The sequence below is a fragment of the Pelobates fuscus genome, chromosome 1, assembly GCF_036172605.1.
Source record: "Pelobates fuscus isolate aPelFus1 chromosome 1, aPelFus1.pri, whole genome shotgun sequence".
Classification (NCBI taxonomy): domain Eukaryota; kingdom Metazoa; phylum Chordata; class Amphibia; order Anura; family Pelobatidae; genus Pelobates; species Pelobates fuscus.
In genome coordinates this window covers 257061777-257205955 of record NC_086317.1, presented here as the reverse complement: position 1 = coordinate 257205955, position 144179 = coordinate 257061777, and the positions used below count along the sequence as shown (strand labels likewise).

Genomic DNA, 144179 nt, shown 5'->3' with positions numbered 1-144179 from the left:
GCAGCAGGCTTCTGTAGGATATGGATTCCCAGCTATGCGATACTAGCAAAACCTCTGTACGCAGCTATCAAAGGTACAGAGCACGACCCCTTCTTATGGACCCAAGAACAGCAAACGGCATTTGAAGATGTGAAGAAGGCTTTGATGAGTGCCCCAGCATTAGGTCTACCTGATCACACACGACCATTCTACTTATATGTACACGAGCAAAGAAGAATGGCTGTAGGAGTATTGACACAGTACTTGGGATCATGGCAAAGACCTGTTGCCTACATGTCTAAGCAATTGGATGCAGTGGCCAGCGGACTTCCACCTTGTCTAAGAGCCGTAGCTGCAGCCGCCCTGCTAGTAGCTGAAGCCGATAAACTCACTCTGGGTCAAGAACTTTATGTACGAGTCCCACATGCAGTACAGACGTTGTTGGATTACAAAGGAAATCATTGGTTTAGTAACAGCCGTATGACCAAGTATCAAGCAATGTTGTGTGAAAACCCAAGAGTGCATTTAGAGACTGTAAACACCTTAAATCCAGCTACCCTTTTGCCACAACCTACTGAAAGTCAACATGATTGTTTGGAAGTAATGGATGAAGTATTCTCAAGTAGACCAGATCTTCGTGATTTTCCCATCCAGAACCCCGATGTTCAATATTATACCGACGGCAGTAGTTATGTGAAAGAAGGGATCCGCTATGCAGGATATGCAGTAACAACAATAGACAAGGTGATAGAAGCTCGGCCACTGGCGAAAGGAACATCAGCACAAAAGGCAGAATTAATAGCACTAACACGAGCGTTACAATTGGCTGAAGGTTTAAGAGTGAACATCTACACGGACTCCAAATATGCGTTTTTAACCACTCATGCCCACGGAGCTTTGTATAAAGAAAGAGGACTACTGAATTCAGAAGGAAAAGAAATCAAATACGCAGCTGAAATCCTACAACTATTGGAAGCAGTGTGGGAGCCGAAAGAAGTCGGTATCATACATTGTCGAGCGCATCTGAGAGGAGATGGTGATGTAACCAAGGGAAATCGGATGGCAGATAGTGCAGCTAAGCGTGCTGCTGAATCAGGAAGACAGGAGTATGTGGGGCATATAGCTGCTCTTATACCAACTCCACTGTCCCAATGGACTCCAGTTTATACGGCTCAAGAAGAGGAGTGGTTAAAGACTGAACCAGGAAAGTATTTGGAGAACAAGTGGTATCAGCTAGAAGATGGAAGAATAGTCATACCAGCATCACTAGCGGTAGAAATTGTCCAAAATTATCATAACGGGACACATTCTGGGAGAGACAGTACTGAAGAATCTCTCAGAAAACATTTCTACATACCAAGATTGTCCAACTTGACTCAGGCCATTGTACGAAGATGTGTAACGTGTGCTAAAAATAATGCAAGACAAGGACCAGTAAAGCCACCAGGAGTCCAGTTTATGGGGGGACTCCCCATGTCCGATCTACAAATAGACTTTACAGTGATGCCTAAATCGGGTGGACATCGTTACCTGCTGGTAATTGTGTGCACCTATTCAGGCTGGGTAGAAGCATGTCCTACTCGTACAGAGAAAGCAGGAGAAGTTGTAAGATTCCTGCTACGAGAAATAATACCCCGATATGGACTACCCTGTTCTATAGGATCGGACAATGGTCCAGCTTTTGTTCATCAGTGCCTACAACAACTGACTCATATGCTTGGTATAAAGTGGAGGCTTCATACTGCATATAGACCCCAGAGCTCTGGTAAGGTAGAGAGAATGAATAGAACTATTAAGAACCAGTTGGCTAAAATGTGTCAGGAAACCCAACTTAAGTGGAACGTTCTCTTACCCATAGCTCTATTGCGAATCCGCAGTACCCCTACCAGAAGGATGGGCCTCTCTCCTTTTGAAATTATGTATGGGCGACCACCTCCCGTACTTGGTAACTTAAGGGGGGATTTGAGTCAGTTGGGAGAAGGAATTACCCGGCAGCAGGTTGTAGAGTTGGGTAAGACTATGGAGGAGGTACAGAAATGGGTACAAGATAGATTACCTGTGAATATTTATCCCCCTGTTCATAGTTATCATCCAGGAGATCAAGTGTGGATTAAAGAGTGGAATAATGTACCGTTAGGGCCCAAGTGGAGAGGTCCTTATGTTGTTCTTTTGTCTACCCCTACAGCGATAAAAGTAGCCGAAGTGACTCCGTGGATACATCACTCCAGGGTTAAACCAGCAGCAGTCGATTCTTGGCAAGTTACAGCAGATCCAGAGAATCCCTGCAAGATCCGGTTAAAACGCACTACTCAGTCGGAGTAACGAGGAACTATTGTGGATTACAAATTTTATTATTTTTGGGATTTGGTGCGTGAGTGAGAAGGCCATAATAAAGCCTGTCCGCTTACCAACACATAGTATATAAGCCAGGAAAGTCTCGAAGGGACACCTGTGAAGACGAGCAGAACTCCATTCCCTGCAGCCCTTACATCCTGGAAGCTGAGGCGCCTTCGCACGGACGAAGACTGAGGATGACGGCGAAAGATGTGCTTTTGATAGTGTTTATTTATATGTATTTTTATATTCAGGAAGGTAGAGGTACCGACACTCCTAGCTGTGAGGTATGCATTAAGACTACGAGAACAGGTAACCATATTTCCCAAACCCTAATTTGGCATTCACAATACGAGTGTAAAGGAGATGTATCGAGATGTAGATACTTAAATATAGACTATAGTGTGTGCCATTTAGGAGTAGGAGAACCTAAGTGCTTCAGTCCGGAGTATCAACCTCGTACAATTTGGTTGACTCTCAGGAATGGAGATCCTCAGGGGACCCTAATTAATAAGAAGGTGTTAGAATCCGTACATTCTTCGGGTGTTCTGCTATTTGATGCGTGTAAAGCGATATCGAGTGGTAGAAAGCCGTGGAATGTATGTGGGGATCTTAGATGGGAGAGGACGTATGGGTCTAATGATAAATATATTTGTCCCAGTAGTAAAAATAAATATGTAAGTCCTAGATGCCCAAATAAAGACTATAACTTTTGCCCATATTGGTCTTGTGTGGGGTGGGCGACTTGGGGACAGACAGTAGACAAAGACATGATAGTGACTAAGTTGCCGACTAGCCCATATTGTAAGTCTATGGAATGTAATCCCATCCATATACTTATAAATAACCCCGATAAGTTCTTAGACAAATATGGCAATTTATTTGGGTTTCAGATATACGGGACGGGTTTAGATCCTGGGACATTATTGTTTATAGGGATAGAGACTGATACGGTATCCTCCCAAACTCATCAAGTATACCATTCCTTTTATGAAGAGATGAGTATAGATAATAAGATCCCCCATAATGCTAAAAACCTGTTCATCGATTTAGCCGAAAGTATTGCCGGTAGTCTTAATGTTACCAACTGCTATGTGTGTGGAGGTACTAACATGGGAGACCAATGGCCTTGGGAGGCAAAGGAGGTAATGTCCGGTTCTGAGGCAGTTGACCAACTAATATCTACACAAGCCGATTATCATATGAGTGTTAGAGGTAAATCTGAGTGGAGATTAAAGACCTCCATCATAGGTTATGTTTGCATAGCAAGGAAAGGAATAATGTATAACACTTCTGTAGGAGAATTAACTTGTCTAGGGCAAAAAGCTTATGATGATGATACAAAGAATACAACTTGGTGGTCGGCTTCAAATGTCTCAGAACCATCTAACCCGTTTGCTAGATACGCCAATTTAAAGGATGTGTGGTTTGATTTATCCATCACATCTACCTGGAGAGCCCCAGCAAATTTGTACTGGATCTGTGGTAAGAAAGCCTATTCGGAGTTGCCACAGGACTGGGAAGGGGCATGTGTGTTGGGTATGCTCAAACCATCCTTCTTCTTGTTACCGATTGAAACAGGTGAGACTTTAGGTGTTAAAGTGTATGATGTGAATCATAGGAAGAAAAGGGGACCCATAGAGATAGGCACCTGGGAAGATAATGAATGGCCTCCCCAGCGTATCATAGATTATTATGGGCCAGCCACGTGGGCTGAGGATGGTACCTTTGGTTACAGAACCCCTATTTATATGCTCAACCGTATTATAAGATTACAGGCGGTGGTTGAGATTATCACTAATGAGACATCACAAGCGCTCAATCTTCTAGCGAAGCATAACACCAGGATGAGGACAGCAGTCTACCAAAATAGATTAGCCTTGGACTACCTTTTGGCAGTAGAGGGAGGTGTATGTGGGAAGTTTAACCTGAGCAATTGCTGTCTTCAAATAGATGACGAAGGGCAAGCAATAGCTGAGCTTACTAGCCATATGGTTAAACTAGCGCATGTGCCTACTCAGGTATGGAAAGGGTATAATCCAAGTAGTTGGTTTGGTAGCTGGTATGAGTGGTTTGGAGGGCTTAAGGCAGTGGTAGGTGGAGTCCTACTGATTTTAATGTTGTGTCTACTCCTGCCGTGTCTTATACCCCTAGTAGTTAGGTCTGTGCAAAGCCTGATAGAAAATATAGCAGAGAGGAAGGCTGCTGCACAGATAATGGCGATTTATAAGTATAAGGCTCTAGATCAGGGAGAACCAATGCAGGAAGATGAGTGTTAAAAGATTCACATCATAAGATAAGTCTGGTCTGGTTCAAGGTAACTTGCGGTGTATGCAAACCTAGGTTAAGTGATGCCTCAAGTAATTGTAAAATATCAAGAGGCATCAAAGGGGGGAATGTGGTGGAATCTCGGTAAAAATAAATTTAGTAAGCCGAGATTACCACGTGGCATGTGTACGTGCATATGCTGACTTATCGATCAGTTGGTTGCACGAGGCAAGATACGATCAGTAGTGTACGGAGCATGTGCAAGAATACAGGATGTAGTATTCCCCCTCCTCCATTCTGCTGGACAAGCCATGCGGTCAAACTGGAAGTTAATTCTTATTTGTGTTGATTGGTTAAGAGAATGTGCGGGTGGAGCTTAATATGGGAGGAGTTATGTGCCTATATAAGGAGCCTGCACTATTGTCCGGGGCTCAGAACTTGCTGTATTTTGGTGACGTTAGTCCCTCTGAGTCCCGATCGGTGATCCAATAAAGAATCTCTTCCTTCCTGAAGAAACCTGTGTCCATCTCTCTGTGCTTGGCTTCCGTCAGTTTCTCCGGTATCACCTTGGCACGGCTTAGTAAAAAAGTGTTTAATTATTGTCTGCGCTTAAAGGTACCTTTATGAGTTTCTTACTGATAGTTTATAGCCAGTAAGGATTAACCTGTATAAACTCCTTGATAGTTAACCTTTACTTAACTTTGTTTTACCATGCATAATCATAGGTTCAGACAAGATTGTTTATGTTTCATAACGCTTACATAAGAGATAATTACTTTACTTAAATAGTTATAATACTTATAACCTTGACACATCACCCTGAAAAACACTTGAATGTCTTAAACCTTGTTTATCATTGATTACGTTACTTTTAATTTAAAAATGTGCACAATAATTATTATGCCATGTTACCATTTGTTGAAATACGGTCTTACATTGCTATTGTGGCGTGACAGACCTAACTGTTCATTCATGCACAAAAATAAAGAATTAAAAAAAAAAAAAACAGACTCTGGCATCAACTGTGTAATTTTCCATGGGAGTTTTGCCATGGATCCCCCTCCGGCATGCCACAGTCCAGGTGTTAGTCCCCTTGAAACAACTTTTCCATCACTATTGTGGCCAGAAAGATTCCCTGTGGGTTTTAAAATTCGCCTACCTATTGAAGTCTATGACGGTTTGCCCGGTTTGCCCGTTCGCGAAAATTTTATGTTCGCGACATCACTATTCAAGACATTTTTGTTCATTTATTTCCCTCTGAATATTCTACCATTGACATTGCTGGCATTCCCAATCTATGACATAAGACGCAATTATAAAATGAAGTGATCTGAGGGCAGTGACCCAGTCCTTTTATTTATTTATTTTTTAATTTTTTATTTTTGCAGTGTAAAGAAATAACACAACATACGCGAGGTACCCCAATGGCATTCCTCACACTGGTTTTCAACATTTATAACAGTGGGGTTTCGAGGTTACGTGCACTTTTTTTTTACAATTAATTATAGAGATGATGAATGTAGATCAACATATGAGACATGCAATCAATAAGCAGGCTTTACAATGCTGTGGCTAACATGTTATCAGGTTAGAGATGCGTAGATGATTATCATAGAGTGTTGTTGATTGAGAGCGTGACAAGTTGCTTAAGTTACAGGATTTACAGGAGCCTTCCCCCCTATGTGCAGCCTAGGCCCCAAGAGTATTCCCACACAGTCCATGCTTACCCAGACCCCTATTTGCATGGCCTTTAGCATGGTAGTGGTGAGTTCAGCATGGTTGTTAATAGGGGGTATGAATACTCTCCCTGTGTATGATCTCTCTTCTGCTCGATCTTCCTCTGAAGGCTGCAGGAGTGCATGGGTGTCACGCTGGTCGGCAGGGTACATGGCTTTGCTAGGGACCGGATAGCTGTGTCCATCTGCTCATTGCCGCTGGGACCGGGGGTCCCCCTTGCTGGAAGGTTGGGCAGTGGTTTGGTTGCTGTGGGGGGTTTTCTGCATCGGGGGTTCTGTTCCACTGTGCGCTGGTGGTCCCTGGCTGTGCCGCCACTTCAGGTTCACCTCCCTCGCCCGCCATTTTAGGTTCGCCTCCCTCGCCCGGGCGCTGTAGGTCGCGGGGACGGTCTCCTGGGACCGGGATGACCCCCGCCGGTCCAAAGGGGGGTAACGGGGCCCTTACCACGTGGCCTTGGAGCTCCGGGGGAAGCCACAGGGCAGGATAGCAAGGCTGCGGCCGTCCACCTTACTCACCGCCCGGGTAGGCCTCATTTGCTGCTTAGCCCTTTCAGGATTTATTACGCTCGTTTTCATAGAGGCATCAGCACTGGCACCACTTCGCCCGCAGGACAGTTGCTTCCAGACTGCGGATGGGTGAGTTTGAGGCTTTTCATAGCCATTAACATCGGTGGTCCGCAGGAGCTCGCCTTGGATGCGACCTCTCGTCATGGCGGTCCGGCCCTGCCCCCCGTGATCCAGTACTTTTAACTCTGCAATGTAAACCATTGTGTTTTTTTTTTTATTTTTATTTAAACTGCAATGTTCACATTGCAGGGAAGTCCACCACTACTGGAGTCTTACCTCCTCCATTTTGTAACAGGAGAAAAAGTAAGCAGCTCTGAGTATACCTAGGCGCTGTAAAAACCCTTTTATTATACATTAACAGCACCGCTATTTAAAATGACAAAAGAAATGCACAGAACACATACTGTCATGTAGGGCAGAAACAGGAAAAATGTGGCGCAGAAAAAGGAAAATTTGTAATTTCTCCTAAATCATCCAATGTTTCAATTCTCCTTTTCCCGGTGTGCTTTCCTGACAGTTAGGTACGAATGTGTCACGGTAATATACCCCAACACGCAAGAATAGTCCAGATTGTCTAGAGGCAAGAAAACAAGATACGTCTTACCGGACCTTAGAATGGCCAGACTAGACGAGGACAAGAAAAGACAGAGTCCAGAACAAGCCGAGGCCAAGGGGACAGAGAGACAGCGAAAACTAGAACAAGCCAAGGACTGGTACACAGGAGAGCAAACCGGCGAACAAGACAAGCAAGGATAAGGAGAAAGCGGAGTCAGGAACAAAGCCAAGATCTAGCACCAATAAAATCAACTGAATGATACAAGCACTAAAGGGAACTGAACAGAAACCACGATAGGGCCATGGACCCCACAGGTTTAGGACAACAGATGGCCACTCATGAGGCTAGATTTGCAGAACAGGATCACCGTATGGATCAGATGGCTCAAGCAATCCAGACACTTTTATCCAGAACAGTACCTGTACCAGCGCCTCCTGTAACCGCTGTACCAGACACAGCTAATATGCTTAATGCTTCAGCACATCTAACCCCTCCACCTAGGTATGGAGGGGATGCTAAGACATGCAGGGGATTCCTTAATCAAGTGGAATTCCACTTTGAGATGTATCCACGTTCTTTTCCCACTGATAGATCTAAGGTGGGTTTTCTTATTCACCAGCTTACTGATAAAGCACTTGAGTGGGCAAATCCTATTTGGGAGGCTAATGGACCTATGGTACATGATTTCAATAGCTTCCTCACGGCTTTTCGTAGAACATTTGACACGACTAAAAGGTCAAAGAATGCCGCCAGGGCGTTAATGAGAATTAAGCAAGGATCTAAGTCTGTAGCTGATTATGCTATTCAGTTCCGTACCCTTGCTTCACAGGTAGATTGGACGAAAATGGGATTGAGAGTACGTAACCATGGGTACCCTAACACGACGTGAGAATAGAGAGAGGTGATGACCTGGAACCGAATGGTTTCAAAGTGTAAAACCCCTGCATACATGTGTAACGGTACAGTTTCATGAGTAACAACTGGAGAACTTAATGGTCTACCATCTATGGCCTCAACGACCAAGGGTATCTCCTTCTCTCTGATGGGAATGTTGTTTTTCTTAACAAAACCAGAGTCTATGAAATTTTTAGCTGCCCCGGAGTCAACCAGGGCTTGTATGTGCTCAGCTATCCAACTCTCTCCCATATGCAAAGAAACAGGGAGAAGCAAACGGTTAGGAGGCAATTTAGGAGACTTAGATATCACACACAAGGCCAGTCCCCTATAAGGTCTTAGGTGCGAGAGTTTTCCGGAAGCAAGGGACATTCTTTTACCATATGGTCTCTCCTTGTCAGGGTACCTGTAGTCTCTATCTCAGAGGAGGTGAGAGACTTAGACGTTTATCCTCCCAGAGGGGTTGTTTCTTCCGTTCCTTCCTTCCGTTCCTTCCGCGGTTCTCTTGGCCATTTACAAGCCGACCGCGAGGGATCCACTTCCTTATATGACGCGACGCTCAGTAGTTGACGTCATGACGCCAACCCGGGTCGACCTGTCAGTCAAGTCCCGAGCACTAATCAGGACTCGTCGGGGGCGTGATTATCCTCTAGAATCAAGGTATAAAGTAAGGCTTTCGGCATCTGCTCATTGCCCTGTCGTGGTTCTAGCCTGTCTAGTCACTCAGTGCTCTTGTATTCTAGTTGTCTCTTTGGTTCTGACCCGGCTTGTTTGTACTACCCTGTTTATCTCTGTTACCCTTTGACTCGGCTTGTCTCTCGCTTACCTGTCCTCTCGTTCCCTCGACCTCGGCTTGTTCCTAGACCATTCTCTACTTACTCCTTACGTTAAGTCCGGCCATTCTAAGGTCCGGTATACGTACCTACCACCTGTTTGTACTCTGCGTGTTGGATCCCTGTCCCGATCCTGACATTACGACAGGGCCAATGGATCCTGCAGGTACAAACACTCAGGTTGGTCCTTCTGACTCTAGGTTCGACGCCATGGATCACAGAATGGACCAGATGGCTCTGGCACTACAGGCGTTACTATCTCGTTCTAGTGATCAACCAGAGGAGATGCGTAATACTTCTATCTCTCCTGTGAGTTCAGGTCTAGAGGTAGCCACTGTAGGTGCTTCTTCCCGTATCACTCCACCTGTACGTTATGGTGGTTCTCCTGAGAAGTGTCGTGGTTTCTTAAACCAAATAGGTATCCATTTCGAATTACAACCCCGCTCCTATCCCACAGATAGGGCGAAGGTTGGATTTATTATCACATTACTTGTTGAGAAAGCTTTGAGATGGGCCAATCCATTGTGGGAAAATGATAATCCGTTAGTATATAATTATAATGCCTTTGTAGCTGCTTTCAGAAGAACTTTTGACCCTCCAGGTAGAAAGGTCAATGCAGCTAGATTACTGTTGCGCCTTAGACAAGAAAACCGAACACTTGTGGATTATGCACTAGAGTTCAGGTCCTTGGCGGCAGAGGTTAAGTGGAATGAACAGGCTTATATAGATGTATTTTTAAACGGGTTATCAGACATAATCCTTGACGAGGTTGCTACTAGAGAGCTTCCTGAAAATTTGGAGGATTTAATTTCTTTTATTTCTCGCATTGACGAACGTTTAAGAGAGAGGCAGAACACTCGAGAGAGAAACCGTAGACCTTCCTTTAAACTAGCTCCTTCATTTCAAAGTTCTGAATCCACAACCTCACTTTTTCCAGAACCTATGCAGATAGGCAATACTCGCCTCTCAGAAGAGGAGAGACAGTACAGGAGAAGGGAGGGGTTGTGTATGTACTGTGGAGTCAGAGGTCATTTACGCCTAAATTGTCCTAATCGCTCGGGAAACGCTCGCACCTAAGTTTCTCTAGAGGACAGGCCTTGGGTGTTTCTATTTTGTCCTCTAATCTTAATTATAAAGATCACAGGCTTCTGCTACCCGTTTCTTTAACTTGGGAGAAGGGAGTACTAGAAACTATGGCATTGATAGATTCCGGAGCTGCTGAGAGCTTTATCGACCAAGTTTTTGTTACCAAACACGCTATCCCATCCCAGTTAAGGGAGACACCCTTGGCCGTTGAGGCCATAGATGGTAGACCTTTAGTTGAGCCTGTTATTTTCCGTGAAACCATACCCGTTAAATTAACTGTTGGTATCTTACACGAGGAAGACATATCTTTATTGCTTATTTCTTCTCCTTCTGTTCCCATAGTCCTGGGGTACCCTTGGTTAAAAAAACATAACCCTATTATTGATTGGGAATTAGGGGAGATAATCTCATGGGGTCAGGGTTGTCAGGACAGGTGCTTACGGACAGTGTCACCGCTTTGCGCAGTTAACACACCGATTAATTCTACCTACTCTACAGAGGTACAAATACCGCCCCTGTACCTGGATTTAAAGGCAGTATTTGACAAAAAGAATGCTGATACTTTACCTCCACACAGGTCTTTTGATTGTAAGATTAATCTACTACCTGGTACTATGCCCCCCATGGGTAATGTATATCCTTTGTCCACTAAAGATAACTTAGTCTTAGAGGAGTATATTCGTGAGAACCTTGAAAAAGGATTCATTAGGAGATCCTCCTCTCCTGCCGGGGCTGGGTTTTTTTTTGTTAAAAAGAAGGATGGTACACTAAGACCTTGCATTGATTATCGAGGTTTGAACAAAATAACCATTAGAAATGCCTACCCAATTCCTTTGATTACCGAGCTCTTTGATCGTCTAAAAGGCTCCAAGATTTTCACCAAGTTAGATCTCAGAGGGGCGTATAACTTGGTGAGAATTCAGCAGGGACACGAGTGGATGACGGCGTTCAATACCCGTTATGGGCACTATGAATACACAGTAATGCCTTTTGGCCTCTGTAATGCACCGGCAGTATTTCAGGACCTGATCAATTAAGTTCTTAGGGAATTTCAACATGACTGCGTTATTGTATATCTGGATGATATACTTATACACTCTAGAGAGATTGAGACTCACCACAGACAAGTCAGAAGGGTATTGCGCAAGCTTCTTCAACATGGCCTGTACTGCAAATTGGAGAAATGCAGCTTTGACCAATCCCAGATAAACTTTCTTGGTTATGTGATTTCTGGGGAAGGGTTTAAGATGGACCCGGATAAGCTCCAGTCCATTTTGGATTGGCCTTTACCCAGGGTCCTCAAGGCCATTCAGAGGTTTATTGGATTCTCCAACTATTATAGGCGCTTCATTAAGGGTTACTCTTCAATTATAGCTCCTATTACCAATATGACCAGACAGGGGGCTGACACTAAGAACTGGTCTACTGAAGCCCTTCTTGCCTTCAAGACACTCAAGGAACTGTTTGCTTCTGCACCAATTTTAGTTCACCCTGATACGACTCTGCCTTTCCTACTCGAGGTAGACGCCTCAGAGACAGGTATAGGTGCTATCCTGTCCCAAAGGTTAGGTGTGGATAAGCCCTTACATCCATGTGTTTTTTTTTCCAAGAAACTATCAGGCCCTGAGAGCAGATATGACATTGGTGACAGGGAACTACTAGCAGTTATCATGGCTTTAAAGGAGTGGAGACATTTATTGGAGGGTACCTTACATCCTGTTACTATTTTGACAGACCACAAGAACCTGTCCTATATTGGGGAGGCCAAGCGCTTGTCCTCCAGGCAAGCTCGTTGGTCTTTATTCCTCACGCATTTCAATTACGTGCTCACTTATAGACCTGGTTCTAAGAATTCTAAAGCCGATGCTTTGTCTCGACAATATGAACCTTCTGCGATATCTGAGCCGGTTTTGTCTTCTATAGTACCCAGGTGCAATATTATCGCCAACACGAGTCTTAAGATTCACTCTCCGTTGCTTGGTCAGATCATGAAGTTGCAGTATCTGGCGCCTAGACAGACTCCTGGGGCAAGGCATTTTGTTCCTCCTGAACTCCAACTGGAACTCTTACAGTGTTTTCACAACAGTAAGGCGGCTGGGCATCCGGGTATTCGCAAGACATGTTCCTTGATCTCTAAAGATTTCTGGTGGCCTTCTTTACGGAAGGATATTAGGGATTTCATCGGAGCATGTGAGGTCTGTATGAAGACTAAGCAACCTCATACGCTTCCATGTGGGTTGTTACATCCCTTGAACATTCCAGAGAGACCATGGTCCTGTTTGGCTATGGACTTCATTGTAGATTTGCCTGTTTCTAAAAAACAGACTGTGATCCTCACGGTGGTTGATAGATTTACTAAGATGGCTCATTTCGTGCCCTTAACTAAACTCCCGACTTCTCCTGAATTGGCGGAGATATTCGCGAGAGAGATTTTTCGCTTACATGGGATACCTTCCGAAATTGTTTCCGATAGAGGTTCCCAATTTGTTTCACGTTTTTGGAGATCCTTCTGTTCTCAACTAGGCATCAAATTGAATTTTTCTTCTGCCTATCACCCTCAGTCTAACGGAGCTGCTGAACGTACCAATCAAAAGATTGAACAATATTTGCGTTGTTTTGTTTCTGATCACCAGGACGATTGGGTCGGTTTGATTCCTTGGGTGGAGTTTGCACACAATAATCTCGTTTGTGATTCTACTCGTTCCAGTCCCTTCTTCATGAATTATGGCTTTCATCCTTCCATTCTTCCCTCGGTTTCTCCTTCCCAAGGGGTACCGTCGGTTGATGTTCATGTTGCCAATTTGAGGAAGTTGTGGGATCAGACTCGACAAATTCTCCTACATAATTCCATGTTGTTCAAGAAACACGCTGATAAGCACAGAAGGGCGGCTCCGGTTTTTGTTCCAGGTGATAGGGTATGGTTGAGTACTAGAAACATTTGTTTGAAGGTTCCTTCTATGAAATTCGCTCCTCGTTACATTGGCCCTTACAGGGTTCTGATTCGAATTAACCCAGTTGCGTATCGCCTAGCTCTTCCAGCTGCCTTACGCATTCCTAACTCCTTTCATGTTTCTTTACTGAAACCGCTAGTCTGTAACAGATTTTCCTCCACTATATCCTCTCCTCACTCTGTTCAGGTTGAGGGTCAGGAGGAGTATGAAATCAACTCCATCATCGATTCTCGAATCTCCCGGGGGAAGTTACAATATCTTATTGACTGGAAGGGATATGGTCCTGAGGAGAGGACTTGGGTACCTCAGGAGGATGTACATGCTCCTCGCCTCCGCAGGGCTTTTCACTCCCGTTTTCCATCTCGTCCCGGTTCCTTCCGCCCGGTGGGCGTTTCTGAGAGGGGGGGTACTGTCAGGGTACCTGTAGTCTCTACCTCAGAGGAGGTGAGAGACTTAGACGTTTATCCTCCCAGAGGGGTTGTTTCTTCCGTTCCTCGCGGTTCTCTCGGCCATTTACAAGCCGACCGCGAGGGATCCACTTCCTTATATGACGCGACGCTCAGTAGTTGACGTCATGACGCCAACCCGGGTCGACCTGTCAGTCAAGTCACGAGCACTAATCAGGACTCGTCGGGGGCGTGATTACCCTCTAGAATCAAGGTATAAAGTAAGGCTTTCGGCATCTGCTCATTGCCCTGTCGTGGTTCTAGCCTGTCTAGTCACTCAGTGCTCTTGTATTCTAGTTGTCTCTTTGGTTCTGACCCGGCTTGTTTGTACTACCCTGTTTATCTCTGTTACCCTTTGACTCGGCTTGTCTCTCGCTTACCTGTCCTCTCGTTCCCTCGACCTCGGCTTGTTCCTAGACCATTCTCTACTTACTCCTTACGTTAAGTCCGGCCATTCTAAGGTCCGGTATACGTACCTACCACCTGTTTGTACTCTGCGTGTTGGATCCCTGTCACGATCCTGACACTCCTACCACGGTATAGGCAGAGTCCGTCCCTTCTCCATATATAGTTTTTCGGCATCAGTAAGTTTAGCAACCCCTAACTGCATGGGTTCTTGCTCTGACCCTTTAGATCCCTCAGGAGTTTCAGCTCTAGGTGAATTAAAGGAAACAAAGCGTTTATTTCTAGACTTGGTATATAGCCTGTCACGAATACTGTTATCTATATCGATGAGACAGTCGATAAGGTCCTCTAAGGGTACAGGAAGATCCTTAGCTGCTACCTCATCCAACACAGTTTCAGATAGGCCTTCCATGAACGCAGTAGTAAGACCATTGTTAGTCCAATCTACCTGTGAAGCAAGGGTACGGAACTGAATAGCATAATCAGCTGCAGACTTAGATCCTTGCCATCCAGACACTTTTATCCAGAACAGCTCCAGTACCTGTACCAGCGCCTCCTGTAACCCCTGTACCAGACACAGCTAATATGCCTAATGCTTCAGCACATCTAACCCCTCCACCTAGGTATGGAGGGGATGCTAAGACATGCAGGGGATTCCTTAATCAAGTGGAATTCCACTTTGAGATGTATCCACGTTCTTTTCCCACTGATAGATCTAAGGTGGGTTTTCTTATTCACCAGCTTACTGATAAAGCACTTGAGTGGGCAAATCCTATTTGGGAGGCTAATGGACCTATGGTACATGATTTCAATAGCTTCCTCACGGCTTTTCGTAGAACATTTGACACGACTAAAAGGTCAAAGAATGCCGCCAGGGCGTTAATGAGAATCAAGCAAGGATCTAAGTCTGTAGCTGATTATGCTATTCAGTTCCGTACCCTTGCTTCACAGGTAGATTGGACTAACAATGGGCTTACTACTGCGTTCATGGGAGGCCTATCTGAAACTATGTTGGATGAGGTAGCAGCTAAGGATCTTCCTGTACCCTTAGAGGACCTTATCGACTATCTCATCGATATAGATAACAGGATTCGTGACAGGCTATATACCAAGTCTAGAAATATACGCTTTGTTTCCTTTAATTCACCTAGAGCTGAAACTCCTGAGGGATCTAAAGGGTCAGAGCAAGAACCCATGCAGTTAGGGGTTGCTAAACTTACTGATGCCGAAAAACTATATATGGAGAAGGGACGGACTCTGCCTATACTGTGGTAGGAGAGACCATATGGTAAAAGAATGTCCCTTGCTTCCGGAAAACTCTCGCACCTAAGACCTTATAGGGGACTGGCCTTGGGTGTGATATCTAAGGCTCCTAAATTGCGTCCTAACCGTTTGCTTCTCCCTGTTTCTTTGCAAATGGGAGAGAGTTGCATAGCTGAGCACATACAAGCCCTGGTTGACTCCGGGGCAGCTAAAAATTTCATAGACTCTGGTTTTGTTAAGAAAAACAACATTTTCATCAGAGACAAGGAGATACCCTTGGTCGTTGAGGCCATAGATGGTAGACCATTAAGTTCTCCAGTTGTTACTCATGAAACTGTACCGTTACACATGTATGCAGGGGTTTTACACTTTGAAACCATTCGGTTCCAGGTCATCACCTCTCTCTATTCTCACGTCGTGTTAGGGTACCCATGGTTACGTACTCTCAATCCCATTTTCGTCCAATCTACCTGTGAAGCAAGGGTACGGAACTGAATAGCATAATCAGCTACAGACTTAGATCCTTGCTTAATTCTCATTAACGCCCTGGCGGCATTCTTTGACCTTTTAGTCGTGTCAAATGTTCTACGAAAAGCCGTGAGGAAGCTATTGAAATCATGTACCATAGGTCCATTAGCCTCCCAAATAGGATTTGCCCACTCAAGTGCTTTATCAGTAAGCTGGTGAATAAGAAAACCCACCTTAGATCTATCAGTGGGAAAAGAACGTGGATACATCTCAAAGTGGAATTCCACTTGATTAAGGAATCCCCTGCATGTCTTAGCATCCCCTCCATACCTAGGTGGAGGGGTTAGATGTGCTGAAGCATTAGGCATATTAGCTGTGTCTGGTACAGGGGTTACAGGAGGCGCTGGTACAGGTACCGGAGCTGTTCTGGATAAAAGTGTCTGGATGGCTTGAGCCATCTGATCCATACGGTGATCCTGTTCTGCAAATCTAACCTCATGAGTGGCCATCTGTTGTCCTAAACCTGTGGGGTCCATGGCCCTATCGTGGTTTCTGTTCAGTTCCCTTTAGCGCTTGTTGTGTTCAGTTGTGTTCCTTTGTACTTGACCTTGGCTTTGTGTCTGACTACGTTTTCTCTTTATCCTTATCTGTTCTGTTTGCCGGCTTGCTGTTTACCATGTACCAGACCCCGGCTAGTCCTAGTTTACGCTGTCTCTTTGTGCCCTTGACCTCGGATCGCTCCTGACTCTGTACTCCTCTCATATACGTCGAGTCCGGCCATTCTAAGGTCTGGCAGACGTATCTCCCCTCTGTGTTGTCTTCTGTTGAGTTGAATCCTGTGTGTTGGGGTATATTTTCGTTACAGAATGGCAGAACTTCTGAGTATAAAGAGATGTTGGTTTTAATAATGAATTTCAATACAAATTCATAACTGACAGTAAAAATAGGTGTATATATTAGGTTAAAAAGACAATATAAAACAGAGTGCTACAATCACCAATGTGGGTCACTCCACCACACATAGATAAGTAAATAAAATAGTAGAAGTGGTGAGAGCACACACAGAGTAAAATGTCAAATTAGTTACCCCTATGTTCAATTAAAATCATATTTCTGAGCCACTTAAAATAAAAGCTGGCTCAGACTAAGAACGTTGAATGGATTGGTGTAGTGATAGCTGAAATCAAATGCTAACTGCTTGCTCGTCCTTTCTTTAAAAAACCCAGGATGCAGGATCTTAGTAAAAGGTTTATTATTCCAGAGTAAAAACAGCAGCAAAAATAAAGATCAGCAATCTCACTCTCCACACACTGACGTGTTTCAGCCGAAGCTTTTATCAAAGTGCAAGTCCATTCTTAGTTTAAATAGGAGCCTTTTCGCGCCTTTTTTCCGTTCGGTAATAGGCTCCTCCCCTTCCATTCAGACGCAACCAACAGTTGGGCATCTTAGCATCCATGGTAACCTCCGTTTACTTCCGCGTTTGTCAGAAATGACGTGGGGAGGGTCTCCTCGCTTGTGCTGATTAATCTTTAATGTTGCAAACAGAAACTCCTACTGCAACATACTGCATACATATATCACAGTCAAACTTTAAAACAATATTATAACAAGCTAAGTTTTCTAATGTATAAAAAATTCAATCTTTCCTTTTCCTACAGAAACACACAGAAAAGAGATTAATAGGAAAAAGGGGATAATATCGTGTTATTCCATTTAAAGACACAGAAATATAGGGGGAATAGGTCAAGTACAGAATACAAACGAAAAACTAACATATTATCCAACAATCTCCTTTTATTAATAACATGTTGGTATGCTTCAGATAAATTGGGAAAATAGTAAAAATACATTGAAAATATCAATGTTGATACAAAATTTTTTACAAATTTGTGCCTCAAATAAAACCACATAAATTTCCTAAAAATATTTAACTAATAAAAATCACATAGTTTTTAATACAATAAATTTAATTTAAAAATCCCTTTAAAATGTATTAAATTAAATAAGTATTAATCTCAAAATCTGCATTAAGCCCCCTCGGTAAAGTGTATCCAAATTAAAAATCCATCTCATTTCGGTCTTACTTAGGAGATTATCCTTATCTCCACCTCTCCAATAGATTTTGATATGGTCTATTGCAAAAAAATCCAAGCAACTAGGATCTCCATTATGGTAATCCGTAAAATGTTTGGACACACAATGATTAGGGAATTTCCTTTGGATGTTATATATATGCTCCCTAATTCGTGTCTTTAGTGGGCGAGACGTTTTCCCTATGTATTGTAAACCACAGGGACATATTAGCACATATATAACATCCACGGTGTTACATGTAATAAAATACTTAATTTCATATTCTTTTTTGGTATAAAAAGAAATAAATTTAAAAATTCTCCTATTTTTTCCAATTCTTATCTTACATATGTATGCAGTATGTTGCAGTAGGAGTTTCTGTTTGCAACATTAAAGATGTAATCAGCACAAGCGAGGAGACCCTCCCCACATAATTTCTGACGAACGCGGAAGTAAACGGAGGTTACCGTGGATGCTAGGATGCCCAACTGTTGGTTGCGTCTGAATGGAAGGGGAGGAGCCTATTACCGAACGGAAAAAAGGCGCAAAAAGGCTCTTATTTAAACTAAGAATGGACTGAATGGACTTGCACTTTGATAAAAGCTTCGGCTGAAACGCGTCAGTGTGTGGAGAGTGAGATTGCTGACCTTTATTTTTGCTCTGGAATAATAAACCTTTTACTAAGATCCTGCATCCTGGGTTTTTTAAAGAAAGGACGAGCAAGCAGTTAGCATTTGATTTCAGCTATCACTACACCAATCCATTCAACGTTCTTAGTCTGGGCCAGCTTTTATTTTAAGTGGCTCAGAAATATGATTTTAATTGAACATAGGGGTAACCAATTTGGCATTTTACTCTGTGTGTGCTCTCACCACTTCTACTATTTTATTTACAAACTCATAAATATTGTACCTGACCTTTGGAGTTTGTTAACGACAAATATAATAATAATAATGAGGATGATAATAATGACACAGCCAGTTCCCCTTTAAAAAAAAAAAAAATAATTAGTTGAAAGCAAGCTGTGGTGGAGCTCATGCCATATATTAGCACGGCATAGCAGGCTGAATGCAGTACTGCAAGCTACAATGAAACGTGTTCCGCTTTATTTGCTGTGACTCGCAGGCCATACTACTTCCAGGGCTGCGGCCTAGCTGGCCACCCGAGGTCATTACAATAAGCTGATCGCTCTTTATACTGGCCGCTTCTTGCGCATGCGTACCGCTGCCACACTGCCTCGCGTTGTCCCTCCCTCCCCCCTCCCCTGCACGCGCCTCTTTAACCCTGCGTCATCTCCGTGCGCGGCCTCTTTTGCCTTTAGAGTGAGCGTGCCTGCCTTCCTTCCGTCGCGCTCTGGTGACATCCTCGCCGTACACACACACTCGATAGATTTCCCCGCGCGCGGTGCCTACATTTTGTGCGAGGCTCGGTGATCTCTCTTGCCGCCATCATGTCCTCAGGTAAACGGGAATGTGGTAACTGCGGGGTATTCTCACTGGGGAGGGGGGGGTCCGCTGCCTGTCTGATCGCACTGACCGGGGCCTAGCAGCGCGGGAGGCGGTGACGCAGGAATATTAGAGGCAATGCGGGCGGGAGGGTCGGTCGTTATTACTGGCGGCCGGTACACTCACAGCTCGGACTGTGTGAACAGCTCGGAATGGCCGCCGCCCATTTGGTCGATTTTTATTTTTTGTATTCATTTAGATGGACGACACGTGCTATCTGCCCCATGCCGTATGTAGCGTTCAAATGCTGCAGGGCGAGGCTGGAGGCGGTTTGTAATCCCGAATCAGCTCGAGTTAGAATCTGAGGTGTATAGCAATACAGTGCATCCAGGATTAATATAACACGACAGTATGTAAGGGGGGCGATGCAGTTATGTAATCATGTCTGGTATCAGAATATTTTTGGCAGTAAACCGTGGTCAAACCTTATACTTTAAAACATAAAACTCATTACATTTTAAATATGCAATTTTTTAAATTTTATTTTTAAGGATTACTTTCCATTGGGCCACTGATTTATCACAGAGTCGGATGCTTTATATTAAACACTATTATTGTCTTAACACACCTCAATTTGCTTACCCTGGCTCTGTCTCCACCTCTACCAACCCCCCTCTAATGGGGGAATCTAATGTGCCTGTATGAGAAGTGCAACTTGCACATTAGACCTTCCCCATAGGGTGGCTTTAAATCAATGCTTTCCTATGGGGATTTTGAAGACACGTCCAGCTTTGTTTCACAGTTAAATCTGTGAAACAGGAGGTAGTGTCTCTAGTGGCTGACAAGACAACCACTAGAGGCCGTCTTAACACTGCATTGTAAACATCACCGTTTATCTAAAATGCATTTTTACATTTCTGAGTTAAGGTGACTGGGTCCCACACCATTTCGATGAGCTTAAGTGGTCTGGATGCCTATAGTGCCCCTTTAAGCCTGGCCCTTTTGGCATGAACGTGCTATTTTTCACCATTTTAAACAAGTGTGTATGTTGAAATGGTTGTCGTCGGGCTACTTAAATTAACATGGATTTTCAGTGTAGGATGCCTATTGTTCACTATAGTCTTTAGCCTTGCCGAACAACAATTTTTGCCTTATAAAAACATTGCCGAATATGCCACGTGCTAGTATTCACCATTTTCAGTACATAAGTGATATCTTTAAAGGATTAATCGCTGTTGGGACACAAATTGTAACAAGGCTTTACAACTAGTGGAATTCCCTCTATTAAAAACAATTGTTTTAAGCCTTGCCCAAGTATGTATGTATTTATGAAAATCTGACTCATGATGCTGGTACTGGTTTTCATAATTTTGAATAATATCAAAGGGTTAATTGCCGTTAAGCCACTAAATTTAACATGAATGTACAATGCATAGATCACCTATGACACACGTGGCGAAAGTAACCTCGCTACTGTTTTTTGGAGGGGCCTGTTTGCCTGCCTCATGACTATGGGCCATGCAAAAAGGCTCATAAAAGACCTTGTTCGTGCCTATTTGCTATCTTGTTCAGTAGATTGCATTCCCCTCCTATTCTAAAATTGTCCTGTTCGACCACCGCACGAACGAGGGACCACCCGGGAGCTAAAAGGGACACTATAGTCACCTGAACAACTTTAGCTTAATGAAGCAGTTTTGGTGTATAGAACATGCCCCTGCAGTCTCACTGCTCAATCCTCTGCCATTTAGGCGTTAAATCCCTTTGTTTATTAACCCTAGTCACACCTCCCTGCATGTGACTTGCACAGCCTTCCATAAACACTTCCTGTAAAGAGAGCCCTATTTAGGCTTTCTTTATTGCAAGTTCTGTTTAATTAGATTTTCTTATCCCCTGCTATGTTAATAGCTTGCTAGACCCTGCAAGAGCCTCCTGTATGTGATTAAAGTTCAATTTAGAGATTGAGCTACAATTATTTAAGGTAAATTACATCTGTTTGAAAGTGAAAACAGTTTTTTGTTTTTTTCTTTTTTCATGCAGGCTGTGTCAATCATAGCCAGGGGAGGTGTGGCTAGGGCTGCATAAACAGAAACAGTGATTTAACTCCTAAATGACAGTGACTTGAGCAGTGGAATTGCAGGGGAATCATCTATACACTAAAACTGCTTTATTTAGCTAAAGTAATTTAGGTGACTATAGTGTTCCTTTAACACCTTGGAATGGTTCTCACCGCAGTGTTCTAATTGTTTCTGGGTGGCCGCAATTACTATGGACAACCACGAGGTGGCAGCCATCATGAACGCAGGCCGCGGTGTTTGGGCATGAATCTCATGAAACTACAATTGGACACAAACTCCCGAACACTGCTGGACTTCCATCAACCCCTGCGTTCAGTTAAAACACTAGCTCCCTACTAAATCTAGTAAAATCTTACCTTTATTCCACGCTGCTGGCCCATAGGAAAGCATTGGATTGGCTGGCTGAGTCAATTCTGATGATGTCAGCCAAGGAGCAGGGCTGAAGCGGAACCAAACTCCACCCTGGCCAATCAGCATATCCGTATAAAAACGCAATGGATCGATGCATCTCTATGAGGACAGTTAAGTGTCTCCATGCAGTGGGTGGAGACATTGAATGTTAGTGCTGCACTGCCCCATGAAGCACTTCTAGTGCCATCTGAGGTGTGACCACTGGAGGTGTCCCTAAGCTGTAATGCAAATCCTGCCTTTTCTTTTCTGAAAATAGTGTTTACTGCAAAAAGCCTACAAGGACTGACTGCTCACCAGAACTGAATCAAGCTTTAGTTGTTGTTATGCTCAGTGTCCCTTTAAGCCTTTTGAAAACATCAGTTACCTGTTCATAAAGATTTAAAAAAAAAAAAATACAGATGGCAGGGTTGACAGCCTAAAACCAATTGTTTCACATACAAGAATACAAATTCAACGTTTATTTTATACAGGTTGTATTGCAATGAAACATAAGTTGTTCGTTTAATTTAAATTATAACTGGAGATGGTTTCAAATAGTAAACAAACTTCCACAAATAAGAAGCCAACTTAACCCTCATTGTTGCAAGTGGAAATTAAACTGATTTTGTCTAGGGATCGCTCCTTGACTAGTGAATTGAGTCTGCATGCTGTAAAACAGCATTTTTCATTGCCAACCATCCCTTGTAGAAGTGATAGAGTAAATCATGGTTGATCTGGCAATCTAAATATATTTAATCTGTATCTGTATTTTCTTTGAATATTTTGTCTTTTGGGTTTGTTTGAGAGCTGTAAATGATTGCAAAGCAGCATGTTACAAGCCTCCATTAAATCTAATAGGTTTCCTGCCCTATGCACTGGCCTTCCAGTACAAATAATCTTTAAAAACGTAGGTATCTGTATTGAGTTGGCTTATACCGTTTTAAACTAGCTCTTAATGATATTTTAGGTAACTTTAATTATAAGACCACAGAAAGTGCTGTGTGGGACCCTAGTGTTTAACCTAATGGGATACATTCTTAACTGTAGCTTTGCCTCATGGGTACACAGCCATCATTCTTGTAGGATCCATCTTCAGCACCTGGTGCTTTATCTATTAGGTGTCGCAAGAGTGAAAAGCGGAGGTTTAGATTGATCTCACAAGGTTACATACAGGATTATCCATAGAATTCTTGAAATACACAACAAAATGCCTATTCCCACAATTGTTTTTCATAAAAAGATGCACTTTAGCCTTTAAGTTTTCAGTCTTGTTCTTGACCCTTCTTTGTCTCAGTGCAATTCAAACAGTAAATATGATCACTTTTTAAAGCTTTATGTATGAAATAGGCAGGGCCACTTTAATAATAAAAAAAAGTTAAAGGAGGTTCAGAACATTAAAGGATCGCTATAGTGCCAGGAAAACATACTTGTCACCCTCTGGGTGGTCCTCCTGCCGGCTCTAGGGTGAGGAAAGGGTTAAATTCCTACCTTTTTCCAGCACCGGGCTCCCTTGGCGCTGGGGAATCTCCTCCCTCTTCTGCCGTCATCGGCTGAATGCGCATGCATGGCAAGACCCGCGTGCGCATTCAGCCAGTCTCATAGGAAAGCATTCTCAATGCTTTCCTATGGACACTGTCGTCTTCTCACTGAAAATCGGTGAGAAGCGCCTCCAGCGGCTGTCAATGAGACATCCACTAGAGGCTGGATTAACCCATTCGTAAACATAGTTTCTCTGAAACTGCTATGTTTATAGCAAGCATGGTTAAACCTAGATGGACCTGGCACCCAGACCACTTCATTAAGCTGAAGTGGTCTGGGTGCCTATAGTGGTCCTTTAACCCCTTAAGGACCAAACTTCTGGGAAAAAAAGGGAATCATGACATATCACACGTCGTGTGTCCTTAAGGGGTTAAACACACTCCATTTTTAAGTTTTACAGAGGCAGAGCAAATATAGCAGGTGTAAACATACAGTGTTTGAAGCTTTTGAGGTTAAGTAAATAAAACAGGTTTCATTTCTGCTCTATCCTTTTTTTTCTTTCAGTTTAGCCTAACATCCATCACATAATAATTTTGTGTAAAAATAAGTCATATTTTCTGAGAACAAAAATAAAAAACACAAGTTCACGTTACTTAGGCCTGTAGACAAATTAAAAGCAAATGGTAAAAAGCAACAGAAGAAATACACACATTAAAATGGTAATCTAATTATTAGAAACTTAAAGGGACACTTCACTATCCAAATACAATATAAGTAAAAATCACTGTTTAGTAGATATACTCAAATTAGGGCTCGACAAATCCCAGGTCGCCATGGAAATTTCGCCCTGGCACCTGGGATTTGCAGCCTTTTTAGCTAAAGCGGCTGATGGGGAAACATTGGAACCGGAACGGTTGCCCTGGGGAGCATGGAAGCGGCTGGCTCAGGTAGCATGTAGCTGAACTCCCTGGGCTGCATGGAGGCGGCTGCCCTGGGGATAATGGAAGCAGCAGTGATCTTACTGTGTCTCCTCTCTGCTTCCTCGCGCTGTCTAGTGTTACCGGAATAGGATGCAACTCCAACCCCGACATCACTACAGGGAGCAGAGAGGAGCCGCAGGTAGATTACTGCTCCCTCGCACACAGCAAGAGCAGCCCCACTGGACCCCAGGGAAGGTCTGCTCGGCTCTCCCAAAGGAAGGGAGGCTGGGTGGATTCAAATTAAAAATGTCAATGTATGGCATTGTGTTTGTCTGTCTGTTTAGTATCTGCCCCACACTGATAACATGAGAGGTGTTTTTACTCGCCTTTTTCCCCACACTGTGCTGGTTTCACCGTGGCTTGTCCTGCCTCCATGGCTGAGATCCAACAATCTTTATGGTCTTAGCTAAACCAATGCTTTCCCATAGGAAGGCATTGGGAGGATATTGCGCGTGATCTCTTTGAGTAAAATTCAGCACCTTAATGCCGTGTGTGGAGACGCTGCACACTGTGCAGCACTGACACAGGACTCTCTAGTGGCCGTCTGAGTGACTCACTAGAGATGTTACTAGGCAGCAATGTAAACACTGCCTTTTCTCTGAAAATCTAGCTTTTAGATTTAAAAGGCTATACTGACAGGCTATAGGCACCGAAACAACTAAATTAAACTGTAGTGTGGTTCTGGTGACTATAGTCTCTGTTAGACTTGTATATTGTAAATTAAGCATCGCTAGTTTTTAAAACAAAGCTGGCTCCTAGATTCCAAGCAAATTTGTCAAGCCCTGCTTCAAAGAACTTGCATGCATTTAATTATTATTATTTTTTTTTAATTGGGGGTAAATCTAAAAACGGCTTGCAAAACCGACCCCTTCTAACCCCGCCCAGAATTTATGCACCATTCCAATCAGACTTCCCAATGCATCTAAATGAAAAGTCCTTGCAAGGCAGGTAATCTGGGCAATTGCTGCCTCGTGAGTCTAGCTCCCGTGAGCTAACAAAACCAGGATGTAACAAAACCTGTTGTCTGCCTGAAAGCCAAGGGGGTGTAGCCAGGTTAATTTATAAAAGTGCAAGTTTCTATTGAAATCTGCAATTTTTGCCAAATGAAGAGGACACACTCCTTGACATGCAAAGCATTTCAACAAGCTAAAGTGCTTTAGAGGTCTGGAGTGTGCCTTTAAAGGGACATAAGATTGGCTTATAAAGCAGGGCAGTTGAAAGAATCAGTGAAAATTTGGAGGAAGATAGAGAGGCGAGCAAGGGGCTTTGTAAACAGAGTAGAGATTATTAGCAAGTGGAAGTCTGACAGCCAGGCCCCAACATTTCTATGATTTGGCATAGTTTAAAAGATCCTACCTTTATTGCAGTCTGCTGCTGGCTCTGCCCCTGATCTGCCTGCTTCTTAGCTGACATCAGAAGTGTTGATTTAAGCCAATCACAATGCTTTCACATGGGAAAGCATTGGATTGGCTGAGCTTGTTAAGGAAGCAGATCAGGAGTAGAGCCAGCACATGCCAAACACAGCCCTTGCCAATCAGCATCTCTCTGAATCAATGCATCTCTGTGAGGAAAGTTCTAGGTCTCCATGCAGAGGATGCAGACACTGCCCCAGGAAGCACCTCTAGCAACCATATGAGGAGTAGCCAGCGGAGGTACCCATAGCCTGTAATGTAAACACTGCTTTTTCTCTGGGGTAAAAAAACCTGGTGTTTACTGCAAAAAAACTAAAGGGTATGATTCTACTCGAACAAATACAATAAGCCAGGGCTTGACAAATTTGTTTAGAATCTAGGAGCCAGTTATTTTAAACTCATTTTTTTAAGTTTAAATATTAACAAGAAAAAAGCAAATCTTAAGAGACACCAGAACCACTACAGCTTAATGTAGTTCTAGTGTCCATAGCCTGTATCTACAGACCTGGCCACGAGAGTCCTTGGTCAGTCCTTGGACGTTTAGCGTCTCCACGCTCCTGTATGGAAACGCTGAATGTTTCCCCATAGAGATTCCTTGATTCAGTGCATCTCTGAGGAGATGCTGATTGGCACATTGTTTTGCTGCACATGCGCAAGACCAGCCATGGCGAAATGAGCACGGCGTGGGACAGAAGGCACTTTCAAGTGCGATTGGGGACACACACGCACGGCCCCGCCTCCCTACCTTTAGGAGAGCTGAGTGGATCTTTCCCTGGGGTCCAGTGGGGCTGCTATCTCTTCCTGCATGCGAGGGTGCAGTAATTTCCCTGCAGCTCCTCTGCTCGCTCTCTGTGGTGATGCCTACAATGCCACTGCGGGCAGCCGGCTCCCATGCCACCTCAGGTGGCTGCCTTAAAGGGCTGACATCCTGGACACCAGGGTGACTATTCTAGTCGCCATGGCGACCTTGCGCCTGGGATTTGTCGAGCCCTGCAATAAGCTGTGGTTTTGGTAATTATAGTGGCCTTTTAAAGTCTGCACAAAATGTGTTGATTGTTGAGATGCCTGTGCCTAGCTAGTCCTTCCACCAGTATTTCTCACTGCCATTTAGCATTCTAAACACTAACTAAGCTCATATTCTTTTTGGACCTCCAGCTCTCAAGACAGCCAATCTCCTCAGCTGCAGCTTTTGGAAGTCAGTGGTAGCTTGAGTGCAGTGCAGAAAGCTACTATATCGCCTTTAGCCAATAATTTCCACGCAAAGTTAGGCAAATATTGAAATCTGCTTCCAGTAGGGGAGAGATGCACACCATAGGATACTGTTCTAAGGTGCTGTGCACCAAAACCACTGCAATTAACTAGACTGGTTACGGTAAACTGCGCCCAGTCTTGGCACCTTCGTGTTAACAAATGATCTGATTTAGGACATAGAAACCTCAGAAAGTTCAGTTGATCGTGATTTAAATATTTTCCTGCAATGAAACTGTTTTGGTTTTTCTTTTTTAGATCCTGGCAGCTATGGAAACTATGGAGGTCAACCACAACAAAAGTATGTTTGTTTTCTAATCTGTCTCTTTAAGAGGTACTCATTGTAGTTTTAAAGGAACAACACTATAGGGTCTGGAACACAAACATGTATATAAAACTGGGATACAGCTAAATTCTAGACAACAAACAATACATAGTGATGTACAGTTATAAAAATGAAACAAGGCCGTTATTGGTTACACTCACATGATGTGAATTAAAGAAGTGCCTCGAAGCCCAAAATAGGGCTACAGTAGTCCACTCCCCATACTGGATACTCAGCAGTCACAGGAACTTGGACGGAGCCAGGAATCAGTTGAAAATGGAGTATCTTTTTAGGCACAAATCGCCTGATCTAAAAATGTATTAAAAGCAAATTATACCAAACTGGTCATTTTTTTTATTTTACCAGTTTGTTATACTTGCTTTTTGATAAATTTGTTTTTCTCCATCCATCACTTGATTTTTGGGTGGAGCACTGTTTATATAACAAAAACATGTATTCCTGACCCTATAATGTTAAAACCACCATCTGCCTCCCTAAATATAGTAGTCTTACTTGTATTTAAGTCTGCAGCTGCTGGCTTTGACCGGCCTGCATGCCTTGCATCAAGCATGTCAAATTCAAAGGTTAGCACGGACCAAATAAGGTTTAAGTTTATGTAGGCCGCAAAAAAACGTACATTTTCAATGAAACCTAGGTTTGTTTTGACAAGTACAGTATAAAAAAAGTCTCTCCTTCTATACTAAATCCCAGCATCTCCCTCTGCTAAACCCCCACCCATGTTTTAAAAAAAATTAGCCAACAAGCAGACTCCACTCACATTGCCGCTGCCGGTATGCAACTCAGGAGTCCAGCCTCTGATATACCCCCCAATGGCGCAGTCTGCACCCTGTGCCAAAGTGGATCCTCCCACTACTACTTGAAACCCTATTAATGTGGAACACTTTGACGTCACGTCTGAATGGGACATGTTGTTGCGTAATTACATGTCCTCAACTGTCCAGCCGCGGCCATCGCAACGCTGACACACACACACACACACACTGACTCGCTCCCTCCCTCACAGACTGGCTTGTTCATTTAATTTTTTGTTCCCTACCTTTGGGAGCTGATGTGTGGCATCTCTCTGGGGGTCTCCCTTCCTGCTCCCTTATGCTCGCAGTTTAGTGAAGCCGGATTGAGGTCCTATTCCGGCACCCGACATCACTACAGAGGGAGCAGTGCGGAGCAGGAAGACTGAGCTCCCTCGCTGCCGCCAGCGATCTATCTTCCCCGGCCGGGTAATTGTTAGCAGAGTAGGCACCTGCAATGTGGGGAGAGCAGGTGCCTACTCTTTGGCCTCAATCTAGAGTGTTTTTCTGTGACTAATGTCAGGTTGTCATTTTTGAAATTTGAGCAGTTTTGAGTTATTTATGTATCTGTTTATTTCCTCAGCTACTCTGGATATGGAAATCAGGGAGGCCAAAATGTAGGACAACCAGCTCAAGTAAGTGTTCACATTTTTCTGTCCTGCTTTTTATTGCAGTTTTGTTTCTTGATGATTTTTCGAGATGAAGGGTAAGAATGCCATAAAATGTCCTAGAAAAGGTACTTATCCTTCGATCATTTTGCATCCTTGCTACAGCTTTCCATAAGACAAATAAGTGGAATTTTAATTGTACCTACCATGGAGATAGGAATTTGAAAATGAAACCTTTTTTTTTTTTTTTTTTTTTAATGCAGTCAGTCACAGCCAAGTGAGGTGTGGCTACGGCTGCATTAACAGAAACAAAAGTGATTTTAACTCCTAAATGGCAGAGAATTGAGCAGTGAAACTGCAAAGGCGTACTATTTAATTAAGCTAAAGTTGTTTTGGTCATTAATTGGATAATCGTCCTGAAGTACCTTTGCTACCTATATGCAATTATAATCTAATATCATCATTATTGCCTTTTATATAGCAGCAACAGATTCCGTTGCGCTTAACAATATTATGAGAGGGAGGAATTTAACTATAAACAGGACAACTACAATAAAACTTACAGGAATGATAGGTTGAACAGGACCCTGCTCATATTAGCTTACAGTCTATAATATACAGTGTTGGTTGTATTCTGCTTCCTAGTTATATACAACTGATGTTTTCTCTCCCCACCCCTCATTTTCCTTTTTTCTTCTTCTAGGATTACTCTAGTTATGGGCAGACAGCGGAGCCATCATCCTATGGACAGAGCTATGGAGGTTACAGTTCTGGCTATGGACAAAGTCAGTCAGGTGAATTTGCCTAAATCTCTGGGGTTCTCTTTGTCTTGCATATTTTCTGTGCAGTTGCTTCCCAAAAGCCCTTTATAAACACACATTTTGAAAGTCTTTTTTTTTTTTTTTTAAGGTTACGGACAGCCCTCTCAGTGGCAAGGTAGCTCTTCGTATGATGGCCAACAACCTTTTGCAGGCTATGAACAACAAAGCAAAGACTCTTCTAGAGGAGGGTAAGGCACTTTTTTATTAATACCTTGTGTCAAAAAAGTGTGTATATACACATACTGAGCTGAAAATGTATATATCTTGTATATAATCTTTCAGAAGGATAGCAATATACAGCTGCAGGGATTTGCTCACCAAATGCTGTATTAATCTATATTATTTTTTTTTACGATGCATTTCTTTTTCTTTATCTTCCTTTTTTTTTTTTTTTAAACCAGGTTAAGCAGCAAAACACCCTCCACTGATACTCGATCAGATAGCAGTGGGCTGCCACTTCAGCAGCAAGAGCCCTGTGATCCACCGGGATTTGACCAGAAGGAACGACCGGGTTTTGGACAGCAGCCAGGCCCCTATGATCAGCAGGGATATGGCCAGAAGGAGCGATTGGGTTACGGGCAGCACCAACAAGGGTCCTTTGATCAACCAGGATATGTCCAGAAGGAAAGATCAGGTCTAGGGCAGCAGCCAGGTTCCCTTGAACAGGGTTATGGCCAGAAGGAGCGACCAGGATATGGACCGCAGCAGGGGTCCTATGATCAACAAGGATATGGCCAGAAGGAGCGATCAAGTTATGGGCAGCAGCAAGGATCCTATGATCAGCCTGGCTATGGGCAGCAACCGTCTCTCCACTCAAGAAAAGAAGAATATAGCCATTCTCAAGGTATATCCAAACTGCTGTAGTTTAACCCCTTAAGGACACATGACATGTGTGACTTGTCATGATTACCTTTTATTCCAGCAGTTTGGTCCTTAAGGGGTTAAAGGGACACTAGTCACCAGAACAACTTCAGCTTTTTGTATTTGTTCTGGTGAGTAGAATCATTTCCTTCAATCTTTTCAGAAAAAATGCAGTGTTTACATTCAGCCTAGGGATACGTTCACTGGCCACTCCTCCATATGGCTACTACAGGTGCCTTCTGGGGCAGTGCAGCACTTCCTTTCAGTGTTTCCACAGTCTGCATGGAGACACTGAACATTCCTTTTAGAGATGCATTGATTCAATAGATCTGAGGAGATGCTGATAGGCAAGGGCTGTGTTTTATTTGTGCTGGCTCTGTCCCTGATCTGCCTCCTTGGCAGTCTCAGCCAATCCTACTAGAAATGGAAAGCATTGTGATTGGCTCACATCACTTCTGATATCAGGCATGCAGGCAGGTCAAAGGCAGCAGCTGCAGATTTGAACAAAAGATTTTACAATACAGCACTGCCATTCAGTGTCTCCACCCACTGCATGAAGACACTGAACGTTCCTCCTAGAGTAGCATTGATTCGACGCATCTCTGAGGAGATGCTGATTGGCCAGGGCTTTGTTTGGCTTGTGCTGGATCTGCCTCCTCGATAGTCTCTGCCAATGCAATGCTTTTCTATGGAAAAGCATTGTGATTGGCTTCTGTTCAACGCTTCTGATGATTTCAAACAAGGAAAGGAGATCAGGCACAGAGACAGCAGTAGCAGACTGTAGTAATAGTAATATTCTACTAAATTTAGGGGAATCAAGGGGCTCGATGGTGTTTTTAACACTATAGGGTCAGGAATACATGTTTGTGTTCCTGACCCTTTAGTGTCCTTGAAGGACTTTCTTTGCAGCAGACTGTATTAGCAGTTTAAGGTATACTGTGAGTCCATTCACATTTAATCTTCAAATCATAATGTTATGTGTCAGACAAATGGACAGCTTTTCTGTGTGAAGTTGGGTGATTTTTATTTTAACATTACAAATCTTTCTTGGATACACTTACAAGACAACGATCGGACTTTAATATTTTTACCTGTGTTCAGATCCAAGAAGCGGCGAAGCCAATCAGTTATTTGGATCAGTGGCCATGTTGGGTTGGTTGACATGCAGTACAGTGGCCTGGCATTGCATGATGGCCATTTTGCTTTTAGTTGTCAAAAAGTTTGTATATTTGAGATATATATATGTATGTGTGTGTGTGTGTATGTATGTTTGGGGTATATCTGCTACCTTCTTTTCTACTTGATATATTTGTAATTGGTTTCTACATCCTGACTTGAAGCTGTATTTTAATGTTTTTTTTTTTTGTTTGTTTTTTCTTCTTCAGATGACAGTCGTCGGGACTCAAGCAGGTATGGTGATAATAGCAGAGGTTACAGTGAGTCACAGAGTTTTGGAGGTGGCCGAAGTCGTGGGGGTTTTGACTCAGATCGAAGGGGCAATTCAGAGGGTCTGAGGTGAGCAGGCACTACTTTATTTATTTATTTTCTTTTTTTTAACATCCGTGTCCTAATAGATAATTGTAATGTGTGTGTAAACCGTTTCATGTAATATATTAGAAAGGGATTATGTTTAGGGCAGCTATTGCATTTGTTGGTCTACTTAAACAAGTTTCTGTTTAAGAGGATTGTATATAAAATGCTCAGTACAGGTTGTAACAAACTCCTTGCAGGAATGCAAGTATAATAAACTGTAATATAATTTTTGAAGTTGTTCCAACCTACTTTTAACCATAATAAGGTTTAAACAGTCTCTAGATTTAGTCATTCACTAAAAATAAATTGGTATTCTCCCACACACTGCTGAGACAAGAAGTGTGGCACACCTTTTTTAATTGTAATCCTCCATTTGAGAATTGTGTTAAATGACCCACGTGTCTGGTGCTTTGAAGGGATTTCTTTCCCTGTTTGAGACCATAATATATTGCCCCAGTCATCCCAAATTCTTTGTGGGAATTGCCTTAAGAAAAACTTCATAAAGTGCTTTTTATATGGGATACTCCTAATCTATAAAGCTCTTAAGCAAGCTGAAGTGCTTGTGTGTCTAATTGTCCCCCTGTGGGTTACCCCAACCAAAGCCTGTGTTTTAATAAAACCTCTTGGATCTCATGCCGAGGCAACAAAGTTATCCCTGCAGCCTGATTTTTTTTTTTTTTTTTTTAGCCTTCTGCGATGTCACTCCCCTCAATGCAGGGAGAGGGATATCCTGGATATAGGGGGCCATGCTACCATCTTTAGCATTAGTAACCAGGAGTCTGGTTTGGCTAATGATTCTACTGGAGGTGGACTTGCATCTCTGGCAGCAAAACAAAATATCTCTGTACTCTGTACACACAGACTCCAAGCACCCATGACCACTTCAAAACGCTGAAGTGGTCATAATGCTTGGAGTAACTCTTTAATGTAAGACTTCACCCAGGGACTCTGACACTCAAAACTACTTCATTGACATGAATTAATTTGAGGGATGAAAGTAAGACAACCTGTTCTTTACTTTAAAGTTGTGTACAAAAATGTGCAGGAAAACACCACAAATCATTCTTGCCCTGTGAATATTCCTTTTGCAACAAATTCATGGTCACTGACACTGCTTCTTTCGTAGCTTTATTTGGTGGGATTGCTGAGCTTGTGTATATCACCATAAGTTCACATGTAATGTATCATTCAAGGGAATGTAAAAAAATAAACATGCCCAGTGCCATTAGTGGTATCACAGGGTGGTCATGACAGGTGAACTATAAAGGTTTCAAACTCAGAAATGTAAAAATGAGATCTAAAGGGAATCTGCATGGTTGAGGTTTTAACGCTGTAGAATGTAGCATTAGCAAACTTTTTTTTTTTTTTTTAGTTGCTATTCATTTTTATTAACTTGTCTCCTGTGCAATGGTTGTTTTGTGGTTAAACTGGCACAAATACATTCTTAACCTGGGCATATACACAGCTGGCAATAAAGCAGTGTGTCATAGACATCACTTGTTTCATGTCTGTTTAGCTTGTTTTGACCCAGGTGGATTATCAAGGTTCTAAGAATCTCTACTGTGCATCCAGGAAAACTTTACGTTTTTAAGCCTTTTTAACAGGAGACTGGTAAATGGAAATCTTTCCTCCTTAAAGAGTTATTTTTCAATCTTATCAGTGTCCATGGTTCCGGAAACTATTTAGTCTTTTTGGGGAATGTTACTTAAAAATACAAGCAAAATGAGTACTACGTATCTGACTTCTAAGTGTACATTGGCTAGGAGAGCTAACATGGAGGCTAAATTGGAGAGTTCTACACAGGTCAAAATGCATAGCTTTATCTTTAACTGTGATACATGCCTGCAGTTTTGAGTTTGTTGAGTTTGGCACCTTCCTTTAACTTGTCATTTTGCATTTAATATGGTTTGACAACTTACCTGGGTCTCGCTGAGCAGCTACATACCCTGCTTCTTGTATTCTCGTTTAGGATAATCTGGTTAGCTACCCAGAATTGAGCAGGGTGGTGGTGGACTGTGATCATGGCTGAGAACACTAGTCACTTTAATTGAGGGCTGGAAATTCTATTGGCTCTCCTGGTATTAAGCCCTGTACCACTGTGCTCAGCTCAATGCGGAGAGCTTCCAACTTTCATGGAGGTGTTGAATTGTATCTGGCACATTTTAGTGGTTATGGTGCTTGGAATGCTTGGAAAAAAGTATTTAACATTTACTGTATAAACAGTTTCTATTAACTGATGTACAATATCAAAACCTGTTATATACGTATATTGTGTAAACTGTAAGTATTTAAAATAGTGCAGAAAACTCCTAACTGAGAAATCACCCTCAAAAGCCTCTCTCTGAAACATGTCAGTTGATTGCCACTGAATCCTTTATTTAAAAAAAAGTGTTACTATTTAGTTAGGATTTTCCTGCACTATATTTTTAATTGTATCCATTTTAAGACATACTGTGTCTCTGCATATGCTAAAGGTATATAAGATGTTTCTATATATCATTTAATCAATTGATTTATTATATAGAAGCGCACAGCTCCAAATGAATATGAAGCCAAAGCTGATGTTGAACCCCCAGTTTAACCCCTTAAGGACACAAGTTCTGGAATAAAAGGGTCATGATGAAAATAATTTCATGTGTCCTTAAAGAGTTTATACTAATGTAAATATTATAAAAATAAAATCAACTGCCAAAAATCCCTGCCCCTGAATGGCCTTATTTACGAATTCTCACGAACCTCTCACGAATTCTCACGAACCTCTCACCTTCTCACGAATTCTCTGCATTGTTCTGCAGTACCCCAATAATGACGGCCTTCTTTCTTAATTGTCACTATCCCTTCCATAATTTTAATGAGTGAGCAGGCACTAACCCAGAAATTCCTAAACGGTATAGGGTTTTTAAATGTGTTCTTCAGCTTTAGGAAGAAACAGATGTTTCTACCATCACAATTTCAAGACATGTTAGTTTTGTGTGGGTTGTTTTGTTTGGTGGTTTTTTTTTTTTGCCCTTCCATGAACAAGCATACTAGCAGTTACATGTGCATTTTGCTGGTGAACTAATGTTTAATGACATTGTTGCACTGACCTGTTTATCCTCCTTTACAAATGTACATAAAATGCTTTCAAGAAAGACTGCATTTGCTATATGTGTATACTGTTTAGGAATGCACTGGGTCCCAATGTCTTGTATAACTGGACATTCCAGTACAGGGTGTACCAGAGGTAAGTATTTACTTGCAGAAACTATGCATGTGGCTTCACACAATGTGATATCATACTCAGGTTTGCAGGGAATATGATTTGAGAACACTGGCTGCTAGGTTATGTGAACTGTGGCCTCCATACTGCGTGTGGTCATTAGAAAAAAGTTTGAACAGCTTTTGGCCAACAGTGGTTGACTGCCCTCATCGGAACATATCTGAATTTAAGTGACATACGTCCCTTTAACATCTTAAAATGTTTTTTAGCATTTCAAGTTTCCTACAGAATTCATACACCATAGTCAATGGGACACAACTACAACTGTTTTATTTTCGCACAAGTTCTTAAAAATGGCCACCACTTCTTACTGTTAACCTCCATAAATTCTATAGCATTCATCTAGCTATATTGAGTTTGATGCTCTGTAACACAGTTCCATAGTACTATATGTGCAATTTTAACAAACCCCTGAAAGATTGGCGGCTTGGTTTACTCATTCTGGTTTTGCAATCCAGTTTCTTTTAAAACACATGTAAGTGAGGAAGAAGCAAAGTGCAAACATTCACTTCACGCTGCCCACTGGTTAAGAGAAGATCTCAGGAATGTTTTCATATAACCAGATTGGCTGCCAAACTGTGACAAATCCATGAGCAAGCTATAAACAAATGTCAAAAGCCCTCTTGACAATAAGTTATGACGTGTGACTCTTTCAATACTATACGATTTTCTGAAAGCATTGGCTAAATCAAATATGGTTGCTAGGTATATATTATGCACACTGGGAAAAATCTATCCTTATAAAAGCCAGGGTTTAACCAAAAAAATGGTTTTCCTGCTCATTATGTATCTTTCACATTTTTGTTTTGAAATTTGGTTTATTTTTATTTTAACTGAAGGTGTGTTTCAATTGGATTGTTGTGAATTTATTTTCATATTTTAGTTGCACCACCAACATAATTTAGTTTAGTGGAGTGGTTTTGGTGTGTATATTATGTCCCTACAGTCTACCTGCTCAACTCCCTGCCATTTATGAGTGAAATCACTTTGTTTATGCAGTCCTAGTTACAACTCCCTGCATGTGATGTACAGTTTTCACATTTCCTGTAAAGAGATTAATTTTGTATTTCTTGCTGTAATAGCCTGCAGGAGCCTCCTGTGTAGGACTAAAATTAAATTAATAAATGTCTAAAGTAAACACTGTCCGATCTGATTTGAAAATTAAACAATTTTTTTTTTTTTTTTTTCATGAAAGCTGTGTCCGTTACAGCAAGGGGAGATTTGGCCAGGACTATATAAACAGAAGCAAAATTGTTTTAACTCATCAAATGACTGCAGATAACTGCAGGGGCATGATCTATACACAAACTGCTTCACGGTTTTGGTGCTGAGAATATCCCTTTAAGGAAATCAGTTACCCTGAGTAGGCACAGAACTGTGCAACAATACCTTGTGCAATCCTAAGAGCTGTGAAGCCATACTGATCCCAAGTATATTCACGTTTTACTTTGATATATATATATATATATATAATAAAAAAAATTCCTCCCACTTAACTATACTATAACTATATTATGTGCATACTGAAATGTAATGAACGACTAAGGTAGGTTGAGTTTTGGTTAAAAATAAATACATTTGGATTTAACTTTAAGGGATACTATGGACTACTGCAGTGAGTGATCACTTGTTCTTTCGGGGAATCTATGGGGAACTGCTCTGGTTATGACACCTAATTAGGATATCTAAGCTCAACAGCCCTAAGTAATCAAGGGGGCAAAAAAATCATGTCTCCGCTTTTTCCTCCGCAGCGGTGGTGACCGAGGTGGCTTCAAAAATTTTGGTGGTAAGTGTCAGAGCCTAGATCGTTTCCATCGAAATCCTGTCGCATTGAACAGGACTCCCAGCTTCTTGTTTCAGGCCAGTAATATGCTCTGCTCCGTGTGTAACTATACATTTTAAAAGGACAGTCTCCATGTCTGAGTGGCGTTCTGTGGTTAAAAACAGGTGAGAGAATCTGCTCCAAGCCATGTCCTTTCTTATGGATGAAACCCACTCGCTGTGGAATATCATTGACGTGTCTGCTTACCAGGTTTCAATTTAAAGAGTTTGTTGAAGGTGATCTTGCTGGAGTCTGGAAAAGCTGCATGTATTTTGCAGAGACAGCTTTCACATTGGCTTTTATCATGTGATACTTCATTCTTTTATATACATATATTTTTATTTTATTTTACTCTTGTGGAGCTTAATTTCATTGGGTTATCAGCATTCTGGTCTTCTGCTTCCTCAATTGGTCCATAGCTTTTCTACTTAAAGAAACATGGGCATGTTCCCAAGATTTATTTATTTTTGTTCTTGTTTTTTTGTGTACTCCCTTAATTAATAAGTTTAAGTTCTGGACAGATCACTGACCACACTCTCATTTTAAATGATTAGAAGTAAAATATGTATACATATGTAATGTTGCCTGATTTCTAAAGTAACAAGGCAATTGGTTAACACTTTGGAGTGTTCAATGCAATATAGCCATGTGTTTTATATCCTTCCCACTTATGTTTTAGTATTCTAATCTGTTTAGTATTGGAGGAAGCCAATAGCTCCTACTGGTCTTGGCTCACCCAATTTTGAATAATTAAACTTTACATTTGCATGACATTACACTTTTAAAAAACTTATTTTTTCAAAATATGTGTAATTATTATTTTTTTTTTTTTTTTGCATTACTCTAATCCGCATCCTTTTTTTTTCAAATCTTTTATAGGTCCTAGAGACTCTGGGAGCAAGCCAGATCATGGTGAGAGCCAAAGAAATATAATTCAGCTATTTTCTTAAATGATGCTCTAAATATTTAGAATGTAATTGCAATATTGAGCCATCGAGTCACATCCATTGGAGACTTAGAACTAAACATATCTCTAATTGTTGATTATTGTTCCACAATGATAATGCAAGTAGTATCTATTACATCATATTCCCTCCTATTGCCGCATGTGGATTTTGTGACACATGGCAAGTGTGCAGTGATCAATTTGCCACTCTCAGAGCTGAAAGCTTCTGCTTAACAGCTTGCATTTGGCCTTCCTGAACTATGTTGCAAATAGTGGAGGTGGTAGCAGCGCAAGTTAGCTCCCAGGTAAGAACTTAAACCAGTTTATAATGGTTTGACTACTTAAAATAGGTGGATCACACAGCACTCCTGGCTCTATAACCACTACAGTTCCCAACATGTTCCTTTAAGTCCAGTTTGACAGGGCAAATTAGAGATTCACAGTTCAAGGTTTCATATGCGAAGACCTATAAGTGTAATATTCATATTTCTTTATTACAGATGGTGAAGACAACTCCGACAATAACACCATATTTGTCCAGGGTTTAACTGAGGATGCAACACCTGAGCAGGTGGCTGACTATTTCAAACAGATTGGTATTATAAAGGTAAGAGTGAAGTTAATTACTCGGTCTAATATATTTTTCATCAGGTGTTATAGGTTTCCAAATAATACTTCTTCTGCCATTCCCTATTAATTTGGTTGTTGATATGGTCCCGATAGCTTATATTACGGACTGCCTTGTGTTTCAAAATTCTTGTTAATTTTATGTTTAAGGAAGCCTGCCAATGAGGTTAAATGTCATTGATGTGTTATCGTTATTGAAGATACAAGCCATGTGCATGGGAGTGCTTGTATCCTTCATAGTATCTTACAATTTAAATTTTGTATTTTTAATTATGCTGGATAGGTTAAATACAAATAAAGGATTATGTATACATATTTAAATAGCTGTAATTAAAATCATAATTATCCTTCTGAAGTTGTTGCCTTTCACAATTGCACTTGCTTTTATTGCATTTTTAAGGCTGCTTTTAATCCCTTTCCAGACCAATAAGAAGACCGGCAAACCAATGATAAACATTTACACTGACAAAGAAACTGGCAAATCCAAGGGAGAGGCCACAGTGTCATTTGATGACCCTCCTTCAGCCAAAGCAGCCATTACTTGGTTTGATGGTGAGTAATATTTACATTGACTATTGAGGATTCTGACAACTTGGCATTTCTCTTTGAATACTGTAAAATGAGTCCATCGTTGTTATGCCATGGATGCAGCCTGTTAACGTATAGACGATACATTTTGTTTACATCAGAACAACTAAAGGTAATAGTTAAAGTTTTGATATAGGTTTGAAAGAATAATAATTTTTATCCATTTTGTAGGAAAAGATTTTCTTGGAAAAAATATTAAGGTCTCCTTTGCTACTCGGAGGCCTGAATTCCTGAGAGGTGGTGCATCTAGTGCATCTGGTGGAAGACGGGGTGGTGGTGAGTATGTTTTACCCCTTAAGGACACCGCTACAGAAGCTTGTCTTACCCTTAAGGACACAATCAGTTTTTGCTGTTTGTGTTCAACTGCATCTTGCATCTCTCTCATTTATTGTACCAACACATATAATATACAATTTTTTTAGCCGACAAAAAGGGCTTTAATTTGATGCGACATATACATATATAAATTTTCATTTATTACAAAAATGGGTAAAAACACTCCCTCCTCCAGCCAAGTTTTGGCAATAACGTGTACAAATGTCCAAAAAAAGGAAAAGTAATTAAAAATTAATTTGTGTCTTGGTTTAGAGTACATAATGTGTAGGGTTTCAGTTTATTGTGAAAGTTACACGACAAACTACAAGGACTAAAATAAAATTTCAATGTGAAACTATTTTACAAGTTATGTTTGTCTTGGAAGTTTAATACCCATCACACAAAACAAAATTGCCACACAATTGTACATATTTATATAAAGTAGACATCAGCCTATTTACCCAAGGTTATTTTGACACTTTTTACGTAGCTATTTCACCGCCAATTTCTGCTAAATATTGGAGTCAAATTGTGGGGGGGGGGTTTGGTTCTTGACACACAAACTTATAACAAAGAACTTCTCATGTGTATTTTGTAAAGCTGGTGCCTGCACAGAAACCCATATTGTGTTCAGCTACATCTGCTGTGTATAACAATACCCCCATTGTATGCATTTGCCACTATTATGTGAAGCTACAATGCCATAACAGGAGACAATGTTATTTCAGTTTCTATAGTTAACATTTTCATAGATGGTCATATGTCTGATTTAGTGGCATTATAACAGGTTGAATGTTCAAATAACCCCACAAAGGCCTTCCATTTGAGAAAGCAGACACTCCAGGGTATCTTATTAGGCATATTATACCTTAACTTGTCACCATTTTTTGACCAATTTATTTCAAATTTTGTGGTGAGAATTTTTTTTTTTAACATACATGCTGCATTTTTTGTGGGTATTTCGTACATTTGATAAGTGCCACTGTCATAAATTTCCCCCAAGTATGCTCTGTTACATCTTTTGAATAAAACAATATGCCCAATGTATGACCTAGACACCATTTTGTAAAGTTACAGTGCTGTAAAAGAGATCCAGATTTTGAAGTGTGAATTTTCATAGTTTTGATGGGTCAGTGTTCTATTTTGAAATATTTTGGCAGGCTGCTTATTCCAACTACCCCAAAAGGCATACTATTTCTTAGACACCCGAGGGTATTTCAAAAGGCATATTTTGAACCTTAGCGTGGGATAATTTTTCCACAAGGTTGTATAAAGTGTAGTGGTAATAAGCATTTTTTTTGCCTTTTTGACACACACTGAGTTTGTACTGTATATTTTGCAAACCTTGTGTGCTACAGCTTTATAATACTTCATATGTTGCTCACCTATGTTAGGTGTTAAAACCACCATCTAGCCCCCCTGGCCCCTCATGCCTCCATAAATATAGTAAAAAATCTTACAAGCCGTAACTCTGCATGCTGTTAGACTCAGAAAAAACAGTCTGCTAACATCATCAGAAGTGGTAGCCTGGTCCAATCACAGTGCTTCCCCATAGGATTGTCTGAGACTGACAAAGAGGCAGATCAGGGGCAGAGCCATCATAATTCAAACACAGCCCTGGGCAATCAGCATTGAATTGAATCAATGAATCCCTATGAGGAAAGTTCAGTGTCTGCATGCAGAGGGAGGAGATACTAAATGTTTGGATGCATTTTAGGCAGTCATGACCCAGGAAGGATCTCGAACAGCCATCTAAGGCAGTGTTTCCCAACCCAGTCCTCAAGGCACACCTACCAGTCCAGGATTTAAGGATTACCCAGTTTTGTCTAAGGTGTTTTTAGAAAAAAAAGAAAAAACACCTTAGACAAAACTGGGTAATCCTTAAATCCATGACTGGTAGGTGTGCCTTGAGGACTGGGTTGGGAAACACTGATCTAAGGAGTGGCCAGTGAAGTTATCACTAGGCTGTAATGTAAACACTCCTTTTTCTCTGAAAAGACAGTGTTTACAGCAAAAAGTCTTAAGGTAATGATTCTACTCACCAGAACAAATTCAATAAGCTGTAGTTAGTTGTTCTGGTGACTAGTGTCCCTTTAATATTTTTCTAATGGGAAACAATGTTGAGTACCCTGAAACGTTATGTTGAAACTTTGAAATAAATAAACAACCTGTATGACTGGCAAACCATTTCAACTTTACATAGGCACCATAGTCTGTCATGCCAAAACTCGATCTGTACCGTGACGTGGTATTGCCATTTTTGTAAATCACATTGGACTAGCACACAAACAATTTAACAGTTTCTCTTTGGATTCTGGCTTGTAAATGTGATTTAGAAGGCTCTCATGTGTTAGTGACGTTAATAGTAGAATGTATGAAAAGCTTGCATCTTCCATTCTAAAAAAAATATATATTTTTTTTTTATTTTTTTATTTTTTTTAAACTAGGTTCTCGAGGTGGTGGAGGCTATGGAGGGGGTCGTGGCTCTTTCAGAGGTGGTAGCGGAGCGCCACAAAACGGTGACTGGCTGTGCCCAAATCCGTGAGTGTCTAAACCAGCATTTTTATGTGAACTTTCCCATGTTCCAGTGCTAAAATATCTAAAGATTACCATATTTCACCGCATAATAGTTGCACCCTGGTTTTTCAGTTAAAAAATTGGTTCAAATTCAATTAGTCACGTAACAGTCGCATAATTGTTCATTGATGTTTTTGTTGAGACATTCTTATTCTTAAAGGAACATTATAGTCGCCTAAACAACTTTAGCTTAATGAGGCAGTTTTTGTGTGTAGATCATGCCCCTCATGTTTCACTGCTGAATTCACTGACATTTAGGAGTTAAATCACTTTGTTTGTTTTTGCAGCTCTTGTCACACCTCCCCTGGCTCTGACACAGCCTGCATGAAATAAAATAAAAAAAATGGTTTCACTTTCAATCAGATGTAATTTACCTTAAACAATTGTATCTTTCTCTGTAAATTGAACTTTAATCACATACGTGAGGCACTTGCAATAAAGGAAGGATACATTGTAGATTACTCTTTACAGGAAGTGTTTAGGGAGGCTGTGCAAGTCACATGCAGGGAGGTGTGACTAGGGTTTATAAACAGTGATTTAACTCCTTAATGGCAGAGAATTGAGCTGTGAGACTGCCGGGGCCTTTTTTCGATGCACCAAAACTGCTTCATTAAGCTAAAGTTGTTTTTGTGACTATATAGTGCCACTTTAAAAACTGATGGCTAACATCCTACTGATCTTACACTGAAGAGAGGGTTTATTACTTATCAGTTTATTGTGTTTTAGTACATTTTATCTATTTAATGCATCGAGAAATTACAGGAGAATAGGGATCATGATCAGAGATATGTAATGCATTAGACAATTTGCCATTTTATGTTATTAGCAACTATGTTATCAACTGTTAAAAGAACCAAATAAAGCTTTGCATCTATCATACCGCAAAAAAAAGCTTTGCATAATGGTTGCTCCCCCATTTTTAATGAAAGGAATTAAGTATAAAATCTGCCACCATTATGTGGTGAAATACAGTATTTAAAAAAAATAATTTAATTTCAGATCATGTGGAAATGTCAACTTTGCTAGAAGAGACTCGTGTAATCAGTGCAGTGAACCAAGACCAGAAGACTCCCGAGGCGGTGGTTAGTTGTCACTCTTTACATATAATCACTTTTCCATTATTGGCTGCCTCTTTTTAGGCGTGTAAAATATGTAGACCTGCATTCTGTAGTTTTGTGATTGTTCATTTGTAATTTTGGAGGCATGTTGCCAGATGATAATTTTGAAGCAGTCTTCAAAGTTGTTTTTTCGTTTTTTCTTTTCTTAAAATGAATAGGAGGCGGGGAGGTCTGTACTTCTCCCATTGCTCAAAATGAAATAATTTTAAGCAATTTAAAATATTTACTTGTAACAATTTAGTTGCAACTTTAAAAAAAATATATATACATTTTTATTGAACTCGTGCAGTAATTAAGGCACGACTCTCTGCGCTTTTTATATTTTATTTATTTATATATATATATATATATATATATATATATATACACACACTATACTTGGTAAAATTGTTTAGAAATATAGATTTTTGTGTAAAATAAAAATTTTTTTGCAGATCGTGGAAGAGGTGGCTATGGAGGAGATAGAGGATTCAGAGGACGTGGAAGAGGAGGCGATAGAGGCGGGTATGGCGGAAAGATGGGAGGCCGGTAAGGAAATTTGAAGAATAACTCCATTATTGTAACTTTAAATGTTTTACGCTGCAGTGTTTATCCTTATATTGACCATGTTAAACATATATGTATGATAACCGCTTATAAGGCAGTCAAATATATAATTTGTCATAAAGGTAAATGATAACTACTTTCTTTTGGGGTGTGTTACTTGCTATAACTTGCTCCATCTCTGCCACTTCTGGAGAGTCTGTAGGTGTTTAACTCTTTGAGCACTGCTGCTACCCACTTTCTGTAAAGACTGACTCTGGATGGGGACAATTCCCCAAGTAGTTTCTTACACATCTAATTTAAATTATATCCATATTGTAAAAGCAACACTCTCAAAGCACCAAAAGATAAGCTTAATGAAGGGGAGTAGGGGGGTTTGTGTAAAGATCATGTCTATGGTGCCTCTGCTTAGTTATAGTTGCTATTTTTGTGGTAAATTACTGTTTATGCAGCTTTAACCACAATTCTCTTGACTGTAACTCACACAATCCCTCTACACATCTTCTTAAAAATATTTTTTTTTAGCTTCTTATTGCTGTTTGTTTCCACATTATCACCTGCTCTGTTAATAGCTAGGTAGAGCCTGCAGCAGCCGCCTGTATGTGCAGTTCAATTGAAAATGCTAGCTTTAGTGTAATTTTAGTAATGACAAAAGGTGAGTGTTTTGCACATCTTTCTTTACTGAAATCCATTGCAGCAAAGAAAAAACTATATAGAACCAATAAAAGTGTACATTAAGTGAAGTAACCTGAAAGGAACATTATAGTCACAATTTTTTTTTTTAAGCTTAATTTAAACGTTTTTGTGTATAGAATTTTCACCAATCAATTTACTGCCATTTAGGAGGTAATTCACTTTTGTTTCAGTTTATGTGGCCCTAGACGCACCTTTTCTGACTGCAACTCCTAAATGGCAGAGAATAGAGCAGTGAGACTGCAGGGGCATGAGCTATAAACCTTAAACTAAAGTTGTTTTGGTGACTGTCTCTTTAAGCACATCCTCTTTATATAAACACTCAGTTCTATATGATCTGAATGAAAATTCACTTTCCTCCCCCCTCCCCCTCCCCCATTTTTCATGGAGACTGTGTTTCATAGCCAGAGGATGCATATTATAAAATATTTTCGAATTTACTTTTCCTTTTCTTTTACAGAAATGACTTTAGAGGTGACCAGCGTAATCGGCCTTACTGAACTGAATATCATCTCATCGTGTCACCTCCTCCTTGTTTGCAAGTGACCCTATAGGCTTAGGATTGTGTCAGAGGATTCTTACTTGATTTTCTTTGTTTTGACTTTCCCTCCTCCCCAAAATGTGATATATATTTTTTGTTTTGTTATTATAATTTTTTTTTTTTTTAATTATAGCAAACCCTTTGCAGTTTAACGAATTTACTGATTTTTGTCCACAATTTCTTCAATTTGATCTAAATCAGAATATGAAATATTGCCAAAATACATGTTTTTGTAATACAATAAACACAACTTTGTTTTTATTTGTATATGTTTATTTTTGTCTTAATCTACAATGTGTGCCTGGACTGATCTTAAAGGGTTACACCAATCCAAAAAAAACAGTGTCTTCTAATAAAATAGTTTTCGGTTAGAGTAACGTTGTTATGCCTCCCTTTTAAAAATGAATAAAACTAAAACATGGCACAGTTCCACTGCTAAGGCAGAGTTCTTCTGGCAGCCTGATCCTGTTCCTCTGCTGGTGTCACACCCACTTTATGTAGGGTATGGATGTGCACAGGAGAGGACATGGATGGCATGGGAGGGGGGGGCGCGCATGCTACACGTGCTGACAACAGTTATCCAGTATGTATAGAACTGACACTAATAAGCCCTTGAGTTAACGCCCCAATGATTGTGCCAAAAGTGAATTTTCTCCGCTGGCAGTAAAGTTGTTAAACTTTTTGCAGGTCTTCATAGGAAAAGGTTGCACATACAGATTTCATGCACCATGACCACTTCAAATCACTGTAGTGGTCATGGTGCTTAGAGTAACCCCTTAACTGTGCTTAACCCCTTAAGGACCAAACTTCTGGAATAAAAGGGAATCATGACATGTCAGACATGTCATGTGTCCTTAAGGGGTTAAACACTAATCTTTAAGCATTGCATATGGAGGCCTTACAACACCATGGAATCAAATACAGATGGGGTATTCCCCAAAACTGCTGATCGTGAGAGATGGCCACATTACATCTTACCTCACATGAAGGCCAACAAACACTCTGCAAGTGGAATATTGAAGCTCGCCTAACTCCGAAAACTGAGGCATACAAATGCCAGCTATCACAGGACTGGCACAAAAACTGATGCTAGATACTCACAACCACTTTGGACCGCAATGGCACGGTTTTCTGATACTGCAAGTATAACAGTTTCCATTATATTTGTACCAAGATATTGCTCACTGAGTGAGCTAAGGCAAATCTGCTCCATTCCCATATGATTAGTTCTACTTTAAGACTGCTCTGCCTTAACATTTGTCTTCACACTGTTTATGAATGGAGGGTGTATAGGCTATGATATAGCGATGGTTGCCAAATAATTTGACAAATGCATAGGCCTATGAATAGCACCCCGAAAGCCTTTTAAAGGTAGTAATGTTGTCATATTGTAACATGGCTATAGCACAGTATCCTACAGTTCACTCGCATATCTAAAATGTTTGTTAGAGGTGGTCTGACCGTCGATGAGACTAGACGTGTCTCACTAGGGCTCCCGACGAACGCGCCCAAATAGCTTACAAAAGCGACCTTTTTCGGAATAATCTACCCTAAAGTAGCTCCGAAATGGAGAAAAGAAGTACCAAAAAACTGTCCAAGAAGGGACCTGATTCAGGAGGCACCGTTCTGGACCTCATGTCGGCGCAGAAACCGAGCCGACCGGGGACCCAAGATGGCGCTGGTACTACCCCGCAAGCCTCCCCTCGTGCAGACAGGGAGACATCCCCTGATAACTGGGACACGATCCTGGCAAAGTTGGCGGAGGTGAGGGCCTTCCTAGCTGGCGAAATTGCGAATAGTACAGCAATCCTGCAGGCAGAGATCGGTGCCCTGGGAGAACGGACATCGAAACTCGAGGACCGCGCAGAGGCCTTAACACAGGCCCATAATGCCGTAGTGGAGCGAGTGAATGGCGTGTCTGCTCAGATGGTGGACATGGACCTCGCCCTTGAAGATATGGCTAACAGATCCAGGAGAAACAATGTTCGTATAAGGGGCCTGCCGGAAAGTTCCGATGAAGACCTACAGGGGCTTCTACTTACCATCCTGAAGCCACTGCTCCCGCACTTACCGGAGGAACGCTGGCACATGGAAAGGGCCCACCGGGCACTCAGGGGTCAACGGCGCGACAACAACTCCCCACGAGATGTTATAATTCGTTTCTTTTACTATAGCACTAAAGAAGCGCTCATGAAAAAGAGCCGCGAAGGGCCCATACACTACGCTGGTGAGATGGTCTCCCTCTACCATGACTTGGCCCCCTCCACGCTGCAACGGAGAAGGGACTGGCGACCCATTACGGAAGCCCTGAGAGGTGCCGGCGTCAAATATGCGTGGGGATTCCCCTTCAAGTTGATGGTGTTCCGGGGAGACCGGGCACACGTCCTTACACCGGGAGGAGATCCCCACCGGCTACTGAGCGGCCTAGGCATTCAACCGCCTTCTGATCTCCCTGATGTGGCGATGGATCCTGCGGACCTTCCCCTGATGCAACAGGAGTGGCGAGCAGCAGGACGGAGAGGTCACCGATAAAGGCAGAGGGTATCGTACTATGTTGCCCCCTTTTTGTAATTTTCTGTATGGGTTTTTTTCTCCCCTTCGTAGTGATGATGGCACTGGGCCTGAGGGAGGACGAGGTATCTACCTTCCCTCTTTTTTGGGGTGGGGAACGGGTCGGGCCCCCTGCTTCAGGTATGGGATTTGATTTTTCCCGTATTCCCCTCACGGACTCCCTGTTGGGCCTTTCGTTTACGGATCCGGGGTCCTGCATATACAACGGGGGCGGCTGGGTGCCACTGTCCCGCTCATTATCTTGGGACCTAGCAGAGACATGAGGGTTTGGATCGGGCCTTTTTTCTTTTGTTTTTTTCGCTAGCTTGGGTGGGGACCAGGTTGATATTCTCCACTACACTCCAGATGTCATACACCTTGGCCTAACACCCCGCATGATGCCCTTGGAGACGAACTTTCAACTCGGGCGGATCCGGGCGTACCCCTATGGGACTGGTTAAACTGTTTATGTTTTTGTATAAGTTCTTTATATTCAACACCGCTGCTGCCCCTTGGGGGGGATACACCTCCCCTATGCCGCTGCAGCGGGGTTTTTTTCAATGGTGCCTTCCACCCCTCCCCTGATACGGTGGTAGTGGTTTTTGTATTGCAGTGTGTTGTGGTGGAGGGTGGCCCCCCCGGGGGGAAAGGGGACGGAAGTACCCACGATATATAGTTGAAAAATTACATAAAAAAAATAAAAAAATAATAGAACACCATACAAAAACAAAATACAATGTATATGTATATATACGAATAGGTTGACAAACAAAGGAATTTAAGAACAATATAATCAATATATAGTAAAGCTGATGGAATTTACATCTTCCCAAAACGTAACGAAACCTGAAAGGAAAATAAAAATACAAAGATGATGTTTACTAACACTAATAGAAGTTACACCTCCCCACAATGTCACGAAACCTAAAAGGAAAATTAAAATAACAACTTAAGCTATAATATTGAAAACGATACTAAATTGTGTATATATCCTGTTGGCCCTCCATACTGTTTACGGGGGGAGGGGAGGGGGGAACTTGTTTTGTGTTCAAGTTAAGGGACGAGAGGGGGTGAAGTATCAGTAGTAGGGCTGAGTGACTTACCGGGCCGTCCTTCGCACGTGTTGCGGTGGGTGCCTTATGGTCCCCTGTGATTTTGCTAAGTAACACCTCCGCAACTACCCTATCAGCCTACCCCGCAGAGCCATCTTTATATGGGGGGTGGGATGGGGAGATATATGTTAACGGGCCGTTGAGGGGGAAAATAAGAAAAATAATAATTAAAAATTGAATAAATAAAAATAAATGCCATATGTAAAATAAACAAAAACAGAAAATTAATGTAAGAAGCAAACCATAACATATAGCAAGGGGACCAGGTCCCAAATAATACTATGCAGAGGCGAATAACCTGTATATTCGCACCGCAGCACCAATAGGTTTACAGACCACTTTACTTGCTTGAGAGATTCCCACTTACTACTTGATCCTTTAATTAGGACGCAACAGGTTAGGGTATCCCAGAACCAGACACACCAGGTTCTATACCCAAATGGCTAAGGTCATAGGGGCGTGTTTTTTCCTGGTGCCCTTTGAGAGATATGGGATCTCCTTCGCAGGAGGGATCAAGAGATTAATGATTGGACATGTACTATGTTACCCTGGTTCTCGAAGTATTCTGTATGGTATGTTTTGCTTTGTGTTGTTTTATTTATGTATTATGTATTTGCGTGTACAACTTGAGAGTAATGTACTGACACAGCCTACGAAGGGTGGGGTAGCGACGGGGCACGTTAGGTAGCTCTGCTTGATTAAGGACCTTAAATTTTGCTGCCGTAGCCCCTGCCAGTACCGATTAGGGGTGAGCGGTGGGGCCCCAAGGTTATGGGAGGGGGGGATTCATAGTGGGCCTTAGAGGAGGTCATATTGGGGCTTTTCGCTTAGATCCTTTGTGCCTGGCCCCACCTGTCACCACGACACTTAGACAGACTCCCCTCACTTTTTATGCACCTAGACTCAACTCCCTTTCGGAAATGAAGCGGGGATGTGCACCGAGTGAAGCGGAGGCACGCCCCCTCCTTTTGGGCACGGATCAGGAGGGAGGCGGGAGTGTTTTTTGAGGAGACCCCATTGTTTTTTGAGCTAGGTGGGTGTCTCATCTACGGCCCTTAGGGGATGGGTAGGGCCTACACCGGGAACAGGATATGAATCTTCAATGATGGACGGGGTGGGTGACGGGAGGAGACCCTAAGTATGCATCCATGGAACACTGTAGGAAGGATAATGGGGGTTTGCACTGGGAAGAGGAATAAGGTTCGGTATAGGGAAGTATTGCATTGGAGCTGGAGGTCACTATATGATTTCCTGGGCGCGTAGGAGGCGGGACTCTAGGGATCCTCAGTTCCCTTCACACGTTGATCGTGAGGGGGAAGTGGGCACACGCCACCCATATTTTTCTGGCATTTTGTAAGACCAGATTTTTTCGTTTGTTTTTTCTCGTCATATCGGACGGTGTCCGGATGATATTTCTGTTTCTCTTTTCTCTTCTTTTTCTCTCTCTCTCTTTACCTTTACCTTCTCTATCCTCCTTCTATAGGGCTCAGGGGGGGGGCGGGCGAGCTACTAGCCCTGGTAAGGGATTCGGACGCTCGAATAGCGAATATTTGTGCAGACAAGGGCGCAGCTGTATTAGCAGAGTTCGTTGTGCTTCGGAATGGAGATTAAGCTTACCACTCTGAATGTTAAGGGCCTTAACGCCCCTAAAAAGAGACGTCTCATGTTTCGGGCCTTGAAAAGGATGGACTCGGACATAGCGTACTTACAAGAGACCCACCTCCCCAAACAGGCTACTTTCAGCTTAAGAGATCATATATATACGGGTTCATTTGAAGCTAGATCCCACCGTAAACGGAATGGGGTGGCCATAGTTATTCGACGTACGTGTCCCTTCCAGGTGCTTGCCCAGGACGTGGACCTAGAGGGACGATACATCATTGTCTCAGGGACCTTACACTCTCACAACATCCATTTGATTAATATATATGCCCCGAATCAGCCAGATGCAGGATTTTGGGATAAGCTGCGAGGTAAGATTGCCGCATTGCCACATGGTATGATCCTTATGGGGGGAGATTTTAATGCCGCCCCGTGTCCGGCGATTGATAGGAGCTCAAGGGATGGAGGCCCGAGATCGCAGGGGAGGGGGGGGGCAGGACCGCCTGCTGAAGGCATTTATGGCGGGCACAGGATTGATTGATGTTTGGAGGGCACAACATCCGCTGGACCGGGAGTATACGTTTTACTCGGCCCCCCATAGAACTTACTCCAGGATTGACTTCTTCTTGATCAACGCGACAGGCATGCCCAGGATAGTGGGATCAGAGGTTGGGAACATATCCTGGTCTGACCATGCGGATGCTTCTATCATACTTGGTAATTTATGCGTAACGAGCCCTTGGAACTGGAGGCTAAATGCGTCGTTGTTACGGGATACGAGGATAATAGAAGAAGTTCGAACGGCTATAACAAATTACTTTAATGAGAACACCACCCCGGACGTGAGCATTAGCACAGTGTGGGCAGCGCATAAGGCGGTCATAAGGGAGAACTTGATCAAATTGGCCACGAGGAAGAAGAAACTGAAGCACCAACAACTGGAGTCTTTGTTAAAACAGCTGCGGAACCTTGAACAAAAACACCAATCTGCCCCGGACGATGGGATTCTCGGCCGCCTAGAGGCGGTTCGTAGGAACATACGTACCCTTCTGCTTGATGACGCGGCTCGAGCCATGACGTGGTCCAGGCATACATATTTTGATAAGGCAAACAAAATGGACACGTTCCTGGCTAGGACGTTGCGGCCCAGGCACAGCAGACCCCACATTATGGCCATCAGGCATCCGGATGGCACTACAAAAACGAAACCGGCTGATATTGCAAAGGTATTTGAGGACTTTTACAGGCAACTGTACAATCACACACCGGACGAGTCAGCTCAGGAGAGACGAGGGGAAGATGACATCTTGCGATACCTTGAAGGTCTAGGAATGAACAAACTGACGGGGGAGGCGGTGGAAAGCTTGGCTGCAGAAATTAGCGTAGAAGAAGTTGACAAAGCAATAACAAGTCTAAAAGGCAACAAGGCACCAGGCCCAGACGGATTCGATGGGACGTATTATAAAACTTTTAGGGAAGAGCTTACGCCCCGACTGGTGACGTTATTCAACTACCTACGGCAAGGGGGAAGGTTAGATCCGGGGATGGCATTGGCTACGATAATACTGTTGCCCAAACCGGAGAAGGACGTACTCCAACCCGAAAACTATAGGCCTATCTCATTGATCAACCAGGACCTAAAGATATTGGCCAAAATACAGGCGGATAGACTGAATCCGCTCCTGACTTCACTTATCCATGCCGATCAAGTCGGGTTCATCCAGGGTCGGCAACTGTTCGAAAACACCAGAAGGACTACCGATCTAATCTGGAAGCAAGTGGCGACTGGAACACCTTCCCTAGTGGTCTCGATTGATGCGGAGAAGGCCTTCGATAGGGTTCGGTTCTGCGGACCTTCCCCTGATGCAACAGGAGTGGCGAGCAGCAGGACGGAGAGGTCACCGATAAAGGCAGAGGGTATCGTACTATGTTGCCCCCTTTTTGTAATTTTCTGTATGGGTTTTTTTCTCCCCTTCGTAGTGATGATGGCACTGGGCCTGAGGGAGGACGAGGTATCTACCTTCCCTCTTTTTTGGGGTGGGGAACGGGTCGGGCCCCCTGCTTCAGGTATGGGATTTGATTTTTCCCGTATTCCCCTCACGGACTCCCTGTTGGGCCTTTCGTTTACGGATCCGGGGTCCTGCATATACAACGGGGGCGGCTGGGTGCCACTGTCCCGCTCATTATCTTGGGACCTAGCAGAGACATGAGGGTTTGGATCGGGCCTTTTTTCTTTTGTTTTTTTCGCTAGCTTGGGTGGGGACCAGGTTGATATTCTCCACTACACTCCAGATGTCATACACCTTGGCCTAACACCCCGCATGATGCCCTTGGAGACGAACTTTCAACTCGGGCGGATCCGGGCGTACCCCTATGGGACTGGTTAAACTGTTTATGTTTTTGTATAAGTTCTTTATATTCAACACCGCTGCTGCCCCTTGGGGGGGATACACCTCCCCTATGCCGCTGCAGCGGGGTTTTTTTCAATGGTGCCTTCCACCCCTCCCCTGATACGGTGGTAGTGGTTTTTGTATTGCAGTGTGTTGTGGTGGAGGGTGGCCCCCCCGGGGGGAAAGGGGACGGAAGTACCCACGATATATAGTTGAAAAATTACATAAAAAAAATAAAAAAATAATAGAACACCATACAAAAACAAAATACAATGTATATGTATATATACGAATAGGTTGACAAACAAAGGAATTTAAGAACAATATAATCAATACATAGTAAAGCTGATGGAATTTACATCTTCCCAAAACGTAACGAAACCTGAAAGGAAAATAAAAATACAAAGATGATGTTTACTAACACTAATAGAAGTTACACCTCCCCACAATGTCACGAAACCTAAAAGGAAAATTAAAATAACAACTTAAGCTATAATATTGAAAACGATACTAAATTGTGTATATATCCTGTTGGCCCTCCATACTGTTTACGGGGGGAGGGGAGGGGGGAACTTGTTTTGTGTTCAAGTTAAGGGACGAGAGGGGGTGAAGTATCAGTAGTAGGGCTGAGTGACTTACCGGGCCGTCCTTCGCACGTGTTGCGGTGGGTGCCTTATGGTCCCCTGTGATTTTGCTAAGTAACACCTCCGCAACTACCCTATCAGCCTACCCCGCAGAGCCATCTTTATATGGGGGGTGGGATGGGGAGATATATGTTAACGGGCCGTTGAGGGGGAAAATAAGAAAAATAATAATTAAAAATTGAATAAATAAAAATAAATGCCATATGTAAAATAAACAAAAACAGAAAATTAATGTAAGAAGCAAACCATAACATATAGCAAGGGGACCAGGTCCCAAATAATACTATGCAGAGGCGAATAACCTGTATATTCGCACCGCAGCACCAATAGGTTTACAGACCACTTTACTTGCTTGAGAGATTCCCACTTACTACTTGATCCTTTAATTAGGACGCAACAGGTTAGGGTATCCCAGAACCAGACACACCAGGTTCTATACCCAAATGGCTAAGGTCATAGGGGCGTGTTTTTTCCTGGTGCCCTTTGAGAGATATGGGATCTCCTTCGCAGGAGGGATCAAGAGATTAATGATTGGACATGTACTATGTTACCCTGGTTCTCGAAGTATTCTGTATGGTATGTTTTGCTTTGTGTTGTTTTATTTATGTATTATGTATTTGCGTGTACAACTTGAGAGTAATGTACTGACACAGCCTACGAAGGGTGGGGTAGCGACGGGGCACGTTAGGTAGCTCTGCTTGATTAAGGACCTTAAATTTTGCTGCCGTAGCCCCTGCCAGTACCGATTAGGGGTGAGCGGTGGGGCCCCAAGGTTATGGGAGGGGGGGATTCATAGTGGGCCTTAGAGGAGGTCATATTGGGGCTTTTCGCTTAGATCCTTTGTGCCTGGCCCCACCTGTCACCACGACACTTAGACAGACTCCCCTCACTTTTTATGCACCTAGACTCAACTCCCTTTCGGAAATGAAGCGGGGATGTGCACCGAGTGAAGCGGAGGCACGCCCCCTCCTTTTGGGCACGGATCAGGAGGGAGGCGGGAGTGTTTTTTGAGGAGACCCCATTGTTTTTTGAGCTAGGTGGGTGTCTCATCTACGGCCCTTGGGGGATGGGTAGGGCCTACACCGGGAACAGGATATGAATCTTCAATGATGGACGGGGTGGGTGACGGGAGGAGACCCTAAGTATGCATCCATGGAACACTGTAGGAAGGATAATGGGGGTTTGCACTGGGAAGAGGAATAAGGTTCGGTATAGGGAAGTATTGCATTGGAGCTGGAGGTCACTATATGATTTCCTGGGCGCGTAGGAGGCGGGACTCTAGGGATCCTCAGTTCCCTTCACACGTTGATCGTGAGGGGGAAGTGGGCACACGCCACCCATATTTTTCTGGCATTTTGTAAGACCAGATTTTTTCGTTTGTTTTTTCTCGTCATATCGGACGGTGTCCGGATGATATTTCTGTTTCTCTTTTCTCTTCTTTTTCTCTCTCTCTCTTTACCTTTACCTTCTCTATCCTCCTTCTATAGGGCTCAGGGGGGGGGCGGGCGAGCTACTAGCCCTGGTAAGGGATTCGGACGCTCGAATAGCGAATATTTGTGCAGACAAGGGCGCAGCTGTATTAGCAGAGTTCGTTGTGCTTCGGAATGGAGATTAAGCTTACCACTCTGAATGTTAAGGGCCTTAACGCCCCTAAAAAGAGACGTCTCATGTTTCGGGCCTTGAAAAGGATGGACTCGGACATAGCGTACTTACAAGAGACCCACCTCCCCAAACAGGCTACTTTCAGCTTAAGAGATCATATATATACGGGTTCATTTGAAGCTAGATCCCACCGTAAACGGAATGGGGTGGCCATAGTTATTCGACGTACGTGTCCCTTCCAGGTGCTTGCCCAGGACGTGGACCTAGAGGGACGATACATCATTGTCTCAGGGACCTTACACTCTCACAACATCCATTTGATTAATATATATGCCCCGAATCAGCCAGATGCAGGATTTTGGGATAAGCTGCGAGGTAAGATTGCCGCATTGCCACATGGTATGATCCTTATGGGGGGAGATTTTAATGCCGCCCCGTGTCCGGCGATTGATAGGAGCTCAAGGGATGGAGGCCCGAGATCGCAGGGGAGGGGGGGGGCAGGACCGCCTGCTGAAGGCATTTACGGCGGGCACAGGATTGATTGATGTTTGGAGGGCACAACATCCGCTGGACCGGGAGTATACGTTTTACTCGGCCCCCCATAGAACTTACTCCAGGATTGACTTCTTCTTGATCAACGCGACAGGCATGCCCAGGATAGTGGGATCAGAGGTTGGGAACATATCCTGGTCTGACCATGCGGATGCTTCTATCATACTTGGTAATTTATGCGTAACGAGCCCTTGGAACTGGAGGCTAAATGCGTCGTTGTTACGGGATACGAGGATAATAGAAGAAGTTCGAACGGCTATAACAAATTACTTTAATGAGAACACCACCCCGGACGTGAGCATTAGCACAGTGTGGGCAGCGCATAAGGCGGTCATAAGGGAGAACTTGATCAAATTGGCCACGAGGAAGAAGAAACTGAAGCACCAACAACTGGAGTCTTTGTTAAAACAGCTGCGGAACCTTGAACAAAAACACCAATCTGCCCCGGACGATGGGATTCTCGGCCGCCTAGAGGCGGTTCGTAGGAACATACGTACCCTTCTGCTTGATGACGCGGCTCGAGCCATGACGTGGTCCAGGCATACATATTTTGATAAGGCAAACAAAATGGACACGTTCCTGGCTAGGACGTTGCGGCCCAGGCACAGCAGACCCCACATTATGGCCATCAGGCATCCGGATGGCACTACAAAAACGAAACCGGCTGATATTGCAAAGGTATTTGAGGACTTTTACAGGCAACTGTACAATCACACACCGGACGAGTCAGCTCAGGAGAGACGAGGGGAAGATGACATCTTGCGATACCTTGAAGGTCTAGGAATGAACAAACTGACGGGGGAGGCGGTGGAAAGCTTGGCTGCAGAAATTAGCGTAGAAGAAGTTGACAAAGCAATAACAAGTCTAAAAGGCAACAAGGCACCAGGCCCAGACGGATTCGATGGGACGTATTATAAAACTTTTAGGGAAGAGCTTACGCCCCGACTGGTGACGTTATTCAACTACCTACGGCAAGGGGGAAGGTTAGATCCGGGGATGGCATTGGCTACGATAATACTGTTGCCCAAACCGGAGAAGGACGTACTCCAACCCGAAAACTATAGGCCTATCTCATTGATCAACCAGGACCTAAAGATATTGGCCAAAATACAGGCGGATAGACTGAATCCGCTCCTGACTTCACTTATCCATGCCGATCAAGTCGGGTTCATCCAGGGTCGGCAACTGTTCGAAAACACCAGAAGGACTACCGATCTAATCTGGAAGCAAGTGGCGACTGGAACACCTTCCCTAGTGGTCTCGATTGATGCGGAGAAGGCCTTTGATAGGGTTCGGTGGAACTTTTTGTTTTCGGTATTGACACATCTAGGGATTCCGGAAGAGTTTATGCAAATAACGAAGGCAATGTATCATGATGTCAGGGCACAGATACAAATAACGGGTGCCCCCCTGACTCCCTTTAGGTTACATAATGGAACCAGACAGGGGTGCCCTCTATCCCCCCTCCTCTTTGTCCTGGCTCTGGAACCCCTGCTTCAGGCGATACGCAGACACCCAAACATAGGCGGCGTCAGGGTAGGGGGAGACAAATTCACGGTCGCTGCTTATGCGGACGACGTCCTCCTTACCCTGACGAACCCAATCGAGTCACTAGCGGCGTTACAGGGAGTCATACAAGAATACGGGGGCCTATCTGGTTACAAGGCAAATATACAAAAATCAAGTGCGATGCCCATAGGACTGACTGCGGCCGAGGAGGCTTTGATACAGGCAACACACCGTCTAAGGCTAGAACCGAACTCCTTCAAATATCTGGGAGTCCACCTGGCGGTGGATCCAGGTCAACTATACTCTAGCAACTACGACCCCATGTTCAGGACCCTGATAGGAGACCTGGAAAACTGGTCGGACAAGCCTATATCATGGCTGGGACGTATTCATTCGGTGAAAATGAATATTCTTCCACGCCTGTTGTTCTTATTCCAGGCTCTCCCTGTACGGGTCACGAAATCTCAATTGGTTCCGTTACAACGGGCGATCTGCGACTTTGTGTGGCACAATAAAAGGCATAGAATAGCCAGACAAGTCCTTTATAGGCGGAAGGATAGAGGAGGATTGGGACTATTATTACTATTTGGCGGCCCAACTGTCTCAGGTGGTCATGTGGCATTCCCCTGTTGGGGAACGGAGATGGGTTGAGATTGAATCACTGCTAGTGGGTATAGACGTCCCCCAATTTACGGTGTGGGTCCCAAAAGAACATAGGCCCATGATAAGGGCGACATGCCCGGCTATACTTAATTCTATTCGGTTGTGGGATGCGAACTGCGATAAATTTAGACTCGCCTCCTCTCCATCCCCTATGGTTCCGATACTCAGAAATAGAGAGTTTCCGCCTGGAATGGCCCCTAGGAACTTCCGAAGTATTGAAAGGGCTGGGCTTCGCTTGTACCAGCTGTATAAAGACCAGGAAATTGTACCATTTGAAGATCTCCAACGCAACAACCACCTGACCCCAGCTGACTTTATTAGATATGTACAGATCAGGGACTTCGCTAGAAAACCCAGGGTTAGAGCGGCAGCCCGGAGTCCGTTTACTTTCTATGAGAAGCTTTGTAGAGATGGTGCTACCCCTAAAGGATTGATTACGCTTCTCTATGCTCACCTTAGCACGGAGACTAAGGAATGGGGTAGATTGAAGTACATAGATAGGTGGGAGTCGGACCTGGGGGAGGAATTGGAGGGAATCGAGTGGCAGGAGATCTGGGAAGCAACCAAAAGTGCGTCCATCTGCGTCACGCAACAGGAGCAGGCATGGAAAACCATGCTTAGGTGGTATACCACTCCGGTAACTTTGCACAAAATGGGTAAAATAGTTACGGATGATTGCTGGAGGGGATGCGGACTCCGAGGCACATACCTCCACATGTGGTGGGAATGCCCGAAAATACATGGATTTTGGAAGTCTGTTGAAGACCTAATCCAGCAGACGTTTAGCAAGCTCCTAGTTATGGACCCGTGGATATATTTGTTAAACAGATCTATAGAGGGATGGACGAGACGGGAACAGAAATTGGTACGGGTAATGACTTTGAGTGCACGCAGAGTCATCGCCGCGGCATGGCTTTCGCCTGGAGGCCCAGAGATCCAGGGGGTGATTTCTAGGATAAGGGACAGCAGAATTATGGACGACCTGACTGCTAGGGTGAGGGGGACAACCGCCAATTTCCAGAGGATTTGGGAACCATGGGACTCTAGCATAATGGGCTCCAGTGGCGACTGAGGAGATGGACGTATAGTGAGGACCAGGATATAGTACCGAGTGGTCCAGCACCAGGGGAGACCTCATTGGCTTCGCTCGCCTCCCTCACCCCTTGCCCTTCCACCTTTTTGCTCCTCTCTCTTCTTCTTTTCTCCCTTCTTCCTTGCTAACTCTTTTCTTTTTCTCTTCTTATACATCTTCACTTTTCACATCTTGCTCTTTTCCTTTTCGACGTTTATTATTGTCTCAATTCATGCGTTTGTTTTTATTTTTTTATTTTTTCTCTCACAGGCATAAGTATGCTGATGGAGAATTGAGGATGCCTAAAGTTCACTATAGCATAAATGTGATTAGGGCTCCTACTACAGATATAGTGCCTGAATAAAATTACAAAATCCACGATAGGGGGCGAGAAATGTAGAAATTATAACGAGGCATAGCCAGTGGGCTGATGTCAGTATTTGTATTTCCAAATTTGAGCCCGGGTATTTTGATCTTATACGAAAGCTTCACGGGTATATTGCTCTGGCTATGCCTATCGAGGGCTCAGCGTGGAATTTTAAGAAACCATAAAATCCTCGATAGGGGATAAGTTTCTCCAGAATCTATACAGTGGTTTGCGCTATCGTCTACTGTCAATGATTGTGTGTACGAGGTTGAAGTATTGGCTATTGGCTTCTGCGCAAGCCTTCAAGTTGTATTATTCTTGCCTTACCTGTCGTGTGCAAAAATAAAGAATTTAAAAAAAAAAAAAAATGTTTGTTAGATTTACAACTGCAAGCTGTTGTGACCAACTTATATAACGTCATACAATACTGTGCTCCCCTTTCTTTTTTAGCACTAGTGAGCACCCATAGTAGAGATTTTATTACCAAATGTTAAAACTCTAATTCTACCTAGTCTATGGGACTGTTTAATGCCACCATATCACATCACTTACTACTACAAATTAAAATAAGGCTTCTCGGCTCAGACCAAAGCCACACCACTTTCCAGTCATGCATCCGGGATTAGCCCTCATCAGACGATTTAGCAACTGTCTGAGGAAAAACTAAAAAGTCAATAAATAACGAAAAGAGCTCCAAATAGGTACAGGTTTCAGCACCTACTCTCTAATGAAAACTTGGCAACCACTGGGACTGTACTTGTGACATACCAGGTTAAGATCCGATTGGCAATGTACTTTGATGCTTTCAATAATGCGCTGTGGTTGTTTCATAACCAACTCATAGGAGCCCAAATTATTATTATATTTATAGAGCGCTGTCAAATTCCGCAGCGCTTTACAATGGGTGGACGAACAGACATGTAGTTGTAACCAGACAAGTTGGACACACAGGAACAGAGGGGTTGAGGGCCCTGCTCAATGAGCTTACATGCTAAAGGGAGTGGGATAAAATGACACAAAAGGTAAGGATAGTTTTAGACTAGTGACAGTTGCAGAAGAGGAATCAGTTGGGAGCTATTAACAGTTTAATTGATACGCTTTTATGAAGTGGGTTTTTAATCATTTTTTGAAGGAGTGGAGACTGGGTGAGCATCTAACGGAGGAGGGAAGAGAGTTCCACAGGAACGGTGCAGCCCTCGAGAGATCTTGAAGGCGAGCATCAGAGGTGGGAGTACGGACAGAAGATAGGTGTAAGTCTTCAGCAGATCGTAAGGGCCTAGACGGGACATACTTGTGTATAAGGGAGGATAGATAGGTGGGAGCAGCATTATGTAGAGATTTGAAAGCAAGAACCAGAATTTTAAATTGAGCTCTATATTTTATAGGAAGCCAATGTAGGGACTGACAGAAGGGTGAGGCATGGGAGGTGCGGGTGGACAGGAAGATGAGCCTCACCGCCGCATTCATTATGGACTGTAACGGCGCAAGTTGGGAGCACGTAAGACCACTGAGAAGCGGATTACAGTAGTCAAGGCGAGAAAGGACAGTGGAATGGACCAACACCTTAGTCGCATCTGGCATTAAGTAGGGGTGGATGCGCGCAATGTTTTTGAGATGGAAATGACGGGGTTTGGCAATAAATTGAACATGAGGCTTCAAGGAGAGGTCGGAGTCAAAGAGAATACCTAGGCAGCGAGCCTGCGTGGTGAAGCTTATGGTAGCACCGTTGACTTGGAGGGAGACAGACACAGGAGTAACAACACTTGAGGGAGGAAAGACCAGAATTTCAGTTTTGGTCAAGTTTAGTTTAAGGAAGTGGGCAGCCATCCAGTCAGAGACACTAGTCAAGAGGGACAGGGAGAGATAAGGAGAGGACAGGTAGATTTGCGTGTCATCTGCATAGAAATTATATTGGAAGCCAAAGGAGCTAATGAGTTTACCAAGGGAGGCAGTATAGATGAAGAACAGTAGGGGACCAAGGACTGAACCTTGGGGGACACCAACCGAGAGGAGTTTGGGGAGAAGAAGCAGGGCCAGAGAAAGAAACACTGAAAGAGTGCTGGGAGAGGTAGGAGGAGCACCAGGAGAGAGCAATATCTTGTAGACCGATATTGCGGAGGGTGAGAAGAAGCTGTTGATGATCAACAGTGTCAAAAGCTGCAGAAAGGTCAAGGAGAATTAGGATAGAGTAGTGACCACGAGATTTTGCAGCGAGTAGATCATTGGATACTTTGGTCAGTGCCGTTTCCACAGAGTGCTTAGCGCGGAAACCAGACTGAAGCGGGTCTAGCAGAGAGTTGGACTTGAGGAAGTCTGTCAATTTTGCATACACAATTCCTTCAAGGATCTTGGATGCAAAAGGCAGTAGCGAGATAGGACGATAGTTGGATGGGGAGTTAGGGTCAAGATTGGGCTTCTTTAGAATTGGGGTTACATGTTTGAAGGGCGATGGAAATATACCAGAGGAGAGACAGAGATTGAGAATTTTAGTGAGAGGTGGAGAAAGAGAAGAAGACAGAGTACGGATGAGATGCGAGGGAATTGGATCTAGGGAGCAGGTGGTGGGGTGGGAGGGCTGGAGAAGAGCAGAAACCTCTTCCAATGTAGCGGGTGCGAATGATCATAGAACAGCAGAGTGAGTGAAGTTAGGGGAAGTATTGTAAGGGGAAGAAGAAAGATGAGAGATCTCTTCTCTGATTGTAGAGATCTTGTCAGTGAAGTGAGTTGCAAAGTCTGAGGCGGTCAAGTTAGTAGGTGGAGGAGGAACAGCAGGGCGAAGAAGAGGAGTTAAATGTGTGAAATAGTCGTTTGGGTTCGCGGGAGAGTGTTGTTATGAGGGTGTTGAAGTAATTAACTTTTGCAGAGGAAATAGCCACATTATGTTAGAAGACTCACACTACCGTCCCCATTGTGATCCTTCGACAACCAGCCCCTGGAAATGGCTTAACTGTAAATACACTGCTCAAAAAAATAAAGGGAAAACTTAAACACAATGTAACTCAAAGTCAATCACACTTCTGTGAAATCAAACTGTCCACTTAGGAAGCAACACTGAGTGACATTCAATTTCACATGCTGTTGTGCAAATGGGATAGACAACAGGTGGAAATTATAGGCAATTGGCAAGACACCCCCAATAACGGAGTGGTTCTGCAGGTGACCTCAGACCACTTCTCCGTTCCTATGCTTCCTGGCTGATGTTTTGGTCACTTTTGAATGCTGGCGGTGCTTTCACTCTAGTGGTAGCATGAGATGGAGTCTACAACCCACACAAGTGGCTCAGGTAGTGTAGCTCATGCAGGATGGCACATCAATGCGAGCTGTGGCAAGAAGGTTTGCTGTGTCTGTCAGCGTAGTGTCCAGAGCATGGAGGCGCTACCAGGGGACAGGCCAGTACATCAGGAGACATGGAGGAGGGCAACAACCCAGCAGCAGGACCGCTACCTCCGCATTTGTGCATGGAGGAACAGGAGGAGCACTGCCAGAGCCTTGCAAAATGACCTCCAGCAGGCCACAAATGTGCATGTGTCTGCTCAAACGGTCAGAAACAGACTCCATGAGGGCCCGACGTCCACCCAAGACCGTGCAGGACGTTTGGCATTTGCCAGAGAACAAGATTGGCAAATTCGCCAATGGCGCCCTGTGCTCTTCACAGATAACAACAGGTTCACACTGAGCAGATGTGACAGAGTCTGGAGATGCGTGGAGAACGTTCTACTGCCTGCAACATCCTCCAGCATGACCGGTTTGGCAGTGGGTCAGTAATGGTGTGGGGAGGCCGCACAGTCCTCCATGTGCTCGCCAGAGGTAGCCTGACTGCTATTAGGTACCGAGATGAGATCCTAAGACCCCTTGTGAGACCATATGCTGGTGCGGTTGGCCCCTGGGTTCCTCCTAATGCAAGACAATGCTAGACCTCATGTGGCTGGAGTGTGTCAGCAGTTCCTGCAAGACAAAGGCATTGATGCTATGGACTGGCCCGCCTGTTCCCCAGACCTGAATCCAATTGAGCACATCATGTCTCGCTCCATCCACCAACGTCACATTGCACCCCAGACTGTCCAGGAGTTGGCAGATGCTTTAGTCCAGGTCCGGGAGGAAATCTTTCAGGAGACCATCCGCCACCTTATCAGGAGCATGCACAGGCGTTGTAGGGAGGAGGGAGACACACACACACACACACACACACTCTCTCTCTCTCTCTCTCTCTCTCTCTCTCTGATGAGACCAGAGACTAATGAAAGTATTTTTTACAAAATTGGGCAGACTAGATGGGCCGAATGGTTCTTATACGCCGTCACATTCGATGTATTTTACGTCTTTTTTTTTTTTTTTTTTTAGTTGCACTGTTACTCCCCTGCCCCATCACCAACCATAGCTAACAATATTTACTTTTCTCAGTGAGACCTCCCTATTTTGAACAATTGCACCGACCCCCACACCACGGGTCTCCAACTTTGCGAGGACCCTCCATTTACACTCCTAAAGGCACTCACAAATAAGATGCGCCTCGTCATTGCATGCTACACTAGAACCATTATCCACTTACTCCTAATCTATTATGAAATTATACACACACAATGCCAGAGGGCTGTATATACCCCATAAATGCATTCTTCTAGAAGACGCTAAAAGAATCAAATCTGATATGTATTTCAGAAACACATTAAAAAATAAAGTTATCACCTTTAGCAAACAAGACTACCATACCCACTACCATGCAACCCATACCTCCAAATACAGAGGAATCTCGTTCATGATTCATGCCTCCCTGTCGTTTGAATTACTACATGTCAAGGGAGATTAATAATACTGCAGTGCAAAATAAACAAAGTACCAACAAAACATTCTCCAAAAAATTCTCATGACACTAAACCCCTTACAAACTGATTATTACTATGCAGAGACAAAAACCATGTATTCAACTCCTGGGTAGACACCACCATTCCAAAATCCTCAAGGGACGAAACACTTAAATACATGTGGAAAGCACCAACAAAACTAATCACAGAGTTTGGCTTATATGATGCATGGTGCACCTTGCATCCATGTGATCATAATTACCCTTTGCATAAGACCTATTCACGCATTCTAGCGTTGGGCACCCTGTTACCGCACATTACGACCTTTACAATGGGAGATATTGTATGTTCAGATCACTCCCCTGTGATTCTAGAATTAAGAGATTCCAAGGACAAACCTCATGGCGTCTCAATGACTCCCTTCTACAAAACGAGCAATTTAAACAAGATCTAGCTGCACACACAATATTATTTTAATAGAAATCACACACCAGATGTCTCACCATCCATCCCCTGGCAAGCTCATAAAGCAGTTACAAGAGGTCTGATCATTAGCTGTGCATTGCATAAAAAATGCATTTTGCAAACACATTATCTTTCAGAGACAATACTAATGCTTTAACGAGAATAAAAGACCATACATAATGTCTGAGCCCAATTGCACTCTTTTAATCCTCAGAATACTTATAGTATATTGGCTCACCCTGGGTTTCTGGATATTTAGTGCCTGGAGGCAGAACGAGATGCGATTCTAAAATAAAGAATTACATTTTAGCTTTAAATATATCCACGAAAAAAGAATAGGAAGGAATATAAAACTATATTAGATGCAAACCTGGATTAATATTAATCTTGTCTAGGCAGCCACAGGAGCAATTCTTTCTATTCTTAATCAATTGAGGTTGAAAATGAATATAAATGAATGAAACATTTAGCTATTAAATGACTAGAAAGATTAAATGAATTACACAAATATAAATAACTGAACGCATTAACAGGACACCGACGCATTCACACCAAAATGAAAAAAAAAACAAAAACGGTTATAAAAACCTGCGAAAGGAGCCGGCAAAACTACTAAGAGGTCAAATATGGAATAAGCACAGAAAACGTGTAGGAACATATTCCATTCGGTAAAAAAGAGACGAATAAAGACACTCACAAGGATAATAGGCAGACACTCATGACTGGGGGATATATTAAGTATAGATTTTACATATACCTTAATTTCTTCTGAAACCTTGTAGTGGACTTAGATAAATTCCTAAAATTCTCATGTCGTAGTTCAAATATCTACATTTTATCCTATCCCAGTTTGTCCTTTTCTAAACAGGCTGTTTACTGGGATTTTCAGAAAAAGAGAGTCTGTACTTGCACATGGGGAGGTGTCCAAAAGAATTGGAAAATTTGTCTATCTGAGGACAGAAATGACTAGTGTGTGAAGGGAGGAGGGATCCTTTATACGCTTGGTCTTATTTGAATTCTATTTCCTGTCTTGCCTTGGTCCTAAGGGCAGAGCACCACATAAGTGATGTTTCCATGATTAGCCAGGAAATGCATTTTGCAAACACATCTATCACACTCTTTAGACGATACTAAAGTCTATTTTCTTAACCCCTCTCCCACACTCCAAGAAACTACCGACAACACCACAAAACAGATAAATGGAATGCTTCTATCTAAAACCATCAACACACTACATAAGATTAAATTGAAGACCTATACCCAAGGCAATAAAGCAGGCAAGACACTTGACCCTATGTTGAGGCAGAAACTAGCTTGGTCCAAAATCCCATACCTCTTCACACAGGCTGGAAATAAAATACTAAAGAGATAAACATCACCATGGCTAATTACTACTATACATTGTATAACTTACAGGAAGATACATCATTACACAAACCAACCTTGACAGAAATAGAGCAATTCCTGGGACTGACCATTCTACCCACCCAGGAACAACAGAACATTCTCCAGGCCCCGATAATTGCACAAAAAAACACGCAAATCATACACTCACTGCCACACAGAAAATCCTCTTCACTAAACACTGATATCAATAAGTTTTTTTTTTTTTTTTTGTAAATTCTTTATTATGACGATCAGGTGAGTACAGAATCACATATATACATACACCACAACAGTGTAAATGCGTATAGTCAGTTCGGAGAATAACACTGAAAGTAAGCGTTGTTGTCTTCTGATCATCCGACATACAGCAAGCATCATGAAAGCTGTTAATCAATCATTAAATTATAGGCAATTTAAACAATTATAGGTAGGTGCATCTTTAGGAGCTAAAACAGTTTCAGTAACATCAATAACCGATCAAGCGAGTTTAAACAAGGGGATATCTTAGAGCCCCATTCCGTGGTCCTTCTAAGGAACCAGGCGTATAAACCTTATAGCTAAAAATTAGGTAATAGCTTCAATCTCAAACATGTTTATATTTGACACATGGAGCAGAAGAAACCTGCGCTTCCCCAGTTGGGCGTAGTGTCTGAGTTATGTGGGTATTTGCTGAACTAAGCGTATTGTGATGCAGTTAATATTGTAAGTTCCAAGCACATACATTTCACTGCTAAGGACGCTACCCCTCTGATCCGATCCTTAACCAGGAATCTCCTAAAGAAGGGAACTCCAGGAGTCGCCTGTGCAACGGAAGTGGTTTGGGTATGTCAGTCTATCGTAGTAGTCCATCAGTCAGATGTCTGATGCGGTGCCTTGGAGTGTCACAGGGCGTATGTTGTCTTCCCATCCCCCCGACAGTTTAGTGTGTCATACTTTGGGGTTACTGCTCTGTATGTTTAGTTCCCTAGTTGTATCTTCAGTCAGCATTTAGTGATGACTTTGGCTCGCTTCCTTGGAATTTACTACATTCTATGCCTATAGCTCGCGCATCCTCACAGTCGGGTGCCCCTGTTCCCGACCTCCTCGGGCCCAGTCCGAGCCGCCGCCACTGTGTCCCAGAAATAGGTCGCATGGGCTTGAGTAGAAACATTGTATGGTGAGAGAAGGGGTGAGGGGGGACAGATGTGTGGGGGGGGAGGAGGTTAGGGTTTATAGGTGGCACCGTGTGTCAACGTGCGCCCAGGCATCCTTGAACTTTACGTACAATAGTGTGCGTTATGTACCTCCTGCTCCCGGTCGTGAAAGGTATACATACCACGGGGTCCAGGTGGCGACGTGTTTGGTGCTCCGTCCGAGCAGTTCTGCGTATCGCGCCTCGGCCGTGTGTATGTCCTCTACCCTCTGAAGCCATTCTGTCACAGTCGGTGGTTGAGTCTGTTTCCATTTAGCAGGTATGGATGCTTTTGCCGCATTAAGTAGGTGTCGAATTATCGATCGCTTGTATTGGGCTATTGAGCTTTCCGTGTGGTGCAGAAGGGCCATTTCCATGTTGAAGTCAGGGAAGTCTCCCAGGATGGTTGTTATTTCCCGTTGTATGTCCTCCCAAAATGGTTTGATCTTTGTGCAGTCCCACCAGATGTGTCTTATTGTGCCTGTGTGGGTTTCGCATCTCCAACAGGTGTCTGTAGTTCCCGGGAATATTCTGTGTAGTAGAGATGGAGTCCTGTACCAGTGGGAGAGTAGCTTAAAGTTGACCTCCTGGTAGTTGGTACTTATGGAGCTCTTGTGCTGTAATATTAATATCTGTTCCCATTGTGCGTCAGTGAACGTCCTATCCGTCAACTCTTCCCATCTTCTCTTGAACGCCGTGTTCCGTGTACGATCTCCTGTTATTAGCTGTTGGTAGATGGCTGAGACTCTGCCGTCTGCGTCGGAGCCGGTCATGCAGAGGCGTTCAAACCACGTCTGTTCTCTATGTAATGCTACCCTGTTGGGGAGGTTGTAATAAAAATGCCGTAGTTGAGCGTAGTGAAATCTGTGCATTAACGTCGGTTGTGGTGTTTCACTCCATTCCCGAATGTTCCGTATTCCAGAGTTACTTAGGACCTCGAATATCGGGACATAGTCGTTGTTTCCCTCTATTGGCCAGGAAGAACAATGCAGCCCGCCACCTATCTCCGAATTATGAGTTATCGGTATCAGGGGGCTCGGCTGTGGGGAGATATGTTGGTTTCGTCTTATGAGAGACCACGTCTTTAGCGTTTGTGTGATGGGTGATTCAGTGCCCAGTTTTGATGTTACATCCGTCGAGCCTTGCCATGTAAGCCTGTAAAGGGCTTTGTTCATGCCTTCTCTATCCAGTGCTACCCATAGTTTGTTATCAGACGCTGTATGCCAGTCCCTGATCCGCTGCAGTACCGCGGCGTGGAAGTATTTGCGGATATCCGGTAAAGCCAGGCCCCCCCAATTCTTAGGTAGGCATAGCTTGTCAAAGCTGAGTCGTGCCCTTTCTCCCTTCCAGACATATTTTATCACCGCCGACTTAAGAGATGTAAAAAATTCTGGTGGAACGTGCCAGGGAATGGTGTGAAAGAAGTAGAGCAGCCGTGGGAGAATGTTCATCTTAATCACCGATATACGTCCCTGCCAGGAGATGTGGTCATAGTTCCAACTCTTAAGGTCGTTTAGTATAGTACGCAAAAGGGGGGGTGTAGTTGCTGACATACAGTTCTTTCGGGTTTCTGGGTATCCAGATTCCCAGGTATCGCATCTGGTCCTGGCACCAATGGAAGGGATATTCACGTTTGAGTTGCTCTCCTATATTCGTCGAAGTCAAGACATCTAGTAGTTCGCATTTAGTTAAATTAAGCTTCAGCCCCGATAGCTGGCCATATGCGTCAAATTCTTGCATCAGGGCCGGCAAGGATTTAGCTGGGTCGTTCACAAAGAAGAGCATGTCGTCTGCATATGCAGCTACCTTATGTTCCTGGTTCCCATGCCTAAATCCTCTGATCTCTGGCGTATGTCTCACTCTGTCCAAAAACGGTTCCAGCGTGATGGCAAACAGGAGTGGCGATAATGGGCAACCCTGCCGAGTGCCATTGTGAATGGTGAAGGCGTCCGTAAGCGCACCGTTCACCCTTACTCTGGCGCTGGGGTCAGTATAAAGTGCTTCTATCCAAGTTACCATCCCTCTTCCTAGTCCCACTTTACGTAGTGTCGCCATCATGAAACTCCAATTCACCTGATCAAAAGCCTTTTCGGCGTCTGTTGAGAGCATTATTAGGCCCGATTTTTCTCTAAGGGCTAGTACTTGTATGGAAAACGCTCGGAGTGTGCAATCTCTGGCTTCCCTTCCCGGTACGAAACCTGTTTGATCTGGATGTATTAAGCGCGGTACATACTTTTGTAGTCTGGTGGCAATGATCTTGGTGAAGAGCTTCACATCCGCGTTAAGAAGCGAGATCGGCCGGTAGCTACTGCAGTTTTCGGTTTTTTTGCCAGGTTTAGGGATTACCGTGATGGTAGCTGCCAGCGTTTCCTGGTGGAATTTGTCCCCCTGTTGGAGTCGGTTGAGGGCTGCCATTAGGTGTGGTGTCAGAATGTCTCTGAATAGCTTGTAGTATCCCGCTGAGAGTCCCAGAGCCTTCCCTGTCTTCGCTGCCTTAATCGCCGCTTGTACCTCTTCCGTGGTGATCGGGACCTCCAGTTGTTCCGCTTCTTCTAATGTTAAAGCGTCAGGTTGGAATCCTTGTAGGTAGCGCGTTGTTGCTTCTTGTAGTTCTGCTCCGCGGGCATCAGGGGGTGACGGCGTGGAGTTATATAGTTGTTGGTAATATTTACAGAATTCAGTGGCAATCGCCTCTGGGAATTGCGTGAGTGTGCTATCAGTCTTCCTCAGTTCATGTACTTGCGCCCTGACTTGTTGGGGTCGGATCATGCGGCTAGAAGTCTCCCACCCTTGTTGGCGTGGATGTAGAAGAAGGCCTTGGATCGTTGTGTCGCCCTATGATGTTTGCTGGCTACCAGTTCCGCTAATTGTCGGCGAGCATCTAAGAGTGAGCGATAATGCTCTTCGAGTTGCGATCGCTTGTGTTGTGTTTCCAGTCGGGAGATCCGATCGGTGAGTTCCAACATATGTTGTTGCGATTCCTTCATTTTACGGGAAGCAATCCGTATGAGATGACCTCGAAGTACACTCTTGTGTGCTTCCCATAGCGTCACTTTCGATACATCTTCCGTGTCGTTTTTCACTGAAGTAGTTGGTGAGATGTTCTGTCAGGAGTGCCTTCACGTCCGGGTCCGATAGGAGCGTCTCATTTAGCCTCCACGCCGTCTTAGTGGGCCTGAACAGCGGGGAGTCCAACTTCATGGACACTGCGCTGTGGTCTGACCATGGTGTCGGCGTGATTGTAGCCGACTGCAGATATTGTAGGCCTTCCTGTTGTATAAGGACATAATCAATGCGCGAATATCTCCTGTGTATGGCTGAGTAGTGTGTATAATCCCGGGTTGTCGGGTGTAGGGTCCGCCACGCATCCACTAGTCTCAAGTCTCGCATGGTCTTCTTTATAGCCCTAATCGCGGTTTGTGGTATACTACTGTGTCCTGTCGAGGAATCCATCAACGGGTCAAGCGGTGCGTTGAAGTCCCCCCCTATGATGAGCGAACCTTCTGTAAATATTGCCAGTTGGCGGAACGTTTTGCACAGGAACATTGCCTGTTTCGCGTTTGGCGCATAGATAGAGGCAAAGGTGTATTTTCTCCCCGCAATCGTGCCTTTGATAAAAAGGAACCTACCGTTAGGGTCTGCCTTTTGGTCCAGCAGAGTGAATGTAAGATTAGCGGCCATCAGTATCGCAACTCCTACTTTTCGTGCTTCAGGGTGAGTGCTGTAGTAGTTGATTGGGTATCCTCTGTCCTTTAGTCTGTGGGTATCTGAAGATTTGAGGTGTGTTTCTTGTAACATTGCCACCGTTTGCGGTGAAGTTCTCTTAGGAGGTGTGTGCGCTTCTCAGGCGTGTTAAGGCCTCGGCAGTTCTGCGTTAGGACATGTAGAGGTGCTGCTGTGTATGCCATGGGGTGAGTGTGGGCGAGGTCGCTGGTGTCCCTGTGGTCGTGTTCAGGTGTTCTAAGTCCAGTTGCCCGTGCGCACTTCAACTGCCGGTGGGAGATGGGGGGGGGGGGGGTGAGGGGAAGAAAGTATACAATTACAGTTAAGTAAGAGGGAAGGTTTAACCCTCGTAAGTTGAGATACCCACGAGTTGGGGGCGGCTCGGCCCACGCCCAATTCAGTCCGTCCCAGGAGGCCCCCGGTGCGAGTGCGCAATAGTGTGATGTCAATAAGAAATAGAATTATCCCCTCAATACGAGGGGGTCCTGTGTAGCTGGGCGGATAACAAGACCGTACCGTCCCCTAGCAAGCTAGGGCAGCCGCGGTGTTGGGTCCCCCAGTAATGTGGTCTACACAGGTGTGAGTCGGGGTGGTGGTGAGACCGATGAAGCCCAGTGCCACTGCCCAGTAGGCAGCAGAGGCTCAGTGTCTAGTGGTGTAGTAGTGTGTGGATCTCTCAGAGGGATGTCCGTGTCCCACTTGTTCCCAAACTTAAATCAATGGCTAGGTCAATGAAAATATCGATCTGTACGGTCACGTCATATGGGGGTATGGGTTAACATCCGATAGGTTTGTGCGATGTGAGTGGCTGTTTGTCCTTCCCTACGTCGGGGTGAGTAGCCCATTGCTGTTCTAGGTTAGCACGGGTCGTGGGTCGCAGTGGGTTGGGTCAGCCGCAGGGGTAGTGCGTCATGGGTTCTCCCGTCTCCCATAGCGGTCCCTGGTCCGGGTCCCCCGGTTCGAGGGTCAGGAGCGGGGCCAACCGTCCGTGGCCCGGGGGGGCGGGGGGGGGAGGCATAAGGCGTCTTGGGCATGTGTATGTCTGTCAGCCGTGGGCGCGTGCGTCTCAATTTGTGTTTATCGTGCAGTGCAAGGGACTCGCCTTTCCCTCCCTAATGCGTTATAGCCAGTAGATAGCGCCACTCCCCAGTACCTCCCATGGACCCTCCACCCCCCCGCCCAGCCAGACCCACCCGCATCCTCCCAACCCCCGAGACCTTGTGCTACTGATGGAGTCATAGTTGTAGTCCCAGTTTAACTCTCCACTTTTCTCCCACCTACCCCATAGCCACAGGGCACATTAATTTCACAGCCATACTCCCACCCACAGAACAATCCCACCCGCCACAGCCCGGCATAACATTTACAACGAAAATCTATGCATATGGATATGTCCCCCTATTCGCCTCCCACCTCCCTCCATCCATCTCTCAAATAGTGTTTCAGGTAGCGGTTATATCAGTGTTATGGCATGACCAAATCGCATTCGTAGCATCAGTGATACCACATTATTTCAGGAGTTCAAGAGTCCCATAATTAACCAGCAGTCTTATATAGCGACACAGTTCGTGTTCTATGTACACATGTGGGATTGTCTTTGCAAGGGCCCCAACCCACGAGCAGGCCAAGTGGTGCGTCCCACCCCCATCAGGCCCCCCTCCCCAATCAACTTGGGGTAGCCTCCCGTCCCCAGGGGTACGCTATGAGTGTGTTGTAATACTTGGTCATGCTTGGCCCTGTGAAAGTCCCCATATATGTGCATGTGCATACAGTACTTATCTGTCTTCTGCTGTACACGGGATAGCGTTGGTATCTGTGGTTATCTGTAGGCCGTGGTATGTTGTACGTGTTATGGTCGGTTCTTCTTGCCCAGAGGGCACAGGAGGGGAACACAACCTCATTCCTCCGGATCTGTGGGCGCCTAGGCGTGATGTCTCGTCTTCTTCGCTGTTGGCCCGGGGTTTGGATTCCCTGCCTCTGGTCCGTTGGCCCCAGGATCCAGTCGGTGACCTCTGTAGGCGGAAGGTTGAGGTGCTGTAGGAACCTGGGCACCTCCTCCGGCCAACGTAGCGGGAACCAGTCGTCGTGATGTCTGGCCAAAAGCATAAAGGGGAAACCCCATTTGTATGGAATCCCTCTATCTCTGAGTAGCGCTGTGATGGGTCTCAGGGCCCTGCGGGCCTCAAGCGTAAGGGGAGAAAGGTCTTGGTAGAGAGCAACTTCTGCGCCGTTGAATCGCCAGGTGGGTCTTGCGCGGGCTTTGTTCATTATTTTCTCCTTCAGTTTGTAGGAGTGCAGGCAACATATAATGTCTCTTGGCACGTTATCAGACGTGCGTGCTCTATTGGCCCTATGCGCCCTGTCAAACTTTATGGAGTCTGGTGCTTCTGGGCCCAGTATGTCGCGGAACAATGTTTGTAGTGTAGCTTCTACGACCTCAGCCCCTTCGGGTTCTGGTAGGCCGCGGACCCTTATGTTTGATCTGCGGCCCCTGTTATCAAGATCTTCAGTTTGGCGTCTCAGGTGTAAAAGGATATTACCTTGCCTGTGTATGGCCAAATTTGAAGCCTCCACTCTCTCCCCAATAGCCTGCACCGAAGTTTCAGCTGCCTGTATCCTGGTTGCCTGTGTGGAGATTTCGGCCCTGAGTGAGTTTACCTCCGTGCGGATCGCCGCTTGCAGATTGTCAGAGAGGGTCTGCATGTCCGTTTTGGTGACCATTGCTGCTGCCAGTGCTTTTATCGCTTTTATGTCCGCACTGATTTCTGCCAGCGTGGGTGCCGCCGTCTCTGGTGTTGGTGAGCGGGCCGGGGAGTCGGCCATGTTTGCTCCGGCGGCCACGTGGTGCTCGGTAGTCGCCGGAGCCAGGTACCCATCCATGGGACCCTTTGTGCGGCAGTCGCCGGGTTCCTGGGGGTTTGGGAGCCGTCTGGGCATTTAGTGCGCCCCATGTCCGTGCCGTGCTGAGGTGTAAGCCCGCTTTAGCTGCTGTGTGGGTCGGAGCTCTTCCTCTAAGCGGCCATCTTCGTTCGCGGCCAAACCACGCCCCCCGATATCAATAAGTTAACAAAACTGTATACAACTAAGCTTGAGAACAATTGAGAGCCAAGTGGGCTTTGTGAGCGGTCGGCAGGGATCAGATGGACCATAGTAGATGTTGGACCTGATGTATGGACTGCAAGGGGGGAGGGGGGCAGTGCCCTATTATAGATGGATGCTGAAAAAGCATATGACAGGCTTAAGTGGTCCTTCCTTTTCGTGGTCTAAAAAAAAAATTGGCTTTCCACCAGGCTTTCTATCCATTGTTTCTGCTCTATACTCCAGACCAACAGCACATATAGTAAATGTCGGATTAATTTCTAACCGTTTCCCACTTTCCAACTGCACGAGGCAAGGGTGCTCACTGTCACCTATATTTTATATCCTAGCACTGAAACCTCTCACCTCGCTAATCAGAGGGGACCAGAACATATACGGCATAAAAACTCACCACACCGAACACAAGCTAACTATTCGCTGATTACATTTTTCTTGCTTTGCAACAACTGCCTATATCTACCATATTTCCATAATGTCCTTTCACAATAGAGATGATGCTCCTACTACAAACTAAATAGGACATAGACACATGCAATGGGTATAAATATACTGGGTAAAATTCTACCTATGCTACAAAATTTCTTCCACTACGACTGGAAATTGGATAATCTTAAATTCCTGGGCATTGTTCTCACTCACTCCACAAATAATCTATACAAAGCAAACGTTATTAAACTCCTTAACCCCTTAAGGACACTGCTTCAGAAGCTTGTCTTTCACTTAATGACACAAGCATTTTTTGCATTTTTTGCTGTTTGCGTTCAACTGCAACTTGCATTTTACTAATTTATTGCACCGACGCATATTATATACCGTTTTTTAAAGGACAGAAAGGGCTTTAATTTGATTTAACATATATTTACATAAATGCTTATTTATTATTAAAAAATACAGAAAAATGCAAAAAAAATGACAAATTTTGCGTATTTTTTTACAGTTTTTGCAATAATAATGTGTGCACAATTTCATTCATTTAGTTGTTCTGATTTACAGAATATATAATGTGTCTGGGATTTTAAGTTTTTTATGGTAGTTACAGGTCACAAAGCACAAGGAGTAAAATAAACTTTTAATGTGGAGCGATTTTAGAATTTGGTATGTTTGTCTTGTAAGCTTAATAGCCATGAAAGAAAACAAAATTGCCACACAAAAGTATATATTTATATAAAGTAGACACCACAGGCTATTTACCTAAGGTTGTTTTGACACTTTCTACGTAGCCATTTTACTGCCAACCTCTGCTAAATATTGGAGTAAAATTGTGTTTTTGGGGGGTTTTCGCACACAAACTTATAACAAAGAACTTCTCATGTGTATTTTGTAAAGTTGGTGTGTGCTATTCCTGTACAAAGTTTTATTATGTGTTCAGTTACTTCTGCTGAGTACAACGGTACCCCCATTGTATGTATTTGGCACTATTTTGTGAAGCTACAGTGCCATATAGGAGACCTGTCCTTTTCAGTATTCACAGTAGAATTTTGAGAGACGGATTTAATGAGCCTATGCTTCCATTTGGGGTATTATAACAGTTTGACTGTTCAAAAAAAAACCACAAAGGCCTACCATTTGTAAAAGTAGACACTCCAGGGTATCTCATAAGGTGCATATTGTGCCTCAATACGCCCCCATTTTTTTACCATTACATGCCAAAGTATGTGGTAAAAAATAATTTTGTGAATTTTTTACATACGGATTGCATTTTTGCTGGGCATTTTGTATATTTCATATGTGCCACTAAGTTCAAACCCCCCAAATTATGCTCAGCTAAGTCTTCTGAGTAAAAGGACACCCCCATTGTATGTCTATGGCACTATTTCGTGAAGCTACAGTGCCATACAGGAGACCTGCCCTTTTCAGTATTCACAGTAGAATTTTGAGAGACGTATTTAATGAGCCTATGCTTCCATTTGGGGTATTATAACAGTTTGACTGTTCAAAAAACCCCCACAAAGGCCTACCATTTGTAAAAGTAGACACTCCAGGGTATATCATAAGGTGCCTATTGTGCCTTAGCATGCCCCCATTTTTTCACCAATATATGCCAAAGTATGTGGTAAAAAATAATTTGGGGCATTTTTTTACATACGGATTGAATTTTTGCTGGGCATTTTGTATATTTCATATGTGCCACTAAGTTAAAAAATTCCAAATTATGCTCAGCTAAGTCTTCTGAGTAAAAAGACATCCCCAATGAATGTCTTTGGCACTATTTTGTGAAGCTACAGTGCCATATTGGAGACCAAGCCATATCAGTTTTTACAGAACTTTGAATTTTGACGCTGGGCCTATGTGCAATTTCCAAGCATCTTCGCAGGTTTTAAATTCAAACTACCCCACAAAGGCCTACCATTTCTTAAAGTAGACACCCCAGGGTATTTCAAAAGGCATATTTTGAACCTTAGCGTGGGATAATTTTTCCGCTAGCTTGTACCAGGTGTAGTGGTAATAAGCGTTTTTTCTGCCTTTTTGACACACAAAGTGAGTTTGCACAGTATATTTTGCAAACCTTATGTGTGCTACGACTGTATAATACTTCATATGTTGCTCAGCTATGTCAGCTGAGTACAAAAATACCCCCGTATGTACCTTTGCCAGGTATATGTGGACATCGGAGGGGCACATTTGGGACATAGTCATTCCAGTTTTTTTCAAACTTTAAATTTTTACGCTGTGCCCATGTCCCATTTTAGAGTATTTTACCAGGCTATATAATCCAAATACCCCATAAAGCCATGCCATTTCTTAAAGAAGACATCCCAGGGTATTTCAAAAGGCATATTTTGAACCTTAGCGTGGAATCATTTTTCCGCTAGCTTGTACCAGGTGTAGTGGTAATGAGCGTTATTAAATTTTTTTTTAAAGCTTATTCTAAAACTTTTTTTTAACGTTAACCCATAGTTAGCCTAACACTAAATCCCCCAATTCCCCACTAACTTCCACCCTCCCCAGCTAGCTAAATTTATAATTTTAAAATATTTAAATTAATTAATAAAATAAATTTAACCCCTGAGGGTTAAAAAAAAAAAAAGAATTAACCCTCAGGGGTTAAAAAAAAAAAAATCAGATCATATTAAAATGTAATCCCTGCCAATTGATCACTGTAGTCAGTGATCAATTGGCAGAGAAGGGGTTAATTTTTTACTAAAATGGGTAAAGGGGGGTGGGATTTTAATTTTACTTTATTTTTTTTACACTAGGGGGCAGGATCAGCACTGATCCGTCTCCCTGCACTTCACACTGAACCCGGAAGTGCAGGGAGGCGGAGGTAAGTATACAGTGCACATGTGCCCGCTCAGACATGCTGTCAGAGCGGGCACATGTCCCGGGGTAGCCCGATCCGGTGCTCCCGGTCTGCCTCTAATACAGAGGCAGACCGGAGCACCATTAACCCCACGATCGCCGCAATTGCGGCGATCTGGGGTTAATTTTACCGCGTGACGGACGAGGTTCGTCACCCGTCGTTAAGGGTATCCCCAGGATGACGGACCTTGTCCGTCACCCGTCCTGAAGGGGTTAAAGAGATTTTAAAAATTACTTCTTAGCTAGAACAGCAAATACATTTCTTGGACGGCAGAATAGCAGCTATAAAAATTATGATCCTCCCCAAATTCCAATATTTATTTAGAACCTTGCCTACGAAACTTCCACCATCCTATTTAGAAGATACACAACATATTTGCAATACCTTCATGGGCGGGATCAAAACCCTTCCTAGATGGGGGATTGGGAGTCCCACATATCCAAAACTATCATTAAGCTGTATTGCTCAGCTTTCTTCTCTCAACACACCAACTCAATAATCCAAAACCTTGGGTTAAAATAGAAGCAACATATACTGGTGGACTAGACATCCTTTCTCTTGCACGGATACCCAAAAACGTATGCATGACTTTCCAATCTAGCCTGCCTACCACTGCTACTATGATTAGAGGCTGGGACACAGAAACAAACTACACCAAGCACACGGGGTACCACCCGCTTTTACAATAGGAACACTACCATCCCTTACCCCAAACTTCAATTTCAAGCTTTGGCAGAGCAGGAATCACAACATTACGTCAGCAACTAGATCACTAATGAATTCTCCCATTCTATATGTTACAGAGCACCTACCACCTTACAGAACTAGCTAATTTCTTCTACATTCAAATTAAATCTTAGATAATAAATAGATAATAAAGATAGGAAAACACTGCAAAACAGACACAACAGATGTAAATGGAGTTGAAATCAATCATCATCAAACTTAACCCTCCCAGAAAATGTATTTCTAAGTTGTATTATAAAATATGTAAACAAAACAGAACAAAATAAACAGTCATATCTCTGCACGGAATATTAATTTAAATATAAACTGGACAATGCAAAAATTGAAAAATATTTTTCAAGCACATAAACCGATAACCCTCTGCTCCTCCCACATTGAACTCTAGAGAAAGGTACTATACCACTGGTGCATGGTTCCTGCACGACTGAAACATAATGACCAAAAGAGATCAGCTTTATGCTGGCGATGCCAAACAGAGGTCAGCACAATGTTAGATGTGTGGTGGTCATGTCGCACACTTAAACCCCTCTGGAAACAGGTGGGCCAAAAAATTCCTCAGTGCACAAGCATCACTTTAGCACTACTTTCTGAGACTTTCCTGCTCCTTCTCTTACCAGCTAAAATACCCCAAACTGCATGTTATCTCATCTTCCATATCATTGTAGCAACTTTAATGGCCATTAGCAGGGCTTGGCTATCTTACCAAGCTCCACCACTCAACCTCAACATAAAAATCATAGAAAACATCAAATCCTATAAATCCTTGGCCAGGAAAAGCGACATTGGGATGGGATGCCCATCTGTAAACCAACCCACATTGACATATATTTGATATAAGCCAACAAATCGCACTCCGACATCTCTGATGTAAATGATCTTGCATCTCCTAAAAAGGTTTTTCAGTTTCCATTAAAAGGTTTCTTGCCTGTAATACGGAGGCGCAGCGTCGAAACTACAGCCGGTGCTGGTGTTGCGGTTACATCAAGTGTCCCATGCAATCAGGGCCACCAGATGGGCATGTGTCTTCAGGGGCCCCAAAAATGTTTTGCACCAGGGAACTCTCTACGTTAGTTCCGCCACTGGAAGGACAAACATAATCACACCAATATCTGTCCTCTAAATACCTTAGGGCATGCATCTCAAACTCTAGCCTTCCTGATGTTGATGGTCTACAACTCCCAGAATTATTTGAATGCAATAGAGAGTCTACAAATTCCACATTAACCAACACTGCAGGGTTCATTCACAAAATTCTGAATTGTAGTGAATTTAAAACCAGATTGCAAATTTTTAACAAAAAGCACTGATTCTGACACATTTGGCAACTTGGCTCTATTCACAACTTTCTATTTTAGCTTTAAGTTTGCAGTTCAATGTTCAATTAATTGCAACTTAAATATTAGTGAATAAACTGCATATATATGATGATGAAATGTGATGATCCACTCTCTAGAATAATATATACATTATGCATTGTTATGAAGAATGTTAAGAACCATATGTTAATTCACCTGAATTATCTAGAAAGTTAAATAAATGATTCACTTGCCAGCATTGCAGAGACAAGCAGTTTCCTGTGCCTGCTTCCAGACTGCTGGTGATGAGCACTTTACTCATAGACTCCTCCTGTCTGGGGAGGTGCCTGGTTAACACAGTACAGAATAAGTGAATAGTTACTCAATGTTCAGTTTATGCTGGGAACCTGGACCCTGTTACTCCTGCTGAGCTTTTGGACTGCTCATTGTCACCGACACTCGGCTCAGCTGTGCAGAAACAGACAGAAGATGGGCAGCATCTAAATGTTTCTATCCATCTGTTTTGGAGACAAATTGTTATCTTCTCCTGGACTGATGAAACTTGAGAGATATAAACATAATAAGGAGATGGAAAGCATGAACTATGAATCCACATTGCATTTAATATTACGTGACATGTATAGGGATGTATAATACTTCTGGATACCAGCACTTGGACCTTCAGTGAATCTGGAGAGGACAATTATGATGATTGAGGAGTATTGTACACTGTATAAAAATACAAACCAGGCTGGCTCCTTGACTTTGGGTACATTTTATTTCCCTCTTCGCTTGTCGAAACCTGTGTTAACACAACTACCACTTTGAATTGTGTTGGACGATTTGGCTCAGGTGTGATGTGTAGTTTTTAGAACATCCCACGGATACTTGTCTAGAACGGTTTCTAAGTGGCTGAGAATCACAGATTCTAAGAATGCACAATACAATTATTTCACTGGTAATCCTGTTTATCATCACTGATTTGGGCTTTCTTTATCCTGCCCCAGAGGATGCCCTACACAATGCACAGGTAAGAGTTGATGGTTCTACCCTCAGCCAGAGTGATTTAAAAATTGCACAACTGTGATATTGATAAACTTGGATGAGAACTTCTGCTTTAGCCATATTTAGAACACCATTACAAGCATCCAGGTGAAAAAGGTAAGTGGCACATTTTTAAACTCATCTCCAGGATGCAATATCAATCAACCCAGAGCAGCTAAAGTAATAATCTTAAGAAATATCGGGGTTATTAATAAAAAGTATTGTATTTGCTTTTAATGTTCTATTTGACCTATTTATGCCCTTATTTGTGCCAAATTATTCCTCACTGCACCTCCTCTGTCACTTATTTTATTCTTATTTTTAGTTTATAGATTTGTTAGTATCAGTGTATGAAAAGAGATGTAAACGTGACTTTTCTTTCTGATAAATGTTCCCACCACTGTCAGTATGATGGGCTTTGCATGACGTGTAAGGATATTTCATGTTCTTTTGTTTAGTTTTTAACAAATCCTTTATTTTGCCAATTTGCCTTTTCCTCTATTACTATTGTCAATTTGTTTTCTTATTTTATGAATTTAATCAGAAGGTAAAATTATGAGGAAGAATAAAAGAAGTGGAACAATTGATTATTTTAGTACACAGCAAAAAATGTAGAAAAATGGTATTGCATATTTTGCAAAATTCTTAAGGGTGATGATTCAGAGCAGAATCTATTGGGAGATATACTTATCTAAAGCTCGCTCAAGCAGGCAGTACCATCCTTCTAATGGGTACGTTCTTCAGCTCCTGGTGGCTTACCTGTAGTAATAGCGCAACGCAGAGGTCTAAGGAAATTCGTTTGAAACCCCAGGATAGTACATAGAATTCCTCGCAAATAGCTCAGGCTCCTGGGAAATGACAAAATATGGCAATGGCAGCTCATCCTTTTGTCAACCTCAGCTTTGCCCATAGGACAAAATATTCCCTACTTCCTATTAAGAAATCTATTGATTGTGTTAGAATTTTCATGAAATTTCAACAAGGACAATATGAGTATTTCATTAAGATGTTATCTTCTGAAAAATGAGAATTGAGCAGCGAGACTGCAGGGGCATGATCTGTACACCAAAACTGCTTCATTAAGCTAAAGGTGTTTTGGTGACTATTGTGTCCCTTTAATAGTTACCGCTAACCCTGAATATTACCCCAATGCTGAATGTTCCCTACATGATAAAACTCTCTGCTCCAGTTGCACTTCCTAACTATATTCAAAATAAATGATCCTTTTTGTCTTATTAAGTACTTTTCAATCAGCTACACACAGCTTGTCTTCCTTTAGAACCTTCCAAATGAAGCAGTTAGCTCAGTCAGAGTTTCAGCTCTTAATGTTACAGCGGATACGATTGCTTCATAATAATCACTGTTATATTGAGCTTCAGATATAGCGTAACAGGGAGTTACATGACTGCTACAGACACACTGTACACATTTTATGAATCACTTGGCATAGGTTCAGGATCCTGCACTGCCTTTATATCACTAGGAGGAAATGGTCATCAATCAATCCTTTCAGATATAGTGAGGCATAGTGATAGTATTGTTATTTCTCAGCCAGTGAAATCATGAAACAAATTCACATCATTTCGGTATCTGCACTCTATCAATCTGACTAGCAGTTGTTTTGTTCTTTAAACTGTAGCTGTTTTATACTTGGAAACAAGTCAGCTAAAGGGTCTGTAATGCATTAAGGATAACTTATTTTCACAGTGTAATGGGTACAAAGATATGGCTTTGCAAAGTGTAATAGAAATAATGACATGAAAAAATTACTCATTGTGACGAAAGTAACTTCGACACTGGTTTTTGGAGGGGCCTGTAGCCTCCTACCCTGTGACTATGGCCCCTGCAATAGACCTGGCTAAAATACTTTAAACAGGCTCTAATCATGCAATTGGGACTATATGGTTCATTTACCGAACAGCCGCACGAACCGGAGACCACCCTGGAGCTTGTTAAGCTTAATTGATACATTGTTGCAATTTGCACCTCTGTGGTCTAAGTGTTCATCTGGGTGGCCGCAATTCCTATGGCCGACCACGAGGTGGCAGCCATCTTGTTCACATGGACGAAAACCGCGAAGAGACTTCAGGGGGACTTAGCCGTGAATGCCCTGGAACTATTTTCGGCATGAAAACCTTGCGGTTCCCGGTCGATCCTCCAGCGGCACTTATTCGCGATTCTATGAGACTATTTTCGGCTATGGGACCATGCCTACAGTCGGTAAAAACTATGACTTCCATAAAATTTCTGAACCCCTGAACTGATCTGGGTGATTTTTGGATATGTTGGTCACTCAGTTCAGGGCTATCAGGGGATGTAACATTTGTGGGGGTTTATGTACTTTAGGGTACTTTTGGGGTGTTTTAAAAAAGTATGTTTTTTTGTGCTTGGAGATAATTGGATTAGAATTAGTACAGTTACTGATCCAATTATATCCCAAGCAGGGAGGAGGGATTGTATGTTTGTTATGAGAGTGTCAGGCATTTAATCACTGTTCTTATTGGTCTTTGTGTCTTTGTGTTGGAGTCCATGTGGTCCAACAAGGTCCATGTGGGTGTACCCCTTGCATGGGGATTGTCATAAAAGGCCAAATGTGGCTCCCATTAAATTGAGATTAATTTTACCCTTCATGAAGTCTAGGCTCATGTTTGGGGGATTGGAGAACTACATTCACTCTGGGGATTGCTATATCACAATACTCCCCTGGATATAATCACTAGCTCTTATAAGAGCTGTTCCTGCTACGCTCTCTGGACTAGGAGAGGTCTATCCACTGGAAGCTGTAGCCTGGTCTTGGGTTGGGTGGAGGACGGCGAGACCCCAACAAAACTGTGGTGGTTTGTGGGGTTTACGGTGGTTTTGGTGTTCCAGTGCAGTGCTTATAGTACTTGCAAGTACTAGGAAGCAGCGATTGACGGAGGTACCTGGTCGGGGGCCAGGAGGTCCGTCATACTCATATTGGAGGATTATAAAGTGTATTTCTAATAAGGAAAATCTACTTAAAACAGATTACTGCTCTTCCAAATGTTGTTAATATAAGGGCCAATATAGCAGAGCTGAAAAATTAGTTAAATTGTTAATCCAGGTACCATAATTACTTCAGTGATTTAAAGTGGTCATGGTGTCTGTGTGAACCTCTTGTCTGAAAGTGGTCATCTGACACTCTCAACTAATTCAATAAACTAGCTGCAGGATTAGCATATGGCTTCTGCTGCTCTGCAGTAGCAACTTCTCATAAATCTCCTTTCAACAAAGAGCAGGAGCCTGGCGGGACCAGGTAAGAGAGCAAAGCTTCCTAAACAGTTTGCCTCATTACTGGGCATTTGGGCTAGGGTACTCCTGGCATCATAACCAGATCTACAGATAATTTGAAAGACCCCTGAAAGTGACAGATTTAGAGTGGGTCTGGTGGTCATGGGGTGCAAGGGGACAAACGTTTTATTTACCTCAAGCTGACCCTGGTGGCTGCTGCCATCTTCTTCCGGCAGGTCCTCTTCAGCTCCTGGTGTTTCAGTTGCCAGGAAATTTAACGTGTCTATGGAAGATCCCGCAAGACCACAGGAACCTCCTTAGACAATTCCTGAATCCTACAGTCATCACTTGTGACAGTTTCTGGGATTGAACAAAAGTTGACGTGGAACTCTGCCTTTTGTCAACTTTTCTTAACCTCAGGCTTGTCCAAAAGACAGAGCAGTCCCTACTTTATCTTATGGTATCTTTGGATTGCATTGGTATTTCAGGGAAGTTATACCTTTACATAACTTTGCTATTTCTCTGTGCTTTTTACGTTAAAGGACCACTCTAGGCACCCAGACCACTTCAGCTTAATGAAGTGGTCTGGGTGCCAGGTCCCTCTAGGATTAACCCTTTTTTTTTATAAACATAGCAGTTTCAGAGAAACTGCTATGTTTATAAATGGGTTAATCCAGCCTCCAAATCCTCTAGTGGCTGTCTCACTGACAGCCGCTAGAGGCGCTTGCGTGATTCTCACTGTGAAAATCACAGTTAGAGCTCGCAAACGTCCATAGGAAAGCATTGTAAATGCTTTCCTATGAGACTGGCTGAATGCGCGCGCAGCTCTTGCCGCGCATGCGCATTCAGCCGAAAGGGAGGATTGGAGGCGGAGAGGAGGAGGAGAACTCCTAGCCCGGCGCTGGAATAAAGGTAAGTTTTAACCCTTTACTCTCCATCCAGCCCGGCGGGAAGGGGTCCCTGAGGGTGGGGGCACCCTCAGGGCACTATAGTGCCAGGAAAACGAGTATGTTTTCCTGGCACTATAGTGGTCCTTTAAGACCAGCAACTCTAAGGTAATATGTAGCTCTTTTTTCCTTGTCCTGCGTGTTGAGTTGTTTTCTATCCTAACACTCTATCACTGTTTCATAAAGAATACAGTGGTACCTCAGTTTACAAATTTAATGTGTTCTCCGGGACGTTTCTTATTGCGAAAAATTTGTAAACCAAAACGTGGAAAAGGATAGTTTTTATCATTAAATGCTACATTCAGAACTAAACTGAAAGAAGCAAATCTCTTTAAGTGTCCTTGTGTCCAATAAGTTCATAATGGAAAAGCGTAACGAGTAAGGGGAAGAGAAACACAACTCCCTTAGAAAGTGGAACAAAATTAGGGGAATCCAAGAAGGGAGGGAAAAGTGGAGGATATAAAAAAATCTTCCATTCTTCTCTGACTATTTTTTTTTAACTCATAAGCAGCAATTAATTCCCCAAGGAACATTTAAATATGAAATCAATCCAAGGCCTATATATCTGCAGATAACTGTCAGTAGAAACATTCAGTGTTACAGTCACGGATTTTATGGCATAAATATCTTCTACCTTCGCCATACTTTGGTGTGAGAGTATGCATATTTTTCCCACTGCTTTTTGTAGAGAACATCCTCAGGTTCTGTCTCCCACCTAGAGACAAACCAGGGAGGCACATCAGAGACTGCCGTTAGAATTATAGAGTACAAGGTAGAAACACCTTGTGTGATATGAGACAGAAAGGAAGGTCAATGGAAGAGACGAGTATTACCGAACCTATCTAGTCTTGAGGGTAGACGGTCTAGGCACATTGTTCAATGTTCATTCTACTTATTCTAATTACTACTCTCCTGGCAGATTAATGACAGGTAGATGTTTTGCAAAAGTATGAATACTTAGTTCACCCTGCATAATAAACTAAACAAACATATTTTAATAGGTGAGGTGCGTTTTGCCCAGATCACAAGATACTGACGATTTGTAGGTAAACGTTTATGGCCTAAGGAGTTAACTAGAAGTGTACCCAGGTACTATATGGAGTTTGATAAATAATCAAACACTGAAGAAGGATTAACTTGCTTCAAAATTGCTCTGCATGTACCAGCCATACAATCATGGGTGTAGGAACTGGGGGTGAAAGGGGGGAGGAAGTATTGGAGGAGGGCTCACTGGTGTTGAGCAAAACAGAGGTGCTAGAAATAGGTGCTAGAAACTTGCCACCCCTATATTACAAAATATATAACTTGTTTTACATACACAAACACGAACATTAACCTCCCTGTAGATCTGTGCTCTGACTCCCTGGGATATATGGTTTATATCTTGCTATGAGTTTAGTAGAGCCAGGACTATGTTTGGTTGGTTGGAGCCAGACTCCAGTCCACTTAGGGCTATTCTTTATACACACTTAATCAATATTATATATAGTTATATTAATGCATATTATCAATATCTTTGTATGTGGTTCGAGTAATAAAAATGTAATTGTAAAAGAAAAGTTATATAGAAAATAATGTTGGCACTGCTCACAGTGTACCAGTTAAGGAATGCAACTGGGCAACATACCCAAGTACTTAACATTTATGGAAAGGGACATTGTGTCAGCCTAGATAAGATTTCCCAAGAAGTTGGAAACATTAAAGTCTCATAACAATTCTGTACTCGGAGACTAGCAAATCCCGTGCCAATTTGTCAGTTGGCAACGTGATGAAGTTTTTCCTCAGTCTATATAATGAAGCTTTGCAGAATCCATCATGTTCCTATTACATATTACAATCATGTTAGAATTTCTTCACCTCTTGAGTACATTTTCAATAATGTAGACCAACTAGCTGCGTGTATACCAACAACACACGAATTATAAATACCGTACATACTCGAGTATAAGCCGACCCTAATATAAGCCGAGGCACCTAATTTTACCACAAAAAACTCGGAAAACGTATTGACTCGAGTATAAGCCTAGGGTGGGAAATGCAGCAGCTACTGGTAAATTCTCCCCCCCCCCAACTGACAGACACACACACACATACATACAGAGACACACACACACAGACAGACAGATACATACACACACAACCCATACACACACGACACATACATACAAAGACACATACATACAAACAGACAGGCACACATACATTCAGACAAAACACACATATATACATACATACAAACAAACAGGCAGGCACACATACATACAGACAGACAGACACACACACACACACACACACATGACACACACACATACATACAAAGACACAGACATATAGACAGACATACACACAAGACATACATACAAAGACACATACAAACAGACAGGTACACATACATATTACAGACAGATAGACACATATATACAAACAAACACACACACACACATAATATTTAATATTAAATATATAATATTTAAGTCACCCTCCTGTTGCCTACCTTTTAGGTGCAGGAGGGTGACTCAGGTTGATGGGAGTCTGACTCCCTGTTCTTCCTCCCGCGCGGGCTCAGGGATAGCTGGGAGGTGTGACGTGCAGTCACTTCCTCCCAGTAGTTGTGATCTCATCACAGGGAGCCCGGTCGCGCTTTTAAAGGGCCCAGCGCTGACCGGGCACCCTGACAATCCATATCCATCGGGTGGCCCTGACAGCATGGGCCACCCGATGGACCCCTTGGACGGCAACCCCAGCAGTTTGCCGTGTGTGCTGGGGCCGCAAATGATGATGGCGGTGGGTACCCGCGGTATGTAGTGATGATGATGGCGGCGGGTACCCGGCGCCCTTATCATCACTTGACCCTCACTCGAGTATAAGCCGAGGTGGGCTTTTTCAGCACAAAAAATGTGCTGAAAAAGTCTACTTATACTCGAGTATATACGGTATATGTGGCATATACAAGACTTCTAAAGAATATCTAGCATCTCAAATAAAATCCTGTAAGAATGTATCATCCTTTTGTGAGCTTTGGTCTGATGTGAAAATTAGAATGCTAAGAATGAATATTCACATAAACCACAAGCCCTTTTATTGTACTTTATATTGCATCTTGGCCAACAGTGGTTTTGGCACTCGGTTAAAGGTGCTGATGTGTCAAGAGACACATTGCAATTGAAGTTTAATAACATATCACTGAAAGCCAAGATGCATATGACTTGCTCAATGTCCAGTAAAACAGACAAATTGGGGAGGGCTAAAAATAAACAGAAGAACTTGAAAAGAAGATGACACATATAGTATAGACTAATCACAAAGCGTATACTTGTAAGCAATTTTCAAAACAAGGACCAGTTAGTTGGGCTTGTTATTAGCTATTCACATCGGATAATGAGTTCAACCATGCAGTAAAAAAACACTGATAGCTCAATATAAAAAGATTACATTAAAAAACAGAAAATTAATGGGATTACCCCAAATGATTGCTCATGTATTCCAATTTCCAGTACTTAGCCAGCAATCAATATAAATAAATCTCTGTGGATAAATTTAAGGTGGTTAAGATTGACGGATTTTAAAGGGTAAATCCTTTCAAACAGTTTAACACTTACCTGCATCCCATGGGTGCCTCCTATCCTGCCTTCTCTTCTGAGTTGCTAATGAAGTTCATAACTTTGTTTTAATGATGTCAATTCTGCCTGGGTTTGGATGGGATTCTTTGACTGAGAGCATCCGCTGACACTCTAAGACAATTAATTCCATCCAAAATATCTATAGCTATTGTAGAAGAGGAACTTGGGAGGTATAGTGCAGAAGAGAGTTGGATCAGAGGTTCCCAAAGGACTTTAGTAAGTAGGATGTGGCAGATGCTGCCAGGGTGCTCAGTGCATTAAGAAAGAATGTAGACCACTTTTTTTTTTTGAAGGCTTATGCTGCAGTTGTTGAAAGTTTCATTTTTTTACATCGGTTAACACTCAATATCCCATAATGACAACTTAGCAAATTTATTAAAAAGAAAAAAAAATCAAATATCACATTGACATTTACGTATTCAGACCCTTTGCTATGACACCTTAAATTTAGCTTAGATGCATTCTATTTCTCTGGATCATCTTTGTGATGTTTCGACACTTTGATTTAAGTCCATCTGTCACAAATTGAATCAATTGTGCATGATTTAGAAAGGCTACATCTTGGGAAGTCTACAAAACAGTTTCTTCTACATATAAAGAGAAAAGTGGCCCCATAATTATGCGATGGAAGAGGTTTGGAACAACCAGGAATTGTTCCTAGAGTTAGCTGCCTAGTCAGACAGAGAAATCGAAAAAGGGCCTTGGTAACAGAGATGACCAAGAACATTAAGGTCACTCCATGTGAGCTCCAGAGATCATGTATAGAGATGGGAACAACTTTCAGAATGACAACTATCAATGAACACCACATCAATCTGGCCCCTTATGGCAGACTGGCTTCTCATCACTGCAAGACACTCAAAAGCCTTATTGGAATTTGCAAAACAAGTAAAGGACTATCAGACAATGAGAAACACGATTCTCTTGTCTGATGAAACAAAGATCAAACTCTTTGATACACCTTCAAAGTGTCATGTCTGGAGGAAACCAGGAACCACACATCATGGTGCACTACTATCCCAATGGTAAAGCATGGTGGTGGCAGCAACATGCTTTGGGGTTGTTTGTAGTGACAGGGATTGGAAGTCTAGTCAGGGTTGATGGATAGCTGAGTGCAGCAAAATCAGATATATCCTATTCCTTAATGAAAACCTGATTCAGAGCTCTCATAACCTAAGACTGGGCTAAAGGTTCACCTTCCAACAGGACAATGACCCTAAGCACACAGCCAAAACAAAACAAGAGTGGTTTGGGGACAAAGACTTAAACCCAATCAAATACCTTAGGAGAGACCTGAAAATCGCTGTCCACCGTTGATCCACATACAGCCTGAAAGAGCTTGAGGGGATCTGCAGAGATTAATTGAAGAAACTAACCAATCCAGGTATGTCTAGACCAATTTTTTTTAGTTTGAACACTAATCTTTGGTGAGGAACCGTATCAAAAGCCTTGGCAAAATCCAAATAGATCATATTCACTGCAACACCCTGATCCATACTTCTACTTACTTCTTTGTAGAATGCAATTAGGTTAGTTTGACATGATCTATGTTTCATAAAACCATGCTGATTATTGCTAATTCTTCCCACTAAATTCCTGAATATTATCCCTTATAACTCTTCAAACTTTTTTCCAGCCACAGAAATTAAGGTCTAGATTTTCCAGGCAAATATTTTGAACCCTTTTTGAATATAGGAATCACAACTGCCTTCCTTCAATCCTTCAGTTCAATTCCTGAAAGCAAAAAATCTTAAAAGATTATATACAGAAGTTTACTTATTTCCACACTTAATTCCTCAAGTATTCGTGGGTGAATACCGTCCGACCCCAGAGCTTTGTTTACATTAACTTTCTTTAGTTTCTGAAGCACCTTGTTTTAAGTAATCTGTTCAATTTTTTCCTGCAAGTTCTTTCCAGCATTCATTTGCATATCTCTTGCCACAGGATCCTCCTTATGATATACTGAGAAAAAAATAGTTATTGAAAATTTCTACCTTTTTCTGGTTTTCATTAAACTACCTAACTCTGTTTTCAGTGTAGCTACACTTTTTTGTTTTCGAATTTATGCACTTAAAAATGTTTCTTGACGGGGGCGTAGCCTGCAGCGCACCGGAGCAGCCGCCATTTCCAATAGCTCCAATAACCCAAAGCGAAATCCAAGAGCTATCGACGAAACTAAAGTCCATCGGCTGAAACAAACTACGGACACCGACTCAGGGCACTCTGCTGAATTTGCAGATGCCTTTCTTACAAACCCCGTGCACAAAACGCTGCATCAAAGGCACTGGGGCCTACCGCGCGAATGCCCGTCAGCAGGATCTGGCCTGAGAGTTAGTAGCGTGGCTTAAGACGGGCTCACAACATGCAGAATCGGACTTCCACATTCCAGAAGAAATGGAACGGAGGTCCCAAAAACAGACCCCACGCACACCCAAGCCACAAGGGGACATAGGCATCATGCTACTACAGAGGCGGCTCTAGACTTTATGAGGCCTTAGGCGAAACGCAAACATGAGGCCCCACTAACAAAAAAGTATCACATATAAACATTGATGCACTGTCTACCTGTGTATGTGCCTGAGAGTGTGTCTGACAGAGAGTATCCTTGTGTGTGTGAATGTATGTCTCTGTGAGCATGTTTGCGTTTTTGTATGAGACCCTATGTGTATGGGGTAGCTGCTTGAAGTGTGTTGTGTGTATGGGGGGGGGGGTGATGGTGTGAGGGAGAGGTGGGTGATGGTGAGAGGGAGGTGATGGTGTGGGGGTGATGGTGAGAGGGAGAGGGGGTGATGGTGAGAGGGAGAGAGGGGTGATGGTGAGAGGGAGCGGGGGGTTGATGGTGAGAGGGAGCGGGGGGTGATGGTAATGTGAGAGGGGGGTAATGGTAATGTGAGAGTGAGAGGGTGGGTAATGTGAGAGTGAGAGGGGGGTAATGTGAGAGTGAGAGGGGGTAGTGTCAGAGTGAGAGGGGGGTAATGTGAAAGTGAGAGGGGGTGATGTGAGAGTGAGAGGGGGTGATGGTGAGTGGGGTGAGGCTGAGGGTGGTGACGGAGGGTTATGCTGAGGGTGGTGGGGGGGTGATGCTGAGGGTGGTGAGGGGGGTGATGCTGAGGGTGGTGAGGGGGTGAAGCTGAGGGTGGTGGGGGGAATGCTGAGGGTGGTGGGGGATGAGGCTGAGGGTGGTGGGGGGTGATGGGGTGGTGAGGCTGAGGGTGATGGTGGTGGGGGGTGAGGCTGATGGTGAAGCGGGGTGAGGCAGAGGGCGGTGGGGGTGATGGTGATGGTGAGGGTGGTGGGGGTGAGGCTGATGGTGGTGGGGAGTGATGGTGGGGGTGAGGCTGAGGGTGAAGGGGGGTGAGGCTGAGGGTGGTGGGGGGTGATGGTGGGAGTGGTGGGGGGCGAGGCTGAGGGTGAAGGGGGGGTGAGGCTGAGGGGAAAGGGGGGGGTGAGACTGAGTGTGGTGGGGGGTGATGGTTAGGGAGAGCCTACCTTAATTTCCCTGGTGGTCCAGTGGGCTCCCTGGTGGTCCGGTGGCCATTAGCTCTGCAGAGCTGCAGACCATGTAATCTTGTGAGATTTCAGAGCGTTGCCGTGGTAACCCGCGGCAACGCTCTGATTGGGCATTTTCGCGAGACACATGGTCTGCAGCTCTGCTCACTGCGGAGCTGCAGACCAGTGTCTGATGGCTGGCCGGGCTGCCGGGCCCCCTCCTGGTGTCACTGACCGAGGACCTGACACAGTCTGCCCACAGGCAGTTTAGGCGGCCGCGAGGCCCCAGCCAGCGCGAGGCCTTAGGCGGCTGCCTAAACCGCCTAATTAGAGAGCCGCCTCTGTGCTACTATCCTCTACACTGGCACGGACCCAGTGTACTGGCACGGGCCACCATGGACGCCTCACCCACGAAGTCTGAAGAGAAGAACTCCATGCACAGCATGGCCACAGCCAACACAGACAGAGAAAACCCACAGACCACAGGAGAATCAGCCCCAGCTACAAAGCAGGATATTCAGAACATGCTGGCTGGACTCCAACACAACTTACAGCAAATGTGGCAGGCAGACCTCGCAGCAGAGGTACAGGTGGTGACAGCCCGCACTCAAGCCGTGGAAGGGGAGTTGAGAGATCTGCGACAAGATCTAAACGCACTGAGAGATACAGTTACCCAGATGCAAACTACACAGACCACTATCACCAGGCAAATGAATGTGCTAGATGACAGGGGCAGGAGGAAGAATGTTAAGATCAGGGGGTACCAGAATCGGTACTGCTGGAGGAACTCCCCAATTTCATAAGGTGCTTAGTGGCCTCAAACAAGCGAAACACTTTTGATGGCGTGTATCGCATTGCCAAATCACCGCGAGCTCCAAAGGCGGTGCCCCGCGATCTCATCATAAGATGCCAAACTCTTACAGATAAAATAGCCCTAATGGCTACTATTAAAGGAAAAAAAACCCTACAACTTTGAAATGCATAAAATCGCTTCTTCCAAGACCTGAGCAGAGACACTCTATCATGGCGCAAGAGCATGCAGCCCATAACCACCATCCTACAATCAGCAGGACTCACATACAGGTGGGCAACCCCTAGATCGCAAGGACAATAAATCCTACAAGGTCTCTGACCTGGGAGAGGGTCCTGCCTTACTTGCCACGCTGGGACTGTCCAACAGTACCACAGGACTACCTAACACGCAACCTGGGACCATGACCTGAAGCCTAAGCCGACCACACAAGCATTCTTTTGTTATAGTTATTGTTGTTTATGTTGTTCCTTCTTCCTAGCATATATAATCCAAAGTTAAAATCTCTCAGTACGCACAGTACTCTCACTGATGCCGAAGCGTTATCCAACGGTAGAACCACCCAAGCCTACACTGGCTGGGTAATATAAGTTAGCTCTGGGGTGCGCGGTATTCCCCCTTCCTCCTTTCCCCCCCCTCAATGCCCCTAAGGGATTGAGTAAAGCCAGCACAGGAGTATTCAGACGATACTACAAGTGTGCCTCCTACTGACAGGTATCCCATAGTCAATACCTGAAGCAGACCACCGCTCTCGCTCTCCTACAGCCCTAGCCAGAACAGAACAAACCACTACCACACTAGCATTACACTCTACCCAGCCGAAACTATCGAACCAACTATTTGACCCATAGACATGACTTAACATAGGCCCAGAATGATATGAGTAATACCCACTACGCCTCTTAACATAAGACGCCTTAAACTGTAAATGGTCGTCCTCGCAGGTGGTACCTTACCTGCGTCTTGTCTATACCACTGAACGCCCCCGCCCAACCATGTTGAGCCCATTTGAACAGTAAAAGCGCATAGATTTGGATAGATTCCTATGACTGCCTAGGCCATTTCATAAAAGTGCAAACTGTCTATAAGCCATGTATGCATTGCCCCCTATTGACCACCTGCTTATGTATTACTATGTTATATAGAACTACAGATATGTTATGACTTAACATTATGCACTTAAAACAAAAATAATTTTTTTTATTTTTTTTAAGTTTCTTGTGGTATCTCTGCATCATGTCAATGTTATCTTGAAAAAACAATGAATCACGCTTGAACAAACTTGAAACTGGAAAGATTAAGGCATTTAATTGAGGTTTCGTGATTCTGACAGAATATCAGACATTATGGTTTGTTGTTTTAAGATTCACATATGCGAGCTGACATCCTTCTCAGGAAATTCTCTCTTTTGTTTTAGTTTTAAAATGTAGAAAAACAAGACTATAATATTGAATTGTGTTTGGCTCTTTAATTATGTTCCTCATCATCTTACAGGAAAGTGTTCATTTCCTCTGTCTATACCAATATCCTGATAACTAATAGGCGAGACATAGCTATTTTTATAATTGACTTAATAAAACAGATGTGAAATAAAAGGGAAACTCCTTTGCTTGTTGTTTTGTTATGTTGAAGGACCCAGGTTATTTTAGGTAATCTAGTTACTATGAGTTTATGTATAAATCCACGGATCTGAGAGATACATTTTACAGGGGAATTGGTTTAATACAAACACACACACACCATCAAAGGAACAGACAGTATTCCTGGGTCTTGGAAAAAAAACTTTATTTGTCTATTGGTCAACATTTCAGTTTGAAATTAAAACTTTCATCAGGACCATATACATTATTGAACGCTTTACTCTATGCTGATTATTAATATACCAACCAATTTCTGATTCATAATTACTTTCTTTCTTTTGTGTGGAGATTTTTTTGTGTTTTTCTTTAAAGATTAATTTCAATTGGAGTGCTTAATTTAGGTTTCAAAAGCATGGAATATTTTCCTCTCTAGTCACATAAAACATACATACTGTGCAACATAGAAGCTTAAAATTATTTACAATAAAAATCCAACACAGACAGAAAAATCATAGGGTAATATTGTACACTCAATAATATAATTATGGGTGAATAAAAATCACTCAGAAACCAATGTTTGTTTATAGGCACATCAAATAAATCAAGTGGTCAAATGTGATGTCTTCTTAGCATCGGAAGCACATGTAGAGGAAAGGAACAATAAACATAGTACAGATCTTCTCTATGCACATACAGCATTAACACAAATCACACTTACAAGATCAAATCACAAACAGAGCACATCAGCCACAGAGACAGGACACATAGAAAATTGGTCACACAGAAAAGTTCCAGTTGTGTCTTCAGTGGTCCAGGAAAAAAGCTCTTCATCCTACCCAAATATAAACTAATATGCAATACAATAAAATAAAATGAAAAAGCAATCATAGATTGCGCTCACGAGTCCACCCTATGCTTGAACTTCCTCAGGGGAAAATGGAGCAATCCTCTCCACGTGTTGGCGTGTCCCACAAACATACTGTGTTGTATGACAAAGGCTATTTTTAGCAGAACATTCCAAAGTTGGTAATTATTGTGTTCTTTCAGACAGGAGATAATATAGTTGAGTGTAGTGCATGGTGTTACATGTCTTAGAAATTGGGAAGACTTAATAGATTGAGTACAACTATTATACAAAAATATCTAATTATCAAGAGTAGCTATAAGCAAGTTTTTTTTTTTTTTTAATGAATCTCTCTATATATTAGCAGTTTGGTTTGTTGTATAAGATGTGTTTACATTTTTATTTGAACTGTAATCTTCTCCTGCCTGCATTTTCATCTATGTGGAAAATGAGGTCATTTGGGTGCCAAATACTGCATTAGGACATTTGTATTAATGAATATTTTACTACATCACAGAGAAGTAAAACGTCAAGTTATAACATATGTTTTTGTCATACTTAATACTCTTTCTAGGTGTTTTTGGAGAAGTATGGCTATACTGAAAAAGAGAAAAGAGATGCTAACTTGGTACAGCTTGAAGCAGCAGTAAGGTAAAAATGGCTGGATAATTCTGTGTATCTACTAGACAAATATACTAATTATTCTGCCTCTGTTTAACTATTTCACAGGTTTTACAGTTGTGTAAAATGTACAATGTAACTCATTGCCTCTGGAGCCAGTATTATGTGCTTATTTGCCTTTACTAACTTTCTGTTCATACATTTACTCACACATACATACATACATACATACACTTATTAGCCACACTATTAAATCTAATATCGTGTAGGTCCCCCTTGTGCTGCCAAAATAGCTCTGATGTGTTGAGGCATGGACTCCACAAGACCTCTGAATGTGTCCTGTGGTATCTGGCACCAGGTTAGCAGCAGTTCATTTAAGTCCTGCAAGTTGCAAGGTTGGACCTCTATGGTTTTGATTTGATGTTCCAGTACATCCCTCAGATGTTCAATCAGATTGAGATCTGGAGAATTTGGAGGCCCAAGGTTTCCCAGTAGAATATTGCCCAGACCACAACACTGCCTCCACTGGCCTGCCTTCTTCCCATAGTGCATTCTGCTGCAATCTCTTCTCAGGTAAACAACTCACATACACCTGGCCATCCACCTCATCCAAATGAAAATGTGATTCATCAGACCAGGAAATCTTATTCTATTGCTCCATCGTCCAATTTTAAGGTTCACATTCCCATTTAAGGTGTGTTCAGCAGTGGACCGTGATCATCATAGGCTCTTTGACCAGTCTGCAACTATGCAGCCCCATACTCAGCAAACTGCAATGCACTGTGTGTTCTGACACCTTTCTATCATGGCCAGCATTCTGTTTTTCAGCAATTTCAGCTACAGTAGCTCTTCTGTGTGGCTGGACAAGACTGACTAGCCTTCGCTCCCCATGTGAATCAATGAGCCTTGAGCACCCATGACCCTGATGCCAGTTCACTGATTGTCCTTCCTTGAATCAATTTTGGCAGGAACACACCACAAGACTTGTAATTTTGGAGATGCTCTGACTCAGTCATTTAGCCATCACTATTTGGCCCTTGTAAAAGTCACTCAGATCTTTTCGTTTGCCCATTTTTCCTGCTTCCAACACATAAAATTCAAGAACTGACTGTTCACTTGGTACTATATCCCACCCCTTAGCAGGTGCCATTGTAAGGATATAATCAATGTTATTCACTTCACCTGTCAGGGGTTTTAATGTTGTGGCTGATCAGTGTATGTGTACTACTATAATCTAATTTTATATCATGCTAACATCTAAGACCATGTAGGCGTTTTCCTTGAGCCTTCTATCTCCAGCTGAACCCCAATGTCTGGTTGATAGGTCTATACCCACAATGCTGATTGGGTGTTAGCATTGCAGCAGGTTTAACCCTATTAAAGGAAAACTAAATTGTTAGGAATACAAAGCTATAGCAAAGCATAGATTCAGTGCTTTCCTGTGGGGATTTAGAAGACGCTGGACGTGCTAATACAAAGCGTGTGGATGTCTAGCGTCATTTCATGGAAGCAGTTTTCACCCTGCAAAGAAAACATTGCAGTTTCTCTAAAACAGCAGTGTTTTCTGCTGCACGGTTAAGAGGACAGGGACAGTGCACTGAGATGAAGTGGACTGGGTGGCTATAGTGTCCCTTTAAAGCTTTTAGTTTTCCTCCACATTCTCCCTATAAATTTTAATATCACAGATACTGGTCTGAAGGTGAGCAGCTCTAACATACATAACATAACATAGATTTGTCCAAATACTAAATGTGTAGCAGTGATCATCAGACAATAGTGCGTATATCCTTTTGGATGATATCATGTTCCATGTTTCCTTCTGATCTTATAGGGACCGTAATGGACCACAGTCCCTTTAATTAGGAATGTTTAGAGAATATGCATCCTGTTGGACAGCACTTTTTATTTTTAGCTGCAGCTTTTGGTGCTGGCACTAGATTTAGATCGTGCCAGCCTCCAACAGCCTTTAGCTATTCATGAAACAAAACATAAAATTTATAAATAGCACACAGTGATAAAAAAAAAAAAACAAGACAAAAAGCTCTAAAAGTGCACCCTGAGTTCATGGTTCTGCAATGTCATGTGTAGTGACTCAGAGCCTATAAATTGAGTTTGTCCTAAAAATGTGTCTGATTCTCCTAAACCATCACAGTCTTGTTTGAATGCTTTTCTGTTTGCTTAAATCTATCTAGTCTGTGTTATAATTCTTTCTCTCATTTAGAGATCTCATATGGCTTTTCAACATTTAAGCCAAGAGTAAGCCCGAACAAGCATAGCAGGGGTTTCTTGTCTTCTCATCTTTTGTGCTGGTGGAACAGGGAATCATTGTGTGGATGGTGGGTCAACATTCTTTCCAATGTAGAAGAATTGGTCATGGTACCTTTTAAACAATACTACTTTGCAGCACACTGTGACTGGCCAGCCAGCTAGCTTTATATTTCTACAACAGCATGCCTGCTTTATATTATAATCAAACTGTCACACATTCCTTATCTATGGACTACAAGATGCACTTCAATTTCTATCCCATAATTGTCTTAGATATTTTATTTCAATTCATCCTCCCACTTAATGAAAAATCCCCTTACAGATTGCTGTATTTTGCAGCTGGTTATTTCATCCCTGACTCCGGACCCCTTCTGATCCCTGCTAATCTCCTAACTGCACTAATGATTAAACATTCTCTTATTGCATATCTGTGCATCTTGCAGAACTCTACTCTTTCTCAAATGTGTACAACTGATCATTAATATCCCTAAGGAATTTCTTGTTCTCATTGTTTGACATGACCTGCTCTCCCTTCTCTATTATCCCAGTCCTAAAGGAACACTATAGAGTTAGGAATACAAACTTGTATTTCTAACGCTATAGTGTCCCTCTCGTTAAGGTCTAAATAGGTCGTCCTCCCAATTGCCATAAAAGTTTGAGAAGGGTAAGTTTTACTCACCATTTTTGGCCCTCTCCAGCGTAGTACAATCCAATGCTACTCAAAGAGGAGAATTTGGGACCTATGCATGGCAGGTGAATCAATGCTTTCCTGTGGGCTTCTATGTCACGTGAACCAGTTTTACTCTGCCAATGCAGTGGAAGCGTCTCTAGTGGCTGTCCTACCACTAGGGGTGGACTTAAGCATGCAATGTAAATATTGCAGCTTCTCAAAAACCCATTGTAAAGTGATTTGGATGACTATAGTTTTCCTTTAAGGTTCTTTCTATCTTTGTGACATCCCATAATAAGGTGCACCATTATCTTAATAATTCAATAATTCACTCTGACGTTACAGCACTATCTCAATATGCACTCGTCTCAGATTCTTGTGTCACATTCTGAGAAGCTTTAGCTATCGTTTATTTTCTAAATGTGATATGTTTCCAACACCTTTGATAATTGATATTAGGCCTTATCTCTCACATGCCCCCCTCTTTTATCTAACACCTTCACTTGTAGCTTTACAAACTCATTATTAGTAGAAATTCCTGTCTTTGGTGTAAGCTCCTTCGCAGATTTATTGGAAAACGCACTACAGCTTTTCTAAGCCTCCTTTCATCACTCTGTAGTAATGGAAACCAGGGATCTGACTAACCAAATCAGTTTTACATTCTGTCCATTGGAGAGATCACACTGGTGTTTCCACATAGTTAGATTTTCAGAGCAGTGCCTCTGCTTTATGCCACGTTTGACCTGAGGACAGAGAACAGATGTGTCTTTGGCAGAGATACAAGATGTCAGAATAAAGGTGCATTCTTTGGCCAGCTGTGCGTGGTTGGAAGGGTCCTGACATGGGAAGATATTTGATTAGGGTTGAAAGCTGACAGGGCGCATGTGTTAGCTCTTTCCTGCTAGGACAGAGAGAGTTTGGATGATTTATATAAAGAACAGAAAACAAAACAAGTAAATTCAGATTTAAAAGAACTGTCAGCTGCAGACCATTAATAATAAAGTGAAGCCAACTCTGATTTTATTTATGAAACTTTACATTTTATATCTGTACAGATTTTCAGTATCAATCTTTGCAGAATGTCCTCCTCTTGTAATACAGTATAATTGTCTGGACATGTGTGGTGCTTGTTACATATTTCCCTGGTGACTGGATACGGAATCCATTTGGTTCCACTATTTAAGGATAGGATGGAGTTAATCTCCCTAAACCATTGTTTTCCCCTCTTTGTAAATCTACCCTTATTTGTCACCCACTACTAGTAAATTTCTAAGTAAAATAGCTTATTATGTAGCTATCTCCTCTTGATAAGTTGAAAATATGTGGTAACTTTGTGTTCAGATCGCATAGACACAACCATTCTTCTTGTCCCAATTTAGAACTACATTTGTGAAAATATAAACATAGATGTGTTGTGTTTTCTTGTGCCGTGTGCTAGAATAGTGCACAATGTAAGGTTATATATTTATAAAACAATTGAAGTGAGGTCTAATTTATTTCGTTAAAGTGGCTCTATAACTCCCCTCAAACAAATTGTATTTCATAAAGATAAAAATCTTTCTGAAATACTTAAATTGACTGTGTTGGAATTTCACCATCAAGTTTTATAATTTCCTCCAGCTGTCACTAGTGACAGCTGTGAGGAAAAAGGTATTGTCTATGGATGCTCCCGCAGCCTCGCAAGGTCCCCTATAGATATCAGATTTACATGCATGAGAGTACAGCACTGATGTGGACTCCTGGCAATTTGATGCTCCAGAGTTGAATAGGACCTGCTGTATAGAAAGGGCAGTGACTGTAAGGGACAGGTTCAGGTAAGCAAAATATACCTTCCCCTGCACCCCTGGGCCTCTCAGAGAAACTATGGTATAAAAGCTATTATAGATTTCCCCGCTGTTGACATTTTAAAATTCCTCACTTCTCTCTGACTAAGTTATCTACCAAGTTATCTATGACTGGTTCAAAAAAATAATCACAGAATTTTGACATGTTAAGCTGATGCGACTAGGGAACGTGCTCGTCAGTCCATATTCTGCTAATCTAGTTATAGAAATATTTCTAATTCAATTGATATTGTATATTGCACGCAAAGAACACAATCACTACTAAAATAGCTTAAATTAAATAACTCTAATAGTGCTCCATTAATAACAGAGCATCATTACAGTGGCATCAAGCATATGTATAATTTAAAATGCCAACATTGAGAAGTAATAACTGCAGTTCTGTACTGTGCCCCACTGTCTTTACTACAAACTTGAACTCATTGGATAGATGCATTTGCCCAACAATGTGCACAATCATCACAAACATTGAATAGGGTCTAGGACTATCTGGAGGTGGACTGGAGTGCCTGAATGATGTGGAGGACTGGACTGCTGAACGTCCAGCAGACTTTAGCTGGGTTTGTCAGTCCCCATGCATTTCCCATTTCATCTTTCTCATTTCCATTTCTACTCATTTACCTTATCCTCTGCTTCTCTCTGCTTTGTTCCTCTTGCTATTAACTCACATTTGCACATTTGAAGTTCCATAATTCAGCTATTTCACCTTTACATGCTAAGATAATGTACTCTGTAAATATTCTGATTATGGTATTCTCCCTACTTGAATGTACATGCCAGCATTATGAGTGTGTCTGTCATCTATGGAATTCAGCTTTGTTAAATAATTGTTCTTATTCAAACATCAGGCTGGATACTTCATATTATCACTGTTTGGGAGGAGGGGGGGTGACAACCAGCAATTACACTGTGGAATTTGCCTAATCCTATTAAATGAATATGATAGCATAAGTAATACCTATAGTTTTAGGAGGGGGGGGGGGGGGTATGAGGGGTATTGCACCCAGACCACTTAATTGAGATGGTTCCTATAGTATGCCTTTAACTGTGGCCTGTGAGAATAGTGGTATTATGGAGCATGACAGAGAGGTAAAAACAAGATGCTGGCTAGCAGTAAAAAAAAGTATTGCAAAGGTTGGGGTAGAAGGAAGGAAATATGAAGATTATGGAAGAGGGAGAGATGAAAGAAATTCTGGTAATGGTTAGCAGACATGTGCAATTCGTTTCGAACCGAATTTAAATTTGGACGAATTTTGGCAATTCGGACATTCGGATGCTTCCGAATATCCAAATTGCTGAAGTGCCGAATTTCGGAAGTGGCAAGTGCCGAATTTCAGAAGTGCCGAAGTGCTTCGGATTTCTGAAAAGTGGCAAAACAGGAGAAAGATAGCTGAGCAGAGAATTTTAATGACATGGTATGTACCTTTTTATGAATGGAGAGGTACTGACTAGCTTAGAGTATCAGCTGACCCCTTCAGCCTATCAGCATCGCACCTTCCCTTTCAAAAGTTGCATGCTGCTGGGGGAATCGGAGACCTGATGCTGGAGGCAACCTTTAAGGTTATAAACTGTTTTAAAACAGGTAACTCATTCAGGTAAGAAAATGCCCAAGGAACTCCTGGCACCATAACAAATTAATTTTGATTAAGTTGTTATGGTGCTCGGAGTGTTCCCTAAATAATAATTATTATATTTCATCTTTCTAGTATTAAAGGGACACTCCAGTGCCAGGAAAACAAATTGTTTTCATGGCACTGCAGGTCCCCTCATCCTCCCAACCCCCATCCCATGTTGCTGAAGGGGTTAAAACCCCTTCAGTGACATACCTGAGACCAGCACCAATGTCACTCAGCACTGGTTCAGGGTCCGCCCACGCTCCTCCGACTGACCTCACATGCGCATTAGACCTCTCCATAGGAAAGCATTGAAAATGCTTTCAATGCTTTTCTATGGGGATTTTAGCGACGCTGGAGGTCCTCACATAGCGTGAGGACGTCCAGCAACGCTATAGCACAGAAAACATGTGCTATAAACCAGGAAGTGCCCTCTAGTGGCTGTCTAGACAGCCACTAGAGGAGGAGTTAACCCTGCAATGTAACTATTGCAGTTTATGAAAACTGCAATATTTACAGTTGCAGGGTTAAGGGTAGTGGGAGTTGGCACCCAGACCACTCCAATGGGCAGAAGTGGTCTGGGTGCCTGTAGTGTCCCTTTAATTTTTTATGGATTATGGTTCATAATGAAGACTCCAAAGTATTTTTTGCCTTAAAATAAAATTGAGGCCTTATATTCATGTTGTCTTTTATTATATTCTGGGGTTACAGACATTACCAGTGGTTATCACACCTTCCAGTTAGTGGTCATCTTGATGTACGTACAGTGCTCCAGATGAATGAGCCACGTTGTGGTATGAAGGATATAAGCCAAGCAAGATGGCTGGAACAGTTCAATGGACTGGTCAATCGAAGACGCAAGAAGCGTTACACTCTAAATAGTAAGTGGGTTGCATATTCCTGTCAAAACTAATTGAATTAATGAAAGTATTCTATTGACATCAAAATAGGGACTCATATTTGCTTAATTAAAATGAAATAATTAATGCCCTAATTTGTTCTCTCTCTGTTTCCTACCCTCCTCTCTGACTTATTTCTTCTCTCATCGTCTTGTACTTCAAATATTACATTTCTGATTGGATTCACAATTACCCAAATTATTCTAATATTTTACTAATAACATTATTTATTTTTTATTTACCAAATTCCTTTTTTTTGTCTGTCTGCAGAAATGTTTTTTCAGGTATTTCAGCATTTTCCCATTTCTATAGTTGTTTTTTTTTTTTTTTTTTTTTTAAACTGTAAAAAAATTTAGAACAATATTTTTTCCTGTCTGTCTTTCTCTTTCTTTCTCTCCAACATTATCCAACATTATGAATCTCCTTTCCTTGTGACCTTTGGGATGGCTCTGAACAATGCCTTCTTTTTTTCCTGATTGTTTCTTTTGTCTTGTGAAATTTGAATGACGACTTTTGGAATGTTTAACAAATAAGAACAAGTTCCAGTATAGCCATACAAAGAGAATGAAGCAGAATATCATCCAGATAAAATATTCCAAGCAGTTATGGATTTACTGCTGTTGGGAGCTGGCAGGGTTTTATCTAGGAATACAAATAACATAACCAAGATAAATAATGCAAAATGGATTTCTGTATGTATTAGCAATGCAAGGGTTCTGCGCATACTGGAGGAGCAGATAAAAAGGAAAGAAGACAAAGTGGGCACCCTAGAAACTCACAGGCACAACTGCCAACATATATGCAGCAATGTACTTCCCCAACACACTCATGCAGCCCCTTCGATAGAATTCCCATTACACATGCAGCCAGGGCTATATTAAGAGCCCATTGGGTCTGGTGCTGACAATTATGATAGGCCTAATTACATAATATTATCGACAGAAAACTCTAAAACAGTCATACCTCCCAAGCGTCATGTATCTAGTGGAGGTGGTGCTTGAGGGAAACTCACATTACCTATGCTAATCTCTTGCTTTCAACTTTTAAGTAAAGTCATATCCCCTAACAGCAGTGTCTGCTGAAGCAGGATGTGGTAAAAGGTTGGACCACTGATGCGAATCACGTAAGCAGAATCGCCAAAAGAGACAAACATGCCAAAAAAGGGGCGTGTCTGCATGAAGAATTTGAAGGCCAGCCTGGTGTAAATGCATGTCAGGTTGCATGCCAATCATGCAGGCTGGCCAACTAAGGGCATACTATGCAGGCAGCACCCTGAGCTTGGCATAAATGTGTCTCCACGCTTTCTAAGGACAGTTCCCTAGCACTCACTTGTCCATTCCTCTCCTTACCTTCCAACTAGCAGACAGAAGCTCCTGATATACAGTCTGGGACAGAGAAAAGGTGTATACTGTCAGTGTAGAAGAAAAGGGAACATGTCACCGTGTTAGTGAGACTGAAGCAGCAAGACCATTTGCACAGTGTGCAAAGTCAGCTTTACCTTAGCTAATTTCATTGTCAACCAGTACACACGTTTTGGTCCCCTACATCCCTATTACGTTTCAATAGTTAAGCAAGAGCATGGGAAGAGTAGCAAAAAAAAAAAATGCTCCATCAGCCCCTATGTTAATCCGACACTGCATGCAGCCCCTACACATTCACATATAGAACCAAATATAGGAACAAGACCCACAACTCCAATCACACACATACAGCACCCACATACTTCAGAATTACTCACACACATGCATTACATGCACATACTTCCTCACAAATCCTATCACAGCAACATATACTGATCGGCTACAACATTATTAAAACCACCGAACAGTGCAGTGAATAACATTGATTATATTGTTACAATGGCACCTGTCAAGGGGTAAAATATATTATACAGCAAGTGAACAGTCAGATTGTCATGTGTTGGAAGGAGGAAAATGGGCAAACAAAAAGATCTAAGTGACTCTGACAACTGCCAAATAGCGATGGCTAGACAACTAGTTCCAAGCATCTCCAAAATGGCAAGTCTTGTGGGGTGTTCCCAGATGCAGTAGTTAGTAACACTAAAAGGCAGGTGGTTTTATTGTTATGGCTGACCAGTGTACACACACAACTCCAATGATTTCCTTTAGGGAAGCATGGAGCATTCAGGAATGTAATGTGGTCCCTTTAAGGGGTGCTGCGTCTGTTATGAAAGGCCACCCCTCTAGTTTAATGTAGTTCCCAAGTTCATGCTTAGGACACTCTCACTCATAATTCCAAGATTTTACTATTAACATGACGTAAAGTCATGATTTTATTAATGACACAGAGGCGAGAATTATGCTTCTCTTTCTTTAATTTTCCTTCAGCAGCGAAGAGAGATGTATACAAAAAAGAGAGAAAAACAGCATAACATTAGCATATTCACAGTGCTACCAATAGTGTCCACCCCCTTAGTATATAAAGTGTAGCACTCCATCCTTCCTTTTTCCGTAGCGATCCGAAGACCAGCTAATAACCAAAATGATAAACTTGAACCGAAACTGGAACATCGGATAGTAGTCATACATCCATTCTTTATGGCCAAACTGTAGACGTGTCCTCCAAAACTTCAACACCTTGATAGAAGTATTCAGGATAAAAAGAGAGGAGAAATATGGTAATATCTCGATTGTCACCTGGTTGTAACATATACTTCAACATAGGCGGTTATCTGGGCCTGGAGACAAACTCTATTGTCATGATGCCATCATACATGATACACATAAGCAAAACGTATCTAACGTGATAAGCTAACCTTTATGGCCACTTACCTGAGCAAAGAAGGGTCTAATATGAAATACCTGAGTATATCAACACACCTAATCTACGACTGCCCGTCATGTGAATTTCAATAATTCCACCCAGGGAGGGTGGGAGGGAATAATACTCGCCTCCGTGTCATTAATAAAATCATGACTTTACGTCATGTTAATAGTAAAATCTTGGAATTTTATTAAAGACACGGAGGCTCCTATTATGTTCTTTTAAAGCTGAGCTATAACCCTTTCTGAGAAGTGCTGTATAGGTTGAAAATAAAAATTCCAGAATGTATATTCCGGAGACCAATCTGCGGCCTTCAAGATGTCTTCCAATCAACATCCTATTGTCGAGGCCTTAGAGGCCATAGCACCCCTGACAGTATGGGATGAGAAGACCATGACATCTATCCCGGCCGAAGCCAATAACCACTTGACCCAACGAGCAAGAGGAGGTGTAGTTACAGGAAGATGTTGTTTCTTCAGCGAGATGAACAAAGGTCCGTCATTAGATGGGCGTAGAGTAGAAGTGCGAGATTCATATTCTTTTAGGCACAGCATCGGCATAGATTGGCTTGGTTTGGAATTCTTGGGTAGAAGACCTGCTTAGTTGCTGATTTCGTTCTCCGCGAGATATCGAATGACACTCCTTCCAGATTGAATACACCAGTCCCGTCCAAAGCCCTCACGTCGGACACTCGCTTACAGGATAGCAGACAGCATAAGCAATTTTGTCAATTGTTTTAATGACAATTCTGTGGTAGAGGGCCATTCGTCTAGGAGCCTGAACACCACGTTAACATCCCAAAAGGATCCATATCTAGGTTTAGGTGGGCGTGAGAAACGAACACCCTTGAGGAGACAACAGACCAAGGGATTCTGCCCGATTGGAAGTCCGTCCACGATATCATGACCTGCCGAGATGGCCGATCGGTACATGTTGACGGTGCGGAAGGCCTTTCCTGATTCGAATAGGTGCGTCAGGAAATCCAGCACTGTTTTTACAGAGGTTGATACGGGATCCACCAATCTCTCCAGGCACCAATTGGACCATGTCCTCCATGCCGCAGCATAGGAACGCCGTGTTCCTGGTGCCCAAGCATTTGCCAGGAGTTGGGTAGTTGTTCTCGAAACCTCTGTGATTTCCCAGGGTCCCCGGAAAGGAGCCACGCCATGAGACGAAGAAGTCCTTGTTCTATCAGGTTGTGATTCTCCCCAACCGGGATTGGTTAGCAGGGGTTGATCCGGTAACAACTGTGGGCAATCAATCGCCATTTCCAGTAGATGGGGGAACCAAGGTTGAATCTCCAGCATGGGGTTATCAGGACCATCGTGCTTCTGCAGCGTCGGAGGTAACCCAGAGTTCGAGCAATCAGGTTGAATGGAGGGAAGGCATATGCTCGTCCCTTGGTCCAATCCTGGAGGAACGCATCTGTTGCCATGGCTTCCGAGTCTGGTCGCCAGCTGAAAAACTGAGGAAGCTGTGTGTTCAGTCTGGATGCAAAAAGATCCACAGTCAAAGGTCCCCATAACTGAACGATCTTGTAGAATCCCTTCGGTTGAAGCCTCCAATCCCCCAAGTCCCTCAGGTATCGGGAGTTCCAGTCCGCGGTGTAATTGTCCAACCCCGGTATGTGTTCCGCGGTTACCGACACGTTGTTCTGCAAACAATAATGCCAGAAGTCTCGAGCCAAGACTGCTAAGATACGTGACTTGGTACCTCCCAGATGGTTTATGTACCTGACTGCCGAGACGTTGTCCAACTTGAGTAGGATCGAGCATGAAATGCCCCTGGGTGAGAGGCTGCGGGTGGCAAACGAGGCTGCCAGCAGTTCCAGGGAGTTTATATGTAGGAAGGATTTGTTTACTGACCATCTGCCTCCGATGGATATGGAGGCGCAACACGCGCCCAAGCCATGTAAGCTTGCGTCCGACTCTATCACGAGATCCGACGTGGAGCCGAAGATCGCTCGACCGTTCCACGCTTCCATGTGGGTTAACCACCAGTTCAGTTCTTCCCTGGACTCCTCGTCCGGGGTGACGTTGGTCTCGTATGATTGGCCGTGTCTTAGGCAGGATGCTTTCAGTCGTTGTAGCGCCCGATAGTGTAATGGTCCCGGGAAGATCGCTTGGATGGAGGCCGCCAGTAGTCTGATCACTCATGCTAATTGTCTCAGAGAAATGTCTGGACGGTTCATTAACCGCCTTATTTCCCTTTTGATATTTGACATCTTTTCTGCCTGGAGGCATAGAATGTGTCGGATGGAGTCGACTCGGAACCCCAGGAATTCTATCTGTTGAGAAGGTTGTAGCACCGATTTCTCCCAGTTCACCAGGAAACCGAGGTTCTGGAGGAGATGGAGGGTCCATGACAAGTGGGTTATCAGTAGGGAGCGTGTCCCCGACAGTAGGAGGATATCGTCCAGATATATAATAAGACGGACCCCGTGTAACCTGAGAAAGGCAATCACTGGCTTCAGAACTTTTGTGAAGCACCAGGGAGCAGAGGATAGTCTGAAAGGAAGGCATGAGAAACGCCATTTCTTTGTCCCCCATCGGAATTGCAGCAGGTTCCTGTGATCCGGTGCTATCGGGACCATTAGATACGCGTCCTGTAAATTGAGTTTTACCATCCAATCTCCCGGGAGGTGTAGGTCTCGGAGGCAGTGTATGCCCTCCATCTTGAAATGCCAGTATTGGACAAAGGCATTGAGGGGTCGCAGGTTGATAACCGGGCGGACGCCTCCGCCTTTTTTTGGCACTAAGAACAGGTTGCTCACAAAACCTGGTGTATCTAGAGGTATTTCCTCTATAGCATTTTTGGTCTGCAAAACCCTGATCTCCGAGGAGATGAGCTCGTGGTGGGACTTTGGTATGTGAAGCACTCGTGGTGGGGATTCCTGAAATGGAAGACCCGTTAATTATAGGTGATAACCCTTTATGGTCTGCAACACCCAACTGTCGGATGTGATCATGGCCCAAGCCTGAGAGAACAACGCCAATCTGCCCCCCACATTTATATGGGAAAAGTGGGGGAAAATTGTACTCACCATAAGGGCGTTTTCCTGTGGATGTTCCTCTGCCGCCGCGGGCATTCCAAGGCCTTCCTCGAGAGGGGAAGAACGGAGTATAGGAATGCTCTTGGTTCGGTCTCTGAGTGTTGAAGGAGCCTCTGCCCGGTCTGGAGAAACCTCGGGAGTTGCGGCCGGATAGATGGCTCCTACCTCTACCGGCCCCACCGAAAACCTTTGGTTGAAGACTCGTTTATTGGACGATTGGGCTTTGTCCAGAGCCGTGAAGGTTTTTACGTATGAGCCTAGGTCTTTTACGAAGGACTCACCGAATAACAAGCCTTTAGCTGAAGCCCCTCGATCTTGAGCAGGATAGCTTTCCTGCGTTCAGTAGACATGGCTGTCTTGGCGTTGCCGATCATAGAGACTAGGCATTGGAGCCAGCCAAACGCCACCTCAAAGTCCAATTGTGCCTCACCCGACTGAGCTGCTTCCAGCAGTTCATACAATTTAGTGACGGGACCCAGTGTATCCAGGACAGTTACGGAGGGAATAGTCTAGTCCCTTCTTTCGCTTCCAGCCAGTTTTAGCCAGGAACTGGACTATCTGTGGGTCCACTTCAGGGGTTTTTGCCACTGCATCTGGTATAATGGGTCGGGGGCATTCCGCTCTCAGCTTGTTACGACCCTCCTGGGAGAGTGATTTACATACCCTGAGGGCTAGGTACTAAGCGATATGCTCGGACGGCTCCCATTCAGCGGAGCGCGGATGTCTTAAATTATCCGGGTCAAACAAGTGTATCTTTTTGGTGTCGCGGGTTGCGTCTGTCCCGAGCACCTCTGACTGTGCTGCAGCATGGGAACTGTTTTCCCTGGAGGCTCTCGCTCTCTGAGAACTCGTCCTCGTATGGATCCGAGTAATGGTCGTCTGACCCCTCATCCCCCTCATCGTCTGAGTCAGACAGTATATCTTGGGCCCGCGCCTGTTTCTATTCTCTGGCCGCCGTAGCCCGGCCAGCAGCTCTAATGCGCGGTTGTTGCACGCCATCACAGACAGCCTGAGGCGTGTCAATCAAGACAGGATTTACCTGCGTGGGGGGGGGGTCTTGAGAATGTTTGCGCCTGCCTAGCGCTTTGCGCCCTGGTAATGTAAGTGACTGTACAGGGGCAGCGTGAGTAGGGTGGGCTTTGATGAGAGCCTGAGCAGTGGATTGTGAAATGGTAGAGGACATAGCCCCCATGGCTGAAGAGATGGAATTATTCTGAGCCAAGGAGGCCAGTGTCGGGTTCAGGGCCTAGGTGTGCCCACTGGGGGGCTAGGGTGGCCAGGGGGGTTATCACCAGCAGACTGCATGGTAGAAATAATGACTGCAAGAATGAAAATAAGAAATAGAGTGCAAGGATTGCTTAACCCAAGCACAGGACAGGGATGGTACAAGAAAGAGGGATAGCTCTTAGAGCAGTGCCGTTCAATATGCGACGGAGAAGAACCCAAAAATGACCACCGCGAGCGTATTGCGAAAGTGAAAGTAACTGCTGCGTGGACGGGTCAGGTCCGCGGGTGGGTATTAGAAATATGGCCAGGAACGGAGCCGGAGATGGACCCCCACTGGCGATTCCCGGCAGAGTGCAAACGGGGAAGGGAGCACCCACCCGGAGGGGGGGGGGGGAGGGGAGGGAACAGAGCTGGTAACACAGCAAAGCAGAAAGTCTGTAATAGATCCCTGTTTCACAAAAACAAACAAATCTGGTAAATATGAAAAAAACAACAAAAACAGATACACATATAATTAAGTCAGTGGGAATAACATACAGAAACAAAGCCCTAAATGAATAGGAATATGCAGTAAAATCCCACTATAAGCACACAAAAAGCAGAAGGAGAATAATGTACTTAGCTGGTCTGAGGGAGCAGCGAAGAAAGACGAAGAAGGATGGAGTGCTACACCTTATATACTAAGGGGGTGGACACTATTGGTAGTACTGTGAATATGCTAATGTTATGTTGTTTTTCTCTCTTTTTTGTATACATCTCTCTTCGCTGCTGAAGGAAAATTAAAGAAAGAGAAGCGTAATAGGAGCCTCCGTGTCTTTAATAAAAAAAAATGTTTTAAACACTTTTGTTCATACCCAACAATATTCGCAACATTGAAACCAGAAATGTTACCAAGGCAATTTAACAGTTAAAGCGGCACTGTCATGCCGAACTTACCTTTACTCAATCTCTTCCCCTTCTCCCACTCTCTCAGGATCTGTTCTTCTTTTCTTCCTATCTGCTATAGTTTTCTTTAAAATCATAAGACAAAGTAGGGACTCTTTGTCTTATGGAGGATTCCTCCGCTTGACCAGCTCTGACCAGCGGAGGAGAAAAGTGTGCTTCATTTCCGCTGGTCAGAGCAATTTTCCCATGATCCCTAGCTTTCCTCCCTGTTCCCACGATGCTTCCTGTCAGTATTGCCGAACGTCCCGTCACTTAGACAGAACGCCGGCAAAACTGCCGAATTGCATCCTAACAGAATGAGAAGAGTTTCTCCATTCGTGTTAGGATGCAATTCGGTACTTTGTTCGGATCGCAATTTCATTTGAATGAATGAAACTCTGGTCCTTTTCGTGCTGTGGCTGCATCTTCCCACGGTATCAGGGAGTTATCTACTAAAAGGCTGAAAGACCTAAATTGTTTAAAATGACACAGATCACTGTGATTGGATGGATTTCAAGCCACCCAATCAGAGTGCCATGACAGTTCCGCTTTAAAGCTAGAGATAACCTGCAGATAAGGTCACTCACACAGATATTCCAGAATCTATTAAGCACTTCATTATTTTTGTGCCATGAAACACCTTTCAGTTGTGGATTTCCAATTCCAGTTCCCATGTGTAGTATACAAACCATGTTGCCAAGGCAACATGTAGTACTTTAATTAGTTTATTAGATTTTCCTTAGAGCATTGTTAAATATCTTATAGAATTATGGCTGTCAAAACATCTCTGTCTTCAAAAAGCCTTTTGTGCCATTGGATTCCTTTTTGATGCCTGGTTATATGTAGTATTAACCCCTTAAGTACACATGAAGGAAATATTCCGTCATGATTCCTTTTTTTTTCAGAAGTTGTGTCCTTAAGGGGTTAATGAATAAAATCCTATTTACCTGTATTTCTGTTAACATGGAACCATTCCATGGCACCAGCCTCTTCCTACTCTTCAAGTTCTCTCCATCTCTTTCTCTCTTATGTGTAGCCCCCACTTTCTGATGGCATATGCACAAAATCTAAGTTCTCTTCATTCTCTTTAGAATGGGCATGTTTTAGGAGTTGGTAAGGTAACACGTGAAAGGAAGAAAAATTATTATATTTAAAAAACAACTAAAAAATAAGATGGCTTTTCTCACAGCATTTACAGGAATAAAGAAAAGAAGGTCATATCTGTTAACAGCACATGATAAGACAATAATAACATCATTTTAATTGTAGCAGTTATTGTAGTTCATTAAGGAACTTTAAGGAATTTTAAGGAACACTTTATACCATGGTGTAGTGGTTATAGTGCCAGGAGTGCCCTGGTTTCTACTTGGGGATAGGGTTAGGGTTAGGGTTGAGGGTAGGGTTAGGGGTGAGGTTGGGGTCAGAGGTAGGGTTGGGGGTATGGTTAGGGGTAGGGGTTAGGGTTAGGGAATTGCAGAAGTCATGAATTTTGGAAGTGCCGAACCGAACTGAACAAAATTTTTGCCCATGCACATCACTAACACTGTTCAGCAACTTACAATCAGTTGGTTAACCCTCTGTGAGTAAAATATATCCTAGGGATTCCTCTTAGGTGAGGGGGGGGGGTTACTGATTTCAATATATTGTCGCTTTATTTCATAGGTCCTATAGTGCTTAGCAATTACAATAGTTGGTTAACCCTTTGTGAACAATATGTCTTTCACTCACCATAACCACTTTAAGCAAGAGTGACTTGGATCTACTTTACTTTCGTTCCTCCTACCTATTTTATGATAGTTGGTTAACCCTTTGTGAACAATTTATTTTTCACTCACCATAACCACTCTAAGCAAGAGCGATTTTTATCTATTTAACTTTTGTTCCTCCTACCTCTAATTATAGAAATTTTAAGCAGCCTTCATTGGTACGGAATTCCCTCTACCCCTCTTACATTGCAGAGCTTATTAGCTTCTGTTCTCTACTCTGTGTGTATTTCTAAGTTTCGTTTTTCCTTTTCTGTTGTGGTTTTTCTATATATTTTTAAATAGGATCTAATAAACTGAATGAATTTTTAAAATTTTTTAAAATTCTTTATTTTCGTTGCGCAGGTGATTATAAAAACATCGACAAACGCCACAACAGCGTACCTTTGTATATAAACAGGCTAAACAGTGGCATAGATAATTGCGCATTTTGTGTTTTGGGTAACAGGCTTAACCCATCAGACACGTTCTAGAGATGAGTAGTGTAGTTATCAAGAATAGAGAAACGTGCATGGTGTTCCTGAGCGGGTAGGTGTAGGTATAGTATGCACAGGTAGCAGGAGAATTACTATACATTGCCTGGTAAAAGCATGCATGAAAATTATAACGTGAATAAGCTCTGGGCACATGCTACGGAATAAAGCCGCTGGGTCTACTGTACAGATTAGACAATTAGAAAACATATCATGCAAAACAAGCTATTACTGGTTTAGCTTAATAACCACTGAAGCTGGGAAGGCCCTTATATTATTACGAGTCTCTGTGAGAGGTTAGGTGGAGAGGAACGGTTGGACAGAACAAAATGGCTGCGGTATGTTTCAGAGCACATTAGGTCTTAGGCTGCAAGTGATAGCCGTGAAGCTGCTGTTTCTTATAGAGAGTCCACGTTTTGTGGGGCTGTGAGTGTCTCTGCTTGCATAAGGTGTATGGCCCTCTTAGATACTGAGCGGGTAACACAGTAGTTCGGCATTAAATAGGAGTAGGAGTAGTGGGGACCCTCAGGTTCTTTTGGTTGTCACAGGTACATGTCTGTGTGCAGCAGACCCTCTCCTGTCAGGTCCGGTAGCCAGGTGAGTTCAATGCTTGGCCTGAGTGTAGATGGTTGAGCATGTCTGCTTGGCTGCTCCACATCGCAGTCTGGGCTCTCCTTTCAGCCGCGGGAGGCGGGTCTAACGACTCACATGGTCCCTCTCTCTCCCAGGCAGGAGTGGTCAATGCATTCGTCTGTCGACTTGCTTTGGGGCCCTCAGTCGGGACGGGTGGCGTGATTGCAGCTCATAGGGGCTCCGTGATGCAGGAGCATGTTGTGAAGTGCCGTGACCTGCCGCCGACGTGTGAGGTAGGCCTTCAGTTTTCCGTGAGCCTTAATCTCCTCCCATCTCAGGCTCTCCTCAGTGGGGACCGGGATGACACCCCTGGATGACCCCCCCGGCCCAAAGGGGGGGGGAAACCGGGCCGGGAAGCGACTCAGGGAGTCGGCGTGTGGTACCCAGGAAGGGAGGCCTGGCAGTGGCCATCCACCTCGCTTCCCTCCCAAGTAGGCCGCAGCCCCTGAAGCTTCGTGCTGCCCCCCAGGGGTTCCAAAACTCCAGATCTCGGGGTCCGCCACCTCTCCCACAGCCGTGGGTATCTTGTGGGCTCATTTTATGGGCAGAGTCTGCCTCTGGTAGCTTAAGAGGCCAGATTGCTCCAGAGCCTCTCCTATATGCGACCGCTTAGCATGGCGGTGCGGCCCCGCCCCAATAAACTGAATTTTTTAATCATATGGAATGATACATAGTATCCATATAGGGACTTCTTTGTGTCATCTGGACTTTGTATCCATTGGACATTTTCTGTATACGATTTATCTACTTCTTAGGGTTACCCCCTTTGAAGTCCCTTTACACACTCCAGGCCCCCTTTTGGAGGTGTTCTCCTTTTCTTGTTAGTTAGGGTAATTCACAAATTTTAGTGTACTGACCTAGGAATTTCACAATTCACCAAAAGCATATTCATTTCAAGATTTGCCCTCTTCTTGGGTGGAGTTAAAATAGTGTCCTAATCCTAATCCAGATTCTTTGGTAGTGACAAAGTGTCTAAGAAACAAAGTAAATATGATAATACATAGACTGTTTCAATGTCTCATCATCACCTGTTTTTATTGCACATATTTTTCTGCTGAAACCTTGATGTCTTACCCAACTTCCTAGGGCTTTGAAACTCACAAAAATGTAAAGAATTTTATCTCGAGGGTATTTGGAAATCCCAGGTGTTTGCAATGATGAATCATCGTGTGTGTGTTAGTGTGTGTGTTAGTGTGTGTGATAGATAGATTACCATATACAGAGAAATAATCAAGAAAACACACTGATAATATCTCACATAGAATCATAGCAGAACGTGGCACAAGGAGGTTTATCCGGTCATTTGGGCACTAACTAATAGTTAAGTTGGCACTGCTAGAATGATCAAATACATCCGATCGTTAAAGGATTTGTATTGCATTAAAATGTGCTTCCAAGATTCAAAATAATTAAAACATCTAATGCCCAATACAGAATTTATAAATACGATAATGTTTACCAAAATCTGACAAACTAATCATTGGAAATCAGCTTGGGAAATTATATTGGAACACTTAACATTTAAGGGCAATGAAACAATAAGAACTTAAAAACTGTTAATGTGGTAATTGATTACGGTATTAAAATCCCTTCTGAGGTTTATTCACTAAACACTGAACTGTAGCACATTGGTAAACAAAAAACAAAATAGCCAAGTTGTAGCTATAGCTGAGTTAGAGAATTTGTCAAAATCGGCTGTTTTTGTCTTATTTTTAATAATATGGTTTACCATTAGCTACTATGTTTACATTAAACACCTTTAGGGTTTTTATTTAGGTTAGAAATGGCATTATTGTACAAATGATTTTGCCCTACGCATATATAAAACCAAAAAAATACTGCTCCATCCATACTTTGATTTATTATTTAGTTAAAAAAAACTTTGCATTGAAAGTCAACAAATCCCCAAAAAGCATTACATTTATGTGGCCTGTCTTGCCAAAAAATTACTCTGTTTTTGGCTCTTGTATAGAAAAATAGGAAAAAAAACCAAAAAAAAAACATAATTTACACCTAATGTATAGATACACAATCCTTGATTAATTAAATGGGGGTGGGGGAGGGGGGTGTAAATAGGCACATATTCAGGCACCAAACTCACTTGTGTTGTCTCAGTGAATTTTCTTCTCTCCAGATACCCTTTAATCATCACATTTGCTAATTGTCATTCTTTTCTCTTTAATTAAAACCAATCCTGGGGGGGGCAGGGCCTGACTGCCAGGGAGAGAAGACGTGCCTGACTAGAGCTCCTCACTAAACATAGCTAACACGGCACTTCTCACCAATAAAAAGCACTACAGCGAGAAATTAAACAACTAACCTGCTACCTATCCCCACGGTGAACCGGTGATGAGGCCCGTGAGCGGACGCCAGACAGTCAACACTGCCCACGAGGGCGAATGGCCCAGTGGATACTGGGTGGGAGAGGCGGCCGACCTCCCAGCCCGGGGTTCCCTGGAGATCGGATGCTCCAAATGGGCAACCCGTTACCCCCCCCTTGGACCGGCGGGGATGATCCCGATCCACCTCAGGGGGCCCGAACCGACATGGCAGAAACCTCATGCGGGAGAACCGTAGTGCCGCGAGGCCTATCCAAGATGGCGGGGACAATGCAGGCCCCAAACAGCCACGAGACAAAGCGTGACCCAAGGTCCAACCTGGACCAAATCTTTGATGACTTCTGGCTCAAGCTAGAGCGCCTACTACACCAAGGGGCACTACACACGACAAAAATAACCTGCCTCGACCAACACCACAAGCCCCGCGGCAAAAACCTGCAGCTCCAGCAGAAAGGAGAGTCGCAAGATGGCGTTGGGAGGTCCAACACTCACCTCTCATACACCAAGCAGCACGGCGGAGGGGAATGAAGAAACCACATACGAGGAACCCACAAGCACCCACCACTCGAGACAACACCTTAAGGCCAAGAGCCCAAAGTGCGAGAGCACCGAGAGGTCCGCATCTACAGAGACTAAAAAAACATCCGCTCCGCAACAACGGCACAGGAACCACCCGCAGCCGGACCAGCGTGGATCCTGCTTCCACTCGAGCCGGGGGCAGACAGATCAGCAAGCTGTGGAAAGACCGGTACCTGTTGCTGCTCATCAGAGCTGCGGACAGTCTCAAGCACTTACCTGCTAACGGCCTCCCGTCCCTGGGCATCGGCTGAAGTTAACATTTTGTTTTACCAGTCCCTTTGCCGGCAGATAGAGCGGGACTCACTTAGTGTATATACCAACATAGTTGGACGCCCATATAATGGTATTCTTATTTACCTCCTTATTAGACTAGCCGGTTACAGCACACATAACACTGCCCCCAAACAGTATATCTCACTATGTTCTCTTTGCCTGATATGCTTGATACTTAACAAAGCGAGACTTTAAGCTATTTAATATGCATACGCATCTTGACATACTCACCTTGGCTAATCATTCACACGCTGCCAGTTAGCCCAGCCTGTTGTTTCATTATTTACTGACAAAAACTTATTGTGTCTAGCCTAGCTGTTTTTATTTATTTATTTTCTTTTCCTTTTAATGTTAACTACGCTGTTAATCTTTGATAAATAACATTAAATGTGCCTGACTAACAAATGCCACACATTGTAATGCAAATGTCTGACAATTCGTCCAGGCGTCGCTGTTGTGGCGCGCCAAGGCTACTTGTTCATTTTGTGCACAACAAAAATAAAGAATTTAAAAACAAAACAAAAAAACAAAACAAAAACAATCCTGTAGTCTTTGTTAACCAAAAATGACATCAAAGGGAAGAGCACATACTTGAGTTTAGTTGTTTACAAACCTAAACTCTAAAATCAATGTGTGCAGAATTATATTGGTAACCATGACAATACACTGTGTTTATAGAAATGTTTAAGGGGGATTAATTTTGTGTAGTGTACGAGATATAGCTATATTACCTTGTGTCTGCTTCACATTTGATCACTACTGAACATTCTTAAAAGCAGTTTTGACTCTTAGAATGATTATGTGTGCTGTGCGTCCATGTGTTTTCAAAAGATTCAGGCTAAATGTTTGTTGTCTGAGCTTGTTTTGACATGAATTCTAATTGTGAGATTATTCTCCTAGGACAACTTCTAAATTCTAGATCATCCACTGTTTTTTTTTCTTTTTAACACGGAGTTAAGTTGCAACTGGAAAATTTGGCAGTTGTCTTGCATCTTGACACTCATTTTTTTTTAAATGCTTGAAGTTTAACTGTCATGTCTGAACCTTTCACAAAACATAATAGCTAGATAAATCATTTTTTTTTAAATTCCGAAATGTAAATTTATTTAATTTCCCTGTTTACACACAGGAACTGTATGATTTGTTCTGTAGAACTCTAGATATGTAGAACAATGAAATGATAAATAAATAAGATTACTAAGAGTTAGAGTCAATTCTAAATATCAAAAACAAACAAACAAACAAACAGCCATACAAAACAGATTAAACAGCAATATCAAACTATGGCCTATTTAATAATATTCCCAAGTGATTCAATAATGTTAGAAACATTTACAAAATTAATATATCTACAAATAATCCCATAGATTAATGATGACTTCTGTAAATAAATCATTTGGATTTTTATTCCAACAGTATTGAATCATTTGAAATGCTTAAATCAAGGTCTTAGTCTGTTACTCTTTCCCTTTTTTGTATATTTATGCATTCTTTATTATGTCTGGCAGGCCTTCAAATTGGTGCCCAGCAGTATGTGGGATTGACATGCTTTAGGTGTGAAAACAATTAAATCAATCATTAATGCACATAACTTATTTTTATTGCCTGGCAAAACTTTCCAACAGAAAGCTGGATTCATTCAAAAAATGGCAAAGGTACATCACTAAAGTAATTTACAAAACACACCAAAAACGTATGCGTACATTTTAAGTTTCCTGCGTTTCTTTCTCAGTAATATGAATATTAATATTGATAATAATACTAATTATAGAACCCCACTAGCTGCTTGCGTTCTTTCACTCTATTATAGTAAATAATTTGGGAATTGGAGGTGTTAATAAAGGGATACAGTTGGATAGTAAGGAGACCTCCATGACACACGACATTCTTTGACTGTTATGCCATAAAATAATTTGCCTATTTATGGTTGTAGCGGAGAGCCGATCTTGCACAGCTATTCTCCACTAGAGATTCCAGTGAGGCTCAGGAACAAGGTGATGTTAAGTCCACAGGCAAGGTTTCCAGCAGGTAAAGTAATACAGCAGTATCCCCATCGCAATCCCAATAACTGGACGACACACAGTTTCAGGAGTAGTCTGACAAGCTTTATTCCACAGTTCCTTATAAAGCCCTCTCCCATGCAAGGGAGGAGGTTCTATCACTTAAGACATTATCCAATCTCTAAGTAGTAACCTCCCACAGATCTCCTCCCCTCCTCTAGCATCATAATCCCCTTATTGTGTACACAGTTTTCCCCGAGTTTTGGATGTACCCTAAATACTTGGGGTACATCCACAAATCCAACATCCCCAGATAGCTCTATTCTGGGGGACCAACATACTTAAAAATTAGCCCATTCGGATGAATGGTTCGTGAGATATGGGGTTCCAAAGATTTGACCGACCGCATGGGTAAAATATCCGAAAACAGTTCCATGCATTTTGGCCCTGCGGTCGGTCACAAACAAGGGAATGAAAACAGGCGAATTGCCTGTGTTATAGAGCCTGGAGAGGGTTTGAATGAATTCCCTTGTTTATGGGGCTCTTTCTACCGAACGGCGGGTCATTCGGTAGTTTCCATACGAATTTCTGGAAGTATGGAGGTCTCAGCGGTGTTTGCCTAGTCAAGTGTCCGATTTTAGTTCCAGACACTCGACGGCAAAACACCGCTGTTCGGTAGTTTAAGATGGCCGCCGCCACGTGTTTGTTTCCCGAATGGCGGCCACCCAGAGGACAAAGACCACACTGCACTGATTGCCAATTACCTGTTTGCAACATTGTTGCAAACGGTAATTGGAGGCACACTCATTCCTGGGTGGTCTGGTTGTTCGGTAGTTTCATTCCCTTGTTTTATTTGAATGATTCTACCGAACAACTAGAGGAATACAATTCTTTACATACATTTAACTGTCATTATACCCGGATACCATGCTTTCTATACATGTACATACACATTAAACCAGCCATATGACCAAATACACTTATTCTCATACATGTCGTGGGACAGCCCGGTACCAATCCGCTACACTGCTCCCCCTTGCCCACAAGCCGGCATACACAGTCTGATCCAACACGGATCGGCTTGGGGATGTCCGGGGGCTCACGGATCATTTCTCTAAGTCAGTTTGTCTTGACAACCCGTCAGCATTTCCATTCTGCTTACCCGGCCGGTACTGGATATTAAAGTCAAAAGGCTGTAGCGCCAAACTCCAGCGCAGCAGCCTGGCGTTGTCTCCAGCCACCCGGTTCAGCCAGACTAACGGGTTGTGATCCGTGAGCAAGGAAAAGGGCTGTCCATATAAATAGGGTTGTAGCTTCTTTAGGGCCCACACCACAGCCAGGCATTCCTTTTCGATGGCGGCGTAGCTTACTTCTCGAGGTAACAGTTTGCGACTGATGTAAGCCACTGGATGTTCCCCGCCATCGGCCCCGACTTGACTCAGTACTGCCCCCAATCCAAACATAGAAGCGTCTGTGTGAACAAGAAAACGTTTAGTTGGATTGGGAGCTGCCAAGACAGGGGCATTTATCAGTGCATTTTTCAATTGTTGGAATGCCTGCTCACACTCCGGGGTCCAGTTTACTTGGCGGGGAAGGTTCTTACGGGTCAGGTCAGTGAGGGGTTTGGCCAGGGCGCTATAATTGGGAACAAACTTCCGGTAATACCCTGCTGTCCCTAGAAACGCTAAAACCTGGGTCTTAGTCCTAGGGGTGGGCCACTGGGCTACAGCCTCTACTTTGGCGGGTTCGGGTTTTTGTTTACCGCACCCTACTCTATGTCCCAGGTATTGTACCTCAGCCATGCCGATACTACACTTGGCCGGCTTCAAGGTCAGACCTGCTTCCCTTATCCTATCTAGTACAGCTCCGATGTGAGCTAAGTGTTCCTGCCACGTATTGCTAAAAATAGCAATATCGTCCAGGTAGGCACATGTATAGTCCTGGAATCCATCTAGGAGTCGATCCACCATCCTTTGGAAGGTGGCTGGGGCGTTTTTCATCCCAAATGGCATGACCTTAAACTGGTACAAGCCAAATGGGGTGACAAAGGCCGACTTCGGGATGGCGTCTGGGGCCAGGGGGATTTGCCAATACCCTTTACACAAGTCAATAGTGGTGAGGTATTGGCCCCTGGCCATTCTGTCCAGTAACTCGTCTATCCGGGGCATCGGATAGGCGTCAGATACAGTCTTCTCATTCAATCTCCTATAGTCCACGCAGAAGCGGGTTGTACCGTCTCGCTTTGGTACGAGGACTACAGGAGATGCCCAAGGACTGTCTGAGGGTTCAATCACCCCCAGTTGGAGCATTTCGTCGATCTCCTTACGCATGTTTGCCCGTACCGCTTCTGGAATGCGGTATGGCGTCTGGCGCATGGGTAGTTGCCCTGGGGTCTCGACCCGGTGAGTTGCCAGAGGCGTGTATCCAGGTACATTAGAGAACGTGTCGCGTTTCTCTTCCAATAGTTGCTGTACCTCGATCCGCTCCTGTGGGCTCAGCCGATCTCCCAGCGTAACCTCCCCTAAATCTCCGGACAGCTGCCCATCCCCCAGCAAATCGGGGAGGGGTAAGCTGTCAAACTCTTCCGTGTTAGGGGCACAGATGGCGGTTACCTCCTCAGTACGCTCGTGGTAGGGCTTCAGCATGTTCACATGGAGCATGCGTCGCCCCCCAGTCCCTGTGCAGGGGCCGATAATATAGGTGGTATCGCATCTTTGCTCCACCACCTTATATGGGCCCTGCCAGGCGGCCTGTAACTTATCATGTCGGACAGGTTTTAAAATTAGTACCTTCTGCCCGACCTGAAAGCTACGGTCCCTGGCTCCCCGATCATACCATGTACGCTGGCGGGTCTGGGCCTCCTGAAGGTTTTCCCGTACCGTCTTGGTCAACGCTTCTAGGCGGTCCCGAAAGGCCAACACATATGGTAGGATGGGAGTGCCATCTGTGCTCCGGTCTCCCTCCCAATGCTCTCTAATAAGATCCAATGGGCCTCGGACCCTCCTTCCAAACAATAATTCAAACGGGGAGAACCCTGTGGATTCCTGCGGCACCTCCGGTATGCAAATAGGAGGTGCGGCAGGAATCGTTCCCAGTCCTTGTGGGTCTCTGCGAAGGTTCGGAGCATCTGCTTCAAGGTACCATTGAATCGTTCGCAGAGCCCGTTCGTCTGGGGGTGGTAAGGGGCGCTGATAATAGGCTTAATGCCACAGATCCTCCAGAGGTGTTGGGTGAATTCTGCGGTAAACTGGGTACCCTGATCCGAGATAATCTCCCTGGGTAATCCCATCCGGGAGAATATCCGCATGAGGGCATCCGCGACCGTCTCAGCGTGGATGTTGGTCAGAGCCACTGCCTCTGGATACCTGGTGGCATAATCTACGACCGTTAAAATATACCGTTTTCCTGACGGGCTAACTTTATTGAGGGGGCCTATCAGATCCACCGCTATTCGGCTAAAAGGTTCCTCTATTATGGGTAAGGGGTGAAGTTTAGCCTTCCTGCGATCCCCCCTTTTTCCCACTCTCTGGCAGGTATCGCAAGTCGTGCAATATCTGCGTACTTCCTGGCTAATCCCTGGCCAGAAGAAACTCTGGGTTAGTCTGTACCTGGTGCGACTAACCCCTAGATGTCCGGATAGCGGAATATCATGCGCTATCCGGAGTAATTCAGCCCGGTACCGCTGTGGTACCACTAATTGTCTCCTCGCTATCGGGTCTAACCCCGTAATCTGTTTGGTTGTTTCCCTGTATAAAAGTTGTTTATCCCAGATAAACTTCTCTCCCTCCGCCCCGGGGGAACCCGTGCCAACCTTGTCCCTATACACCTGAAGCGTGGGGTCTGTTGCGACTTCAGCTACAAATTCATTAGGTGGAGCCCAGGGGACACATTCTAGAGGGGGGGTAGGGTTGCTTACCTGGACCTCCGGCAGTGTGTTGTGGTCCTGGGTGCGGGCCTGTTGTCGGGTGACTACAGGGTTGACCTCTCCTGTGGTGGGTGACTGGGGCTCAAAAGCAGAAGTGAGCCTCCCCAGATCGTTCCCCAATAAAACCTCCGCCGGTAAATGTGGCATCAACCCCACCTCCACTTCCCCTGCCCCCGCTCCCCAATGTAAATGTACCCTTGCTGTAGGTAGCCGGTACACTGCTCCCCCAGCTACCCGGACGGCAACAGTTTTGTTCAGTTTTGCCTGATCTGAAATCAGGTGGCTCTGTACCAAAGTGATGGTGGCTCCCGAATCTCGTAATCCCCGGACTGCTGTACCATTCAGATATACCGTCTGTCGATGGTGCCGTAGATTATCCACATTGGCCTGGACCGGATCTGCCTCGTGCAGTACCTCCCATTGTTCCACAGTAGTAATGGGGACTGCGGAACCATATGGGGTGGTGACTAGGTCCTGGTAGTGGTGGGCTGCGGCCGCCCTGGGTGGAGGTGGGCCTGGACGAATCCAGGTGGAACGGTCCCGTAGCTGTGGGCATTCCCTTTTATAATGTCCCCACTTCTGGCAGTGATGACAGGGGCCAGCGGTGGGTTGTCGGAACCGGGGCTGTGCAGCGGGTGGTGGAGGTGGTGGTAGCGGTCTCGGTGGAGCTGGGGTGTAGTTGTTTCCCCCGAATGTTTTAAAGGTTGCTTTTGGAGCTGCAGGTTTTTGTGACCTGCGTGCATCCAGGTAGTCATCCGCTTTCCTAGCCGCCTCGGTAAGGGAAGTAGGGTTTCTGTCCCTTACCCATTCCTGGACCTCATTGGTTACTCCCTCATAGAACTGCTCCATCAGCAACATTTGTATTACATCCTCCATAGAACGTGCCTTGCTAGCTTGCACCCACCCGAGCGCTGCCCCCTGTAATCGGCATGCCCACTCTGCGTGCGAGTCCTTCTCTGTTTTCTTTAGATCCCGGAACCTCCGCCGGTATGCCTCGGGTGTTATAGCATACCTGGCGAGTATAATTTCTTTCACTTTACTGTAATTCCTTATTTCGTCATTAGGTACAGTCCGATATGCCTCTGCTGCCCTCCCGGTTAACCTTCCGGCCAAAATAGGTACCCAGTCCTCTGCGTTAATTTTATGCAGTGCACACAGTCTTTCAAAGTCTTGCAGGAAAGCGTCTATATCTTCCTCTGCCTCCACATATGTTTTAAAAGCCTGGTATGGTATTTTAGGCTTACCTTCCTGTGGCACATTAATTGCAGAGCTTTGTTCTGGTGCCTGTGTCCTTAGGATGAATTCTTGTACCTCGGCCATTGTCCTGGTAACAATTTCTGTTGGGGGGTTTTCCCCATAAAAGGATAGCCTGAACTGAACCTGCCTCTGGAATTCCGATCCTTGTGGTGTTCCTCCCGGCTCCCTCTGTGCCGGAACTGAATCGCCCTCCATTCTGTACTCTGCCATGAGTTCTGTAACAAGTACTGCTTTCTTCTTATTGCTGGCTTGTATACCCCTTGCCTCTAGGAGGTCCTTTAGCGTGGAGCGTTTTAGCGCAGAAAAATCAATCTCCATCCGTACTCCATTTACGCTTGTTCCTCTGTGAGTTTGGATCCCAGCGCTGCCAACCAATGTAGCGGAGAGCCGATCTTGCACAGCTATTCTCCACTAGAGATTCCAGTGAGGCTCAAGAACAAGGTGATGTTAAGTCCACAGGCAAGGTTTCCAGCAGGTAAAGTAATACAGCAGTATCCCCATCGCAATCCCAATAACTGGACGACACACAGTTTCAGGAGTAGTCTGACAAGCTTTATTCCACAGTTCCTTATAAAGCCCTCTCCCATGCAAGGGAGGAGGTTCTATCACTTAAGACATTATCCAATCTCTAAGTAGTAACCTCCCACAGATCTCCTCCCCTCCTCTAGCATCATAATCCCCTTATTGTGTACACAGTTTTCCCCGAGTTTTGGATGTACCCTAAATACTTGGGGTACATCCACAAATCCAACATCCCCAGATAGCTCTATTCTGGGGGACCAACATACTTAAAAATTAGCCCATTCGGATGAATGGTTCGTGAGATATGGGGTTCCAAAGATTTGACCGACCGCATGGGTAAAATATCCGAAAACAGTTCCATGCATTTTGGCCCTGCGGTCGGTCACAAACAAGGGAATGAAAACAGGCGAATTGCCTGTGTTATAGAGCCTGGAGAGGGTTTGAATGAATTCCCTTGTTTATGGGGCTCTTTCTACCGAACGGCGGGTCATTCGGTAGTTTCCATACGAATTTCTGGAAGTATGGAGGTCTCAGCGGTGTTTGCCTAGTCAAGTGTCCGATTTTAGTTCCAGACACTCGACGGCAAAACACCGCTGTTCGGTAGTTTAAGATGGCCGCCGCCACGTGTTTGTTTCCCGAATGGCGGCCACCCAGAGGACAAAGACCACACTGCACTGATTGCCAATTACCTGTTTGCAACATTGTTGCAAACGGTAATTGGAGGCACACTCATTCCTGGGTGGTCTGGTTGTTCGGTAGTTTCATTCCCTTGTTTTATTTGAATGATTCTACCGAACAACTAGAGGAATACAATTCTTTACATACATTTAACTGTCATTATACCCGGATACCATGCTTTCTATACATGTACATACACATTAAACCAGCCATATGACCAAATACACTTATTCTCATACATGTCGTGGGACAGCCCGGTACCAATCCGCTACAATGGTCATGAAGTTAAAAACACTTGGTAAATTAAATTGGCATGTCCCTCTGCCAATCGACATCCTCAGGTCTGCCCAACGAATTAATTACTGGAATCAATTTCTAAACTACAACAGACCAGGTTTAGGAGTTCCTGGTGGTATCAAGTTTTTACAGTGCTCTTCTGGGGCGTATGTAATTTTACAGATTAAGATTACATTCACGTAAGATTGCGTCCTTGGTCTTTGAGAAATGAATAGCTGTGGTATACTATCATATGGTTTATGGAGCAGCACAACCATCGTCGCTGCCTCAGGTAAGTGACTGAAGGGGTTTTCACCCCTTCAGTAACCGGGGATTGGGGGTGGGAGGGAGAGGGAACCTACAGTGCCAGGAAAACGGATTGTTTTCCTGGCACTGGAGATTCCCTTTAAATAAATAGTAGATATGTCTCCCTTATAGACATATTTAGTCTTATTGACCCCCATAGGCTAGGCTTTTTTATTTATTTACTTTTACTTTTTTAATGTGCTATCTGGCTAGCAAGCGCTGGCCACCTGCCACATGGCTAACCCTTGAGCTGCAGTAGGTGGGGGCATAGGGAGGATTATAACCTCTCTTATTGTAATATTGTGGTCTTATTGACCCCCAATAGCCTTATTTATAAAAAAAAATTGATGTGGTCGTTGGCTGAAAGGGCTTTTCTTAATATTGATATTTCCGCAGTTTAGCAGATAACTCCTTAAATTGTTCATTTCCTTGGTACCTTTGTGACTGTTCCCTTCAAATTAGAAAATTCAAAAGTATTTGAATCGAAATTTTAAAAATTTACACATTTTCCATTTAATGTCATTGGATATGTTTCCCAAATGATAAAACTTTTGGCGTTTTAAAATATTTTTTTCAACATATAAACATATATCATATATAAAAATGTAGCAATATAGCAAATTATATCAGAATATTAAAAATGTCATGAAATAATGTAAACATTTATTAAATTTTTTTAAATCATTTAGAAAGCCTATCCAACAATATTAAATCAAGGCCTTTAGATGAAGCGACATTAAAAAAAAATAACGATTCAATCTGAAATTAAACTAAATCATTTTTTTCCCTGTGTACATCTCTAGTGAATAGTACCTGTAGATGTGGCTGACATAATCTTTGGTTCTCTCACCTTCTGCTTTTTCTTGTCATATGATTAACAATGTTTGTATCCTTATGCAATAGTTAATTATTTTAGGACATGGTTCTAACAAGGTTCAGACATGAAAAGATTAAAACAATCAAACAGTCATGATTACATTTGCCATTTTATGGGCTTGTCTGTTCAAGACAACTATCTGTATATTGTTTTTCCATGTAATTATCATTTGGGAGTGTAATGACAGATTGACTCATTATGTTGGTGAGATGCTGAACATCATCACCATAGATCTGGCAGTAATTAACTATTTGTGAAGCTCAAGTAAAGGTATTTTATTTAATCTCTGTTTGTTGAGTTGTCACTAGTGAATTGCTTGTAAAGTGTTTCTAGCCAGAAACATCCTACATACACAGTGAGCATGTAAATCCTCAAGAGGACACTATAGTCACCAGAACAACTGCAACTACCCTGCAGGCATTTTCATGCAAACACTAACTTTTCAGAGAAAAGGCAGTGTTTACATTGCCCTCTAGGGATAACTCCAGTGGCCACTCCTTACATGGCCACTGGAGGTGCTTCCAGGGGCAGTGTTGTACAGATGCTGAATTTTCCTCATAGAGATACATTGATTTAATTCATCTCTATAAGGAGGTGCTGACTGGCCAAGCCATAGTTTCCCCCCGCCTCTGTCCCACCTCCTTGCTGATTTCAGCCAATCCAATGCTTCCCTTGTGGTAAATGCTGTGGGAAAGCCTTGGATTGGCTAAATATCGTAACCCGAGCGGCACTGGAAATAGGGTACGTTGTATTACCTTTTAAAGGGTTATGGGTGGGCAAACCACCTAAATGGTGGCTTTAACAGCATAGGGTCAGAAATACATGTTTGTGTTCCTGACCCTATAGTGTTCCTTTAATGATAGCATCCAATGCATTTCATTTGTTTAATCTAATAATACATCATTCTTATATTTTACATTCTTTACATGGCCATAGTAAAAGCAATTGTCCAATGTAATTGTACTCCTTTTACCAACTTTGGCCTTAATTTAATAAACTTTCCAAATGATTGAATACTGTTAGAAAAGCTTTCCCAATGGTTTATTTTCAGAAGTCACCATTACAGTCTATCTGAATTTTTTAGATAAATAATTTGGAAAGTTTTCTAACAGTATTCAATCATTTGGAAAGCTGATTAAATTGAGGCTTTTGCAAGGATGAAAGGCCGGCTGGATATATAGCTTGTGGCTTCAGATTGTAGACTGTATTGCAAACCTTGATGTTTTTTTTTTAATCGGCATGTATGTTAGAGAGAATTATTCCTTTGCTAGATCTAGAAATAAAACTTGTCTCTGTATTTATCATACACAGAAAAATGGTACAAGCATCATCTGACATATCAGATTCTCAACTGGCCTTGGTACCTATCCCCGCACCAGGTGAGACAAGCAGTAAAAGCAGCGTTCCAGCTGTGGGGTAATGTCTCTTCTATGGCGTTCTCGGAGAGTATGAGTGGCTCAGCAGACATTCGTTTGGCATTTTTCGATGGGGACCATAATGATGGAGCCATAAACGCATTTGATGGACCAGGTGCTGAACAATTAGTCCTCGTAAGCTTTTTTCTTTGAGCATGAACTTTTACACTTCACCTGCAGTAAAATATAGTGCTATTTATTTTGCATTAATTCTGAACAGTGAGAGTAACGCTGTCCAATTTCATTGGCCCTTTTTTTGTTTTGAGCCCCATGAAAATTCTGTAATTGATCATTTCACCCACTCCACATTCAACTTGTCCCCTCTCCAAACACCTTCTTCCATCACCTATCTTTTAATCATTCTCAACTTACCCCTTAACACTTAATTCCACCCTTTTTTCTGTCCTAATTTCATATCTTTCTCCTATCGTCTTTCCAGCTCCCCTCATTCTCCCCTTCTACAATTCATATTAAATCTCGCCATTTTATTAAATCACCAGACCCATTCTCATCCTATCTCCCCCTCCATCCATATTGCATTTGCTTCCTCTTCCCTTCTTTTTCCACTTCCTGTTTTCATTAAATGTTCCCTTAGCTTTCCCTGTCTCCCTAACATTTTTCAATACCCAATGTTCTCATCCTCTTCTCCTGACCCCATTTCCAATGTAGATGTAGTACCCATTCCATCTTGTCATTTCATGCACTATACCACCTCCTCTTTTTATGAAACTTTCCACTATGGTCCTTACTACTCATTCACATCCCCACTCCATACCTCATGACATTTTCTCCTTTTAGTCCATTTAACCTCCTCCTTTTCTATTTACTCTTTTTCCATTGCACCGTTTCATTCTCAGTTTCTAATTTGCCTCCTCATTACATCTCCCGTACCTTCCCAATGCTATTTTCCACTGCTTCTGGCCATTATTTAACTCTCTCATCCTCCAGTATTGAGCTCACAAGTCTGTCCCAGGTATGGGAGCTATAATAGATCAAACGCACATCTGCTACTTTCTGTGCCTGGCACTTTTTTGAGATATAGGCCAGCAATGGAAGCAATAAAGGCCCATCTCACAAAAAAAGGCTCCATGTGATATAAGAAGCAGTAATAGTGGCGTATACAGTAGACCCGTCACTGTTCTGATATCAAAGTGGATGAGAGAGAATGAGCTCCATGGAAAGCATTGCTAGTGATGTCCCATAAAAAATACAAAACAGAGTAAAAAATATTTATATGCCTGCAGACCACAAAATAGATCCTGCAGTGTGACACGCAGCACACAGGCCACAGAAGGGCAGCCCTGTTGTAGATGATCTCCCTCTTTGACCCTTTCTACATCTTATGATGAATTGTCAGAGGTCATCAAGTCAAAAGACTTCTGTTTGTTTGTTGTTCTAATTGATTACTGAAACCCATTGATCTGCAGAAGTGCCATGAAGCAGGATCGTTTTAATTGAGTTAGTTTCTTTGTTCCTGACATCATTAGTGGCTTAATAAACTATTATACTAGAGAGCTTTACCTATTGATAGTACAAAGATAATGGAGTGTTGGTATGGAACAAACAGGCTGGCTCTGGATCCCAGTGTCTAATATATATATATATATACATACACAGGCACGCACACACACACACACACACACACACACACTCTCTCTATCTCTCTCTTAAATATTAGCAATCTGAACTTGCTGCAATAAAAACATATTTCTTGGATATTACATGAAATTATTGAATATCAGTAATGCAAATGATATATTGAAATGTATCTGTAATATTTACGTTCTAATAATTAAACATTTCATTTCCTAAAAGGTGGAGCACTTGCTCATGCTTTTTTCCCAAGGCGGGGGGAAGCTCATTTCGACAATGCTGAGCATTGGTCATTGAATGGAAGAGGCAGAAATCTCTTTGTAGTCCTGGCACACGAAATTGGTCACACCCTGGGGCTTCAGCACTCACCATTCAAAAATGCCCTGATGGCTCCTTACTATAAGAAGCTGGGCAAAGATTACCTGTTGAACTTTGATGACATCCTAGCCATCCAAAACCTGTATGGTAAGCTGCTCGGAGAACCTTCATTCTCTACTGCAACATAATAATATAGAGATAATGATTGTAATGGTATATTTATTTTCCTATTAAGCTCGTTCGCTAATATGTTAAATTAAATGATTCTGACCAAGGAAAATTCTGTTGCTAAAGGATTATTCCTCATTTTAACTTCCTGATTCCACTCATTCACCCTTTTAGTCCCATACTACTTGAAAACACTCTTTAGTCACATCCAGCCCATATTTGGCAAGTCTCGTTACATCCACCTGTTTTCAATCATCTTCCTTAAAGCTTAAAGGGACACGCTATGTACCATAACTACTTCAGCTCAGTATAGCAAAGTGGCTATTGGCACTATCACACATTTTTTTTTAATGTCAAACCATTTGGGAGCAATTTGACAAAAACTAGGACAGTCCCAAGCACACAAACTGGCCCTGCTTGCTTGTAATATATACTGAATTAATATCAACGTCAATTTCAAAAAAGCTGGACAGCAATGGTAGCCTATGCCTGTCATCCATGTTCGATTAAATTGATACTAGGAATTTAGTTACTGGGCGCCAGGAAGAACTCCAGTTTTGACAGACAGTTCCCAAATGGTTTGACAATATTTCTGTGATGCCTGGCACCCTGAGACTATTTGCACCATAACCACTTTAGTACTCTGTAGTGTGTATGATACATAGAGTCACCCATTCATTTAATCACCTTATTGACCCCAACTGATCTACTCCTCCTCACCAGTACCTCTCAGTCCAAAATCTGACCTCACTATTCAGGAATGTTTATCCCTCCTACCCATCAGCATACTTATCACACTGGTTGATATCTCTCCTTCTCCTTCTCCTCAGTTGGCAATATTAATCTAGCCTGCTTCTAATGTTTATGTGCTTGATGATGACCGTGTCATCCTTAATCTGTGTAAAATGTCTTGGATATGTTGCTATGTAAGAAATGTGAAATAAGAATAAAAATAAATAGCTTTATATTTTGTTTTGTTTTTTGCCTTTTTTTTTTTACCATTGTTGTTATGAATCAGGGGCTCCCCCAAGTGGCAAATTGGTGCAGCTCCCAGGGAAAGAGTTTGCCTTTTTTCAGGACTGGAATCCAAAAGGTGTAGAAGGATTTACCACTGCAAACACAAAACCATTCTACTGCCAGTCGGTCTTTGATGCCATCACATGGGGTAAGATATATAGCAACAATTACACAGTAGTCAACTTAGCCAATTTGATCCGGATGTTCCCAAGAGTGATAAATATAATTTCTGAATTTTATGCAGTTGTGTAAAATTATGAATACAAAGTGAAGTGCCTGTTATACGACGTAACGGGACAATATAACCATTATAACTATTTTATCTCATTACATTGATTATAGTGCTAGAATTGCCTCAAGCTGTCCCTCCATTCAGTTAAACAATGTTCAAGCAGTTTAAATGAGGGTCCAAGATTGCCCACAACCCCTTGCCGCCCCTCTCCTCCACCTTGAAGGTACCCCATTGCTGCTCATGCTAATGCTTTACCATAAGCCTAAGCAGTGCAGAAGGGATGTTGGGGACTCTTGTTTTGCATTAAAACATTCAAGATGGTTTAACAATGAACAGAAGGATAGTGCCAAGGGACTTAAGACATTTAACTACTTCAATATGATCAAGTTGTTGCATTACCTATAGTGTATCTGCTATAAGTATTAGTGTATGACTGGGACTAACCGTCCCTCACTTTTTTTTACATTTTTTTTAAATACAAAAATTTAAGTGAAATAAAATAAGGGCAAAAACTTACATTTAATCCAGTGCTGGGTTTTTCCTGAAGCCCTCTCCACCTATATCAATGTCATTCCACGTCATTGGTTATCTGTCCGAGGTCCAATTAAATGCTAACCAAGGAGAATAATTATTGGTCCAAGATGCAAGATTATTCTGATAGCGAAGCACTGAGTCTGATTCTTCTCTATCAGCAATAGTAAATGCATTGGGCATTTTAAAAGACTCTGTGTGTGCGAGCTGCATGCACACAGTACCAAAGCCTTTACATTGCAGGTGCACTCACAGCACTGTCTGCAACTGAAGATGCTGATTAAGTCCATTACCAGTGTGCTTTGCATGCTGACATCATATGTTTTTTTTATGCACAGGATTAACATTAACAGAATGCCGGACTGACTAGATCACTTGTGCCGGAGGTATGACTACACTCTGGCACATAAGTAGTAATATCTCAGTTTAGGCAGCATTTTAAAGCTAAAACACTGTACACGCAGACTGCTTGCACCATGACCACTTCTAAAAAGCAGAAACGGTCATGGTAGAGAAGTAACCCTTTCATTTTTTTCAGCATGCACACAGCCTCATCTTTGTGATAGACTGTACATTTCCCTCTACAATATAAAGGTGCAGAATGCTTGCAATAAGGAACCTGTTTAGACAGGTTGTCAAAGTGCCCACAGCATAATGATTTACCATTAAAACTATCTTAAACATATGAACTATTCAGATGTTATACTATCTGGATTCAGGTGACAGGTCTCCTTTAATTTCAGCTGTTGCTGGCTAAGCAATCTGCATTACACAAATACTTGAGAATTCTCCTAAGTTCCCTGGGGAGTTTTGGTATGCTTGCTTAGCCTCACACATGCAGCACCTACTCTTGCAAACCTGTATTTTTGTCTGTGTTGGTATTCCTATTCATTTTGTGCGTACGATCTAGCCAAGCGCTGAATTTAGGGCTACATGGGCCTGGGTTAGAAAGTATATAGATTTTATTGTGTAGCGTTTTGAAAACAGAACTCTGATCCAGTTGTCCCTCCTGTTTGATTGCAGTATGATTGCAGAGTTACATATCTGGTATTATGGCTGCACATTGGAAAGCAGTTGATGAATGTAATAGACAATTCCAATACATAACAAATGGAGCAGGGAATAAATGGGGAAAAAATTAAATTTATATTGTGGGTGCTTTGGGCCTATTTCCAAGCATAAGCCTAGAGCTGCCACTATGATAGCCCCTGTTAATCTTGCCTGATCAGGCTCTCGATTAGCCCTTTCAACTCGTGAATGGAAAGAACGAATTAATCCCCCTAATAATGGATGTTGGTGTGCTTGTGTGATTTTTTTGGCCAAAGATGGATGTAGGTGTGCTTGTGTGATTTTTTTTGGCCAAAGAATCATAATTCTATTGGTCTTGTTCACTCACTGTGTCTAAGTAAGTGGTGAAAAGAGCTGGGTGTTTTGTTGTGGACTTTAGTGATTAGTGAAAATAAGCAATTTTATTGTTATGTACTCTTTAAAACAAGAATGCGTTTGTAGCTGGAGGCAATATCACTCCTTTTACTAAGTCCTGTATTACGACATGATGGTCTATGCTGTCAAGCAGTGCAGCGTTTTTAACATCTGTTGCTGACCCAGACGATCATGCATTAAATGTACCAGCAGGGTTAAATTCCTGCTGGTACCAAAGAGCCCCAGGTATAATCATCATGACATTACCAGAGGGCTTAAACTCCATATGTGCAGCATTTCAAAATTAAACACTGCACATACAGACTTCTGGCACCATGACTTCTTCAAGACACTGACGTGGTCATGTTGCTTTAATACACTACTTTAAAAAAAAAAAAAAAAACTCCAAGCACCATAATCACAATAGTGCCCTGGCCCAAGAATAAGAGCTGGGATAATTGATTGAGAACAATCAGCTAATACCAATACCAGAAGACAGGAGGCAGGGAGCACTGCCCAGTGGACCCCAGGTAAATTGTCAAAGAGTTAGCAAATGGTTGACTATCAAATCGTCATGCTTGCCACTTTTCTGAGCGCTGCCTTTAGCATCCTAACAGAAACAACATCTTTATAAGGTTACTGGTATTATTTGCCTATATATTTGGCACTTACCCCCCCCTTTTTTTTTCAACTGCAATTCACGTTTGAAAACTGGTACTAAATTGTCCCTTAGCCAGAAATTGCCATCTGAGTGCATATTACATGCAAATCACATGGCCTAGTCTAGTGCTACACTTTTGAGAAGTTCGGTGTGAATGGGGGCACATTCAGGCATGTTTAAATATTATCTTTATGCTCTCCTGCCACAAACAAGCACTTGAACTGTCAAGCTTGCAAATGGGTACACTGTTATAATTCATCTTATATTCCATGGCAGCACTAGTTTAAAAATATTATTATACAATGAACACATGCTGATATTTTGTCTGTTTGCTCTCTGGTACTGGGTGATCTACATCTGCCCTCCCCATGCTGCTGTCATATTTTAATTTCGTCTTGTTTAGTACCTCCACCCAGCAGAATTACATGGAAATTGGGTGAGCTTTCTCAACAGGTCTTCCCCCCACAATGCATCTGCTACTAGCCAACTAGATTCCTCCCAATTATCATTTAGAAGGATAACCTGTCTTTCATCTACCAATCCCTCAGCTCCTCTTTGCATTCCTTCTTTCCTGTTTGAATTCCTGTTTACTATTAGCTTAGTCTGTTTGGGGTGTCTGAATGTACCACTAAGCTTCACAGGAATAAATCTTCTCAGTAATGTGGGATTTGCATAAGAGCTTCACATCAGTAAAACTCCCAGTGAAATGCAAACGTGTATCAGAGTCGAGATCCATGGCAGTAAAACTCCCAGTAATGTGCTTTGGGTAAGAGTATCTCACACAGTCCAGCAGCAATAATACTGTAATGTGTATTTGGGTAGGTATTCATAACAGAGTCCTGTACATACAAAATATATAGTAAGTGCTCAACTATAATTCTGGTAAGCAAGTGTGACATGCACTAATTGAAACGGTGCTAGAAATGGAAAAAATCTTGTTACTATATCAATACCAAACATAAGAATTATAAGAAACCCATAGGACACCAATTTATGTCACAAGAAAAGATTTTATTTGATATATTTAATACGCCAGATAGTTAACCTACAATACAAAGTACATAAACAAAAAGTGCGTGATAGACAAATGTATACACCATTCACAAATATCAATAAAGTGCAACATGGTTACCCATTAGATATGCTTTTAAATGTACGGACATAGGGCTGGAGACCAAAACACCAACAATTCAGTTGTTTTTTCAGGGGATCTCAGTAGCCTATGGTCCCAGGTATTTTATATACCTGAGTAAAAAATAAAGTGCCCACCCACTAAAAACAATTCAATTCTCCCTGATAGGGACTAGTGAAAATAGAGATTCATTCCCAACAGCCAGCCTCAATACATTTGATAGCATATTTAATGGGTAACCATTTTTCACTTTATTGATATTTGAGGGGGAATAAACCTAAGACCCCCAATAATATTAAATAAACCCTAAAAGAGCCTCTAATTTGCATGGTTGCAGGTGGTATACATGCGTTAAATGCATACCAACCCCTTCTCGCAAAATCTTTTGTGAATATTTTCTTGTATTCCTTCATGAAGCATAAGTATGTATTACATTTATTTCTCATGAAGCTCTTTTATGATATGTTTATCCTATCTAAACATATACATTTAACTGTGTAACTGTTTGATCCCTGCACAGATATGGAAAACTTATTTTACATCTTCAAAGGTCGTCAGTTCTGGACGGTCAGCTTGAATGGGAATGTCTCTGAGCCCCATCTTCTAAAACACAGGTGGAAAAAGCCACCATCCTATGTTGAAGCTGCAGCTGTGTCTGGATCAGATGGCAAATTCTACTTCTTCAAAGGTGATGGACCTCATAAATATTCCATGTGGTTTTATCTTTGCAAATCTCTCACTATATATATATATATGCATATATATATATATATATATATATATATATATATACACTTATATCTATTTGTGGTCAGGAACAATAAGCCGAGTTATATATAACGGTGGTGTAAGTTGGTTGTGGTGTGCCAAAACCAACGTTTGGGTAGGCCTGTAAAAAGAGGTCTCACCAAGTGAATGCTTTAATAAAGGGAGCTGTTGGTTCGCTGAGCCAGGCGGTGTCGACTCTGTGGAAGTGGCGGCCAGAGAATTTAAAGGCCAGTTAACCCCTCCCACAACTACAGGCTTTGCTTATGGCTCAACTTTCTCATATTTACAAGTCCCAGCTCTGGCACTCACCCACATCCAAAAGCTCCAAAATAATAATAAATTAGTAATCAACCAGGTGCCAGCACCAATATACACTGTAAGGACAGGAGCACTCTCTGGGACTTTTCCAAATAATGGATTCAAACAATCAACATTTTGAATCCTCCTGGGTCCTGATCTTGATAAAGAGGGTCAAAATGTTGATTGTTTGAATACATTATTTGGAAAATTCCCAGAGAGTACTCCTGTCTTTACTACCTATTCATCTATGGTAATATGTATAAATACATTGCTTAAGAGGGCCAGGGTTAGTGGGGCTTAGAGATACTTTGTGTTTGAAGGAATTTAGACTTAGGGGTACCTGTTAGAATTATGTATGGCAAAAAAAATCAGGTTTGGCCGAATCCATTTGTCCGGAAAAAAAATTTTGTTCGGGTGGACAAAAATTCAGCCATGCTTCAGGTGGAATTTCGACCATGCAATCATTTTGATAAAAATAGTTTGGACACTTATAAAGCTTTGTTTTTCTCTGTGTCTCTTATGTTCCTTGTATTTTCTGGGTAATGTCACAATTCTTTCTCCACGCTGAGTACCTTAGGAATACTTCCCACCCCATTATTTTCCGCTGGTATTTGGGGGTTATCCCCCCAAAACTCTCCTCCCCCTCCCCACCCTCTTTCAAATGTTTTGAGTATTTTCTGACATGGCCCACTTCAGTGGGTGGCAGCCTCTCATTTTGTTACCAGGAGAGGCAAGAGGCACATAGCCTACCAACCCCATCAGGTGCTAACTGCTCTACTCCAGCTTTACCCTTTAGAGGTGGTAGGCTTAGTTAATATTTGTTCTAATTTTCTTTATTATTCTTTATTATTATAAAATCTCTTAATCCCATAATCATATCTTTGCTTATAGTGGCTCACCATGCTTGAAATTCATTGATGTATAGGTTGTATTTGCTTATTTTCGTGTGAGCTTCTTGTACAACCATGTGGTTAAAGAATAAAGAAAGATGGACAAAATTTTTTGGGGGCAAACCAATAGAGTACAAAAAATTCCCAAATAGTGAACTGCTAAATATATAAATAAGAGAAATAAAAACACCAATGGGTTCATATTCCGCCCATCTAAAAATCAAGTGAGAAGAAGTAACCAACAGAGGTAAAAAAAATGAGGTGCAGTTAAAAGAAAAATCTATATTATAATATATAAATATAGATTCCCCCCCCACCCCCCTTATTACTTGATCTGTGAATAAAATCATCCTTTAGTGGCTGTACCCTAACATACCAGTCATCTTTTTTTCCCATCAATCATCCCTTTTTTGGTGCCACGGACAGCGCTCTTGAGCACAAATCACGTTAAACTGTTTGTCCATTATCCATGTCATTAGTTTTGTGATACGTCCATATGGACTCTATATTAGGAGTTACGGAATTTAGATTACACACCAATCGCCCCAAATTCATACAAATTGCAGTTTGAAACTGAATGCACAAGTCCAGTCCCTGTCTGCCAGCTACGGTTAATTATTCTCGTAATCCAATACTATGATAGAATGCAGCGTTGTGGGGACATTGCAAACTCATGGAACCCTCCCTGTAATGATGACTGTTGTCATAATGCCACTACACTCGTTTCAGAGCTGCTAGTTTATGGTGTCAGTATAGTAACTGACATAACTTTTATAAATCTACATTTTCATGATGACATTCCCTGAAGTTGACCGTGCCATCCACATGTTTTGGTAAATGGGGACCTTTATGGCTATCCCATGCCTTGCATGGAGTTAGCATTAAGAAGAAAAAAACAAGAAGACACACATATTGTAGAGCAGACAGTAAGGGAGCAATTGTCACAGTAAAGTTGGAAGACAGTTTTTAATTTCAGCAGCTCGATGAGCATTCTATTAGCAGACAGTCCCTTAGAATATAACAGCTGTGGGGAATTAATGCTGGAGGCAAAACCAGATAACTCAGCTTGTAATTAATGGTGACTGTAACAAATAGCTCATTTTCTGATGGTAAATGCTGTTAGCAATTAGGATTGGTTCCCATGACATTTCCTGTTTAGTTCCACGGTGTCAGAGCATAGAGAAAGAGAGACACAGTAAACAATATGTGTGGTCAGTCTCCCTTGACTGTCAGTGATTTAATCTGACTTGACCTCTGTGGGTTTGTTTTACCGACACAAAATTATTAATATTTTAAAAAACATCGCAACTCACTATTAAACACTCTCTGTGACTTTATTCTAAGAACAAATCTTACAAGTGTTCTCTGAAGCCATATGCAGTAATATAGAAAGGAGTACATACAGACATGTTCCTGTATGTAAAATGGTGGTGGAACTGGGACACAATTATTTTTCCTTCATACGTGTAAAGTTATGTGATTTTTGTCAGAAAAAAGAAACACGTTAGGAAACAAAAATGTAACAAAGTATACAATTGACGCAACTCATTCTATTATTATTGATAATAAGCAAAGTTGTGATATTTATTTTTAAATTCACTCCAGATTATTATTATTTATATATCAGCAATATATTATGTAGTGCTGCACAATCTCTATTCTCAGTTATTTTATCTGATATTACCGCTGGGTCTGGTCAAGTGATGCTGAGACTCTGTGAGAGTCTATGAGTCTGTGCTTAAATGTAATTTTTCTCATAGTGATCCTAACATGTGATCTCAAAAAACAACAAACATGGGATGTTAATTAGTAGGGCCATTTGAAGTGACACTTTACTGCCACCCCTCCCCCACCCAAAAATAAATCACTGTTTAGTAGATACACCCAAATTAAATTATGCATTCATTTAATTATGCATATTTTTTGATTGGGGGTACATCAAAAACTAAAAAACAGCTTACAAAAGTTGCAGATCTCTTGTCTGTAGGCTTTGCAAGCCCTCCCTTTCTTTGCCCGCCCAGACTTTCTGTGGCTGTCCAATCACAGACTTGTCAATGCAGCCCAATGAGAAGTCTTTGCAAGGCAGGTGCTCTGGTCAATTGCTGTCTCTTGAGTTTAGCTCCACTGAGCTAACCAAACCAGGAAGTAACCAAAGTGGTTATTTGAAAGCCAGGGTGTGTAACAAGGTAAATTTACAAAAGTGTAAAATTCAATATGTATCTATTTACTTGATTATGTATACTGTATTTATATTTGGGGGAGTTCATTTTTAATGTACTAAAAGTATGTGAAATAACAATATATCCATATGTTGTATTATTCAATAATAATACAGAATATATCAGGAAAGGAATTTTAAAAATGCATGGAACTGCATTAGAGGATTATTGTTACTTATTTTACAAAACGATCAGTGATTCAAGCTTTCTAGTGACAGGCTAAACCACTAAATACTTAATATTTTAATTAGGGTTCACATAACTAACGCTTCATTTTGTCACTCAGTGCTAATTCTCATTCATGGATTTTTCCCTGATAAGAAAATACAAAATCAGCCTTTGAGGGATGAAACCTATAACTCTGCTAACTTTGTAATTAACTTTTCATTTTTAAACATTAACTTTAAAGACTTGTTTGCTGTTGCTCATCTGATGTGTGGGGACTTGACTTGTGCAACTAAGCAATGACAACTGTTTGTAGACAAATCACACAGGAGATTGGCCACTATTAGATTTGGTGGCAAATCCAGACAGACTAGTGTCCCAGAAATAGATATCTGAAACATATTGATGTACCTAACCGAGACACATTGATATAACTAAACAAAACACAGCACGTGCGGGTCACCACAATACTGTCTTGTGTATCTCCCAATCTGTCTCTCATATTTTCTGTCTGCAGAAAGATTTAAATTGCAGTCCTGGCACATTCGGTTCAATGTTTAGGTCACAGTACGTTTTATGGATGTTCTTTTTATGGATAAATATATTTGCTCTATAAGCCGACCATACAGCTAGTTTATGTCACTAGGGAGCAGAGTAAATGTTCTGGGATTTGGTGTTCCACTAACTGCTTTCTTAAGAAGAGTGCAGATTACTGACTTACAACTCCCAGAAGCCCCTGCTCTGCCCCCGAGGCTCTGCTGTGCAAGGATTTATGGTATAAATTCAGCATATACAACAGAGGGTCACTAGAACACACTCAGAAGCTGGTCCCTGTCTGGTTAATGCTGCAAAACCTGTTAATCCTGGGGATTTGTTGCAACTGTAGCAACTTCTAATGCATGTGTCTTTTTTTTTTTAATCATTTATTGTTTATTATTATACTATTTACTATTACTATTTATCTGAATTATAATGCATATATAGAATGGGTTAATTCCAGGTAAGATTGCACCTTTAAAGCACTCAGGGGGGCAATTGCATCCACTACCAGTCCTTATGTCATTGTGTCAGTTCCTAATTGTCACATTAAAGAAACAATCCAGGTCCTATAGGAACGTAATTTCAACCACATGGAGTTAGACTGTTTTCCAGTAGTTTAATCCAAAAGTTGTCTTCACAGCACCCATCTGCCCATCATACGCTTTGCTTCCTCCTCTGATCCCAGCACTGCTATGCATGTGTTTCTTTTCAGCCCTGTTGATAAACTGTGAGCATCAACTGTCAGCCTATCACTGACCACCCAGAGCAAGGAATGATCTAGAAAGTGACATACATTGTAAAGCAAGAGCGGTTCCAGAACCAAATCTCAGGAGGGTCACTGGTGGTGGGCTCTAGCAGGGGAAAGGGGCCTGTAGCAGGTTGATAGGGGGCTTTAGTATATCAATAGGGGGCTGGTATACACACACACACTGGCACACACACAGATATACACACACATACCTGCACATACGCACAATGGCACACACAGATACATATACACACACTGTCACACACAAATATTTACAATAAATACGGTGACACACATACCTATACATACACACATTGTCACACACACTGGCACACAGATACACACATCTAAACATACACACACTGGCACACACACAGATACACACACATACACTGGCACATGCACAAATACACACACATCCGCTGGCACAAATAAATACACACACATACATTGGCACACACATAGACACACACACACTGGAACACATATGCAGACACACACATACACAGTTTACACACTGGCACACACACACATACCTATACACACACATACCTACGCCGGCACACACAGATACACACTGACACTCACCGATACACACACAAATACACACTGACATTCACAGACACACACAAACACAACTACACACACAGATACACACTGACACAGATAAACACTGATTTACACATACACACACTGGCACACAAACATATATATACACACACACTGGCACACATACCTATATACACACACAGATAAAACACATACACACACTGGCACACAGATACACATACACATTGGCATGCAGACACAGATGCATACACACATACACACTCAAACAGATACACACATACCCACACATACACAAAGTGACACACACACATACCTAAACATATACTCGGGCACACGCAAATTGCAGTTGACATATTATTAACCACCCCCTGCTTCCATACCTTTTGGTTGCAGGGAGGTGAACTCCTGGGGCTGACTGATGCTGATGGGAGCCTGCCTGTAGAGCTCTCTATCCTCCCTCCTCCTCTTTTTAGTACTCCCAGCCAACGCAGTCTGTAAGCTAGGAGGAAGTAACAGATAGTCACTTCCTCCCAGCACTCTCTGCTCATATTAATAATATCGGATCTGCCACTGCTGTGAAGGCAACTTTGGGGTTAAACCCTTTAAAAACGCTTAATTCCTTAAGTTAAGATGGCTCCCAGGACCTCAGACCCCATAATGATTTAATTTAGATGAAGTTATTAGGATGCCTGGAATCTTCCTTTAATTTTTTATTTGATATTGTTGCAAATAAACCTCATTTACCAACTGTTGTTGCTACTTTTGTAGGTTCGAAATGCTGGAGGTACAAAGAATCTAAACTAGAGGCTGGGTTTCCTCAAAAGTGCAGTGACTATGGTCTTCCTCAACATCCTGATACAGTCTTATATTTTCAGCCACTTGGGCACCTGGTTATCTTCAAGGGAACAAAGTATTATGTAATAAATGAGGAAACACTGACTGTGGAACCATACTACCCACGCAGCTTAAAGGACTGGAAAGGCATTCCTACTGAGACCACAGGAGTGTTGACCCACCCAGATGGATCTATCTACTTTTTTAAAGGTGGAAAGTACTGGATGTTTGACCAGGACAATCTGAAAGTTACTGCTTCTGGGAAGTGGGCAGAGGATTTATCATGGATTGGTTGCAAAAACTCTTGATTATCAATGACTTTTTTATGAATCCCAAAAAGTACTTTACATTTACGTAGGCTTATCATGTTTTTGCTGATAAGTCTTTATGGAGTATTATTCATATGTGGGAAACATTACTATTCATAAACATGTTTTTTGCTGTAGAATACTCATATCAGAAAAAAGAGTGTACACCAAGAGAAAATCTGATTCCATCCATTGTTTCTATTTTCCGAAAATTGGATAGGTTTCCTTTTATGCCTTTGGGCAGACTGGGATTCTAGTGAACCAGCACTCTGATGCATGTTTACAAATGTACATAAACTTATAATGTAGTCATATCTGACACTGGAAAGGACTTTCTACAGTTATTTAAGACAGTATGACTGGGTGTGTTGGGGAGTAATTTTCATTCTTTTAAAAATAACCCTGATGTATCATTTTTGTATTTAATTTGATATCTTTCTCAACTGCTGTGTATTGATTGTGTTAAGACATACACTGGAGTAAACTGGAGACTCGGCAGTGAAAATATTCAGTTTGAGTTTATAAATGATGACCTCTGATTATCTGATATATTTTATGTGCTAGAGGATTCCTTGCAAGAAAATATCCATTTCCATTTTATTTATGGATGAATTATTTTCTTAATACATAAGCTTCTTGGCATATCATTAACTAAAATTGATCAACAGATGAATTGTGACATTTCTACTGTAAAAATAACCACTACACATACTACAGTCCCTATCCCCCCCATCACACTACAGCCACTACCCACCATACACACTAAAACCAATGACCACATATACACTAGAGTTAGTACCCCACACACATACTAGAGAAAATGACCCCACACATACACTACAGCCAATATCTCCTTACATATACTTTCCCTTCACACACTACAGCTACTATCCTCCCACATTACAGACACTAGCACGCCCCATATCCCCCAGACACTACAGCTACTATGCCCTAACACAAACTAAAGCCTTTATTCACCCCAAAAAGCACAGCTCTTATACACACACAGTACCCCATAAACAGCCCTGTCTGTTGTTGCCCACATGTACACATAACACGACAAACAACCTCACCAACACACATGCAAGCCACAAGTATCATTCCGACGACAGGACTGTGCGTGTGGTCTGCAGGGGACAGCATCAAACTGACATGGCGATGACAAAAAATGCCCCCTCTCCACCATGTACTTCTCATTGGGCTGCTTTGTAATGCCCAGGACAAATTGTTGTCTCGGTCTAATCCATGGTTGCTGATATAGATGAAGAGCACATTTGGTGATGCAGGTATGTGCCTAATGAGTGTGGTAAAGAAATCAAAAGCTCAATCTGTAGTTTATAAAAAAGTGACTGTCAGGGTTGCGTTTCAGATAACATGATATAATTTTACAAATTCCCTCTGAGGTGTCAACTTGTTTACAGACTACAAGTACATAACTGGAATTTATTTGACACTGTTGGGTAATCATCAGAAACTTTAAGTACATAGCTGTTGATTTATCCACACTCAATGCACATTACACATTAGCTTCCACTGGGCGTGTTTGAAAAATGTTTAATTACTTTATGCAATTACGTATTTGAACTGATTGGAAGCCTATCAGTGAATCATTTGTTTTGTCATTTAATATTGTTTGTTGTTTGCAGCAAAATAATTTGATTGCCCAACAAGAGGCAAGTATGGGCTTTTCTCCCTTTGAACCATAAGATCTGTTAGGCCAAGGAAAAATATTGACGATGCCTAGGTAAATATTTAACTGCCAGATCTATAAATCTTTGAACTAGGTTGCTTCTTAGCGAATGATTGATTCCACATATTTCTTCTTTGTTGAACATCCTAACATAGCACCTTATCATTTACAATATGGACATTTACTGTCAAAACTGTGGTCTTTGTTATACGTCTTATTTGATTACTTACTGTATGAGGGTGCCGCAACATTCCTGGCACCATAAAAGGCTGTAGTTGTTATAATGCTTGCAGCGTTCCTTTAAGGAACAATTAAAGTGATAGGAGTACAATAGTTTGCTGC

General features: G+C 42.8%; 2 protein-coding genes across 4 annotated transcripts; both read left to right on the top strand.

The window, feature by feature from the left end:
- Positions 1-19166: 19166 nt before the first annotated feature.
- On the top strand, positions 19167-45135 carry TAF15 (TATA-box binding protein associated factor 15). Of its 3 annotated transcripts, none has more exons than XM_063456685.1 (16): positions 19167-19319; positions 27147-27189; positions 28606-28657; positions 29334-29424; positions 29603-29639; positions 29853-30295; positions 31698-31827; positions 36856-36890; positions 37806-37838; positions 38373-38479; positions 38922-39051; positions 39259-39363; positions 41850-41943; positions 42979-43061; positions 43532-43625; positions 44794-45135. In XM_063456685.1, the coding sequence occupies exons 1-16, from the start codon at positions 19310-19312 to the stop codon at positions 44831-44833; spliced, it is 1527 nt and encodes a 508-aa protein (XP_063312755.1). In that variant the 5' UTR covers positions 19167-19309; the 3' UTR covers positions 44834-45135. The 3 variants fall into 3 exon arrangements, with proteins under 3 accessions (XP_063312755.1, XP_063312761.1, XP_063312750.1); XM_063456691.1 differs by having other exon boundaries at positions 29540-29639; positions 31698-31722; XM_063456680.1 differs by having other exon boundaries at positions 29540-29639.
- Positions 45136-79338: 34203 nt separating this feature from the next.
- On the top strand, positions 79339-143115 carry MMP28 (matrix metallopeptidase 28). The gene is made up of 8 exons (XM_063456671.1): positions 79339-79956; positions 95088-95164; positions 102241-102410; positions 127628-127846; positions 129547-129789; positions 130829-130975; positions 135326-135493; positions 141774-143115. Exons 1-8 carry the CDS (start codon positions 79861-79863, stop codon positions 142145-142147), a joined length of 1494 nt encoding a protein of 497 aa, XP_063312741.1. The 5' UTR covers positions 79339-79860; the 3' UTR covers positions 142148-143115.
- The last annotated feature ends 1064 nt before the right edge of the window (positions 143116-144179 follow it).

Coding starts and splice junctions, on each gene's coding strand:
- MMP28 (XM_063456671.1), top strand. CDS start 79,861: ATGCACAATACAATTATTTCACTGGTAATCCTGTTTATCATCACTGAT. Junction 79,957..95,087: donor ATGCCCTACACAATGCACAG/GTAAGAGTTGAT, acceptor TACTCTTTCTAG/GTGTTTTTGGAGAAGTATGG. Junction 127,847..129,546: donor AAACGCATTTGATGGACCAG/GTGCTGAACAAT, acceptor ATTTCCTAAAAG/GTGGAGCACTTGCTCATGCT.
- TAF15 (XM_063456680.1), top strand. Junction 36,891..37,805: donor TGGCTTCAAAAATTTTGGTG/GTAAGTGTCAGA, acceptor AATCTTTTATAG/GTCCTAGAGACTCTGGGAGC. Junction 37,839..38,372: donor TGGGAGCAAGCCAGATCATG/GTGAGAGCCAAA, acceptor TCTTTATTACAG/ATGGTGAAGACAACTCCGAC.